Source organism: Elaeis guineensis, chromosome 12 (assembly GCF_000442705.2).
Source record: "Elaeis guineensis isolate ETL-2024a chromosome 12, EG11, whole genome shotgun sequence".
In the NCBI taxonomy this organism is placed as follows: domain Eukaryota; kingdom Viridiplantae; phylum Streptophyta; class Magnoliopsida; order Arecales; family Arecaceae; genus Elaeis; species Elaeis guineensis.
The window spans coordinates 7601383-7745561 of NC_026004.2; the positions used below are offsets into that span (position 1 = coordinate 7601383).

General features: G+C 38.2%; 10 protein-coding genes and 1 pseudogene across 36 annotated transcripts in view; 9 read left to right on the forward strand and 2 right to left on the reverse strand.

Annotated features, from left to right (window-relative positions):
- The first annotated feature begins 8011 nt into the window (after nt 1–8011).
- On the forward strand, nt 8012–22567 carry LOC105055478 (uncharacterized). The gene is made up of 14 exons (XM_010937312.4): nt 8012–8377; nt 8464–8499; nt 8595–8693; nt 10782–10865; nt 10964–11082; nt 11900–12001; nt 13158–13277; nt 13381–13446; nt 14490–14556; nt 15640–15693; nt 17386–17475; nt 21796–21828; nt 21916–22130; nt 22211–22567. Exons 1-13 carry the CDS (start codon nt 8018–8020, stop codon nt 22030–22032), a joined length of 1347 nt encoding a protein of 448 aa, XP_010935614.2. The 5' UTR covers nt 8012–8017; the 3' UTR covers nt 22033–22130; nt 22211–22567.
- A 14208-nt stretch (nt 22568–36775) lies between these two features.
- Nucleotides 36776–42226, forward strand: LOC105055476 (uncharacterized). Its single transcript, XM_019853939.3, has 7 exons — nt 36776–36921; nt 37069–37249; nt 38056–38273; nt 38371–38572; nt 38700–38785; nt 39175–39266; nt 41733–42226. Exons 2-7 carry the CDS (start codon nt 37163–37165, stop codon nt 41981–41983), a joined length of 936 nt encoding a protein of 311 aa, XP_019709498.1. The 5' UTR covers nt 36776–36921; nt 37069–37162; the 3' UTR covers nt 41984–42226.
- A 9367-nt stretch (nt 42227–51593) lies between these two features.
- On the forward strand, nt 51594–62548 carry LOC105055475 (uncharacterized). Its single transcript, XM_010937309.4, has 7 exons — nt 51594–51948; nt 55224–55468; nt 56739–57423; nt 57503–57863; nt 60051–60145; nt 61274–61468; nt 61651–62548. The coding sequence occupies exons 1-7, from the start codon at nt 51763–51765 to the stop codon at nt 62296–62298; spliced, it is 2415 nt and encodes an 804-aa protein (XP_010935611.1). The 5' UTR covers nt 51594–51762; the 3' UTR covers nt 62299–62548.
- Nucleotides 62549–63326: 778 nt separating this feature from the next.
- LOC105055474 (uncharacterized) lies at nt 63327–70184 on the reverse strand. Of its 4 annotated transcripts, none has more exons than XM_010937305.4 (9): nt 70045–70184; nt 67827–69811; nt 67045–67132; nt 66867–66952; nt 66105–66183; nt 65960–66019; nt 64185–64306; nt 64027–64098; nt 63327–63799 (listed from the first exon to the last, which is right to left on the reverse strand). In XM_010937305.4, the coding sequence occupies exons 2-9, from the start codon at nt 68252–68254 to the stop codon at nt 63697–63699; spliced, it is 1038 nt and encodes a 345-aa protein (XP_010935607.1). In that variant the 5' UTR covers nt 68255–69811; nt 70045–70184; the 3' UTR covers nt 63327–63696. The 4 variants fall into 4 exon arrangements, with proteins under 4 accessions (XP_010935607.1, XP_010935608.1, XP_010935609.1 ...); XM_010937306.4 differs by having other exon boundaries at nt 63327–63838; XM_010937307.4 differs by having other exon boundaries at nt 66867–66975.
- On the reverse strand, nt 69917–75319 carry LOC105055473 (uncharacterized). 18 transcript variants are annotated; one of them, XR_833707.3, is made up of 10 exons: nt 75100–75313; nt 74233–74416; nt 74021–74139; nt 73536–73929; nt 73303–73444; nt 72684–72775; nt 72045–72168; nt 70848–70959; nt 70397–70493; nt 69917–70330 (listed from the first exon to the last, which is right to left on the reverse strand). XR_833707.3 is itself a non-coding variant. In XM_073246532.1 (9 exons), the coding sequence occupies exons 3-9, from the start codon at nt 74031–74033 to the stop codon at nt 70288–70290; spliced, it is 930 nt and encodes a 309-aa protein (XP_073102633.1). In that variant the 5' UTR covers nt 74034–74139; nt 74361–74416; nt 75100–75316; the 3' UTR covers nt 69917–70287. The 18 variants fall into 18 exon arrangements, 15 of the variants coding, with proteins under 15 accessions (XP_073102633.1, XP_010935599.1, XP_029123518.1 ...); XR_012135800.1 differs by having other exon boundaries at nt 69917–70340; XR_833708.3 differs by lacking the exon at nt 72045–72168 and having other exon boundaries at nt 75100–75317.
- Nucleotides 75320–77377: 2058 nt separating this feature from the next.
- Nucleotides 77378–92180, forward strand: LOC105055472 (pyruvate kinase, cytosolic isozyme). Of its 4 annotated transcripts, none has more exons than XM_010937294.4 (4): nt 77378–77527; nt 77644–78006; nt 90156–90617; nt 91077–92180. In XM_010937294.4, the coding sequence occupies exons 2-4, from the start codon at nt 77749–77751 to the stop codon at nt 91887–91889; spliced, it is 1533 nt and encodes a 510-aa protein (XP_010935596.1). In that variant the 5' UTR covers nt 77378–77527; nt 77644–77748; the 3' UTR covers nt 91890–92180. The 4 variants fall into 4 exon arrangements, with proteins under 4 accessions (XP_010935596.1, XP_010935597.1, XP_019709725.1 ...); XM_010937295.3 differs by having other exon boundaries at nt 77659–78006; XM_019854166.3 differs by having other exon boundaries at nt 77404–77531.
- Nucleotides 92181–92251: 71 nt separating this feature from the next.
- Nucleotides 92252–96753, forward strand: LOC105055539 (uncharacterized; annotated as a pseudogene).
- A 2024-nt stretch (nt 96754–98777) lies between these two features.
- Nucleotides 98778–100090, forward strand: LOC105055538 (pectate lyase 1-like). The gene is made up of 4 exons (XM_019854024.1): nt 98778–99119; nt 99197–99549; nt 99642–99771; nt 99872–100090. The coding sequence occupies exons 1-4, from the start codon at nt 98778–98780 to the stop codon at nt 100088–100090; spliced, it is 1044 nt and encodes a 347-aa protein (XP_019709583.1).
- A 492-nt stretch (nt 100091–100582) lies between these two features.
- On the forward strand, nt 100583–112597 carry LOC105055471 (uncharacterized). Its single transcript, XM_019854069.3, has 11 exons — nt 100583–100819; nt 102923–103157; nt 103467–103553; nt 103684–103850; nt 105041–105183; nt 105272–105449; nt 105548–106157; nt 107729–107841; nt 109679–109922; nt 111118–111371; nt 112254–112597. The coding sequence occupies exons 1-11, from the start codon at nt 100695–100697 to the stop codon at nt 112300–112302; spliced, it is 2205 nt and encodes a 734-aa protein (XP_019709628.1). The 5' UTR covers nt 100583–100694; the 3' UTR covers nt 112303–112597.
- Nucleotides 112598–115588: 2991 nt separating this feature from the next.
- LOC105055536 (wax ester synthase/diacylglycerol acyltransferase 4-like) lies at nt 115589–121226 on the forward strand. Its single transcript, XM_010937368.1, has 5 exons — nt 115589–115780; nt 117277–117846; nt 118543–118899; nt 119626–119763; nt 121056–121226. The coding sequence occupies exons 1-5, from the start codon at nt 115589–115591 to the stop codon at nt 121224–121226; spliced, it is 1428 nt and encodes a 475-aa protein (XP_010935670.1).
- Nucleotides 121227–138646: 17420 nt separating this feature from the next.
- LOC105055470 (phytochrome-associated serine/threonine-protein phosphatase) overlaps nt 138647–144179 on the forward strand; it is a 9503-nt gene continuing 3970 nt past the window's right edge. For 3 of the 4 annotated variants that reach the window (XR_012135767.1, XM_029267684.2, XM_073246418.1), the window contains exons 1-9: nt 138648–138824; nt 139881–140027; nt 140137–140204; nt 141083–141140; nt 141745–141855; nt 141967–142017; nt 143038–143181; nt 143273–143368; nt 143526–143597. Coding sequence is in view for 2 of the 4 variants with exons in the window: in XM_029267684.2 (XP_029123517.1) it covers nt 138744–138824; nt 139881–140027; nt 140137–140204; nt 141083–141140; nt 141745–141855; nt 141967–142017; nt 143038–143181; nt 143273–143368; nt 143526–143597 (828 nt within the window). In the remaining 2 variants the exon portion in view is untranslated. Of the gene's footprint in view, nt 138825–139880; nt 140028–140136; nt 140205–141082; nt 141141–141744; nt 141856–141966; nt 142018–143037; nt 143182–143272; nt 143448–143525; nt 143598–144179 lie in introns of all 4 variants that reach the window. The other variant, XR_012135768.1, reaches the window with a different exon arrangement.

Genomic DNA, 144179 nt, shown 5'->3' on the forward strand with positions numbered 1-144179 from the left:
AAAATTTTTAGCGACGAAACTATTTTTTCGTCGCAAAAATAGCAACGAAATAAAAAATTTCATCGCAATGAATAATAAAAGTTTTACTTTTTGGGTTCACAAATTTTTTTGCGACAAAATTAATATTTCGTCGCTAAAATAAATTTTGGATAAAAAATAAATTTTTTATTTATTTTCAAAAAAAATCTGCTCAAATATAAATTATCTGATCAAACATATTTTAAATAAACAGTATATTAACACAATAAAAATATTCTAAGTCAAAAGACCAATTCCAAGTATCAAAAAGTTTCATAACCATCTTTGTCATATACAAAAATATAAGTCCATACACCATTTTAAATTTAAAATAACTACAAACTAGGTATGATCTGACTCGTTGGCCTCATTCCCTTCTTCAGGCGTCGATCCCTGACCCGATATGTGTCGCGATGGTGGTGCAGAGGCAGCATCATGTGACTGTAGAGGTGCTAACTCAGAAGCATCAATACCGAGCCGTCCCGCCATCGCAGCTACGATCCTCTCGAGCATCTGACTACGATTCATCCAGTAACTAATCTGATCTTGCATCATGCTCATGGATATCCTAACTGCCTCTGGCACCGATGCATCATCAGACCGGTCGGATGACGAACTGCATGATTTTTTGGACCGCATGCTATGACTAGATCCTAGCTGCCGCCCGAGGACGGTATCCAAAATCGTATCATCTGTCATCAAACAAACCTGCTGCGATCCAGTATCACCGTCAGATCCCACCTCCCTCATCGCCTGCTCTCTCAATTCTAACATTTTTCCTTCATAATAAACCAAATAAAATCATAAATTTTTTTCAAACACTTTAAAAGTATTCAAAATGTAGAGTAATGATACTTACATGACGCTGCCTCGCCTCCTCGGTCACGAACTCGCCACTCTTGTTTTGATAGAATTTAGCATAGGCGTCGACTCCGGATAGTCCCTGTTCAAACAAAAAAAAAGAAAAAAAAGATATCAAAATAATATAAATATTTAATAAGAAGTTACAAAGTATGATTGCAAATGTAGTTACGTACCATCCTCTTCATTTCCTGTGCAAAAGAGGCACTTCCTTGCGTGTGAATAGAATCAATCTTACTCCTATTCACCTTATTCGCCTCCGATCATCGCTACAAAATACATACAATTATAACCAATAAAGGACATAACAAAATTAAAAAAACTTGAAACACTAGACATACCTGAAATACCTCACTTCCAAAATGCTCACATAACCACCGCCAATCGTCACCAGACCCAGCCCAATTTCTGTATGGCTGGGTCACAGGATCAATCCCCTTCACCTGCAACTCATTGCAGTATTTATGAGGCCTACATCGCCGATCTCTGTATCTATTTGCAGCCATTTTGAGAATACATGCCATCACTTCTTCGTCAGTGCAATCCTCGAAGTCAATATTATCCTACACAGTAATCATACCAAAAAGCAAATACATGAAATTATTCATATAATAAAAAATTTATTTATATAACCAAAAATAATATGGATCATGTAATGATATGCAAGACATCCAAATTTAATTCTTACCTTGATGTGAGAGACTAGAGCATCACGGTATCGAGGAGCTACATGCTTGAAACTTTCAGCAGCCCACGGAAAATGATTCCACATATACAAACTGATCTCATTTGCGATGATACTAGCCTCTGTGCCAATCGGATGATCTCGAAATATCTGTACCTTCGATTTTTCATTGTGTGTATGCACATATTTTTCCAAAACAAGACCCCTACTAGGACCATGCACTGCACGTCGATGCTGTGTTCCTACATGTAAAAATTGGTGAAATGAACATATATCATGTATCACTAAATGCATATAACAAAAAAATATATATGGTTTGTAAATTGATAGAGATGTACCTGTAAGGGGATGATGCTGCGGTACCATGACCTCCGGCTGGGCAAGCTCTGGCTGAGCACTAGTCTGCTCTGTGGACTCGGGCAACTGAGTCTCATCTAAATCCTCTGACTCATCATGCAAAATGCTAAAGTGAGGATGTGTATCATCAAGCGGAGCCTGCTGCCTACCCCGTGAATGTCTACGTCCAGGATCAGTCATGATGCTGCAATGATTAAAATAATTTAAATCAGTACGTAATCAAAAAAACTCAAGTATTACATGATATAACAAAAAAAAATAAATTAAATTATTTATTCATATTAATTATTGTTCTCAGATTCTGAACTCGTGTCCATATAGTCATCTTCGACGGGAGTCATAGAAGACTTCGACCCTGAAGTGCTATCATCATCGTCGTTAATGTAATATCATCGTTACAAGTTGGGCATGCTTTATACCTTTTTGTACACCATCCAGAAATATCGCCATATGCAGAAAAATCGTTAACTGTCCAAAGCAGTGCTGCATGCATACGAAAGATGCCTCCTACAATATGATCATATGTTTCGCATCCTTCTTCCCACAAATATTGTAACTCTTCGATCAATGGCTCTAAAAATATGTCTATGTCTCTTCCAGGGGCACGGGGACCCGGGATCAACAAGGCCAATAGATTAAAAGGTGATTTCATGCACTTCCATGGTGGTAAATTATAGGGAAATACCATAACAGGCCACATACTATAAGCAGTACTAAGATTACCATATGGATTAAATCCGTCTGTTGCCAACCCTAGCCTGACATTTCGTGAATCAGCTGCAAACCATGGATGTTCACGATCAAAATGTTTCCACGCATCTCCATCTGATGGATGTCTCATGACATCATCATCCATATTATTTACCTCCTTATGCCATCGCATGTCACAAGCAGTATGCCTCGACATGAACAATCGACGCAATCGTGGTGTAATCGAAAAGTATCGCAAAATCTTGCATGATATTTTCTTTTTCTTCTTATCCTTACCACGACTTTCTTTCCATCTGCTTGAATGACAAATTGGACATGCTTGTAGATATTGTTTATCCTTCCGAAACAGAACACAATCATTCGGACATGCATGTATCTTTTCACAGCGTAGGCCCAAGTCATCGACTCCCAAATCGAGTCGTTTCAATAATTTTTTGGCTTCATAATGACTTGACGGAAGTAACTCTCCCTCTGACAGTAAGTCCTTCAAAAATTTGAGCAACCAATTAAACGAGTTGTTTGACCACTTACCAAGTGTCTTCATGTGTAATAACTTTATTACGGTGGACAACAGAGAGTACTTCTTACAACCAGGATAAACATCACTTTGTGCATCTCTTAATAGACGCTCGAATCTATCATTTATAGATATATTACTGTCCTCTTCAGCTTCTTGTCTCGGAATGGAATGCTGATGTTCTGCTCTCGTTTCTACATTTACTTCAAATAATTCCGGATGAAGATCCTCTAAAATTTCTCTATCTTCTTCACCAAGTGTTTATCTTTCACGACTGCATGATCCACCGACTGACGACGGATTTATGGGACTCCTGGACAACATGTTCGAGCTAGTCGGCAAATCTTCACCATGACAAGTCCATCTCTTGTAAGTCACATCTATACCGTGTTCGTATAAATGATTCTGAATGTCCGATAAGGTACACCAAAATAAATTCCTACATTGACGACATGGACAACGAGCTTTCCCATCTTCTCTAGTATGATTGGATGCCACATTCATAAAAGTCGTCACACCCGTAATATACTCGGGACAGAACTTATCACGCAATGACATCCAACCACGATCCATACCTACATATTTATGATGCAAACTATACAATCAATTTTATGTAATAATAGTTGACTAACACCTTATATCTCCTACCTATAGGGTGATGGTCCTATTCCATTCAGGAATGTAAGAATTTAATATTGCAATACATGTCTTGTATACCAAAAAAATTTCGACAGCATTTCGACGCAGTTCTCCAGATACACAAGCATTAAAATTATGCTATGTATCCAGAGAACATGATCGAAAATACCGACAAAACTCTGCGATATAGAAGCACATGTGTTGCAATATTAAATTCATTCATGTGCCCAAACTGTCCACGAGAATAATTCGAGAATAGTGTGTAAAGCATCAATATTTTTTTCATAAAAAAAATATTGGTTTATGCACGCTATTCTCTAACGAAAATTCTAAGGCTTATAAATTTATTATGCTACAATTAATATATTATTATTAAAAAAAATTATTTTTAAAATATTTTTAAATCATGATTAAAATTAATTATATCAAACAAATAATTATATCTAACATTATATCTAATTACTAAAATAATAAATAATTACTTTTAATGGCTAAAATTTATTAAGAAAAAAAATTAAAAATATATAAATTAAAAAAATGGTTCTCACCTTCAACTCTTCCGTGAGCAGTGATGGTGACAGTGACGGCAACCGGCGATGGCGGCTCTACGAAACCAGACAAGCCAGGTAAGGGATCGACCTTCAACTCTTTCTCAAGTAAGAGACTGAGAAAGAAAATGAGGGAGAGAGACAGGGGATGGATGGGTCGACCAGCGGCGACTGCCTTGCAGATGCTGCGGCGGCGGGGGACGGGAGGCCGAAGCGGTAGGCGGCGGCGGGGGACGGGAGGCCGAAGCGGCAGGCGGCGGCGAGGGACGGGAGAGGGTAGGAGGCGCTCGAGGAGCTTGAGCTTGGGGAGGAGATTGGAGGGGACGTTGGTGGCAAGGACAGTAGGGCGGCGGCGGACGAAGGCGTGGAGCTGGCGGGGGGAGAGGCCGGCGTGGCGGTGGAGGAAGGCGAGGACGGCGTCAGGCTTGTCGGGGGTGGTGATGTGGAGGAGGGATTTGGAGGCGACGAGGGCCTTATCCTTGGAGTAGCCCAGACGATCCATCAGGTACTCCGTCATGAAGGGTAGAGGAGAATAGGAGGAGGTAGTCATTTCGGCGGCGGCCGGCGAGGAAGAATAGGAGGAAAGTATGGAAGGAGGAGGAAAGGGAGGGAGGAGAGGTGGCCGCCACCTTCGTTTTATGGATTGGAGGGTTAGGGTTTCGAGGGATTGGAGGGAACCGGAGGGAAGGAGGCAGAGAAGAGGGAGGATTCAGTGCGCGGAGGAGAGGGTGGCGAGGCGGGAGGGAGATGACCGGCGCGCTGGGAGGTGGGCTCGATCAGCGACGGGGGGCGGGCTCGAGCGGCGACGGTGGCGGGGAGGGAGGGCTAGACGGCGGTGGAGAGGGAGAGAGAGAGAGGATGGTGGCGGGGAGGGAGAGGACTTACCGGGAAGGACGACCGGCGACCGGGGAAGGAGGACTGTCGCCGGAGATCGGGGAGGGAGAAAATTTGGATGACCGCGGCGGAGATCGGGGAGGGAGAAATCAACAGGGTTATTTTCAATTAGGGCAGAATATCAAAGGTTTTTTTTTAATTAAAAAATATTTAGCGACGAAATACATTCGTTGCTAAAAATAAATATTCTGTCGCAAAAAAATATATTTTTTGCAACAAAAATTTTTTCATCGCAAATGATTAATTTTTTGCAACGAAAATTTAATTTCGTCGCAAATGATCGTAAAATCAAGTTTCTCGCAACGAAACAAATATTTCGTCGCATAAAATCAAATATTTTGCGACGTAATTATTTTCGTCGCAAAAAAAAAATTTAGCAACGAAAAATTTTTTCGTCGCCAAAAAAAATAATTTTTTGCGATGAAAAAACTTTCATCGCTAAAGATCAATTCTAGCAATGAAATTTAAATTTTCATCGCAAAATATTCAAATTTTTTCAATAAAATAAAATTTAGCGACGCAATAGTTTCGTCGCTAAATATAAATAAAATTGATCGCAAAAGCCTTTTTTTTTAGCAACGAAATATCAATTTTGTCGTAAAAAATATAATTTTTTTGCGATAAATTTTTTTTTTTATCGCAAAATTTTTTTTTTTAACTACGAAAAAAAATATTTCATCACAAAAAAAATTATTTTTTACAACGAAAAAAAAATTCGTCCCTAAAAATCAACTTCTAGCAACAAAAATAAAAATTTCGTTGCAAAAGATATAACTTTTTGCAACGTAATTTTTTTCGTCGCAAATACCTAATTTTTGGGATGAAATTTAAATTTCGTTACAAAAGCTTAATTATTTGCGATGAAATAAATTTCGTCGCTAAAATTTCGTCGCAAATAATCAAATTTCTTGTAGTGTATGTTGAACAAATTAATTATCATTATCATGTAATATATAATGTAAAACAACCAAACTTTGGTTGAGGAGAATAATAATATTTGAGAATCAACTAATTCCTTATTGTCTAATTACTACTGACCAGCATTTTTATAAAATTATGAAAATAAATATGGATTCCTAAATTAATATTTGTTATTCATATACTTACCTCTATTTAAATAATAGTTTATATTGTTTTTCAATATTGAAAACATTGGTCATTTTCAATAATAAAATAATGAGCTTAAACAATTTTAGTTTTTATATTCAATATTATTTAATTATTTATTTTAAATTTTTTTAATTATTTGGTTACTATAAATATTATTTAGTATTTCTAATCATGAAATATAATATAAAGCTTGAAAGGTATGCTATTTTCTTATCCGAGAGAGAGAGAGAGAGGTATGATGTTTATGAAGAAGTAAAAAGGGTTTCACATATTTTAGATTTTTGGATTGTATCAAATTAATTGCGGTTTGGTCTGACATATTTTTTTTCTAAATGACATTTGTATGACATACATGTCAAATCAAAATGGTCATTTAAGAATTATAAATCTAGACCCAAGCTGGTTCTCAAAAAGGTCAAACTTTCAATCTCAATATGAACTATGAGTTTTTCCAGATACATCATACTGGATCTACTCATTTTGAGACATATGGGGCTATAAGTTGATTCGATCTTTTTGTAGTGTTAGGTAGTCTTATCGTGAAAAATATGTAATTATACTTTACTAATTACCAGTCTCGCAATGTAACCTAAAGTCGCATCCTTAAGCTATAAAGGTCCGAGAAACCATGTTTGATAGGTATGGGACCATGAGTTGGTGAAAAAAAATGTGTGATGGAGATGGAAGCATGAAAAAACAAGAACTAGATAAATTAAGATAATATCATTAGAATTGAGATATCAAAATAATTAATAGATATAGTAAATTAGGAATTGATCATTAAGATATCAATAAAAATTAATAGATATAGTAAATTCAAAATTAATCATTAATTTTTTAAAAATATTGATTTAAATATTAATAACTAAAATCTTAGTCGCTACAATTGGAACTACTCTTCACTTCCACACAAATAATCTAGATTTGAATTATAAATAATTATGATTATTCTTATGTTCAAATTGAACATTGGAACATTCTCGGAAAGAGGGCCCTTTGAGTTTGTTCAGAAGGGTCGCTGCGTCGTTCCACCCCACCCCCCCCCGGCGGTCTTTTGTTACAAAATAAAAAAAAACTAAAATCATATTTAATATTTTATCTGTCTACACGGACCAAACTATATCAATTACCATAGATGGATGCGATGTGAGTTCTTTGATGCGTTTCCAATATTGACGCAGTTCGATTTATCAGCGCATATCTCGGACATTGTGGAATCCTTTCCTAGTTGACGGCCTGGCGATGCATCCTTTCCATGTGAAATTTACTGTGTTCCCGTTTCACTGCTTCCCGTGAAATAGGTTTCGCCGTACGCCACCTGTCATCGGGCGGGGGATCAAGACTTGACCGGCACCGCTTCACAGTTAATTAATGCAGCTGTCGGTAGCACCGCATTTTCGGACGCCCTGCCGACGGAACACAAAATGCACCCAACCGTAAAAGTACGGTGAACTGACCTGACAAATTCCCACGCTTTTATCCACGCGTCGATCATCCGGTCGGAATTTTCCCTACATCTTCCACCCGTCCAGACATCCGATCATCAGCTGCTGCTACTTCTATTGAGATCTGTCCCCGATAAAACACATATTCCTCTGAAAGAACGATATCGATAATGCCAACTGCTCACACCATGTCGATGCAAGTCGGACCCACTATCTGGGGATAGCGACCGCTATGGGACTCCCGCTGCGGGAAGTACGTGTCCATCTTCTATTCGATTTCGTTCGCCCCGTCTTTTATGGGACCATCCAGCGGATCCCACACGCTGCCCCTCCAGCCTCGCATATTGTACGCTTTTCCCTCCACCCGGAATCAAGGCCGGCCTTTCCCGTTCTCGACAGACTCCACTCACTTCTCGATCTCCGCCAACGCCAGAAACGCGATCGGACCCTCGTCGGAACCCTAGCTCCGCCGCCTCCGCCTCGGCCGCCGCCCGTCATGAAGACACGAGCTTCCTTCGGGCTCGTCGCCCTCCTCATGGCCCTCGTCCTCTTCGCAGTCATGACCATGAAAATCCAGAACGAGCACCTCAAGGTACCTCACTTTCCTTCCATTCTCCTCTCTCTATTCTCTTTCAAATCTCCTTTTTCGCGTTCTTCTCACCCTTGGATCCTGATCAGATGGACCTGCGTCATCAGTCGTTCGAATCCGCCAAGGTACCGTGCGGGACTGTCCTTGTTCGGTCATCATCCTATATCGTGTTCTTTTTGTTTTGCGTGAAGGGAATTAGGGCTGTGGTTTTGGATTTCAGAGGCTGTTGAGGAACAGGATCGATGGCCTGCCTCGTGGCGTAGTGCAGTCGACCTCCGACATGGAATTGAAGCCCCTCTGGAAGAGCTCAAGCCAAAAGGTAAATATTCCGTTTCCAAGATTCCTCGTTAATAAGTGCTGCTGAATCTTTTTAGGTATACAATTAATATATCTCGTGCTCATCTTCACCTTTAGCCGTAATAATTTCCCAGAGGTTGCTCCTAAAGGCGATTTCCAGCGCGCCCGCCACCCCTCCTGGTTCTGTATTGGATAGTTGTGGTGTTTGGGAATAGACCTTGTATTTCTTGTAAACTTGAACATACGGAGATTGAGGAGTTCGCATGCTTGGTGCAATTCAAGGGGGCAGATAAGTGATGAGAAGTGGAAAAAGAGCCTGTAAATGTAAATTGTGTAACTGGCGATGATTTTGGGAGAGACGTATGAATTTGTCTGGGAATTGAGGAATATCTTGCTTAGCTTGTTAAGTTGGGAACTGGGAAGATAAACAGAGAAACACGCAGGGAGATGACAATGGTGTGATTTAGCGGAAATGAATACTTATTTGCTGTAATCCTGTGCTTGTGGACGTATCCATTTATTAACATTTGAACTGTTGCTTTGTGTTCCAATTCCATGGCCTACATCTTGAAGTGCTCTTGAATTGAATATTATCATCGCACCATTTTTTTTTTTTTTTGATCTTGAATGTGGGGTGGTTATTCTGATAAGGTAATTATGATGGACCATCAATTTGGTGGACTGTAATGATGGACTGTCTTCACTTTCTTTCTGACTATAAGATTTGATCATCCTCTTCTCATTTTCTCCTCATGACTTAAGATCATTAATCTGGTTTGTTCAAAATAGATTTGGATAGTGCTGCATTTCACTCTTTTCGGGAGCCTTGTGTGGGTTGTAATACTAATTTCATTTTTATAAGGATCATGTGTCCTTTACCCATTTCTTTTTGCAGTGTATTTCAATATTTGAGCACTTAACTCCTTTAAGAAGGACAACAAGTACTATGTTTTATTTTATTGATGGCTTCATGCATTTTGCATAGTTTGGCCACTTCCATCATAAATCTCAAGCATATTAGCTTCAAAAAGATTCATGACACAGAAAAAAATGGATGAATGTCGTCAAAAGAGGTCACAACTTGGTTTGGCACTTTTTCTGCCTGGTTACAGAATCAGAAAAGTGAGATCCAGACAAAATTTTGAATCATGCATGAGCCTCATTGAATACTGTGTCCAGGCATTTCCGTGGAGTTTCAAGTAGTTTTCTTGACCATGTGTCAAACTAGATGCATGAGGACTATGGAATTTGTATTCTGTTGGAGATTAGATATAAGATGTTTAAATCATGAAGATCATCTGCACTGCAGACTTAAGGATGGTGACAGAGATCACAAAGTCAATGAAGCCATATCTCAAACATGAAGTTATCTGATGCATCAGTGACCCATAACATAAGTTTGGTGATGATGTCATAGAGATTTGTCATTTGCATATCTACAGAGCTTTGTCATTTGTATATCTACAATGTCTATAAGATTTTTAAATCTATGAGTAGGTATTAATGGTCTTCTTTAAAAGCGAAATCCTTATATCTGAAAAATATATAGTAAAAATTAAGTATGTTATATAATTTTTCTTTTTGTATATTATCTCTTTGGGTTTTGGCTTATGATTCAATATGTGACTAGTCTGCTTCATATATCATTATCTTCACTCTCAGTTGCAGTTGCCAATAACCTCCTTTGCCTCCTTATGCTAAAAAAATATGTGCTGGAAAACATGCTTCCATCACTTTGGCTATTGCTAGGTAATACCTTTTAGCCAAAGGTAGCAAGGACCTGATATGGCTTCAGAAATCAAGGCTCTATAATTGTGCTTTTCGATCTGTATATGTCTAGAAGTGCTATTATCATGTTTTTCAATGTTATCTTTACTTACATCTACTTTTACTTATGTTGGATCTAAAATTAAATAAGAGAAAAATAAGCCTTATGGTTGTGCCTATTATATCACCCCCTTAATTACAAGAGAGAGAATTGAGGAGTCAGTTCAAATGTTATTTCTTGTAATGGGATGTAGGCCTTAGCGATTGAATGTCATCATGTTAAATGAAAAATTTGTGGGCGAATTGATAATTTCCATCCAATAATATTTTCCACTGTTTGTAGGATATTAGTGGGAAATACACTGCTCTGTTGGCAATGGCTGTTGGCATTTCACAAAAGCAGAATGTGGATATTTTAGTACGTAAGGTATAAATGGATTCTAGCATTCTAATCAAAGCATGCTAAACTTTTGTTTTATATCTCAATGCATGTTTTGCTAATAATACTTACATTTTTTAGTTCAGTTTCTTATAGATAACTGCTCTATTATACTTTTCCATTATGATGGTAATGTGGATGGATGGCATGATCTAGAGTGGAGTGACAAAGCAATACACATACTTGCTCATAACCAAACAAAGTGGTAATGTTTTTCTTTCCTTATAAGTTCTATATCTTATTGAAATATGTTGGATCATGGATTTAACATTCTCTCCTGAAGATGACCAAAAGATTTTGGGACATTTCTCTTCTTTGTTCTGAAGTTGTTAACATGTGATATGACTGGAAGCATGTTTTGGGATTTGCGGGCTACCCATAACCTGCATATCGCTTCTTTGGTTCCCAGGGTTTAAAATATTGGTACCAATGTGTCCTAGTATTATACCGTATCTTGACATATGGTATGTTTTTATGTGCCAGCACAACAAATAAAGAGGGTACCAGATGTGTGTTTCTATGGTGCCGATACAGGGGGATATTTGAATTGTTTCCCTATTGGTACAATCTGATATAGAATGGTACACCAGTACTTAAATGCTTGGTGCTTCCAGTGTAACTCATTCTTCTCTTTATATTAGAGGTAATAGCATAATCAATTGTAAAGTCATCACAAAAGATTCATATCTAATGTGTTGTCCTCATATGTTTACTTTTAATCTTTGTATCAGTCTCAACATGGATTATATATGTAGTTCTTGTTCTAGTTTCTGTACATGTGTCCAATAGTGTGATTTCTTGCTCCATGGTAGAAGTATCTCTTGCTACATGGTAGAAGTTTCTTTTAAGGTTACATGCCTTTGGCTCTGATGAAACTAGTGCATTTTCTCAAACTTGCTTTTCTATGCGAAGACACATATATGTATATACATATTTACATAATATACAAACACAACATTTACATGCACATAATATTGTTCAAAATATATTGATATATATCTGTTTATGGCCAATTGTTGCAGGTGGTTCGCAAAGCGCTTTTTACATCCAGATGTTGTATCTACCTATGATTATATATTTTTGTGGGATGAAGACTTGGGTGTAGAGAATTTTCATCTTGGAAGGTATGTTTGAGGCCATTTGGAATTGATTATTTGGCTGGAGAATTTTTAGATATGATGTTTGTAGTGACTAGAACTTTCAAATCTGGGATTTCTACTTCAATGTGGATCTCTTTTATTAAAATATAGTGGCATAGTGCCTTCAATTCTATATACCTTATGGTGTTTCAAAAAACTTATTTCAGCTATATAACTTAACGCAGTCATAGGATCCCAAAATGCAAGCGAGCTATTATGTGGTCTTGATACTATTACAGTATTACCACCTCTTAGAGTGGACCTTCATGAGTCCAACCTTTTCTCTGTGTTAGTGATTTTTCCAGATCAGCCTTTCACGAGGGATTTATTGGATTGCTAAAATTGCTTGCATTACTCACTCGAGGAATTGCCATCAACACGTAGCAGAAATACCATTATTATAATGCATATAGCTTTGGAGAAGCCTGAAAGTCTGGCATTTAAGATTATCGAGCCTGCTGATTTTAATCACTGTATTATATGTATGTCTATTTATACTATCATATATTTTCTCTCAAGCTATATAGAAGGGCTATAGTCAGTAACTCTTTATATTGGGTTGTTGATGCTTCAAACCAAGGTTTCAACCATTGGACCATACCAGTCAGTACAGGGCATATCATTGCCGCCTTGGCTTGGTAATAGTTCAGGTGCTCAGTATGCTTTCATACTGATACATGGTACATAGGTGTCTACTGCAACAATATACCATGTATTGGCATGGGGGCACACTGTACTGCACCATATGGATCCTTATCGATGAGATACTAGTACAGGGTCTGTATCAGGACTTAAGCCTATCTTCCACCAGTAGATTCATTGCATTCTTCGAACCCATCCTACTTTCTCCCAGCATTTTATAGATGTAGTCGATAGATTCTTCCTGATTAGCTAGCCTAGTCTTTTCATTCAAGCTTTCATAATGTTCAGGGGCCACAATTGTGGAGATGGAGACAAACTAGAAATCAAAATCATTCTGATCTGAAAAGGAGAGACTATATAACCTGGTTTCATAATACTTTCTCAAAACAAACTGCGGCCTGCTCAACTAGCTTTTTTATTAATATTGGCAATCATTGTTGATTGCAGAAAATCCTATACATTATGTTATTAACTAAACTTCTGATAGTTGATTGTCCAGATATTTACAGATAATGGCTTCAGAAGGGCTGGAAATCTCACAGCCTGCTTTGGATCCTGATCAATCTTCTGAAATACACCACCGTATTACAGTCCGAGATAGAAAGGCAAAGGTGCACAGGTAGATAAATCATTTTCTGATAGTTTCTCTTTTGGGCACTTAACTTTTATTTTTTGACATTCCTTTTTTTAATTCATCATCTTTTATTCTTCTGTTACTTAAGGCGGGTATATGATTTTCGTGGAAGTTTGAATTGCTCCGATGAAAGCAGAGGACCTCCTTGCACTGGGTAAAGCTTTCTGCTTTGGTTTCCACTGATTTGTACATCTTGTGTTGAATTAGCCTCTTGAGTTTTTTCATGTCTGCATATATCTTATCTCTTTCTTTTTTCCCCGTATATATATATATGATTGCAAGCGCATCACCTCTCTTTTTTCCTTTGTATACTGGAGACCTTATCAAAACACCTAATAAAGATTATTTAGTCATGCTATTCTGACCTTTGTTTATTTCGAAGTCCAAACATTTCTTTATCCTTTGTTATAACCTCCATCCTTGTAGTCTTATGTTATTCTAAACGGTTCATTCTATAATTTTCTGGGAACATGCTTCATTTCATATTTTCTAATAATCATCTAGTATGCTGACTTGATAGAGGTATTTAACAACTTTTTGTTGTAGCAAATACTAAGAATATTTAAGTGTACTTGTTTACTTATCACTTTTTCATGGACCCATGCACCAGAGGGCTGTCCTTTCAAGTTGTTGCATGTCCTATATATTTGCTGGAAGAGTACAATGTTCTGAACCCATGTAACCATGTCTCTTAAACTTAAATCTTATATGTACTTTTGATTAATTCTTTTCCTATTCCTTTCATATGTTTCTGAATTTTATCCATGACCTTAGATTTCCAAACTCTTATAGCTTAAATAAGTATGATTTTATTTTATTTTATTTTTAATTTTTTGAAACTTGAGGTGGAGTGGACATGGAGCCCCATCTTCTTTTATTACAGTGAAGGTGGGATTCAAACCCAGGAACCTGGTAACATCTCTCAGCGATTTTACCAACTCTGCCCCTGGCATCTTCATATGACTTTCAATTTTATATCTGAAAAATATGGACCTATCACTGAAACACAATTACATAGTTTTGCTTATTCCCTCTCAGATTTTTTTTTGATGTCTGCCATCTTCTGCTCCTCTCAGTTCATTATCATTCCTTAGATGTTATTATATGAACATTAGGAAATGTAGTGGCTGATATTCTACCAACAAGTTCTTGCATCTTTCTATTAGATTGAAATTCCAATTTATTTGCTGGTACCAGATGGGTTGAAGGGATGGCGCCTGTTTTCTCTCGAGCTGCATGGAGATGTGTATGGCATCTCATCCAGGTACAAATTCAAAATATCTACATTCTTTTGTTTGCTTATTTATTACTTGAGAATGTCAAGGTATTCAAAGTTTCAGAATACTTATACTAGTTCCTGATTTCAGAAGTTGCCTGAATATTATATATAAATGCAGTTTTAATTACTCTGGAACATAGCTTCCTTATTTACTTGCTGGAATTCAAACGCTGAAACCAAAGTGCTTGTTTGAACCATTTCTGGTTATTCTAGAGTTGCCTTGGCTTTGTATGTTTGTAGAACCAAGTTGTCAACATGCATCTTTCAATCAAACTTTAGTGTAGCTGTTTATGCTCATTGAATTGGGGTTTATTTTGGAGGGTCTTCACTGTTTCCTTTCCCACTTTCATTTCTTAGTTCACTGCTGTGTTTGCTTTTCTCCAGTATTATCCTTCACCTGTTGGTTAAGATTATTGCTGTTGCCAAGCTAAAAGCTTGCTCTTTTATACTGCGATTCATGGTCGAGTGCTCTTTAAACTCTGCATCCCCACATTGTATTCAGTTATCATCTCAATTAGCAAAGCATTTTTCTTATTGTTGTGAAGGAACCTTGCCAAATCTTGCTTGTTTCATATCGGTGTTTTGGTTGCTGAAAATGTCAGGAAAAAAGATATTGGACATAAATCACTACTCATTTCATAGTCTGATTACTTTTCAAACAAATGATAGTACACTTCAAGTCAACCGGACCTTTTTCACATCTGAGCATGCAAATGAAACTAGAAACAATGAAATATGCACTACAAGATAAAATTGGTCTGTTTATTTTATGCATATTATCTTACAATATGCTTTTCGGAGTTCATACATTAGATATTCATGGATGTTGTGATCCTTCCCTCTGGCATGGCAATAATGATCCTGTTATTATAGAAACTTTGATATAACTCTTAGTTGGTTTCTTGTGTAGTTATCTTTTAATGGGTGTTAACTGCTCAGATCTTTGCTTCATCATGTTGTATACTCTTTCTTCTCAATATTGCAATGTTATTTTCCCCTAATTGTTTGAGGCATCACCGTCTTTCTTGTTAAGTTGTGTAATATTGTATGATACTTAATGTTTTGCAGAATGACCTGATTCATGGGTGGGGGCTGGACATGAAGCTTGGATATTGTGCTCAGGTGATAGAAATAAAGAGATTAAGCTCATCATCATTTGTTAAATTGCATAAATCATCTAAGAATTTGATCTAATAGTCTGTTATTATTGCCATGGATATTATCTCTTTCTGACAATCTGAATCTCTATCTATTATATTCATTCTAGCATCATGTGATTTTCTAATATTTTCAATTGTGCTTCGTTCTGTTAATTAATATTTTGATGAAATAAGTGATTCTGCTGATTGAATATTTGAATGTTTGAATTTGTGTTTTGACTTAACTACTTATAAGATCCCTTCCAGGAATTTAAAATTGTCATTTTTTCTGCCCAATTTGAATGTCCTTCTTGTCAAATAATTGAAAACTCAGAGCCTTCAACCAGTGCTGATCATCGTAGTGCAATGCCTTCCAGTCAACATAGTATTCTCAAAAGGTCAACATGATACAATGTGCTTTTGCATTTATGTTGTCTGTGTGCATTGTGTACCATTTGGAGTAACTGTTCCCTAAAAACCTCACACTTTTTGCTAGAACTATCAAAAAGTGACAAAGAAGACATTATCATCATAGTCAGACAATGTTAAATACCCGTAAGCATCATATAATTTCTTGCATTTTTCCAAATGTGCCAAGCAAGCGACATGGTGAGAAAATTGAATTCTTCATGTCCAAGTAACAAACTTGATACATGTTATGTTTGAAGCCATGGTTGTGGGTATATTCATTAAAAGTGCAATCAAGCTTAAGCACCAGAAATTTTGATTTTCAAGTTTCGTAAAGTTCTCTAGTCTCTATGATGCATAATGACAGAAACAGTTAAAAATATTGAACTCGCTGGTCCTCTAGTTTGGATGCTTGAATTCAAGTTTGATGGTAAATCCTTTTTGGTAATGTGGCCCTGATGAGGAAGCTCCTCCAAGCAATAGAGTGGAAGCACCTTGAATAAAGTGGAAGCTCCTCCAAGCAATAAAACTATCCAGTGAATTCATGAGGATTTCTAAAATGCACGGGTAGCATAAGGAATCTTCACTTGTTTATGTGTCTTTTGGGGGGGTAGCTCTGCCATGCCTGTTAGCCCTCAGGTATACATACTTTTATTTTCTAGAATAAAAATTACATGGTTTCTCCATATTCTTCAAAAGAAAAGTAGAAGACAGAGACTTCTGTTTTCTGTCTCCTATAAATTCAGAAGGAGACTAGCAGCCTATGTTAATCTATACACTTTGTGCTGAGCTTCCTATTTTGCATATATAGTTGTTTGCGTACATCAATATTCTGCAGAAACAAACACCAAGTTCTTCCTCTATCTATAATTCATGTTTGGCATGACCACAAAGACTGGTCAAAAGCCACATCTCCATAGGATTCATAAATTGATCAGATGGCCTTAATTTATGAAAAACTTATCAGACTGATGCTTTTTATGTGATTTTGTTGGGGTTATGCTTATTTTGCTCATTAGTTCATTCACATAATTTCTTTTGCTGAACATCAGATCAAGCAAATACCAAACTGCCTGGTGCTAATATTAGACCTACAAATATTTTTTTGATCTGGAAAATTAATATTTAGTGAAAGAAATCTTCATCTTTTTTTTAAAAAATTAATTCTGGAAAGTTATTTTGTGGCTCTATGTTTACTTTTTATGTTTTATCATGTTTTTTACATATGCAAAGTGCATCATATACAAAGTACTGCATGGTATTTCAGGGTGATCGGACAAAAAAGGTTGGGGTTATTGATACCGAATACATCATTCACCAAGGGATACCTTCCTTGGGTGGAGCATCTGTTAATAAGGTTCAACCTCATCATCGCTAGATACCTTTTTCCCCTCTTTCCTTCTTTGATTATGATTCTATGCTGAAATTTAAAGCAAAGATGCATCTGGAAAGTGTTGGTTTTGTTTTTTCTGAAGAGATTTTTTAAATTCTTGCGATTCAAAAATTATTTAACCAATTATTATTGAGTAGATTTTGCTAAAATGAGATTCAAAAGATGTATGTTCTGTGTGTCTTCTGAACATGATCATGCTGATGAAACTTGTTTTATTTGTGCTGTGAGCTATTTAGTTATGTTGCTATCATTTCTGCAATGATGCTTTATCATTTATTCTGAGTGAAGGAAAACTAGTATTAAGCATTCAAGAGCCATCCACTTGCTTCCTCTTGTTCAAATGGAGAATAGCCATCATATCTTGGTGACATGAAATACAGAGAAAAAATGTATTTTCATATTGAGTAAAGAAATCTTCTCTCCTTTTAGCAGAGTCTCAACTCATAATCACTAGATGCAAGTAGACACAACTTTCTTTCCTAGCAATATAGAAGCTCTAAGATGGGTATGATGTATGATATAAACTGCAATAAAGCTTTTATATCATATTTATACTAGATCAGTTCCAATATCCTCTTTATTGCTCTTTGTGCAGCAAGATCTGAATTCTATCTTCTAACATAATTCTTGGCAGTCCTGTTGCATGCACGAATCTGTGCAAAGGGCGCATCTCGACTTCATCTCTTTAACTTATTCTATTAGAAACATATGTAGTTTTTAATAAGGGAAGCCGCCTTGTCCTGTACGGTAGCTTGACAAGGATTAACAAGTATAATCCTGAGTGTAGTGACAGAAGCCAGCAGTAGTAGCTAAGACAGAAGTGTGGCATAAAGTTGAAACCAAGAATATGGCTGATGAGACAATACATATTTCCAGGTCTATGGTATCTTCTGATACTCTGGCTTGTATAGGTTACCATGCAAAGAACTTGAATGAGAGACATCAGTGCCTAAGTCGACAATAGATATTTAGAGGGTCAGTCGAAGACTCTCATAAATCCAACATATCAAAGTAAAAAGTAACATGACCTGTTAAAGTCAGACTTCCAGGAGTGCACAATATTAGTAGAGTCAAAAGCATGCAGACGTAAAACGATAAGATGCCAAAAAAAAAAAAAAAATGTTATGCTAGATCTGTTAAGGTTGTGCAGCAGTTGAGACAATTAGTACATTGGAGATGGAAGAATTGCTTTGACTAGGCAATTAAAACTAAGATGTATTTGTAGAACATTAATGCAGACACGCCTACTTCTTGAGCTATTTTTGCTATGTGTTGAAAAAAGCCAACATGTCTGGTATAGCTGCTCCTCTGGTGGCCACGTGAGAGAAATAGTGGATGAAATCCCTAATAGGGCAAGTGAGGGCTGTGAGAAATGTTTACAGTGGATCTCCTCAGTCAGTATTCAGAATTTCCAGTTCTGGTTTGTGCTGCTGACCTGCATGTATTGTTTTGTGCCAGTATTGGCACCAGCACAGGTTTGCACAACTCTATTTTATTCTTTCCTAGTTTTAATTAAAAAAATATTGTGATTTTTCTTTTCTCTTTTTTTCCTCAATTTCAGCATGTGGTGGCATGATATGTGTCTGGCCTGCATGCCAACTGGCACTAGTACTTGGATCATTGCAATTATAATTGCTCAAAAGGCTCCATTAAGTTGACATGTTTATCTTGATGCAATAGTTGTCTATTAATGGGCTTAAGCTTGAGTTGGAGCAAAATAGGATTTTGCGTAGTCACTTATGACCAAGAACTCCTTAAGAGCTAGGCATCTGCCTTGAACATTTATTAATTTATTTAAATTAGTAAATTGACTGATAGCTGACCTTACTTCCTGCACCTGCTTCCTAGGTGTTTCCTTACTCTTTTTTTGGAGGCAGCTTACCTGTACCCACAGTCTCATCCACAACAACTTCTTGTAGCCAGATCAGCATCATGAGGTTTGAGAGAGTTCCACATCTCACGAGCCATGTGAAACTATCCTCATTGTTGTTGTTATTTTGAAATAGTGCCCTGATGATAACCTGCAAAATAAGCACCAGAAGAATCATTTGCAGGATTGCAGCAGTAGTCCAAGTGAGGTAACAAAATGCAAAACAGAAGGTGTGCGCTAACAGTAAAAGACGATGAAGTAGTCGATTGCACCAAGGAATCCGATGCTTATAGTGGATCTACCTCCCCCAAAAAATGTGGGGATCTACCATATGGGGCAGAGAAAACGGGGAATAAAATATGCTAAATAACTTGAAAACTCGGCAGAAAGTATTAAATTGTGCTGACAGTACAATGAAAGGCTCCTGTGAGTTTTACTTGTAAGATAACAAGAACTTAAAGGAGGTAGGACACAATAACAAGATTGAAAGATTAAATATTATCAATATGCTGAAATTGAGATTTGACAAATAGTGACAGGATGCGCTTTGTCATGACACTTGGGACAATAGATGTCTCATCCTCTCCCAGTCCCATACTGACACTCAAGATGATGCCCTGTCTCAACACTCGGGATGGTGGTGTGTCCCACTGTTCCACCAGGACTTGAATCCTGGTTTGTAAAACAAGTGAAACAAAAATAGGTGGACATAAAGGCAGTAAAGAAGAAGTTTGATCATTGTTTCTTTGAAGTGTGTAGAAATAAAAGCTAAAATCAATGAACTGACTGGAATTGAACAATTCAGGGTTGGCAGCTTGAGTTCTGATATATCAGCTGGCTTGATGATGAGGTACTGGAGTCTAGGGGATGTTGAATCCCTTGTAGCAATTCACCTTCATAAATATCTCTTATTTTGATTGGATATTTGCAGTGAGGAAAGGCTTGGGCTGCCAAATCTTGAGGATTTTAAGCGTAATAGGGAATAGCCCTTGTAATCCCAAATGAACTCCGATGAATGGTTTCAACAAATATTCCTCTGGAGGTAGGGAAAGAAGGGGCTGCCTGTACTGATCTATTCAACAGCAGGGATTGGAAGATGATGATAGCTAGACAATAAGCTTCAAGGTTCTGTAAATACATGATGAATGACCGAATTGAAGTTCTTATGTTTTCCCATTGTAGAGGTTTTGTGGCAAATAAAGGTCTGTTCTTTTGTCGGTAAATATCATGAGAAAGTTGGTCAACTTTTTCATTGATCAACTTACCTATGTTCTTATGCTTCTTTAGATAGGTAAATTATTTTTTCATGGATAGCATTTACCCATGAAATGAAGGAAAAGCCTTACCCACTTAGGAGGTGGATAAGTTATTTTTCCATCAACCAGGAAAATAACCTTTGTGTTTCATTTCTAATATACCCCTAACTTTATAATAATATATAATATTATCTTATATATAATATAATACAATATAATTATCAGACAATAATATTTTATTATTTTAATATAATATATGGTTATAATAATATGATGCTATAGTATAATATATTATTTTATTATTATAATATAATATTAATATCTTATATTATTATAATAACAAAATATATTATAATATAATAATATATTATTTAATATATATTAATATTACATATTGTATTATAATATATATTTTTTATTTTATTATATGTAATATAATTTATTGTATTATATATTGTAACATATAAAATATAATATAATATTATTTATACTATATTATTATGTATAATAATATTTATATAATAAAGGGTAATATAGGAAATATGGATAGATCTTAGTAATTTATCCAAAAAATTGGTAATGCAAAAGAACATGAATAATAGATTTTCAAGTCATTTTCCAATGCATAAAAGAATATAGATAAATTATTTTTCCATCTAAATATTGTCTGAGAAATACTTATTTAGAAAAATACAGATTTTTGGGTAAATTTCTTACCTTCAAAAGAACAGTTAAGTGAATGCGGTAATCTCTGAAGGGTAATTATGCTTGCAATAGACTACCCATGCAATATTCATAAACATACAAGAATACAATGCACATAATGTACATAATGATAGCTTCATATGAAACTTTTAGAGGGGATTTATTGAGATTTTGTAGATTCCTTTAGTTACAAAATAGATTCTTTCTTATGTGTCTTGTAAAGATCAAATAGGACAATCTTATTTAATTAAAGCTAACGGTAGGCCCACTTCATCACTCAAGTGCTCTTAATTGGTATTATGCCTCTTGAGTGATACATGGTACTCTTGTTTGGTTCCTTTTTTTAAAAATTTATAGAGATTTAGTTCAGTAGGTACAACAATCCCTATTGTTTCATACATGAATGTTGACTTATATTATGAAGTAACTTCAGTTTCCTTTCTCTTATTACAGGCACCAAGCAAATCCCTGGATTTAAGAACTCATGTAAGAACAGTCGATTTAACATTGTTCCTGCACAAAATAATATAAAATCTCATTATGACAATGATCAAATATGTCATCATTCAACAGATCAGAAGACAGTCAACAGCTGAGCTAGAAAAATTTAATAAACGCTGGAATCAAGCTGTCAGGGAGGATAAGGAATGGTTTGAACATTTTGAAGGCTATGCCAGGAAAAAAGGATGAAATGAAGAACCTTTGTCACCTTAAAATTTTCATATCTCCAATGGGAAGGATTTCTATCATTCGTGTCCCATTAACAGCCTACTGACAGTGTTTTAATGGTAAAATTTTTAAGTCCTCTTGATTTATTTATTCCTGATGATATATCTCCAGTTCACTTTCTAACTTTTCCATAAAACAGGCTGAATGTTCACCAAGGATATCCCACTGTATGTTCCTGTGAGCTTAGATGTACATTATACATTGAATTGCGGATGTTATGAAGGGTCAGTATGAATTGCCAAAGCTGAAGAAAGCAAGAATAAGTACGACACAATTCCTTTGCGCTTGTTCTCTCCCACTAAAGCATCCATTTTGTCCCGTTGTATAGCAATACTGCTGATGTCTGATACTGAGATTTTGATTGGCATTTCAAGTAGAAAAGCAAACAACTCATTAGATTTTCTCCATCCTGTCACTGGATAAATTACATTATTTCATATTCTTAAATGTGTTACATCTACTCAGGAAATTATTTAGGCCTTTTGCATTCTTTGAATCTATGCCTTGACTATGAAAAATTCATGTTATTTGACTTACAACGACATGATGAAGTTTGGCAACGTCCAACCTGCATCCTTGAGTTAAATGATGTCATAACAGCTTCTGAAGAGGGGAGATTGTGGACTCGCTGTGAGCCACCAAACTGTCAAATTTTGTTTTCAACCAGACGATGGTGAATGGAGATGGAGATCCGGTTGGAGAAGCAGGCTAATTTCACTGCTTGTTTTTGGAGAACAACACACATATAGCAGGTTTCAGTTCTGTGGTTTGGCCTGGTGCAGTGTTAATCTACTTGCGCCTGTAATTTGGTTACAATTAAAATTTAAAACCAACATTGTTGCTTGAATGATGCATCTCCAGCACAACGGCTTTATGATCCATTGAGATATCATGAATCATCAGAGTGTGGGTCAGAGAAGACTGGGCTTTGTGCTTTCGTTCAAAAGACATGGCTTGTTATGTTCAGGGGTTGTTATGACTTGTTATAACGGATCAGTCCATCAAATGTTTTAAAGATGCAAAAACTTGTTTCACAATTGTTTTTGGGCTTAAATGAGGGTGAAATGACAGAGTTTTGGATCTTTATATCTAAACAACTTAATAATTTATCTACATTTTAATATCAGAGGTATCTTGGAAAGACGTTTCAATTTTTCGCTATAATTGTTTTGGCAGAAGAGGTTGAGAAGGTGATTAGTTATGAACAATGCATAAATCTCAACATTTGAAGATTGAATAAGTAACACATATACAAATATTCAAAATATTTTAAAAATCATTTGGCCCATGAAATGTTCAGGGAATTGTTCAAGAACTTTTCGGTATTTTGGAAAAAAAAAATGTAATTGTGCTTGACTCTTTATAGAAAACCCAAAGAAAGAAGAGTGAAAAAACAAAGCTCATATGCAGAATAATATTACTCTTGCTCAGGATTTGCATGTATCTTGGCAATCTTAGTGGGTGATCGATGGCTGGGATGATCTAAACCGAGATAAGGTTTATCTTGATTTATTAGAGGCTGGAGAAAGTTGCAAAAACTTGCATTCCAAGATCTTGGCTGATGGATAATGATTAATATATCAAAACAATGATAGACATGGTAAAAATGAGATCAACCACCATTAGGCAAGGCACATGGAAAGTGAAAAGTCCAGATCATTAATTGTTAACCCCTCTTCAGCTAACAAATCAACTACTTGGTAAGCTCAGCTGATCTCTTGACATGCCCAGAGATGCACTGTTCTATTTGTTTTGCTAGCATATCTTATGGTTCACAGGAACTTCTAAATACCATGGTGCCCTCCAGTTATTCTTCACCATATGGTTACTGCTAAGGAATCAAATTTCACCAAAAGGCTCGACTCAAATCAGCAGTTGTTCAGTGCTTCACAGAAACAAGCCATATTATTGCCCCCCCCCAAAAAAAAAGAAACAAACCATATTATGGACCGCCCAAAAAAGCCATAATCATTTTTCAGAGAGATGAAACCAACATTCATGTTTATTTCCAAACACAAGATAGAGTTCAACAAAGCAAAACCCTAACACGAATTGTCTTTATTGTTGCAGGGAACTCCAGGACCAGCAAAGGTGGAATAAAGCAAGAGCAAGCACACAAGTACTCGAAAGTGAAAACAAGGTGGAGACTAAGAACTCCAAACTTCAGAAGGGAGGCACCAAATGCTTAGCAGCTTGGAACACATTTGTTGCACTTAGCAATGCATTTCTCGTGGTCTTTTGCATGCAAGTTGGTACATTTCTTGAAGCAGATTGCCGCCTTCTTGCGGCATGCATCTTGGGTGATGCAGGCCTTGAAAATTTGCTTGCTTTCTTGGATTCTCTCTCCAGTCCTCATCTCATCAGCAAGCACATTCTTGCCACCTCCCCCCTGTACGGGTATGCTGCCTGAGGCCTTGTGCACCATCGTTGAGGAACCATTGACGATGGCAATGGCGAGAAGAACTATGATCATCAAGCAAGAGCTCTTCATGGCTGATATTTTGCTTGTTTCTTTCTTCTGGTTTCCTTTCTTTCTGGTATGACCGATGCCATGGAGTATGTTTAATTATATATAGAGATGAAGTTATGCAGTTAGAGCTGGTAATATGGCATGGTTGAACAAATCTCAGGAAATGGAAGTGGCGTGCTGATGAACATGGACCGTGTGAACTATAGGGAGAAAGCCAAATGCATGAGAGGCTTAAATGTGAGTTCAATTGGGAAGAGCAGTTGGTATCATAAAGTTGCTGCAAGACAGGAAGTATGCAGACCAGGTCATTTGTGGTGCCATAAATGCTTGCTTGCTCACAGATTTGTCCCACTTACACTTTGTTGAAGGAAACCTATTAGAATTACATTTTCCAATTTAGAACCATAACAATCTATACGGTATTTCCTAAAGATCATGATTACAATTGTTTTCGTGGACCACTTTGTAGACTACCACACGAGAATAACAAACAGTGACCTCTGCCAACCGCTCAAAGCTGCATTTGTTCGAGTAAGGGTAGAGAATCTTCCGTTCTATTTTTGTGCTGTTTATGACATTGCAACCTAGTGGCGAACCCCCATGGGCACTTGATTCCCGTTCCTTCTCGCTCAATTTTTTTGTTGCCCCAGCTGCGGTTGTGGAAGTTATGTACCTAGTCAAAACTGAAGCATATAACAAATTGTCATTGGTCATTGTGTTTTGTATCATTTAATTTTGATCAAGATGGATCATCAACTTGACGTCAGCTACTTTGGCCATTGCGAGTACTTATGAAGATCAACAGGCTCAATATGGATTATTTTGATTATTACAAGTATTTGAAAAGATCATCAGACTCGATGTGGATCTTTTTGGCTACTATGAATAGAAGCATTATCAAACTCAATATGGACTATTTTGGCCACTATGAGTATTTAGAAAGGTTATCTATGAGTATTTAGAAAGATTACCACCCAAGATACGTACGAATCTCTTTGGCTACTATGAATATTCAGAAGGATTATTAGTAGGGTTGGAATTGGGCTCGGGCTGGCCCGACTTCGGATTGAACTTTGGACTAGGCCCAAAATAGTTCAGGCCTAATTTGGGTCTAATAATAGGATCTGTTTGTTCTTCGGATCGGGTGTGGGTATATATTTGGCTCGACTAGGGCCCGGTCTGGGCCCAAATCCGAATTCAAGCCCGATTATAGTTATATAGCCCAATTGACCCCAATTCCAAATGGATTTAGTTTGATTAGTAGCCTGAGCCCGATCTTAGTCAATTAGGACTTGAACTCGAAGGGCCTTAAAATCCCTCTTTCATATATGTTCGTCTATCCGATTGCTGATTAAAATCTCTCTTCCTTCCATCTTCCGGTCTTCCCCCATCACCACCTTCCCCCTAGCCCTCATCCATCTGCCACCGTCTTCATCTGTCTACCATCTTCTGATCTTCCCCCATCTCGCCTTCGTCCATCCACTGCCGCTCATCGAGGTCGAGGAGCCTTTCACGGTTGCCACCCTTGGCAAAGACGCTGAGCTTCTCCATGAGGGTGGGTTCCTCTCCCAACTTCACTGGAACACTAGCCAGATTAAAATTTTGTGCTTGAGATCGCTTCTCTAGCGGGTTTGGTGGCGGTGCTGAGGGATGGGTTGGGGAGGAGGGCCTTGTGCCCTATGCCAATCGCCGTCAATCTAAAGGAGTCACCTGTGATCCCAAACTTCTTCTGGGATCTAGTGGCATTGGAGTGGACTTTGGTAAGGGTCTCGATGTATGAGACTCGATGGGTGGGGCTTGGATGTGCAGAAGTTTGGATGTGATGGTGTTTACGAGCTCCACGGAGGTGGAGGGGCTAATGAAGGGGTTGGAGGCGGTAGAGTGGGTAATTCAGGCTGATCCAATTAGATTCGGGTTGAGCTCGGGCTTGGACGTGGGTTGGGCTCGAGCTTGAATTTTTTAAAAAAATTTCAAGCCTAAGCCTGGCCCGAAGTCCGAAAAAATATTTTGGCCCAAAGTCCAAAAAAATATTTCAGACCGAGCTCGGGTAGGGATGTGGCTCGATCTGACCCAGCCCATTTTCAGTCCTAATTATCGGACTCGATGTAGATTATTTTGACCATTATAGATATCTAGGAACATTAACATACTCTATGTAGATTATTTTAGTCACTGTGATTAGAGCTGATCAAGGTCCAGAAGCAAGATCTGCTATATCAAAAAATTGAATCATGAGCCAAATTTTAAGATTGGCCTTATGATGCTCAATTGAGATGATTTTTTTTTTTAATTATCTTTTCAAAATCTATAACTTTGGACCAATTCTTAGGAGTTGAATTGAATTGAAATTCCATCATTTGGATTCCAAAATACACTAGTCAAATTGAAACTTTTCATTTTGGAAAATACATTAATTGGATGTTGTCTTGCAATTTGTAAAGAAATAGGTAGAGTGATAAAAAATAAAGTTGATGAAGAAATCGAGATATATCTCCTATAAGATTTTATGATTTTTTATATTAATTATATTTTTTTAGAGATTTAATCCTATTCGAACTATGAAAAGAAATTCAATCCGAATGGTGTAAGGATTGACATCCTTCAAGAAGCTAGAGAAAGGACTCCGATTTGAATTGTGGAAGGATGAATCTCACTATTATAAATAGAAACTATGTATCTTAGTTTGATATATAGAAAATTAATAAAAGAAAATGAGACTTAAGCCTAATTTTAGAAATTCTTTCATCTTTTTCTTTTTTTGTTCAAATATCAATTTTATTCGATAAGAAAGAAGGAAGATTTTTTTCAATTTGCTTAACTTGAATTTCACAAAAAAAAATTATTCTCAATTTGAATCTCGTAAAAAAAATTAGGTTCAGGACAAACACAAACTAAACAGATAAGGTTGAAGTGTAATGTTACGAAACAAAAGCCTTCACCTGTAAGTGGATCGCCAAATCTTGAAAGTGCAATATTTTTAACATTCTCAAGGGTTCATGTGAATTCGAACAAGTCTTGGAATGCATAATGCGGGGACCGGTTCATACCTAGCAGTAGCAAGATTAACTAACCTGTTGAAAAATTTGAGTCTTATAGAAGGCTTCTGGCGCATGCACATACTACTGCTTCAACTTGGAACTAGTCCTGGTACTTGACATGCAGGGACTAGTTCAAATCTAGTAGAAGCCTGAATAGTTGTAACCACCCAAAGAAATGTGAATCACATAGATGATCATGTGATGCATAGATGTTAGTATATGAACCCCTCATCCAGATTGAGCTATTATCCAGTATCCTTAGACTAACTAATTATATAGAACTTCTAATAAAGCTCACTTTGATAATTGCTGCACTCTCCTACTTCCCTAATTACGTCATTAGTGAGTAATATCAGAATACAAAGCTGATATCTTTCATAAGGATTTTATTCAGAAGAAAACACAAGTGTCGCCAAAACATTCAAATTGTAATAATGCATTATTTGACGGGGTTAACCGTGAAAAAAGCTTATAATTTATATTTGAACTAGTCTCGGCACATGAGATGCTGAGACTAGCTCATATTTGCTTGAAATGAATTTACATATATATCCCTATAGAACGTGCCTATCTTGGATGTGTCCCACCTATGTGAGTGATGCCTTAATCCCGGCCCGTGACGTGAGGAGTAAGTTTACTAAGAGTAAACTTGCACCTCACCGGTTTACCCCCAAGAAACGTGAATATTTTAGATAAGCGTCCAATTTATTTACGCAATGATGTTTCTTCTAAACTTGTAGAACTATTCCTGGCAATGAGGCGCGCGCAGACCGGCTCAAATTGATCCCTTGTCAATGTCAGGATTGCTACCAAATCCAGAACGGAGATTTTGTGGATTTATTTCTGGAGCAACCCAATCCATAAGTTCATGGGTTTGGATCGGGTCCTGGTCAGCTCCCTCTATAAACCTAAAATTTCTTGAGAATAGATTATAGCTGTCGACTCTTGGCCTATGGTACATACAAGTTAATTTTTAAATCTAATATGGGCATTATTTTTTTATATTTTAAGAGGTATTTCGTTCGCAACTAGAATCAGAATCGGAATAGATATCAAAATTGGAATAGTTAAATTTTTTGAAATATTTGATTCATGAACAAAATCAAAATCGTAATCAGAATAAAAATTTGAATTCTCGAAAGAGAATCTCCAAAATTAAAATCGGAATGAAACTCTTCTGCACCAAATGGTTGTTATATGAGTCCATTCCTATTTTTATTCCAGATCACAGCTCCCCCAGCCAAATATTCTCTTAATTCTTCACCTAATCAGATGATCTTGTCCTAAATTAAATAAGATTCGGTCTGTCCGCTTTACCATCAGGTAAGTCCTGCTCGCTCTCACTCTCTCTCTTCTGTCACCTCTTCCCTCCCAGATCTTTGAGGATATAATCTGCGTTATTTCCTCCATATGTCGGCTTAAACTATAATTTCATATCAATAATCCGCATCTTGCCGACATTATTGCAGTATTTCTTTGGGAGACCACATCTTACTTCTCTCACCATTTCAAACGTTCTATTTTTTCTTGGGACAAACTGTGATGCTTCTTAGGTGGGAAGGGTTGGCTTGGACGTCCTTGGATCGGTGCCGTTGTCTAGCCTCTTTTCGAAAACAGGCAGTGGTACTAACAAGATTAGTTCGTTGGCTAGACGTATCTTTTCCTAGTGTTCCAGAGTTTGGAAGACTTCTTAATTTAGGATAAGGCAATATGAGACCAAATCCAGGATAAGGTTGTTTCACAAATCAAAGACCGAAAATTTGGCCATTTTCCTTTCACTTCCTGACGTCTGTTGAATCCAAGCGCAAACGTCTATCTTGTCAATGCCTGAGGTGAAGAATTTGGCCAGTCAATCATATGAACCTCTTCTTACCAAAAAAAAAATCTTATGAACCTCTAGGATCAGTCAAAATATTGCAACTCTGATGGACTAAAATAAAGAAGAGAGTAAAAAAGAAAGAATAAACATTCCAATGGATGAAGCCACGACTTGTCGTTTTATTTCGTTCACTTCATCAATCCATCGTAAATTTTTCCACGTGATAGGTTTTCTTTGACGTAGCTGCCTGTGTTTCCTAATTCTTGTTGGAATTTTGGAACATTGTCCTCCATTCCAGTCACAGGACCACCAGCTAAGTTGGGAAATCCAGGAAAGCAACAGTAACAGTACAGGCCTTGATAACTTCAATGCAACAATCGTCACCACACAAATGTCCAGATCCGACCACGTTAACCTTCATGTTTTCTCATGCAACCCTGAAATTCTTTTTTTCCTCATGTAGACCTTTGGAACATAAAATTTGTTCAAATGCTTTTTGTAAGGCCAGAGATGCCAAACTCATTGGTCACGGATGGCAACCAGCCGGATATGGATTGGGCAAACCATTATCTGTATCCATCCCATATTTGTCTTGAGGCAAGAAAGGATAGCATTGGTAGGGTTAAATGGATCAAGTTTGTTAAAACTATGATTTTTTTCTTTTTTTTTTTGTTTGTATTAAAAAATTTATAAAAAAATATATATTTCGGATCAGGTTCAAAATAGATCTTTCTATCGTCAGCGTCCATTTCGAATATCATAAAACCCATTCTATTATGATCGGATCAGATCACATATCAGATGGGGTGGAGTTAATTGCCATCCCTAATTTTGTTTCTGATCTAGCTTGCCCAAGTTTGATCTTGTTTCGTAGTTTCTAAATGTCCGGCGATCAGACAGAAAATATTTTTTATTTATCAAAATAAATAGAAAACACTTTTTGATTTTTTGTTTCAATAGTTTCCGCCTTATCCTGGGAAAAGCTCTGTTGAATTTGATGATAGGGCCGACTGGTACGTTGGCCATACTTTATCTCTTTTCTTTTCCCTGGCAACGGAATTCTGTTAACCTTGGGAATTGATGATATTAATATTTTTTTTGTCTCTTTCCAAGGTGCCACCTTAGTGACTGGATGGATTTGACTTCCATGCACAGGCGTGCTGGAGTATTTGCAGATGCTGGACCCTGTGGCCCTCCAATGTCCTGCCATAGAGGTCTGGTGGGCCAGTGAGGCCTTTGGGAAACTTAGGTGGTCCTGGAACAGATAATTTGATCTGTCCCCATTTGATTAGGATGGCTTGACTGGAAGAGATGATTTGATCTTTGGGCCCCTTCTTCTTGACTATGATGGCTTAATTTCATTTTTATTTATTTTTTCTGTTGTTGGAAGGGCAGCACAAAGCTCCTTATGGTCCCACACTTAATTGTGGAATACCATAGAAAGACCAAGAGGACACAAGCAACTAAGTTTGGCAGAATATGCTTGGTTCAATCTTCCTTTATTATTGCCACGTTTAATTTTGATTCTATCTGCTATTATTAAAAGGAATTTGTTTCAGTCCATCTGATTACATTTCTTTTTCATCATGGCTCATTAGACCATCTATTAATTATTGTGATATTTATGCATGATGGAAGCAGCCCATCTGATTACATTTATTTTTCATCATTGCTCATATACATTAGAGGCAGCCAAAGTGCTCGAAAGACAGATGTGATATTTATAGAGTGCTTTTCTTTTTCCTAATTTAAAACAGCTACAAAGATTTTTAATCCCTGATAACCAGAAAGTACTGAAAAGTTACTTCAGCTAGCTCTCTAATCCTTGGGTAGGAGGGATGTTTTAAGTTTAGGACAAAGAAAAATTCTTAAAAAAAATAATAGTTAGGACAAAGAAGTTTAAAATCAACTTGATACTAATTAGTAGAATATGTTATGTGCTCCATCAAATAAATAAGGATGTCTAACCGTTAGATACAAGAGGACAGATAAGTTAATCCCATGTGATTAACAGCCACATAAAGCATAACTTTAAAGGGTATTTTCTTAATATTTTCTTGGATAATGATGCACAACTTTCCTTAAAGAAAACTATAGCTAGAAAAATTCATGGACAAAATATGTTACGATCCTATACGATTTTTGCAATTATAATTGTGTGATGAGATTTCTTATTCATTTAGGTGAGCAAAATTAATACTATTGGCTAGAATGCCTGGTCGCCAACTAACCTTAGCTCAATTGATCACCATTCCTCCATACATGGTAATGGATACCCCACATACTTCTCTAAAAAAAATATAAAGAAAGACACCATGTTTGGTATAGGGTACATGAAAGACTTTGCATTAGTTGTGGGTAGAATACTGGAGTGTGTTAATTGTAGTTTTATATTGCATGAAAATTTACAATGCAGGAAATTAGCTTTGGACTTCTTAATTTATCTTAATTGAATAAATTTTGGGTGGCTAAGCCTCCCTTCATCTCAAAAAAAAAAAAAAAAAAAAACAGAAAAAAAAAAGAGAAAACTTTAGACTTCTTCTTTCCATTTTCCAAGTATCCCTTTAAATAATCTCCAATTTCAAACCTTTGATACGTCTGTGATTCTTACCAACATGGGCTGGAGAGTTTTTCAATATAAAATTATCCTGCTTGTAGAAATCTCTTGCAACCAGGTGTGTGGAGGGTCCGCTGCCATTTCTTTTTGCTTGGGCTGCGCCGTCACCCCGTGCCCCCTTTTTCTAAACGACCCGGGATTAGTTAGGCGCTGCGGTTTGACGAGAACTTTTCGGGCAATACGCCACCGAGACCACGTGGCAAAGAACTACGATGGCATACCTCTGTCCCCTTGGAACGTGCTGATGAACACGTGTATCTTTATCAAGCATTAAGCTCTTTCCAATGCAATGCATCCACTAGCTAGTGATGGTATTTCCTCTCATTAGTCACTCTTGTGATGGACCATTTCCCCTGGTTTCAGTTAGTAGGCACAAAAATCTGGTGAGGTAACTGGTGCAGTTAAGTATACATTGATGAAATATTTGGTCAAGCTTCCCACTAGAATGGTAGATTGGATCTTCTATGGTGGACAAAGTTTGGTCTATTCTTGTGGCTCCATGGTCATTGGCTGCAAATTAGCTAGATGCATTGCTCTAATTGGCCTTTAAAATGTATGACAAAGGTCAAGCTGCCACAAAGGAGGCCATACACACCCAAAAGGATCGGATGGAGCTAATCAAAATATATATGATAGAAATGCAAAAAAAAAAAAAAAAAAAAAAAGAAAGAAAAGAAAAGAGGAATAGATACACGCTCTTGCAAGCAGCTTTTTTTATGATTTTTTTATTGGAGTTACGGAATAGTAGAAGATCTTGTAGTGCGTATTAATGTTTTCGGTGAGAGAAAAGGTTAGACAGTGGGGAAGAAGCCAATGAGGAGATGGTCAAGGTATGCCCATTGTTCTTAGAAGTGTTTTATGTTACTTAAAAGGTGAGAGGGCCTACAATGAGTGTCCTATGTGCATTTGAGCCAAAATGAGATGATGGGAGAGATCTTTAGGAAATCTTCATGATATATTTTTTTATTAAGATTGCATGTACATAAGAAGTCAACAATATTCTACTTTGGTTGATTGATTTCTTTGATCATGGCATGTAAATGTCATTAAAATAGAGGCCTGTCATTTTCCTATGAGTCAAATTAATTTTGTCCGATGTGGAATTCTAGAAGCCAGACTAGATGAGTCTCAACATTCTTTTCTTTAATAATAAGCACTTGAGCTATTGTGGTAAAGTGATATGCCGGGGATAATTTTTCCTTGTATCAACGGGCAAGTAATGCTTGACCTACGTTCCTTTCATGTTTAGATAAAACCCAAGATATGCTCAATTTTTCCTTAAGTTTCCATCTGGTCTCAATGCAAGGGTTAGGTGGGGGCCAATGATGGGGCATCTTGTGCCATATAGTATCTCCAAGTGCTATGAGTCTATACATAGGTCCAGATATAGCATGCCACTTCCTAAGTCCTATGAGGAGCATTTCCCTAGCTAGCAAAGTAAGCAAAAATCATTTCTTGATTAAATTGATATGTGAAAAATACTTTTTTTTGATAATACAAAAATAATTAAGAGAAAATAGTATTATATGGAAGATATGAAAGAAAATAATTATTCTCATAAGATATTAAAAAAGGCTAACCCAATATAGTATTATGCCGGTACTTGCTACACGATATGAGACACAAAACATATATATAGGATACTAATTCTAAATGTACGTTAGGAGATCTTTAGTCTACACATTCAATAGAAGGCAAATTTAAAATGCTATTGGATAATACACTTTTTCTAAAGAAAAATAAAGTAGTATATATATGTGTGTGTGTGTGTATGTGTGTGTGTATCTGTGTGTGTACGTGTGTGTGTGTGATCATAGTTATACAGACAATCATGGAAAGATATATCCTATTCACCTTATCTAATTATGGATGTAACTGTTTATATTTTATGGCACAAAGAGTAGATATTGAATCAAATACCATCAATGTTAAAGCTAATTTCCATTGAGAATATGATGAAAAGTGACTCAGGCGCGATTTAACACAATAGAAGGAAAGAAAATCTATTGCCATGTATGCGCAGGGATCGATACTTTCTATCTCACACCACCATATATAACACCAATACCTCAAGCCATATAGCCTAAAGTTAAGGGTTCGTTTCTCCCTTTTTTTTTTCTTTTATTTTTTAATGCCACGTTGGGCCCTGAAGCATTATTTGAGTAGGATATGTTTGCAAATTATTTTTAAAATAACATTCAAACAGGATATGCTTTTTATGATGCTTATTCCCACTCATTTAAGCAATCTCAAAGGGGCAACACCAATATCGCACAATTGATTATACACATTCTAATAAGGTGACAAAATCCTCTCTCATGGAAACTAGTTGTAAATAGTATAGGTGCATGGCTATTATAGCATTATAGAAAATAATTAACTTGTTTATTAAAGTAGATGCACAGTCTTTACTGCACCTATAAAAGGCATAACTTTGTTTATAAATTTATTGTAAATTACTAATCTGCTAGAAGTTGTATGCAATTAGTGGAATATTTTTAGTACAAATAACTCTACTTGCTAGAGATAAAATACTTAATTTAAAATGAATCACAATTAAAGTTAATTATTGGTAAGAATCATGAAGGCTTCAATGCACATTATTATACCAAAAATTTGACAATGTGGATAACTCTTCTCCTTGTATTACATTAGTGTTCATATTTTTTTTATAGAGAAGTAACATCATGTTTATTTTTGTAAATATATGACTCGCATCACCTCAACTCAACTAAGCTATGATTTCAAACTCATTAGGATCGAGTATATAAATTCTTTTTCTTCATTCCACTTGGTTTAGAGACATCCTTTATTAGAAATTCTTAGATATCAATTCTTTTCTTACCACTTCATCTAATATGTTGTTTGGTGTACCTTCTTATTTTTATATATAAATCACTCCTTTGTATAGACGTATATATACTTTGATCTGTATTATATATATCTGAACTATCTAAAATCATTATTCTCTAAACTTTATCTTAAGTGGTGTTATCTTTACTTTTTTATGAACAACTTCATTCTAATTCTATTTTTTTCTTATATTACTATATATTTATCTTAATATTCTACATATTTTTTTGTGCATATATTATTTTTTAAAAACTATCTAATATTTATTTTTATAAATATAAAAAATTTACTATAATATTTCTAAACATCCTTCAATAGGAAAGTTCTAATTATAGAAATTTAATTTAGATTCCTATGTTTCCAGATAATCATTTGTAGATAATGTCAGAAAATAATAAGTCCAACGTTATCCGATAAGTCCGATGTGTATTCTAGCTAAATCTTCTCCCAAAATTTTTAATTTTAAAAAAAATAAGGTGATGTAAATTAGGCATGCTTAACATTATCCCTATCAAATTTTTTCTTCTTCAGACTTGTGCTTAAATCACAAAACCTTAGGGTATGGCTAACACAACAAGCCTAGATCAAAATTGGCTCAAAATCAGAACTTGAGGTCATATTTCATGGGACCACCATCCTCTTGTAGGTTGAGTGACGTGTCGATTAGGCATGTAAATCATCACCATGTGTCTGAGATAATGACTAGATTTAATAGCGCCGACCCAATTCCCACATCATAGTTAGTTGTTAGGTGCAGTAACAATACTTTGTTAACTCCATCTAATTCGTGCATGTGACAGTGAAATGTGTGACAAGGATGCCAAATCTACCTGTTTGAACTCTCATCAAGATCTAACCCACCTCCCACCATGTCCATGGACACATCCTTAAATGTGGGGGTTATAAGTCAAACCCAAGCGGCTCCTAATCCAAACCGGCGCAACCAGCACACTCGAAACCGTTTGCCGCTAGCCCGCCCCTATAAATGCAACGAGCACACGAGGCATCTTTTAAAACCAAAAAAAAAAAAAAAATCTTATCCCCCCCAAAAAAAAAATAATATTCGTCCCCCTAAAAGATCCCCAAAGGAAGCTAAACCCGCTTTTTTATGAACCCCTGACCCGCATGTTGGCGCCACGAACCGGCTCGCCGGACACTTGAGGAAAAATTTGGGGACGCATAGCGGCAGGAGTAAAAGGACAACGAAACCCACGCACGGTACACGCGGCGAAGCGAGCGGTCTGCTCCCCCGGATTCCCTCCAACCGGAGTTACGTCCGGCCTCCGCTTAAAGTGGGTCCCGCCAATTTCATGTGTGTTCAGTGTTCCCTGATGGGACCCATGCAAATGGACGGCAGAGGATTGAACTGTAAGATCTTGGCGGACGCAAGACGTAGAGGATCCGGACGCTGTCCACGGCTATGGCCCGGACAACTCCGCTTCCGTCCCCTCCCCTCTCTCTTTTTCGATTCTCCCCGTCAGCAAAAAAAACCGGAATCGAAAAAAAAAAAAAAAAAAGAGAATAGAGAGAGAACAAATGAGGAGCGGCAGCGTCACTTGCGTTCTTAGCCAGAAGAAAACGAAGCAAAAAGGAAACTGATTCCAGAGCGGAAACGGAATTCCTTCCACCCCGAATAAATTCCACAGCCCTCAGTTTTCTCCTCTTTATTTTTATCCCTCTTTAGTTCTCTCTTAATCTTCTTCTGTTATATATCCTATGTGCTTCTGATTTTTGTATCTATCTCTTTATTGAAGTGCTGAGGTGGTGTGTTGTTGGAATAAATTGTATTTATTTGGGGGCATTTAGGAGGTATTTGGTGAGAGGAGCGTAGGGAAACATTGAATAGTGTGGCGGGGCTTGCTAAATTGGGAAGGGGAGGTGGAAGCGGATACAAGCGAATATCTTATCCGATGCTTGAATAAATGGTATAAGAGAGAGTTCCATGGTGTGATTTGTAGATTATTACCGTCTTCGCTTCCTTCTTGTTCCATTCACCATCTCCACAGGGTCAGAAACAGAGAGAGGTTTCGGAAAGATAGCTCCTTTCTTTCTGGTACTCAGAAAGTTTGCTCCTTTCTTCTTATTCTCATCCGTTCCTCTTCTTGTTCTTCCCAACTTCTGCGCTTTTCTTGATCTTTTTATTTTTTATTTTTTTTGTGGTGAAATAGATAGTGATATTTTTGTTTGATTTTATATGGAGAGGTGTTGAATACTGGTATTTGGATAGTAAAATAGAGAAAGAGAGTACAAGAGGGGAAAGGACACCAAAATATTAGTATTATAATAAGAAAAGAATGGCTGCCGATCGGCGAAGGCACTCCAATCTTCAGTGCTTCCTCACCCGCACCACCCCTTCCGTGCCGTCGCATTCTCTCCCAAAGGTGCCTCTTTCGTTCTTCCCGTTTCTTTATTCGTTCGTATTTTCTTTATCGATGTGAATCGGATATTACATGTTTAAATTGGTTTATTAAAATTTTAGCTAATTATCTCAAGTTTCTTGGTCATTTTTTGTTCTTTTTAATCTGTAGTGACGCCACCAGTTTGCTCATCTTTTTTATGTTTCTAATTTGATTTCTTATATCATCTTTTACCTTTTTCACCGTATGGATTTTTCATTTACTATTTTTCTAAAAGAGTTTTTCTTTCTCTTTTATTAATTGATTCTTTGTGCTTCTTATTCATGGATCTAAAATTTCGATCTTTATTTATAGGTGTTTCTGTCTATATATACAAAGGTGATTTGAAAAGATATGCAGATCAATTGGAATGTGAATTTTGGAAATGGCTACCCCTTTTTGTCGTCTTTTTGCTCATTGCAGATCCTTTGGGTCTTCAGTGGTCAAAGCTTCCATTTTTATGTGTCTAGGTTATAAGCTACAATTGAGTTATATATTATATGAGATCCTCTTCCTTGCTTGGAAAATTTTAGCGATTTGTGGATATGGATCCATGTCGGTCTGGAGAAAAAAAAGAAAAAGCTGATCGCCACCTCTCTCTTTCTTCTTTTTTTCCCTTCTCTTTGAGAATTGCATGATCTGAGTTGCTAACCTTCTCTTTGATATTGTATTATTACTTCTTGCTATCCATGTTCCACGTTATTCTTCCCCAATTCCAATGAATGTTTTTTCAATCCTGTGATACTTCCATGAAGTTACAGAAATGATGATGTTAGATTTTATCAATGCAGACATGCATTCGAGATCTAAACAGCCTCTGGCACCCAGTCATCAAGGGCGCGATGGAGTACTTCACTCTCAAAGACCTCTGGGATCAGTATACCGAGTGGAGTGTCTATGGTGCTGGTGTCCCAGTTGTCCTTAATAATGGCGAGACTGTAGTCCAGTACTATGTACCCTACCTGTCTGCTATCCAGATTTACACCAGCAAATCTCCTGTGGCTTCAAGGTCTCCTATTGGATCCGACCTACTGAATTTCACACTTGTTGATGGTACCCATTCTAGGCAACTCTAGACTAAGCTGCGTTTTGATTTTCTTGTAAAGGAACATGCTGGAAGAGAGTGAGAGTGATTCTTGCAGCGATGACAGTGAGAGTGAGAAGCTGTCTAGGTCATGGGATACTGTATCAGATGACTCAGTCTTCGACCAGGATGCTTCATGGCCTACTAGGGAACACCTAGGTCATTTGTGCTTTCATTATATTGAGTATGGTGCTCCTTATGGAAGACTGCCACTCGCAGACAAGGTACAGATTGTTTTGCTAAGATTATCTATTTGATTTAATTTCATGAATTTCTGTTATGACAAGTTTACAACTAAACATGTTGGAATGGCTTTTCTACATCTATTTTCCTAATTGTCTCATTGGTCAGGTGACGGAGCTCGCTCGCACTTATCCGGGTTTGATGACCCTCAAGAGTGTGGAACTCTCACCTGCTAGCTGGATGTCAGTTGCATGGTACGCCAATCTTTTCTTCATTCCTTTTCAACTTTTTTGTTTCTGTTTTAAGTTTGGAGATGCTAGGTAAAATTTTGAAAATGATGGGTTACAGAAGGCATTCTTAAATCCATGGCTGAGGTAGAAATGCCATCAGATCTTTGTAGCAATGTAATATCACTGATAACAACATACCATGCAAGCTGTATCATCAGTAAGCCACTTTGTTGCCTTTAGAAGATATGGGGAGTTACTAAGCATGTACATTTCTGTAGATATTTCAGAAGAGATATGATAGATAAGAAATATAGGCTTTTCTTTTCTTAGCATTTTATCATCCCCTTCATGAAATTCAGATTAGCATTTGAATTTATTGATTTCCAGTAAACTTATTTATTTATTTTTGACAGGTATCCTATTTATCATATTCCAGCTCGTAGAAATGTAAAAGATTTGTCTGCATGCTTTCTGACCTATCATACAATCTCCTCAGCTTTTCAAGGTATGCGTTCATATTGGAGGGTAGAAGCGAGAGGAATGGAAATTTGTGCACTTGTTTTCCTTATTATCTCATGATGTCACTCATTTTTGATTTAGTTTTTTTGTCAATTTACTCTTTTATACTCATGGCTGTTCCATTTATTAGGAAGGAGATGCCTTATGAGCATTTGCATGTGTATATTCTTAGCTATCCTTATATTATTATAATAAAGCAGCTGAATTTATATGTGAATATGATGCTCGATGCAGCGGCTTTAGGCTTAAAATTATAGCATGATCTGAAATGATACATGGAATTAGAACGGCCCTAGTATGATTCAGTTACAGCATGCTAGTTTATGAACACTGCAAGAATTAATATATTTTTTATTCCTTAAATTATCTGTAGCCGATTGTTGTTAGTGATAAACAAGCATCTATTGATGAATGAACAAATGAAAGTGAGGCAGACCATCTTTTCCAGAGGACAATTATGGCAATATATTCACCAACCGCTTTGGGGTTTGGTGGGACATATGAGAAATTTATTTATCCTCCCATATCCTTTCTCCAAATTTGCTGAGATTTGTGTCATTTCTTTTGTTCCACCCTGACCCTCATCATAGTCATCAGGGATTCAGGATTTGATGAGCTCTTAAATTCATCCCAATCATCTGATGCCAATGACAGGGAGCTAATTTCTCCTTCATCATTTCAAAGTTTTATTATTTGTGATCACCTGCATGATCCGTGGATCATGATCTTACACTCTGTGGTCTATGATGATGAACAGTTCTATGATTGTTAAAAAAATCTGTCTAAGAATCACGAAAAACAGTTTTTAGGAAAACTTTAGCTGTGAGTTTTTTAAGCTAATTTAGTGCATTTGTTGTTGGCTATGTGCATGGTCATGTAAATTTTTGTGCCTGTTCTAGTTATGTTTTAAGACAGGTCCAATTTTTTGCGCACCACAATCTATCCAATAGGGTAACAGGAAGCTGATATAACATCCAATAGGGCAATGAGAAGTTGACCATGTAATATTTTTATTCACGTAATCCATGAGTCATTCCCCTCATGGGAAATTTTCATTTGGCATTTTTCAACCATCTTGTTTTTGCAATTCAAATTCTGAATCATGTCTAATCTGTCAACCCCTTGGCTAACTTTATAGTAACACATGCTACTTCCTGGATGAAGTGAGATGGATTTGAAGTTTTAAATCCTTGCAAGGACAAGGCCAAAAGAAATTAACCAATGATGTTATCTTTGGAGATATTTAAAAAGCATCTGACAAGTTGGAGTTGGAAATAACCCACAGCGCCCAAGAGGGGGCATGCAGTGCTTTTTTTAAAGAATAAATTCTCAATGCATTTCGAACAGTACTTTGTTCAAAATATCGATATTTATATCAAATCCATATCATCCAAAATATATCTCATATTGACCTTATGGTAACATTGTATGTCTCTAACTACTTCTGGTCTCTCTTTAATATGTTTTATGTTGGTTGGCTATTGTATTAATTTGGCGGGCTCCAGGTAGCAAAAGAAATTAAGATGTTTAGGTCTTTAAAGATTTTAATTTAGGATCTTGGATTCAGGATCTACATGAAGGAAAGCTGTAGTGATATTGGTATTGTTTGGGAGTCATAATGTGTCGGACAGCAGTTCCTGCACCAATACTATCAAGAAAAGTAGAATGACATGGGCAGCTTTAACTTGTTTAGTAAAGTGACTTATTATCTTCAGAACAGAACACAGTTGACAGGATATGGTGGCCAAGCATCATATTTACAGTTCAAAAGATTTTTTTGTTTGTTTGTGTTTGTTTTTGCTTTTGTTTTTTTTTCCATAATGGATGACGCTTGAACAGCCCTTCAATAATGAAGTATCATTTTTATATGCTACACTACATCTTCATTTTATGTGGATACTTACTCCCCAGTTTAGTCTGCATCCTGAATATTCAAATTATTTTCATACTGTATGTAGCTTGGATTGACATATTTTCATGATCAGGCACTGAGAAGTAGCATTGGTTAACATGAAGTAACTCTTTCTCTTCACTCACTAGTCCTTTCACATTCATATAATATTACAGTTACCAGCCTTTGCAATCTCAGGATTTACAAATCACCTGCATACCTGATGCAATTAAGATCTACCCCTTTCTATATTTATCATTTTTTGCTAACTTTTTAGTCCTAATGGACAGAGAGTAAAAGCTAGATTGGTAACACTCACTGTGATATATGTATTTTTGACCGTAATGTGTGAATTCAAATTGAGGCAAAGTTGAATATATTTGTATACTTTGATAACTGCTTCTAATTTAGTTCACTTTCGTGCACATTATTCTGGATGACTGCCCCTCGATAGTTTCAAAAATTTCCTTGCTAGCTGTTCTCTGCTGGCTCTAGCATGCATTCAAAATTCTAGCACTGCCATTCATCTTTTGACACACTTTTTCACTGTGGCACTTGCAGATAATGTGACTGGGGATATGGAGAAAGATGTACAATTTGCTACCGGAAATGGAAATGAACTAAAGGAACGGAGCAACTGCATCACTCTTTCTCCCTTTGGACTGGCCACTTACAAAGTACAGGGCAGTATCTGGACAAATCCTGAATGTGCAGACCATGAAAGGATCCGGGACCTCAACAGCGCTGCAGCCTCCTGGTTGAGGCAGCTTGGAGTTCATCACCATGACTTCAACTTCTTCACTACTCACTGATGTAAATAGTTATTGTTTCCTTTTTCTTAGTAGGCTGCTACATGTCGCCATCATATTGCCCTACTAAAGTTTGGAGAATTCTGTGGAGGGTGAGAACTCTAGCTTCGGAGTAGGTTGCAGGGTTATGGTGGAACAAAAACGGTGCTTTTTAGTTAAAAAGAGCTAACGGTGCAGAGAACTGAAAGTAGGTTTCGGTTACATACTTTTCCTTTTCGAGAGATTATGAATTTCTACATTTTGGCACATCAATCTTTTATTGACAGTTTTTCTTGTTGAATTTGAGATATAGAAATAAAAAAAAAGGTTTCTTGTATGCCTGGCTTTTTCATATACTCTGTTGGATTCCATCCTTCATATGTTGGTCGCATGAAAGTGAGGGACAGGAAATGAATGGAAAGTGGGATATCCTCATGGATGACCCATATCCTCCCATTTCGGTTTTCCTTTTGCTTCTATAGCAACGGAAGATTTTGATTTCCTGATTGGTGTTTCACTTCTGTGGCAAGCCTTCATGGAGAAAGATGATCATCTTTTGCTTTGGTATTAGGTTCTTGTTAGTTAAATCTGTTTATTGAAAAGCCATTTCTACAGCATCCTTCAGTTGAAGGCTTACTTTGGGTATAAAAATCTTCTTGTGTATTAATTGTTTGGAATCGAAACAAATGGTTATTTGCTGATGCAGAATACTGGTTATCAGTGTGCTCAGAAATTTGGATATTTGGCTATTATACAAGTTCTGTGGTTAATGGGAATCAGCTGAGAGCAATCTTGCTCACAGTTCTGGATAGCTTTTATTCTAGTTCATCAAAAATTTAACTGTCACCTTATCTGAATGCTGTTGCTTATTCTTGTCCAACTATTTGGAAGGAATTTGAAGGTTCCCTCTAGGCATAGCTACAAGGCATGTGGTCAGAATAGTTACTTGGATGGGATGTCATGAGGTTGGAATTATTTGCTTTTGGAAATTCTCTTTACAAGTGATGCTAGCTCCAAACCTCTGTTCACCACAAATTCTTCACCAGTAGAATTCATTCTGGCACCTACCACGGAGTGTGTTATCGGACAAGTTCGGGTAGATGAGAGGGTGAAAGCAACATTCTTGTAGCTAGATGCTGTGACAATGACCTTTGAAGTAACTTTTTTCATTGAAGTGAAAGAGCTTTAGAGGAAAAGCAAAGAAGGAAGGCCATTGTTCTTTACAAGAATATAGAAAGAAGCCTCTAGAACCTGAAGGTATTCTAGGAGTTTGCCTGGATCAGAGTATCCAAACAGAACCCTTGTTGCCATTGTACAACTAAAGTTGAAATTTTTTGGGTAGTTCACCACACACATCCTATTGCATGATTTATGCACGATCCATGGCTTAAAGCTATGCTTTCTGGTGGTTCCTAACCATCTAATCCCATCAGCAATTTGATGGCTCCTGAAAATACAGTAACCAAGTCAATCAAGGAAAAATTGCCATATGCCACCAGAAGAGTTGAAAATTTTTGTTTTTTGTTTTTTTTTTTGGTAAAAAGAAAAACTATATTAACAGCAGAAGAAGATATACAGAGTATGTAATATATAATACAATAGATGCAAAGCATAACAAACAAGACCCATATACATAAACGAAGTATAGTAATTTAAACACACAGAATCCAGCAACTGCCAAAACCTGAAGACAGCAGGTCGATGAAGTGAGGTAACTCAAGCATATGAAGCATCATAAATACCCCTGGGTTATTTCTGCAGTTGAAGTGATGTACAATAACTGATGTGTATGTTGACAATTGATTATATTATGAACTTCGTTCCAAGAGTTATACGAAAAAATGACAGAAACCTGAAATCCATAGTCGCAGACTACATAGAGATGCTGTAAATAATGTGTTGGTGAGTCCTGTTGATCTTCGTATAGTGTATCACAAATGCAGATAAATGCAAGTCCCACAGTCCAGAGGAATATCAAGCCTATAATTCCAAGTGTCAAAGTATCATAGTCCCAGAAAATTATCAATCTCTTCAAAGAGTGACCATCAAGAGAATGAAACACAAACAAGAAAAATATGGTAAATTCCTCATTGATGTAGCCGACAGTACCCTTAAGGTATATTCCAGTACCTATCTCCTTATATGTGGAAGAGAAGCAGTAGAAACAGAGTATACAGGTTGTTGTATCCCCAAATCCATAATTGACATATGATAATATCATCTTGTTGGCAGTTGTGATTGAAATATACTTTAGAAAATATATCTCGAGATTCGATCCATATTGAGCCCACAGCGAGATTCAGGACGATGAACGGAGTTCAATGAGCCCAAGAACAGCTCAAACGGAGAAGATATACGTAAAAAAAGATCGGAGCGGACGGCACGACACACGAGATGGCGGCGGCCGGCGGTATGCTGGCGGAGGCCGGCGGTGGCACCGTCAGGCCCAGCGGAGACGCATGCGCGGGGGCCCAACATGCGTGGACGCCCAGGCCCAATGCCCCTGCACGGTCCACCATGGACCATGGGGCATTGGCGGTCCATGGGACCGGCGTGGACTGAACATGCGGTTCACAAGTGGTTCCGAGTGTTTTTTGCGCGATCCGATGGTCCAGATCATAGTCGATAGCGATCGGATGGCTAAAGATGATTCCGAACTTGATCAGGTGATCAGTGGCCCTGATGTGCACGATCAGACGGTTTTGATGCGAGTCGGTCACGATCGGACGGCCATGGATGATTCTAGGCTTAATTGGGACTCTATTTTCTAGTGTAACAGTATTTTGAAGTTTCTGGAGTCTATAAAACTCTGATTGAAGAACTGCCAGTTACGTTGGGAAGCTGGTGATGTCTTGAAAGTGTAGAAAGGCTTCAAGAGAAGTTTCAAAGAGCTTTTGTGAGGATTTTGAAATTTTTGTTGAGAGATTTTTGTACAAGAGTTGAGTAGTGAGTTCCTCTTGTATTGATTTTATTTTATTCTCTCATAGTGAAGCTTGTACGTCCCGTGGAAGTAGGCTTAAGGCCGATCCATATATTTATATGATATTTTTTATTTTATTTCTTCTTTCTACCTGCTGTATCTTGTGGTACCGGATCCTGGAGCAATCAGAGCAAGGTGATGCCAGAGCATAGGTTGCAGCGGTGGTGAACGAGATAGAAGATGGAGAAGACAAGCACAATCAAGATGAAAATTAACAAGTTTGATGGAAAGAATAATTTCTCATTGTGGCAGGCAAGGGTGAAAGACGTGCTCATCCAGCAAGGATTGATCGATGCTCTCTTGTGCGATGAGAAACCGACTATCATGGAGGTACAGAATTGAAGGCGGCTCCAGATGCAGGCAGTGAGTACGATCCGCTTATACCTAGTGGATGAGATGGTGATCCATGTACTTGGCGAGACTTTTTCAACAATGCTGTGGTCGAAGCTCGAGGAGTTGTACATAGCGAAGTCTCTCACCAACACCCTCTTCCTCTAGAGACAGTTCTACCAGCTGTGGATGACTGAGGGACAGAGCATGTAGGAGTATCTCAGCCACTTTCAGAAGATTCTCATCGACCTCCTCAGCGTTGGCGAGAAAATTAAGGAGAAGATCAAGTCGCTGGTCTTGCTAGCATCACTTCCCCCTTCGTATGAGTCCTTGGTGACTGCTCTTCTAGTAGGAAAGAGTACTATCAAGATAGACGAGGTCACCGTAGCGATTCTCCAGAATGAGATTCTCAGGAGGGAGAACCCAGCTTCGAGCTTAGGTAGCGGTAGCTCAGCTTTGGTGATTTCTGGAGGAGCAGAAGGCGGCAGATAGAGCGACATGAGATCGTGATGAGGGCGGCCCAAGTCCAGGATGAGAGACTTGAGTAAGACCAGATGTTATCGGTGTGACGAGTTGGAGCATCTAGCCAAAAATTACCCTCAACTCAGGGATCGGACGAGGACTATTGCAGTGATGGCCAGTAGCGACTCAGAGGGTGATACCCTAGAGATATCTGACGAGGTATTTACTTATTCTCAATAGTAAATTTTAGATTCTGCATGCACCTATCATGTATATTGTAAAGAGGAGCAGTTTGACTTTCTGGAGAGCAGTGAGGGCACTATTTATCTGCCGGATGGATCGAGCTGTGGAATCAGAGGCATCGGGATGGTCAGCTGGAGGACACATGATGGTGTAGTGAGGAGATTGGAGGAGGTCCGATACATATCCGATTTCACACGAAATCTTATCTCATTGAGCAGACTGGATTCGAGAGGTTACAGGACGATAGCTGGTGGAGAAATCCTGAAGGTGTTGCACGGTGACAGAATTGTTCTGAAAGGAAAGAAGAGGATAAGAAGACATTACTATCTGGCAGGGAGCTCAATGCGAGGTGGAGCTTCAGGAGTCAGGAGGAGCTCAGAATAAGGTGGAGCTCCAAGTGGAGGTAGATCGAGCACGAGATGCGAGACTCGAGAGGATGATAGGCAATATCGCAAGGTGAGATTCCTATTACCGCAAGATGATACCCCGAGTAAGTCTTTGATCAGAGTGGACACAGTCCATGACGGAGGTGGGATCGAGTGGCCTGACTCGACTCCTATATTTGCCTATCCATAAGATAATAGGTATGTCCCAAGGCATGGGGGTGAGACGGATCACAAATTCTCAGAGATAGGTGGAGATTGAATATCGAATCGAGATGGTGATTGTTAGAAAATATATCTCAAGATTCGATCCACATTGAGCCCACAGCGAAGTCTATGACGACGAACGGAGTCCAACAAGCCCAAGAACAGTCCAAACGGAATCCAAATAGAGAAGATATGTGCGAAAGAAGATCGAATTGGGCAGCACGACGCACAAGGCGGTAGCGGCCGACGAAGGTCAGCGGTGGTGCTGCTGGGCCTGGCGAAGATGCGCATGGGCGCCCAGGCCTAGCACCCCTGGGTGGTCCACCGTGGGCCGCGGGGTGCTGGCGGTCCACTATGGGACCGGTGTGGACCAAACACACAGTCCACATACAGTTCAGGGTATTTTTTGATGATTCGACAGTCCAGATCGCAGCCGATCTCAATCAGACGGTTGAGGATGATTTCAAGCTTGATCAAGTGATCAGTGGCTCTGATGTATGCAATCGGACGGCTCTGGTGCGAGCCGGTCACAATCGGACAGCCACGAATGATTTTAGGCTTGATTGGGACTCTGTTTTCTAGTGTAACAGTGTTTTGGAGTTTCTGGAGTCTATAAAACTCTGATTGATGAGTCGTCAGTTGCGTTGGAAAAGTGGTGATGTTTTGGAGGTACAGAAAGACTTCAAGAGAGATTTTAGAGAGCTTTTGTGAGGATTTTAGAGCTTTTTATTGAGAGACTTTTGTACAAGGGTTGAATAGTGAGTTCTTCTTGTATTGATTTTGTTTTATTCTTTCATAGTGAAGTTTGCACGCCCCATGGAAGTAGGTTTAAGGCTGATCCACTTATTTGTATTGTGTTTCTTATTTTGTTTCTTCTTTCTTCCTGCTGCATCTTATGGTACCGGATCTTGGTGCAACAATATGCACCTTCCATTGAAGAAAACATAACATATATGATGTCCAAAATAATGCCAATTGAATGATTCTGTACATCACACAATTTAATCCTACAAAAACGAAGACAAAAAACGTTAGAGTAAAACCTTTCATGATCTTTTTATTTTTTGAACTCTTTTTCATTTTTTTTTCTTCTTTTTTCTTTCCTTCTTTCTTTTTTTTTTTTTATTTTTTTCAACCTCTTCAGTTGACTGATCCTTTTTTTACAAATGTTTGTTTTTTGTTTCACTTCTGAAATACTATTTCTCATACATCCTTGAGGCATATACAGAATATGATTTTGACCTCCCTTCCAATTCCAAACCAGTACAAGAATATAAAGAGCTTGAAGTAAGATTTGATCATTTGACTCTTCAAAGCAGCCGATGACATATGAATAAAACATATAAGGTGAACCAGCTAGTAAATCAATGATACAATTAGCTTCACATAGAGATAACCAGCCTTCCATCATCGTAGGATTATATAATAGTAAAATCAGGCTGTGAAAGGAGCATCTTGAATGAAGTGCTGAGGTCATGAACTGTAAATAAATTCTTCCAAAGCTGTTAGAATCCTTCAAACTGAAAATCGTAGTGGCTTCCAAAAAGAGTGATTGAAGATCTGATGATATGTTAATTTGACTCTTGACAGTTGAGCTCAGTGGGAATTGAAAATTTAATTTACTTGAAAATAGATCCAGCCACTCCCTTTTGCACTAATGCAGATAAACAATTTGAGTCCTGAAATGATTTCTTCAAAACAGTTTGTTTTTTTCTTGATCTTTGATTTAATTGCTTATGTTGAAGAATAGTTTCATACATAATATGTTAGGACTTTGGCTGGTCATTCTAGTGGGTCTCATATATTTATTTATTCATCTACTAGCTTAAGCTTTTGATTTGGAGTTTAGCATTATACTAGAGTAAGTTTCCCCTCTTGCCTATTGTTGACACCACATATTACCTGAATTTAAATCACACCTTGGTTCAAGGACCCTTCTTTACCCACCAAGTGCGTGTAGGAAAAAATTAGTCCATAATAATCTAGCTTAGAATCTCTTTTTCTGGACAAGAATTTTAAGAATTATGTTAATCATGTTTTAGTCCAGCTATCGACGTTATAAATCAAACCTGGAGAGAAATGACGTTAAGAAGAGGGGCACAAATGATTAGTTGCTTTAGCCCAACAAGTATACGTCATCAAAGTGAAAAAAAAAAAAGAAAATAAAATCAACTATAATAAGAAATGTTAGGCAAGGAGAACAATGGCGAACTAGGTTTTCTATTTCAATCTCACCAACTGTTTCAACCCAAGTACCAAATTAAAGATGCTCCTTTGTTATAATAAGATAACATTCAAGTCTAGATTAGATGGATAATGTACAAATTTCTTGTTGAAAGCTCAACTCAACATCCATATCTCTTAGACAGCCATGGGTTCTTATATATAATCCCAAGCGAGGCAACATATGTAACTTCTGCACTAACTATTTGTTCAAGTACTTGATTGAGCTTTTTAGCTATGCTACATATTTGTCTAGCTTTTTTTTTTTTGGGTAAGGCGTATTGTTCATACAATATAAATATAAATATAAATACAGTCTAAGAAGTCAGAAAAAAAGATGTCATAAAAGGACACCGATCAAACATACATATCAGCCCAAGTGTCCACTCCAGAATGTCTAGCTTTTACTTTAACAATTCCCTCATTTATAATTGACATATAATAAATATTAACTAAATGGGCTGGACTTTTTTCCAACTAATTTTGGTAAAAGAAAAGTAAATTATCTTGCTATTCCACTATTAAATTCAAATTTTGAGCATGGCAACAAGATCATGCTTAAGAGGCAATACTGTAAGATGTCAAACTCTAACGAGGCAATACTGTAAAAGTTCTTTCTATACATTACAGTTTGTTTGGTCATCTGGCACTAGGGGATAAGCGTAACGGTAGAAATTAGTTTTAGATAATAGAATTTAGAGCTGCCGACTCACTATGTGGATCCAATGACTTTTCATTTGCATTAACAATTTTTTCTGGTAAATCTTGGCAAATCAAGATGGTCCATGCACCTAAATCCAGTAACAATGTGTTTATACTCTTAGAAGTAGATACAACTATTTGATGTACTTCAATTTGCTACTGCCTATCAATTCCCAATTGTATTGCAATTTATATATTAATGAGGTCAACTAAAAAATTGAATGAAATCTGATTACCAGTGTCCTTTAACTAAAAAATATATGTTTTCAGTTCTGATGTATTCATATAAGGGCATATTAAAAGCCCTGTCTAGTCCTGCTTAATCAGTTCGGACTCATTTGGTTGACGAAAAGTGGAGGAGAAAAAAGATACTTTCTCGAAAGTGAAAAAAAAAAAATTTATTTGTTTGGAGTTTTAAGAAGAGAGAGAGTGAAAAAACACTTCCAATAAAAAGTCACTTCCAATAGAAAGTCACTTCTCATATTTCATGAAAAGTGAAAATCCATAGAGAAAATAGATTTTGGTACTTCCCGTGATACGATGAGTGGTGATACTTTTTTCTTTTCTAAAATATCCTTTTAAGATTCATAGCTAAAATTTAGTAAAATATCAATGGATGGTAATGGATAAAATACTAAATAGTAATATAATATTATATTAATATTATCATAATATTTATATAAATATATATTATATAAATATAATATTAATATTTATTATATTTTAATATTATTTTAATATTTATATTAATATAATATTTATATTTATATTAATATAATATTTATATTTATGTTAATATAATATTTATATTTATATCTATATTAATCAATTTATTGTATTAAAATATTTATATTATATTAATATAATATTAATATACTAGTATTATATTAATACAATAAATTATTATGATTTAATGTTATATTATAATATATTAATATTATATTTATATTAATATAAATATAATATTAATATTTATATAAAGTTTATAAGTAAAAATGTATGGTTTTATATCTATCAAGGGTATAATAGATATTTTACATAATTTTTTTTAAGAAAATAGATACTCATCCAAACATAAGCTACTTTATAATAAGTCACCTTCTCATAGTCAACCAAACATATCAAAATTCTATTCTCAGGTCTGAGAAAAAAAATTCTTCTCGCGAACCAAATGAGTTCTTTGAGTAAGGACACGTATCATCTGGCTAGAAATCAGACACTTTAGGTCTCGTTTAAACATCCTTTTCCTATCCCAATTAGTTCAAATACTAGGCTGAGCCGGGCTCTACAATCGAAATTAGATTTGACGTTTTGAAAAATTCTCCGTACATCGTTCGTGGTGTAGAAAATCCAACGTAGAGTACACCATTTCGTCCTATTAAACTATGTAGTCATTATTTTTCAAGATGCATTTAATGTCCGTAGTTTTATTTTTTTAAGAATAAAAATATCCTTTCCTTTTTATAATATTTTGTAAAAAAATTATGACATCCTGTGCAGAAAGTCATCTTTTCAACGTATAATATCATAATATCGGTACAGGATATCATAATTTTTTCGAAAAAAATATTTTTATTATTTAAAATTTTAAATAAAAAAATAAAATTATAAATATTAAATATGGTTTGAAAGATGATGGCTATTTGGTTCAGATTTTCTGCACCGCATGCGGTGTGCAAAGAATTTCTCCAAATGCTTTTACCTAAACCTGGCCCGTATCGGGCCTCTATTTCTTTTTAATCCAAGCGCGGTCCTTTCCTGAAAGCTCGCCTGGGACCTGATAACGATACGTTCATTTGCATTTAATGTAAGATTTTATTATTACAAAATAAACTTAATACATAAAATATATATATATTAAATCCATGTAATTATTTGGGGCCGATCTAGGCCGGAGTGGGTTACCATTTAATTTTTTCAGCCCCGGCTGGTTGATTTCCAAACCAGACAACTTTCGGGCTAGGCTGGACGAGCCGGGTGGGCCGGGAGGCCCTTGGTCATCTCTAAGCCCAAGTCATACACTGAAGCCCTCTTGCACCGCTCTTCCGCCTAGCTTTCCAAAGACTCCAACTCCAAAGCCTTTTTATCCCGCTACGCCGCCTCCCGTTACTTCTCTCTCTCGGGCGCTCTGGTACCGTCCGTTGCCCAAGAACTCGAATCGCCGAATCCGATTCCCCTCCATTATCTTTGCGAATCCTTATCCCTTTATTCCGCGATCCATTTCTTTTCCGAATCGGTCCATGGCCGCGGTCTCTCTTTGGTAATTCGCCGCCATGCTTGTCTCCTTCTTCCTCGGCTTCTTCTTGGGGGTTGCGGCCCTGGTGGCCGTCGAGGTCTTGGCGGCTCTTTGGATCATCGATCGGCTCCGCCGGAAGGGGCCGGCCGTCGATCCCCGGGAGGTGGAAGTAGGCCGCGATCTCGAAGTCGAGCGTGCGCCAACCTACCCGTGCAACAAGCAGGTCATGTTTCTTTCCGCGCCTCAGTCTCCCCCTTTATTGCATATTCGAGATTCTTAATGTTTATTCCTGGGGTTGTTAGATTCTCGATTGTTCTCGGTGAAATTCTAAATTTCGCTTGTCAAAACATGGTTATAGTTAATTTTGATTTCTTTTTCCTCTCGGGGCATGCATTTTTTTGGTGTGTTTTTGATGGGTGAACACTGGAACATTCACGGTTAACGAGAAAGAAATGGATGAACACAACAAAGAAATGCATTGAACGCAAGAAAATAATGGTAGGAGAAGTGAAAGAATATATATGTGCGTGCGCGCGCGCGCGCGCGCGTATGGCAAAATGAGAAAAGGAGGGGGGAAAACGGACATGTAGCATGACCATTTGCCAATGCAACTTGTATGTTTTAGGGTTTACCCATCCTTCATTTGATTGGTATTGAAGAGTGAAGAATGTGCCTAGAAGTCTGGTTTTAAATCCTGCGGGATGGGGGATGTTCGCCCATCTTGCCCGTTCCTGTGAGAAAACAAGACACGGGACCGGCTGGACCCTGAAATCCACTTATGTAGGGTGAAATATTGCTGACGCTAGGAGGAAGATAGAGAAAGAAAGAAAGCAAGCAATGAATGAAGAAAGGAAGGGAAGAAGAAGAAAAGAAAGAAAAGTAAAGACGAAGAAAAGGAAAGAAAGGGTGGAAACAAACTGGGACGTGGGGCATCCTGTTCCATAGGGAAATTGGGATGCGAAATTGGGATGCCCAATCCCACAGTATTTAAAACTTTACTTAGAAGTAATATTCTAAAACTTGGACAGCTCTAAATATCCCTTCTCTATGTTTATGGAGGATTGTGGCTTAGTTCCTGGAGCTAGAGTTTCCCTATGGAAGATATTTTGAAGGCAGGTTTTGTTCACAAAAAAAAAAAAAAACGTGAAATATATTTGAAAGGGAGGGAAAATAGGAGTTATGATGCAATTATGTGTGTAATTTTTCATGTATAATAGAGCCAAGGCAAAATATAGGCTGATAAGGAAATCAATAGAGAAAATTGTGGAAGAAACAGTAAGGCCTAGTTGTAGTGTAACACCTATTGCTGTAGTCAGATTTGGAAAGATGTTGGGTTCCAAAAAGGAGAGGAGAGATTAAAGAGGAGCAGGAATTTAATGTTTTCAGGATTATACTTATTTTGAATAATATGCTATTGGGTTTAATGTGGATAGTTCAGGGAAGAGATTTAAGGGTTTTTAGTTTGTCTTTTGGGGTTTGAATATGCATAGATCCAGAAACTAGATCTGCTGTTACGGCAAAAGAGAAAGAAAGAGTAGAAGACAGATGTAACTTAAAGAGAGGAAGGGAGAGAAAAGGAAATTGCCAAACCTTAAATAATTTTTCCCAACTCTAAAATTTGCTTTAATGATCGCTTGTCTTATCTTCATATAAACAGATTAGTATGTGACCTATTAGGAAGGATTCTTTTTCAAAAGAAGATAGAATGTAAAACTAATACATGTATGCCACAAGGGAGGGAGGGGGTGGGGGGGGGGGGGGGCCGGGGGAGAGAGAGAGAGAGAGAGAGTTGATTAAATATATTATCTCGCTTCACCCAAATTCAATAAAATCTAGAACCAACAAAAAGAAAAACTAGATTTGATCTGATGGCTAAAAAGCTTGTTCCAACATCCTTAAATTTGCTAAATTTCAATAAATTTTATATGACTCAAACCACAGTTTTAGGGCCTCCTTTTTGCTACTGATCCAAATTGAAATTTTCATGAAGCCGTGATAAACTATCATAAAAAAAAGATTCTTGAAGTTTGCTGCAGAAGATAATGTACCATTCCTATCATCCAATGGATATGTTATTGGAACAACCAACAGTCAACAGGTCTGTGTATACATAAAAAGTGTATTAGTTAACTTAGTTGTGGCATCATCTTCGATGAGTTACGGACCTGAAAAAGATACTTACAACCAACTAGACTCATTCCAACTATTTGGATTGAAGGGTTTTGAGGTCTTTATTTTCTTATGAGAAAGGGAACTTTAAACAGCAAGGCATATTCTCAGTGTATAAATAAGTAGCAAAGAGCAGGGTTGTTTAACATCATACCAAATTAGACAACTAGAGGAAGCGGTGAAGGAAAATATATAGTTATGTGTTGATTACAAGGTATTTTGATTTTTTTTGATTTGTCAGAATCTTTTATGAAAATTGATATATGAAAAAAAGGAAAACCCTATGAGAAAGCTAGTGGGTTCCCTATCTTTTATTTCAACTTTGAAGGGTCATGCACTTTTAACTGCAGGTAACAAATTTTTCTTATTGCTAATATTTAGTTTTGTTGTCTTGCTTGTTGATGAGGCCTACGATCGACTGCACTATGTTTGGCATGTCAGAATTATTAAAACCTTTTAGAATTTGGTATAGGATGTGAGATGCTGAGATATAGGCTTGCTATTCTGCTTAGCCATAATCTGTAAAACCTGTCTGGCTTCTTCATTTGATGTGGCTAGTATTGGTCCATATTATCATTCATCTACTAAATAACCTGATATAAAATCAACTCGTTGTTTATTTAATCCTTTTCACTCAGATTAGTTTGCATATATTCTATAAGTTAATTTTAGAGTTTATTGTTTATTTTTTGTAAAAACTTGATTTAATTATTTTGGCTGAATGTTAAAACATATTATATTTATTATAATTCGGCATACTCATGAAAGACCAATCAAAATTTCATGTCGGGTTACCTTGAATTACTTGGAAGCTGCATCGACATCATCAAATTCTGACCTGGTTTATAGTTTATAATATCTATGCGATGATGATGAAATTGGATTCATGTTTTAAAGATATGTTTTGGTTGTGCTGAGAATATTCCCCATTGACATTGTTACGTGCTTTATTGTGCGCTGTTCTTTAACCCTTTTTTGTATAGTTAAGGAATCTTATTTTTCCATGAATTTTATTTGACATTCTTGGTTTTGGTGGGCGTGTTTCTTTTTGTGTGATTCATGTTGGTTTGTTAAGCTTTTTTGGGAGCTTGTTGTTGACGATAATATCTTGTGAGGTTCGCCATCAAAAATATTTTATGATGCACTTGATTGCATTTTTGTATTTTATGCTAAAAAGAAAATAACATTGACTCTTGGTGCATTCTTTTGTGTGTCAACAGAATATGATCAATGCAATTAGCTAACAGTTCTGTATACATTCATGTAGTTGTGTTTTATGTGCATGTGAACAAACATTCATTTTTTTTTTGTCAATTTGTGAATACACAGGGAGTTGTATGGGTGATAGAACCAGAGAAGGTTCCAAAGGTTAATACTGATGGATCACCTACAAGAGGGTCCAAAGAGCAAAAGCATAAGAAAAACATTGTGGAGGTTTTCCCTGCCAAAAAATTTGCTAAAATCAAAGATCATGTCCTAATCTTGTCAGATCAAGATGGTTCTCAAGCAACCATTGAACTCCTAGATTGTATGGTGGTGGCTGTGTCTGCTTCAAATTTATCTTCACGAAAATGGTGAGTTGTATATGACCAATGCATTTCTTTCAGAGCGGTGATGTTGGCACATGTTCACCCTCTCATTTAAACAAAATTCTGCTATTTGTTTCCTATTGAAGTATATTACAATGTCAACAGATAGGCATAATAGTCCAGATATGATTTTTTAATTTCTTATAAGATATTCCGTCATAATAAATCTTTCTCTTAACCCATACTCATGAAAATGGAGAGCTATGTGTAAAAAAATAAAAAATAAATATAAAAATAAAAATCCCTTGAAGAAAACTGCCATTTTGACACATTTTTTATGATCTTTTTAGACATGCTATTTTCTGCCCTCGAAGAATATATTATAATATCAGCAAATTATAACTATCAAATTTTATTTTAAAATACACAATTTCTCAGATATATATATATATATAATCCATGATAGTATATATTATGGATTATACTCCGCTCGATTGGAGAAGGAATTTGCTCCTCTCACCAGAGGAGAGGGAATATGTTCCTCTCAAATCCAAGATCAATGCCAAATTGAAGATCCACAAAAATCATGCTTTTAACTATGATCCATACCACTAGAAATGCCTAAGAACCAACAATCATGCTTTTTGGTGCTCTATTTAATGCATTAAATAGATATGAAAATGGATGGTTTTCATTGCACTGGTATATCAAAGCACATGATAGAGCATTTAAATATTAAGAATCCACCTTATTGATTGTGATTTGAATATGTTAAAACATGTATAGATTGAAAATCAATGGATTTTAATTCTTAGATCATAGCAAAACATACTCTCAAGTCATTTTAACCATATATTTTTTACCCACTTAATGCATAGGTTAAAGACAACTAAAATACATGATTTTGATTTCTAGGCATTTTCAGTGATATAGATCATGATCAGTGGTGTGGATCTTTTATTTAGTTGTTCTATTGTTGATTTTGGACTTGAGAGATGAGTAGATACTCTTTTCTCCTGAGAGGAGCATTAGTCTCTCTCTCTCTCTCTCTATGTGTACATACCCACACACACACACGCACATATATTTATATTAATGCCCTAGATAGATGTGTTGACCCCTACTTGATAAAGAATGGGCTTTTTTCACATCTGTTTTATTACTAAATATGATCTATCAGTTTGTTGGCTTCACTATAGTTGTGCAGAGGACATCATGCTTCTTGTCTATCCAACATGCATACTTCAATATGTTGCTTCGTGCAGGTAACATATATACACTCCAATACCTAATTTTGTTTCTGAACACATTATAGGGCTAAAAGATACCCCATTAGATTGGAAAGCAAGGACTCAGTCCTTTATGGTGGAAGTAAGATATGTTACCTATATGTTGACACGTCCTGGGAGAAGGAATCATGGTGCAAAGCTCTTCGTCTTGCATCCTGTCCTGACAAGAGAAAGTGGCACTGGTTTTCACAGTTGAGTGAAGAGTTCCACAATTATGTGGCATCCTTAAATGCTGAATACCCTTCATTTCTCAAGCCTTCAGCACTTTCATGTGAGGCTACAGACAAAACAAGTAGGATTGATGGATCTTCAAGAGTTCGTCTTTTTCTGAAAAAGCTTGCAAAGAAGGCATCTACAAAGACTGGTGTAGAAAGTAAAACAAGTTCAGCTTCATCATCCGCCCGTGGTGAAAGAAGGGTTGGTGATAAGTTACGTTCATTGAATGATGCATCATTAACAGATGGACTTATAAAAAGTTCTTTAGAGGACAAGTCTTTGAGCTATTCTTTGCAAGATTCGGTGCAACCTCCTTCGCCAAGGTCTGCTCATTTGGGCAACAAGAGTCTGTTTCCCATATTTTCTGATGCAGTTTGTGATGAGAATTTTATCAGTGATGAGGGTACACTTTGCTGGAATTTGTTGTTTTCAAGGTTGTTTTTTGATGCCAAAAAAAGTGATGATGTACATAATGCCATAAAAACACGTATCCAGGTAATCAATATGATACCCCTCCCTCCTTTTCTTTCAACCATGCATGCGATGCTAATTTTTCTCCTTTTTTTGGGAGCAGAGAACGTTATCAAATATGAGGACCCCTAGTTACATTGGTGAAGTAACATGCACTGACTTAGATCTTGGAAATATTCCACCTTATATTCATAAAATGAGGGTTCTTCCCATGGACTTGAACGAGGTGTGGGCTATGGAAGTTGATATTGAATACTCTGGTGGTGTACTATTGGACATTGAGACAAGACTTGAAGTTTGCGAGCCTGAATTGCAAAAGGATATAATAAATACAACATTGGGACCAAGTTCTTCGGGTGACGTGAATTCAGAACTTCTTGAGGGTATTGAGCATTATAGAGATCAGTTGAAATTTTCAAATAACACTGCTGGAGTGGATAATATAGATGAAGGGGATAAAGTTGGTGAGTACAAATACATGTTATTTTTTGTCATCTCAATTTTGTTTTCATTAGAAGACATTTTGTAAGACCACAATGTGCAGAACTTCTAGAAGGAAAGGAGAAAAAGGTTAATAAATAATCCGTGCTTCTTGTTGTACATTAATTTTGATTTTGTAGTTGCAACTCTGAGGAATGAAAGTCATCTTACGATTAATATCTTATTGTATTATTCCTTCAAGGTATGACAGATATTAGGCAGATCTTTTTTTTTTTTTTTGATGATAATATTTGGCAGATCTATGTTAGTGTATAATTGCAGATAAATTTATAATATTTTTTACAATTTAATTTAAGAGATCCATTTATCTTTTGTTTATGAATATGAATCATGTGATCAATTAAAATTTTTAGACTTTAATGTTAGTGGGTGCATTCTTCTAGTCCTTTTTAATCCCTTTTTGCCTTCTCTTCCACCTGTCCTTTTCCTCCTTATCTTCTTCTTCCTAGCATGTGGACTCTCTGTTTGAGGCTATTGTTGTTTCCTTAGGGTGAGTTCCTACTCAGCCCACTTTCCTGAAAGTTTGAGCCAATGAATGCAATACTTAATTATCCTTCTTTTACATTTGTTTTGTTTCTTCAGATGTCAAATTGTGGAAACCTATATCAGTGCATACCAACTTCCACATGCAGAGGGCAATATGATGTCTTATACTTCTTTCACTTTTATCCCACTTTCAGGTTTAAAAGCAATATATGTTTCATTTAAAGTTCTACATAAACCTTAGTATTCTTTTAATAATTTTAAATAAATTGTATAACCAATGAAGAACACAAAAGCTCTTAGCTGGAATTTCAGTTTCTAAAGATTTTGTTTAAATAATCATTAATGATTGATAATTTATAAATTTTCTCTATAGTGCCATCATAAATAACCAACCATTTTTCCTGAACTATAGATCGTTGGTTTTATAAACTCTTATTTACGATTCTTACCATAGAACTGTTTATCTTTCAACACAAGTTTATTATATCATCTATTATACCTTATATTTAGGTGGTGCTCTTGCACTATTTTCTCAAAAAGAAAATAAAAAGCAACTTACAACTAGGTTATCTTCCTCTTTAATCTTAAAAACAAATTTGAGCTTCTCTCCATATTGAATTTTTTCTGCTCCACAGTTTGTTGAGTGATATTGTTTTACCATTTTAGTTATTCTCTGTAGCCTTATCCTTAATGGGGTAAACATTATAGTCTTGTATTTACTCATTTGTAACCTTCCATTCTTACGAAATGTCATGATCATCAAGTATCATTTCTGCTGCTTTAATAACTGCATTCTGATGCAGAAAAATTGTTGGCCTTGATATCATTCTCAGTGGTATGATGCAATCATGCAGGACCCAAACTGCATTCATTGTTACCACTCTATTCCCATATTTGTATTAGATATATCCTGGTGCCTCTTTGAACTTATTATTATCAGGTCCAGGCTAAATAAAATCATTGCAATAGCGTATCAGTTGGCCATCAGCTTTCACTTTTGTTTCATTTTTCTTCTAATACCCTGACCGAGTCTACAAATTCTTGACTCTCACTGTCCAAAATATTACTATTCTTATTTAGGTTCTTTTCAAACTCATCAACTAAGATAATACATTTGCAGGAAAAGATACATCATGGCACCTCATCCTAAACATTCACAAGCAGTTTATTTATCAGAATTCTGCAAGAGTTTGAGGTTGGAACTCTTGCTATGATTATTCTAAGCATTTTGAGTATGATCTCATGCATATATTTTGTGTTCTTCATATGCCCTTCCATTCACCTTCTATGACACCCCTTCCAAGTTAAATAAAAAAACTTTGTTTTTATTCATTTTCACCTTTACCATGTACTAATATCTGACCCTACACTCTATCCTTTCCTGCTATAATATCATGATTCTTCTATATTACCTTTGAGTACCACGATCAAGAAACCCTTAAAAAATGGGATATCCTTCTCTTTTTTTAGGTAAATATTTTTTTAATAATCTTGTAGCCATATAAATTGCATTCTTGCAGATATGTACATACTCCAATAGGGCATGGAAATGCTTGGTCTTTGAGTTGCCAGAGAAAGACGTCATACTTGTTATGCTTAAATTGATTGTAAAATTATCTGTAAGCTATATATTATGTTTAGGGATTAATGTCTTTTTATTGCAGACGGGTTCAAACAGTCAAGGAGCACCAGTTGGAGGTCAAGTTATGTGTCGAGGTGGAAGGCTATCCTTCATTCTATTGCTGACCAAGTTTCACAGGTTAGTCATTATGTATTTTATATTCTGATGTTTCGTAGTAATTTCTCAGTTTGTTGATTAATTCATGTTTGGAAAACCTCAATCTCAATTGAAGGAAGGATTTGAAAGCTCATCTTAATCAAAGATAATAAACCTTCAATATAGATGAATGAAATCAGTTAATTGAGTTGAACCAGAATAGATGAAATAGGGCGAGTTGCTTAATAATTTGACAATGACTTTCTTCAGCATTTGTATCTCCCTTTTATTTCATCCTTGATTTTTTTTTTGGAAAATTCTTCTTGTAAATGATGCTTTAGTATGTTTTCTCAGAAGTTTGAACTCACAGTGACTCTGTTGCTGGATGTAATTCCTGTCATTCATATTGATTTCATTTTTATGAAATTATTATTACTATTATTGCTTCAATTAAGTACCAGTGAAACAGTTTCCATTCTTATTTATAATTTTTCATTTATTTGCTTCACTTTCTTTCATGTTGGAAGTGATATAGCCTTGCGCTGCTTTATCAGCAAGTCAGCTGAGCAATAACAATGCTATATTATATACATATATATAAAGAGAGAGAGAGAGAGATAGCCGGCTAGAATAAGGTCAATTGGATTTGGACTTTGATCCGGTCATGTCAAAACTCTATAATAGGGTCCTACATCAATGATCCAAGCCATAGAATGTAATCTACTACCGTAAAACTGCTTGCACATAAAATATTATATGATTTAGAGATCCTAGCCTGTGCATCAAGTAGTGAAAAATTAAACAGCCTAAATAAAATAAAATTAGATGTATTTTTTAATCGCTCAATGCATAGGCTAGGGGTCTCCAAATTATATGATTTTTGGTGTGCAAGCAATTTTGAGATGATACATCATATCTAATGGTTTGGATCATCGATGTATGACCTTCATTGTCTAGTTTTGGTCTGATCGGATCTGAGCCCAAATTCGATCAGCCTTATATGTGATCTGCTGTTTGCTAGTGTTACATCATGGAAAATGAGTAGGGATGTGGATTTCTTAAATTCTGGGATTATACTGTTATAATGTGCAAAACTTTGGTTTGACCTTTTGACACAGTATAGTCAATTTTAGAGTGGACTTACAATACTTGCATTTTTTTTCCATGAAGGTGCCGCTCTCCTTGGCAATAAGGGTCGCATCGCTTCGAGGGACTCTACGCTTCCACATTAAGCCACCACCTTCTGATCAGTTGTGGTTTGGATTCACATCCATGCCAGAAATAGATTGGAACTTGGAGTCTTCAGTTGGGGACCGAAAAATCACCAATAGCCACATTGCTTTGCTCATTGGCAATCGGTTTAAGGTAGCAAGTGGTTTCCTGATTCATTGCATTGTTCGTTTACGATCTAGATTCCGGTGATTATATTGCTAGAATCAGTTTGCTTGCATGGGATACATTTGACTTTTCAGCACTTCTCCAGGAGGCATGATGTAGTTTGACGTCCAGAAAACCTAGCATAATTTGACATTGATATCATTCTGCAGGCTTCAGTTCGTGAAACTTTAGTGCTGCCAAACTGTGAAAGCTTATGTATTCCATGGATGTTAGCGGAAAAGGATGACTGGGTTCCACGTGAAGTTGCACCATTCGTATGGATCAGTCAAGAAGCCTCGGATGTTAGAGGTCCTGATTTGTCGAACTCCCAACATGAGGAAGCTAAACCAAGACTTGATGGTAACAACAGAAGTAAGGCTGGTCCTGCTTTTCTTGATGAAAAGATTGAGAAAGAAAAGAATGCGATACAAGTTGAGCAACCACCCCAAGAATCCGTCTCAGAGTTCTCTACTTCTCATGGTGGGTCACTTGCATCAGTTTCCAATGGACAGTCTTCTTTTGATAGCATAAATGAGGAGTTACGTATACCACTATTGAGGACTAATGAAACACAAGAGAGCTGTGATCAGAGTGGAGTGGAGTCTCCCAGGACTTCATCCTCTAGTGCAATAGTAACAACAGTGGAGGAGACAACAATACCTTCTGAAGAGGATGCAAAACCAAAGAAAATAACTAGGCGAGCTAGGATGAAGGAAATTGGGAAGAGGATGGGAGACAAGTTAGAAGAAAAGAGACGCCACCTTGAGGAAAAAAGTAGGCACATTGTTGAAAAAATGCGAGATAATACAAGGACATGAGATTTGGGTTCACCCGATATGAAATGCTGACAAATTATGGCGGGTTGAGATATAGTGTAGAAGTGGGATGCCCATGGCAAGGAAAGGATGATGATTTCCAACAAAGACTATTAACCACTTATTAGATTCTTTGTGAAGTGCTACTGGTGGTGGTATTTCTCCCGGTTAGACCTATTTTTTAAAAATGCTTGTAGTCTTGTGCAGTATCAACTACTATCTATAAACAGGTGCCTTCTTTTCCTTGACCCTATTTAGGACGATATTTGTGATACCATTGTGCATAATATCATTTCATTTTACCGGCTGCAAATAAACACGACAGGAAACAGTTGTACCATTTAACACAGGTATGGTAGAATTGCAAAAGAAGTTTCCTTTCCCAAGGGTTACCAAAGCGACAAATATGATAGTAATATTGTATTTTACTCTAAAGAGGGACAGAAATGATAGTGTTTCTCTTTGGTCTTAAAAAGCGTCTCTCTCTCTCTAAACGTGGGTCGTCGCTTCCAATTCTTGCAGGGAAAGAGCTTGCTTTAAGGTAAGAGAACTGACAATAGCGTTGAAGATCTTTAAAATTCGCTAGGCTTGCCCTATGAGTTTTTAATGGATGTGCTCCTTCAAATTCTGCTTTTATCTATTGCTAAAAGTACACGATGCTTTCTTACTCATCAACCAAGCTCGAACCCCAAAAATTCGGCTGTGTATGCGCAAGTTTTTACCCTGCAATCCCACATGCACATGAGAAACGGGGTTCTGAGTCTTTCAACTAAGTTTTCCATGCATCAAGAGCTAATGCACTTGCAGGAAGTCCTACCAACCTCTTGAGCAATCTTCAACATTGCTTCAAAGCACCTGCAATCTGCTGACAAATCATTCTACCACCAAGATGGAGCAGAATTTACTAGTTTGTGTTGAAGTTCTCCACTGTTGAATGGTTTATTTTCTTTATGAGGATCGCAAAGTAACAAGTCCATTAGATACTACCAGTAGTAATTCCCTTAAATTTGTCTCTAAACAATAAAATACACTAGTACTTAATCACATGCATTTCTTAGATTTACCAAGCAACGTAGTACTCATGTATTACTCCCTAATTTTACAGCATTTGATTTGCCCATCCCAGTTCATCATTTTGGGATATGGTTTTCTTCTTGCAAAGTGAAGCTTCACAATGTCCTGCCAATTTGAGGATTAGCTTCTCTTTGCTAATAACTGAAAATGGATGCGCTAGGAAACAGCTCCTCTTTGCTACTCATTGAAAATGCAGCAGTTGGAAACAGCTCCAACCAATCCTATATAATATTGTTTGACATCGCTCTTCTTTCACTGTTCTGTAGTCCTATCTGTATGTAGCTTTGATGACCTTGCTCACGTTAGAAAGCAGAATTGCATGTTATCTCAGATCTTGAAGTGCTTGTATCCATCCTCCGAGCTTGTCATGCCTTCTTCCCAGTCACCTATGCGTCTTCCACCAAAAACCACCTGTTGAATGCCCAAGTATCTGCCAAAAGAAAGAAGGATCGGCAGAATGAACTCCTAGCTGACAAATCAAGATAAAGCAAAAATATCATGAGTTTCCATGGAGGAGTTCCAGAAATATAAAACAGCTACGTCAATCTCACAACTGAAACTTTCAACTAGGTCCATATAAGCACCAAAAAATGAATAAACAAATAAAAATAAAAACAAGAAGAAAACAAAAGTAATGCCCTCTACAAGAAGTCTTACTCTGAACTCAACACTGTGAGGCAATTTAGCAATACATCGACAGCAAAAAAATCAGATGTTCCAAGGTCCACCCTGCAATGAAAATTCCAATGGAATAAAATCTACAGTAGATGTGAGTCTGTAATATTACAAGGAGGATCTCAAAGCCAAAACCCTACCAAACCCTGCCCCAGTTGTCTTGAAACTCAACATCGCTAATATCATGGAAAGATGAAGGCATAACTCCAGCAGCTTTGTCAGAATCATACAAAGGATTGTAATCCATTGATGAGTTTGCCAACTGCAATGCACAAAAGATACATTAGCAATACAAAGCATTAACGTAAATGAACCAAAAGGCAACTTCCCAAACTTGGTGTTCACACTTTGAATCCTTACCATCCACTTCCCTCTTGGTATAATTTTGTCCCAAGTACCATTCAGATATGGTGTTTTAAAATAGAGATACCACAAAACAGGTGAGGCACCCCTGCATGGGGGTGTGCAGGGGGTTCAAAATGGGCATTTCTTTTTTCACCTTCCTCATGTTTTGGTGAAACCGTATCAATAAACACATACTTTTGGATGATACTGAAAAACATCCAGTTTTGGATGACACAACAAAAACATCACGAAACCAAATTGATGGGGAACTGGGGGCTCGGTAAACGGGCTGAGAGAAGAAAAAAAAAGTCTGATTTGAGCTGTTCAATTAAATAAGCCAGCCTCCCTCCCTCACCTCCCGAATTGTGATTGTCCCTCACCATCCCGAGCTCATGACAAAGCCTCCACCACCCCCCCCCCTCCTCCCGCTTAATCATTATAGGTAAGCATCCCCCCCCCTCTCTCTCTCTATCTCTCTGCTAGAGTTAGGGTTTCCACCAACCCTCCCCCTTCCTCTTCCTCTCTCTCATCACCCCCAACAATGATGATGATGACTTTTGAGCCCTCTCTCTCGGCCTCTCTCTCTCTCTCCCCCCCTCTCCCTCTCCCTCCCTCTCTAACTCTCTCCCCCCTTCTCCCTCTACCCTTCCTTCTCTAGCTCTTGCCGTTTTGGTACATCCTGGAATAGTATAATAAAGATCTATGTTGTGCCGAATCGGTCACCGACTGGTACAACCTCTAGAACTAGTTCGGTGAACCTTGACTTGCTACATGATTAACAACTAGGATTACATTATTCAAGATTGAAAATTTGAAGTTAAAGAGTACACACACAACAAGTGTGCACGAAAGTAATTTTATCATAAGCTTGGCTTAATGGACCCGACTTCCTTATAATCCAACGCCACATATACAATAATAAAAGTACTCCAATCATGTCTCAACAATTTTTCATCCATGTCTTCTTTGAAACACTTCTCTATCCAAGCAATAAACCTGAAATCTCTCCTAGTAATTGCCTTTGACCCTTACATATATCTAAGTCATCTTAATGTATTTCTGTTATTTTATTTTCATTTTCTAAGCTAATATCATGCTCATGGAACATCATCTTCGCCCAATTTTTTTTTAAAAAAAAAAATCAGTATTGCACTTGTAGTTTTTTTTTTCAAGGAAGTCTCCATGGTATTTGATAAAGGCGTAATACTTCAAAGGTGCACCTTCAACTTCATTGGCCTGATCTAATACTATCTAAAAAGTCATGTTTCCATGGCCGTGATTGATTTATTCCAAAAATCTTCCATTCTTCTTGTTTCTGCAGTACTACTGCTATAACACCAGTCTATAACTGAGATGCAAGCTCCTCACTAATGGCTTTAATCTCAAACAAACTGCTTTCTTCCATGTAAATTTTAATACTCATGCCATGAGAGAATTCTTTTCTAATTGCACTACAGCACAAGTACATAAGAAAATTAACAAAATTACTATCTGTCTAACACTCCATAAAGTTGCCACATATTATAGTTTATATGAAACATTTTAACTGTCAAACATTTATTTATCTGACCTGCAGATTTGAAGAGTTAAAAGCACCCAAGCGTCCCATGACATACCATGATTGAATGACCTGCACAAGATTCATAAATGTAGATATGAAATCAACTCTCTGTAAAAAGAAATTAAAAGATGCATCAAATTGATAAACGACTTACACTACCAAGAAGGTCAACATCACGGTCTGATGGAGCACCATAAAGTTCAAACCATATGTAGGAATCAAGTGGATTAAAGCTGCAGAGAACAAAAATCTAGTAAATACAGGAAAACAAAGAAAATTGTTATAGTTCTCAGCCAAATTGGATTTCAAAAGCACAGCTGAAATGGCGTCAAATTTGTTTTTACAAAAATCAGGAGAAAAAGATAGTCACACACATGAGAGTCAACATCTTTGATCATTATAATACAAATGATTGTGCAACAACTGTAATTTCCTATGTACGAAAGGCTCGTTATATTTCTAATAGGGTAGAAAGTGCTTTGGTGCATTTTATTTGAAGATGATATCCTGTAGCTTCTTGAGATTATAAAAGGGAGGATATCTGAATAACATAACCTTTGAAGGAACTTCTAAAGGATCCATGTTTAAATTAGATATACAAAGTTTCATGCATTTTTTAATCCAGATCAGGGTACAGCAAAAATCTGCATGTAAATACTGATGTCTATAAACATAAAAATATATCTATCGCTCCTGTTTAAATAATAAAGCCACGCTGAGAAAAACAGAGGGCACTGCACAAGGCATAACGAAACTAAAGACATTTTTTACTCCCTAAATTTATGCACAAGGAAAACATGGTTTTTAATTTTGACCAACTTTTAGCAAGTGATTGTCTTAGGGATTCACGATTATAACTAATCACACTGCATTCAAGGGAGAATAGAAAGGGGAGATCAGATTTATATTTTCTCACTCTCTAAAGCTGACTTTGAAGGCAAGAACTGATCCTGTTCTGGACTTGCGAAAGTCTCTACCTTTCTTCCGGACCCTCTCCTCAACCTGTCAATAGTGCAGATGAGTTCCTGTCAGAAAAGGCAACCTTGTTATATTTTTGCTTTCATAAACATAATATATCATATGTTTTAGCACACCCTTTTCCTCATCAGCTCTGGGTTCCCAATGCTATCCCCAAGGACAGCACGAAGTTCCTCATCATCTTTGCATGCATTTTCTAATATCCTTCAATCAAAAAAGAATAAAAGAGATGAGAATGTGTTTTGCCACTGAAAGACAATAACAAAAATCTAAAAGAACAATATAAAATAATGATCATGAGCTAATATATCTTGTTGGTCTAAAGTTTATATATTCACTAAAACTAAATCCTTAAAAACTGATACGTTTGTCTTTTAATGCCAAAAGTAGGGGAAGATTGAAAAAAAGGTGGTTCTTTCCTTGTTATTCATTATGTATGCTTGTGACTAATAAGGCTCTGGCAGAAAATATTGGTGATTCATACTAGGAATTCTTTTACTTCTTCAGTCTTTAAATAAAATATAGAGGGAAAAAAAAGCTCAGAGCAAAATTAAGCAATTGCCATGAGATATGAAGGATAGATCATATCAAGCATCATTATGAAACACAAATGCGCGTGTTCATCAGAGTGGCAACAGGAGAAGAAAGACAGGAATTGAAGGACATTTTATCAAACGTTCATTGTGCATGAAGCAAGTTCACGCCCAACTTTGCCCAACGGTAGAGGAAAGACCGAGCACTTCTTCCCATCCCATCCTTCTTTGCCCAATGTCCTTATGGACGGGATCGCAGCTTGGCCAAGGTGCCATCTCTAGCATCTCAGGAGCGATGTCATATCATACTAAGAGCTGAAGCAAAATATAGAAGGACGATGAGAAAGAGATAGAGGAATACGGACTTGGCCCAAGTGGGATAGTTGTGGAGGCGGTCGTACTCTCGCTTCCGCTTCTCCTCCCTCACCTTGAGCAATCTCCTCCCTCTCGCCGTCGTCCCCGACCCCTTCGCTCTCTCCGAATAAACCTCGTTCTCCTCTTCCCCCCCATCCTCCTCTTCGTCCTCCTCTGGTGTTCTCGCTGTTCTCGAGGCGGCCACGCGGCTCATGGCCCATCCCTCGCCATTGTTGTCGCTTGGATGGTGAGAAAAGAGGAGGTTATTCGCACCAGAAAGAGGTCGAGGGAGGAGAAGAATACGATGGCGGCGAGACGGCAGCGCCTCGTGTACGGAGGAGGCGAAGGAGATGGCGGGAGGCGAAGTTGAGAAGCAGCACCACGTTAGCATCGCTTCCCGCTTTTGGCGCCCGTCCTCGCGTTCCAGACGCGCACTCATGGATAAAGAACCGATCACCAAGGTTTATGATAACGGACCGTTACGTCACAATGCCTTCCGTTCGGAGTGGCTGGATGTCTACCGTAAAGGTTTTTCATGCGAATGTAAAACCGTAGAAGTAATCATCATGCATAGAATTTCCGCATAAAACTTCTACGTGACCACAAAAATCTACATTAGATGCATAGAAATTCTATGCGGAAGAATCTCAACACTTTTATGCGGACGAAAAACATATGCGCAAGAAAACTGCATAACAATCATATACGGACAAAATCCGCATAAAACGCATATGCGGAAAGAGAACGCATAGAAATTTTATGCGAGAGGAGAACGCATAGACGTTTTATGCGGGAGGAGAACCGCATAGAAGTTTTATGCGAAAAAAATTATCTGCATAGGACGTATATGCGGTGAGAAGGCCGCATAGAACTTTTATGCGGAAGATTTCACATGGAATTTTTATGCGGAAGAGAACCCGCATAGAACTGTACCGTATAGATGTTTTATGCGGAAGGGGACCGCATAAAAATTTTATACGGAAGGAGACCGCATAGAACGTATTTGAGAACTGACAGCCGTATAGAACTTTCATGCGGAGCAGTGTCCGCATGGAAATTTTATGCGGAAGAATGTCCGCATAAAAAATTTACTTGCCTGACGGAAAGCGCATAACTTTTGTAGGAACGAAGAGGCGCATAGAACTCATGTGCGGTGACCGAGAGCCGCATGGAACTCATGTGCGGAAGGAGAGCCGCATAAAACTATTCTAAGTCCCATAAAGCATAGACTTTTTGTGCGGACGAAAACTGCATGAAACCTCTATGCGTACGACCGCATAAAATTGCATGCGGCCCGTTCTCTGCGTAAAAAGTCTGTACGGCCAAATTCGGCATAAAACTTCTATGCGGAAGCAAAGCCGCATAAAAGTTCTACGCGGAAGAATCCCACATGAAATGCTCTGTGCATGTGCCGATACGCGCATAGAAATATTTATGGCGACATGGGCACGGACAATTGCTATGGATTCTCGACGGAGTTGTTGCCGGCGAGGAAGTCGGTGGCGGGGAGGCTATCTCCGGCGTCGAGGGTGGGAAGGGACGGAAAGTGGAACTAGACGAAACGGGTGTCTTCCCCAAGCGGTTGCGGTCGGCGCCCGGAGCGGGCGAAAAGCTTTAGAGTGGAGGTCGGCGGAGCGAGGGCGTCGGAGAAGCAGCCGGTGACGGCCAGCTGGCGCTTGATGGAGTTGGCCACGGCCGGCTTTTCGAGGGACGGAGGGCGACATGCGAGGGGAGAGAAGGCGGTCGATGTAGCCCCGGCGAGCTCCATCGCCACTGTCCTCGTACGGCGGGCTAGAGAGACGAAGATGGCGGACCGGGACGCGAAACGTAGCAGAATTGCGAATCACGTAATCTGTTCGATGAAATGCCCCAGAGAGACGCCATCTTGGAGTTCGATGCCTCGCGAGCCTCTTTAAAAGGCCATTAAGAGTTATATCTCACAGTGAAACCGACATGATTTCTGACAACAAAGCTGGAGCAAAAGGAATTGCCAGCCCTGGAAAAGAAAAGTACCATAGTAATAAACATTGCCACCAAGCCAACAGGGTCAGCTTTGTGAAGCTCAACAGGCATTTCTGTTTAGGAGAACGAGAGGAAAGAGTAATATGGCGTATGCAAATGCCAAAGACAGATTTAATATACATTCATAAGGGCAATATTCTTTACAGAGAGACCATACAGATGGATCTCCCATATTACTAGAATGTAGGGAGATCACCATATACGAACCCAAGATGGATGCAAGTTTAGTGGCCTGCCAGTGTGTGCGCGCTTGATAGCTAGCTCCATTCCATGCAAAGATTGCAAGGCGCTCGGCAGCAAGTGTGATTAACCTCAAGTACAATGGTCCTCCATCAAAATACCATTCAGTTGGCGCACAAAAGGAACAAACTGAACAAGCTCTGGCCTCAGAAACCCTACTCCATCCTGTATCTTACTGAATGTTCTGGCTTGCATCTATGCCCTCTACGTCTAATGGTTGAAGCCTAGCAATCTCATTCCTGCAGTAAAGAAGCTGGGAATGCCTGGAATGGTTAAATAAGCAATAGCATCATTAGATATGTACAAAAACAAAACTTACAGATGAGACAAAAGAAAAAGATGCTTCATGTCCAAATGGGAGGGGAAAAATTAGGCTCCATCAGCAGAAACTTATCCATGTGGTGATGCCCCAAACTCTGTAATACAAGACTGGAATAAATCAACTTATTGATCATCTTCATTTAGTTTGTAAAGCTCAAGTTGTCATTAAATCTACATAAATTCAACAGTCTGCCCTTCTGTATCCAAGTAAAATAAGTTTAAGTTATAATTCTAGCTGTCACTGAATCTCTGCAAGTTCATCAAAATGACCAAGTGATGGCTCTGTGTTTGGATGATGAACTTCAGATATGAACAATAGATTAAAACCTTCATAGTAATTACTAATATTCAGAAAAATACTCATGTGATTGCTTCTTATTTCATTGCTATAGCAAGTCTCAGGTACATTGCACTAGGGGAGGTTAACTACACTATTCACTGGAGGTTACCTTGTGAAGTTACTACTTCGGACAATTTAGATAATCCAGGTGATCCTGATACAATATAGCCAAAGTAGGCAGTAATTCCTTTAGTGTAGCCTTGTACATGGCTTTCTTCAATCTGCGCACAGAAAGTTGTTACATATCAACATAAGGACATGCATATTTAGTTAGACAACAATTAAAGCAACAGATGTAAAACAACGCAAAAACAAAAGTTAATAATTACAGTCAGGTAGGAAATGCATGTTGTTTTCAGGGTCATTGTAATCATACACCCTATTGCGACAGAGGTAGATTCCAAAGAAAAATATACAAGATGAGAACTAGATAAATAACAGGTAGGTAGTTACAGTGGCAAATAGGCTACTTTATAATACCCTATGGTCCAAACTTCAAAATATGATGACAACATATTAAATGGCCCTTACAGGGAAACGAAAAGCTTCCGTGAAGAATTTTCTGCTTCATGGTTTTTGGTTTCTTCACCCATGTCAGCATCAAACTAGGACCGTACCATGAAAATAAGCTTATATAATCAATGGTGCAGCTAAACTTCCATTCAGGAAAAAAAAGAAAAAAAGAACAATACATTTCAGCGAAAGAGTCAATGTTAATCTTAAAACTTTCTTCATCCAAAATGCAGAAAAAGAAATATAGCAGAAGCTACCTTCGATTACAACAAAAATTTATGGCAAGAAATTGTCATTTAGCAAGAACTGAAACTTATGCAAGAATGTGGTGTACAAAGATGTACTTCTTTTTTCTCAGGGGAAGAAAAAACAAGAAGATGCGCCCTATATAACTAACAGGTTGAAGACCAACAAACCCGAACAGGGAATTGCAAGGTAACATAACTACTTGAGAATTTACGTACTAATCTTCTTTGCAAGCAGCAAAAATGAAGTTCTGCTCCAAGCTTCCATTGGTTTTTTATAATAGTGATTCATGTACAAGCACATGCATATTTGATGTTTCATGTGTGTAGCACGTGCCAAATAGTGTATAACATAATAAATGGTAACACAAAGAAATAGATAGTGACACCAAGTAAAAAATATTACAAAACAATGAGAAATACATCAAAATTTAGGGGAGGGGAAGACAACCAGGAAAGCTCTTCCAAATAGTGTATAACAGAATATATGGTTACACAAAGAAAAAGATAGTGACCCCAAATAAACATATGACAAAATAATGAGATACCTCAAAATTTAGGGGAGGGGAAGACAACCAGGAAAGCTCTTCCACTTGGTTTATGTCCACATTGCGCGGCAAAAACATGATGATATTAGGTGTTATTTTCTGAGCAACTTGAAAGATGGAATATCTACATACAATACGGCCATTAGTTTCAGGTAAAGGTGGAACAAACTTTCAGATCTTTTGATATCATAGTCATTGACATTCACTGACACCAACCATGAAGCGTAGTTCAAGAGTAAGTAGTAGTTCTACAAAAGAGTGAACTTGTGGCTAAAAGACAAGAGGGCTACTCTTTTGAGTGAAATTTGACTGCAATAATCTGTTTCTCAATGACATATTGAGTAAAGAATGACCAACTAAAAACTTCTTTATCTAATTTTTTGATGCATACCAAACATCTACAAGAAACATTAAAGAATTCATTTCATAATCCATTGACAACTCTAAATTGTGCATGATGATGAGATATAAGAAAGCGGGAGATTCATTTCTAACATATTCAGCACATGTTAACCAGAGACCACAGTCCATGCTCTAAAAACTACACATAAAATTACAGTTTAATATGGTTGTGTCATCTTCAAAAAAAGCAATTGTAAAAGGTAAAACATCAGTGTGAGGAAGGAAAAAAAGGCATACCCATCTCTTGGCTTGAACAAATCAAGAGTGAAATTCTGAATTTTCTTATATGATGGGCCTCCCCATGGTGGTGAAAGGAACACGACATCAGCCTGATAAACGGAGACAATCAGCTGAAATTGGTATACGATTATCCTCTCATCAATGGTTGTTGGCATTCTAGGAAAAGTACTGCTTGGTGTACCCCTTAGCATACCTGGAAAGAGCACCAAACCAGGTTTTTATGTGCCATACAGAGGGTAGGTGGTTCGTTAAGGGCTTTATTGCCCATTTCATCCATAGTGTTCACAAAAAAAGGGGACAGGGTACGCTAAGGGGCACACAAAGCATTTTCCTTCTAAGAATTTTAATTATAACGTTTCACATGAAACTAGCCCAACCAAAGTCATCAATTAACAACAGCATAAAACATCTAAAGTAACTATTCTTTTAAAAAAAAATCAAAAGATGTTATCATAACTCATCATTTGATTATATTCTACAATATAATAACACCCTCCACAGTACAATATAATGACACCTTCCACAGAAATAATGCAACTATCAGAAACCATCTGAACTCATGAACAAGGAGGGCGAGAGTGGGGGAGAGGAAGAAAACAATAATGACAGGGCATACCTTCAGAAAGGGTGCAAGTTGGAAGAAGTCCCCAACAATGAAATCAATGTTATCCTCCACTCCATAAATTTTAGCATTGTTGATTGCATATCCTATTTTCTGTGGATCAATATCTATGGCAACCACGTGACATCCCCTAATTCTCCAAAAATTAAGCATGGAAAAATCTCATAATTAAAACAATGTTTCCTACACATCCAAATTCCTTTTCATTTTGAAAAGAATGGTCTTACCTTAAGGCAAACTGGATGGCGTTGCCACCGACACCTGAAAAGCAATCAATTACAATGGTGCCACTGCTGGCCCGGGCAGCATGGGTGGCAGCAATCTCTTCAGGCGTGGCTGAGAACCAGCCCTCTTCGTCCATTTGAATGCCATCATCATATCGAGAGAAGAGAGAGTATCGCTGACGCCAATACTTGGCAATATCAGTGGTGATGAGGCCCTGCTCTGGGATCAGTTTTCTGCAAGGGCCTTGCTTTTTCCGACGCTTCTGTTTCTTTGGGTTCAAAAGTGATGGTGGTGTTTTGGTCTTTTCTGCACTGGTCCTTCTTAGATTTTGAACTGAGCATGGAAATGTTGTCAATTCTGAGGTTTCCAGAACAGCCAGCTCAACATCTGCAATGTCTGTTGTGTCAGACACTCATTTGGTTACATAATGCTGTAAACTTCAAAATAGATACTCTGCTTCATAGTTGTGACAACTGCATAACTCTACCTATTGGTTGCATACTTCAAAGAAAGGTTGATTATGTAGTTTCAGCACCAGATTCACCTCAAGATATAGCAATACAAAAATGTAGCTAAAATGGATTAGGTGCAAGATCATGAATAGACCTGAAGTGTGAGCAAAAGAACTCAATTTTAGTTATGTAAATGAAAAAATAAATAATGAAGTAATTTAGAATCCTTATTTTCCACGACAATTACTTAGAGTATTGACAGTTTAAGCTCTAAACGAGTACAGTACTCCTGTCAATATTTTTGCAATACTGAAAGTCAACTTTATAAGCTCCCCTCTTCAAAATTCTAGGAATTGCTGGATTCAGTGACCTTACTGGATCTTCCTATTTCTTTTCTTTCCCCTTTGTCCACTTCTCACCGCTTCCAAACTCTGTTAGATATGTCAAACAGCCAATTCAAACATAGCATCAATATTCATATTTAAGCATTTATATAATAATTTTAATGATAACTTTGAGAAACATGATACTGCAAACACCAAAAGACAGACTGCCTGTGCACTGCAGAAACATTGAATCATGGATTCAACCAAAAAGTGGCATGATTTGTACTCCCAAAGAATCAAATTTCTAAATGCAATTTATTCATAAAACAGAAAATCCACCTTGAGGCCAAATCCAATTACGTCTTACACATATATATTTCCACTTTCCAATGTTTAAATAGTGACAGTGTCTGAAGTAGCACACATGAAATTCTTCTCTAGTGTTTTCAGATGCTTTCATATAAAAGGTAGAATTTTTTTTCACATAAAATTATCCCAACCTATGTTCCTCAATTACCAACAGAACAAAAAGCACTTAGTAGCAACAATTTCTTAGAGTAAACATTTCTAAATATGTGATCAAAGCTGATGACCGCATAATCTCAGAAACTATTAAAAAAAAAAGAAAAAAAAAGGAGCATATCTTCAGAAATGCCGGGAATCAAAAGAAGCCGACTACGAAATGTCGACCTCAAACCCCACTTTCCTGGATCGATGCCTCTCTAAAAGATTAAGAGGAAGGAAGGGAAAAAAATCAAAAAATGAAGCATAATATTCTAAAAATTTACCTTCTTTGTTATTTTAAACCGAAAGGCTTTGCCTTTAAGGCGAACTGGATGGTTTCTACTGCCGACAACGGATAAGCAGTCAACGACAATGGCTTCACCGCCGGCTAACTCCCGCTCGGAACGCTGGGAATTCGAGAAGGAAACCGCTCTATCGAGTGGGGAATGACTAGGGTTTAAGAACTCCACGAAAGGGAAAGTCGAGAAGGAGGGGTGATTTATTAAAACCTTGCAAACATGTTTAGTAACTAAATTAAGAAAGCTTTTTCTTTGTCTTTTTTTTTTTTTTTAATAACACGCAGAACTAATACGATATTAACATGAGTATAACCAAACTTTGCAAATATGTTTGGTAACTAAATTAAGAAGCCGTTTCTTTTTCTAATAACACGGAGAACTAATACAATATTAATATAAAATATATCCAAAACTTATAAATATGTTTGATAACTAAATTAATATATATATATATATATAATATGAAAAATTAATATAATATTAATATAAATATAACCAAAAATGTCAAAAGTAAAATGTTCCAAAACAACAGTGATCCATGGGCTCCTCCCGAATATTCGGCAACAAAACTAACGATCCAATCTACAGCATTGTCAAGATTGTGATAAATGTGCTCTATGTCGACAGAGACATGCTCTCCAATAACCTTCAGATATCACGTAGGAGCAGATATATAGCATCTATACTTGCTACCCTCACATCCAGCCCACCATCATGATAGAATCCCCCTTAACAATCAATTAGTTAGCCCCTAGATCAGCCTTGCATGCATGATAACACCCGTAACCTCGCTCAAAGAATAATGCTCTTAAAAAGCGGATCCCATCAGTAGCAATAAACCTAAAGTTAGGATCACGTATGACAAATCCGACTTCGCCACTGTTGCCAACTATATTGCCATCAAAGATGACCTTGAGATTCTACCAAAAAAAAAAGATGACTTCTAGGTAAGAAAGACTCAACAAGATGCTATATGAGTGCGGGGGAGTATCAGATGTTCCAAGTCATCCTGATCAAATTAGTGGACAACAAATCAGTGACCTCTATAGCCTGCATTATAGTCATCTGGAAAATGAACCTCACCAATTGCCACCTCACCTTAAAGATGCAGTTGTTCTAGAGTAGCCAAGTATGATAAATAATATAGACGGGCTTGATGCCTCTATAACCTAGAGGTATCTTAGCCCTCATGCTTTGCCGCAACACTTTCAAAAAAAAACTTGAACAAACTTCTCTTATTGGACAACCGGGAAAAAAAAAAAAAGATGGTCAATTGCCAGATATATATTGCTCTCAAACAAAAAATTGAAGGATATTGTGCTCCATCATCTCATCATTCAACCCACAGTAGGGATGGAAGGATGGAATATCCATCTCATAAGCTCTCAGTACTCCTTTGATGAGAAGACAGCTCTATATAACTTTCCAAAAAAATAAACTGGCTTTCAAATGAACCTCAAGCCTCTAGATCCAAGCACCATTCATTATCCTACTTGGCTCTCGCTCGTAGAGTTCATACAAATCTCTAGCCGCCGCCCTCAAAACATACAATGGCTGCTAGATCTTGATATTTGGGACACACAGATAAGAATTGCTCAGGATAGAAACCTCTAGGTTAGTTGGTCTCTAAAAAAAATGAGCTACCAGCTCCACATTGTAACTTCTCTCCTTTGATTTGAACAAATATCAAACCTATGACAAACTCTTCAACCTCTATACTGACAAAGATTGATCATTGACATAGCAGAAGATTAGCCACCCATAGATCACAGATGATATTGATCGGCAATCTACCTCTCACTAGCCATCTAATTAAGATTGTACTTTCGATATGATAAAATAAAAAAAACTATAATATAATATAAATTATATATTAAATTATTATTATATTTTATAATATTATTATAATATAGTGTAATAATATAATATAATATATACTATAATGTGATATTATTGTAATCATAATATAAAATAATCCTGTGATGGAGGTTTGAACTAGTTCCTGCACCCGAATTGCCGGAATAAGTCAAATTAAAAGTCTAAGAATAATCAGTTTTATGTCGCGCACCAAACTGACCTGCGTCCATTTTACGAGCGCAGCAGTCAATTAACCAAATCAGCGGGTGCGCACCCGGTTTTCGACTGTTCGGGCGCTTTGGATACGGCAAAAGCATATCCCCCGAATAATCCGCCTCCGAATCCAATCTCGACATTTACTCCCACGGTGCAACGAAAGGGAAACAGCCTTTGGAAACGAAATTTCCGGGGCTATTTAGGTCGTGGTTGCGACCCGCTCAAATCGAACGGAAATCCGCCGTCCGCGTGGCAAGACCTTTCTCATGTTTCAAGCCTGCCGCCTTCCTTTCGGTCCACCGAGCTTCCGCTGAGAGTTCGGTGGGCGGAAGACAGGAACGTAGGTGGATTCCACTCCGCTACCCTTCTTTCCCTCTCTAGAGCAGAAGAAAAGCAGAAAGTTCTTTTAAAAACACCCATCTTTTCGATTTCTGTCAGATTAAAATCCATTCCCAGATCTATTGCTTTCAGGATCGCTCAATACCCGCCTTCTCCGATCTTTCTGTGAGGGTTTCCAATCTCAAGTCTGTGTGAGGGGATTCGGGTTTTTTGGCAGGAAGGATGGCGAGCATCGACATAGAGGGGATCTTGAAGGAGTTGCCGAACGATGGTCGGGTGCCAAAGACAAAGATCGTGTGCACGCTGGGCCCTGCGTCGAGGTCGGTGCCGATGCTGGAGAAGCTGCTGAGGGCGGGGATGAACGTGGCCAGGTTCAATTTCAGCCATGGGAGCCACGAGTACCATCAGGAGACGCTCGATAATCTCAGGATCGCCATGCAGAACACCCAGATTCTCTGCGCCGTCATGCTTGACACGAAGGTTTGATTTTGGTCCCCGAGATGCTGTCATTTCCTTTGACCGATCGATTTGTATGCTTTTCTGTTGGAAATTGGGTAACTTTGGAACTGTAGATTGGTTATAGAAAAGATGTAACATGTCCGACTCTGTAGAAATAGCTCGAGGATCCTTCAGTTTTCGTAAATTCATTGAGAAAAAGGAGGTCATCAGTTTATTTATAGTAAAGTTTTTTTTTAATTTTTTTTTTATTTTTAAGTTGTTATTGCTTTTTAAACACTGAATAATATTAAAGTAGTTAAAATATACTTCAATTCAGTTATTAGTGATTTGCAGCATCCTGCTACGGGAGGGTTCTTCCCCCTCTTCTGGGGTTCTAGTGAGATTAGACTGGTAGCCAGTTAGATAGAAGTATCATGCTAGTGGAGTGATATCGTGATATCTATTGATTGAATAAATCTAAACTCTGTAACCATAATTTGGGCCATCACCATAGTCCTTGGAATTGATCCCGGGAAATATTTAATTGGCAAAGCTGAAATATATTTTGAATACGCTTTATTGGGCTTCAGTTATAGTTGGTATTCATAGTATCTGGACTTGCTAGTATTTGCGTGATGTGCCTCTTCTTGGACTTCTGATTTCAAGACCATTATGTCTGGGATTGCATTAATGGTACCGGGATTGCACAGATTTTGTGTCTTCTGGACTATCTCATCATTTTCAAAAATGTAAAAGTCATAAATAACTCAATATGGTAAACATTGTTTGAAGACTGTAAATTTGATAAATATGTACTTTTGTCCTGCAAATAATGCTAAATTGTAAATTCAAACTGGTTATTGTCAGTTTGGCAAGGTTGAAGAGGTCTAGTTTATTTAGATACTAACTTGGGTTCTGGCATTCGTATGGAGCTTACTGAGGTAAAGCAGTTATTCCAATTTTACCTGTGAAGAAGTCAGCTCGTTGAATGAGATGGAAGATGATATGTAGGCCAAGGAATAGATTTCATATGGTAAGGTTGTTGACTAATGTGACCCTTATTCTTCCGGGAATATAAATTTTGAGATATGTTGATGAGTAAGGCGATGAGATTCGTTTCACTTCATCTTCCGTTCAGGACCCAGCCTTGGAAAAAAGATCTTAACTATGATAATATGAGCATACTTATAGATTAGTGCGGTGTGTAACCTTTGTTTGGTATGATATTGATTGGCCTCATTACTTTAGTGTGAATTCATACAGTTAGTGTGATGTAGAGAATGCTATCTAGGATTTTGGATTGATGTACTGAATGCTGGTGATATGCTGTCCTTGCATGAGTGGGTACATTCTTTGCTGTGCCGGTGCTCAGAGGAATAAGCAGAGATCTTGTATCGCCGTAGTAGCAGGGTTAAGAACATCAAGGAGTATATGCTAAAATAAAAATAAAAACAACAACAACTACCCATGGTATTGGCAACAACAACTACTCATGGTATTGGCTTGAGAACAACAACAACAACTACTCATGGTATTGGCTTGAGAACAACTTAAACATAGTATTCGTTGCTATTCTATGGAGCTATTGTATATTATGTCTGATTGGATGTCTTTGTGATCTTCTTTCTTTTTGCATATTTTATTTTATTTTATCATATTTGGTTCTATTTTATAGAGGCATTTAGTTCCTTGCTTTTAGTTTTGGTTTTGACTAAGTATTTCGAGGAATATATTCTCCCATTTTTTAAAAAGAAGTAGCTAAGCTTCCCTAGTCCTATTTCTTTTAAGTTAGAATTAAAGGACAATTATATTCTCTGATTTTTTGCTTTAGCAGCAAATGAAAATTTAAAACAATTCTCTGTTGGACTCATTATTATTGCAGTTTAGTGTGATACTCACCAATATTCTTCCCTTTTTTACAAACTTTTGCATACATTCTCTCATTTGTGACTATCCATGATCTGTGCTCCTCATATTACCTCAATTCCTTTAATTAAAGAAATTTAGCACCCTGACTAGCATGGTTCTTAGTTTCTTTCCTGTATAGATTCTTAGGGCTCATCACATTCCCTAGAAAAGGAAAGTCATAGGCTTCAACAAGTTGAATTGCTTGTAAGCACATCATTTAAGCCTGAGTCACAAGAAACACTCTCACATTTTCCATCCATGAGAAGTTTGCAGAATCAGGTATGACATGTGTTGTGGACTCCTTTGTGATACCTGGTCTCTTTGAGGACCATTTTGCATGACATGAATCAAGTAATGGATGAGGCTTCACTTTGTGTGATGCTGTTTATTAACAAGTTCTACCATGGAATATTCTTTATTTCTCTCGACTGTAATGAGTAGTGATCCACTGGTCAAAGGAGCTCTCCTGTATGGGCAGATGTTTTGAAACATGTCATTGCACTGTTGAAATAAGAGGTGGGTGCATTATCTTTTCTTAAGAAGTCAAGTTAGGAGCAACAATGGGCTTCAGAACTACCATATCTCTATTGAAAGTGTGCATACAACTAGAGAGCAAACTTGCAATTTATTTATTTATTTATTTGTTTCCATTTGGTGGACTACTCAATATATTTATTGCATCTCCGAATCTCACATTTGGCATGAAATCCTATATGACGTGCCTTAGTATGCATGGCGCCTCACTTTACAAAATCCTATTCCACATAACATCGTATGATGAAGCCAAAAAGTGCATCTTTGATAGCCATTCTTAGTGCAACTCATGAAGCTAGAGGAATAATAGAATGAGTGTAATCTGCTTAAAGTGAACTATGATGTAATAACCTGTACATGCATTTACCTTCTTTTAATCTTTCCGTGCTGACCATATTCTGATTTCTAGCTGTCGATATGGGCAGCACATATTGGTTTCATTTGCGATGAACTGGCCTCGACAGTATCGTATAACACAAAAAAACAAGCTGTCATAGTTGGAGAATCAATTAAATATTCGGAAACTATCCTCACATCCAATCGCATCAACTGACTTTTCAGCCTGAAACTGATAATTATTAATTTAAGACCATGTGTTTCCACCCTTGACAAAAACTATTTCTGGGGATCCTTGTGCTTCCAACAATGACTCATGATCAGTGCTATATATAAATGTAGTGGAACCATTTTCATAGATGTCAACAAGGTTTAAAATGCCAAATATATCACTCCTTACTTCCAAACCTTACTGCCCCATATTGTATTCCATATTGACTTGTGGCATTGTAGAGGTGTATTATCTGCACTTGCAAACTATGAATAGATATGGGGGGCATACTATTCTACTTACTATTTTGCTATCTGACTGGTATGCCCCTATACTGTTAGATGCCAAATGTTCAATGTCAATACTAGCAGTTTGCTTTTTGGAAATTTCAATCAAATACTTACTCTTTAAAGCTTGTTGTGAGCTGACATTTTGATTAATTCTACATCTGATGTCTGTTGACAATCAAACCAGTTGGTGGCTACTGATCTTTTTCAGAGGCCAATTTTCTTCATCAACCTAGATTAGGGCACGTCCACCTTCTGTCTACAAGTTTGAGCTATTGCTCTTTCAAGGTATCACCATTTGCACTATCCTCTTAAGTTAGCCATCTAGATGATTAAAACAGTCACCATACATTAGGCATATCTGGTTAGTTGCATCAATTCCTGCATCCATGCTGTAGTTTCTGGTATGCTTAGTTGCATTATAAGTGTTGTAAATGATAGTTATCATTGGACCCTTGAATATCAGTGTGATGCAACTTGGTCAATGGTTGGTACCTTAACCTTTTCTGGAGGTTGTGTGATGCGGGACAATCCTAAAAAGAAAATCAATCCTAATAATCAAGCTCTCTTCTGTTCATCAACAACAAATCACGTCCGGCCAGGGGCTCATTATTCCCAGGACAGACAGTATAGTTGCCTATACTCTGCTCAGGAGGCGTGATTGATTGATACGAGACTAAAGCGAGATCAATCTAAATGATACAGACGAATGCCATTCGAGAGATCAGTAAACAATTAGTAATAGAAAATTTCATAAACAGATAGCAGAAATTAAACATGCTCACGAGTAAATGCAAAAAAAGAAATAAGAATGGAACGAGAGAAAATAAAATATTAAACCCGTGAGAAAATCCAAAAAGATGATAAGAATCCGGATCGTGGTAGTTAAGAAACTACTCTGATTAGGGCTCTTAATCTTTTAACCAAACAGATCCATCGATAAAGAACTAGGTCTTTACCAACATCGGATTAAAAAAAAAATCAAAGATCAACTGTTAAGGAACGAAGGTCCTTGACAGCATATGATCTGTAGAATAAGAAATCACTCCTTCTCTCAGCACGACAGATGAATATTCTGGAGGAGACAGATCTTCTCTTGACGGAATAGGCTTGCGTGGGTAGATGGTGGAGTCGATCAGAGTCGCAGGAACACTGAATCTTAAGTAGAAGGAATAGGATAGAAAGTGGGCCTCACACCCTCCCCTTGTGGGGCGATTTTGGGTCTCACACCCTCTCCCTCTCGGAGCGATTGACACAAGTATTTGTGGAGTTTGTAAAATCATTCATTGTTTTCTTTCATGAAAGATACAAGGATTTATATAGGACTCTAAGGATCCTATTTGTTTAGGAATCTCTTATTTTTACAAGGAAGAAATCAACCCTTCACAAAAAAGTAAAGCATTATAATCTACCATAGGAAAGAAATCAGCCTTCAACAAAATAAGTAAGTAGCCAAGAACTCTTAAGGAATTCTAAGGAAGAAATGGAATTTCATGTGGGTGCTTGATGCTTGACACAACTTGGCATGAGCACGGCATATGCTGGCATGCATATTCTTCTCTTGGCATGTGGAGAGTGGTGGCTCCAAAGGTGACGTGGACAAATCCAAGTATGGCCCTATGGACCCAAAGCCAAATGCATTAAAATTTATTGACTGAAAATAAATAACTGAAGTAGAATCAATTTAATGAGGCTTCTTCGATCCAAATCGAACTTAAATTATGTTGCCGATTTTTGATGGCTCTGGTGTCCGCACCAATTCTCCCGAGGTGGGAAAAACTCGACCCTGTCGAGTGTGGATCGATTTCGCTCTGGTGACGCTCAAGTAGATCGGGATCAATGCGTTGCAGCTCTTCTCGAGTGATCCAGGTATCTTCAGACTCCGGTCGACCTCGCCATCTGACCAGATACCGCTGATAGCCTCGACTCCGGGTGGAAAGGATCTGCTCATCCAAAATTCTCTCAATCTGATCGTGTTTTGCTGACATTTTGGTTGGTGGACACTCAGGGATAGGTTCGCTCTCAAAGGTTGGTTCAGGCTCAAATGGCTCACTAGGTATCCGAGTTGGTTTTTTATAGGCGACAAGATCTGTAATGTTAAAAGTAGAGCTAATTCCAAAATCAGAAGGTAGGTCCACAACATACGCATTTGATCCGATTTTCTTTATGATCTTAAATGGACCTGCTCCTCGGGCATGTAACTTCTTCACGGTTCCGGGAGGAAACCGTTCAGGCCTCAATCGAACCATCACATAGTCTCCCTCTGCAAACTCTTGAACACGTCGATGAGAATCTGCATTCTGTTTATAAACTTTATTACTCATACTAATTTTTTTACTGATCTCTTTATGCAGACTCTTGACATGCTGTGCAAATGACTCTGCAGATTCGGAAATCCTAGCATGCATGGGTAGTGGGATGAGGTCTATTGGTTTTCTAGGTTGATATCCATGAACTACTTCAAAAGGACTCATGCCAATGGACCTATTAACAGAGCTATTATATGCAAATTCGGCTCGGGGCAGCAAAAGATCCCAGTTACCCATATGTTCCCCAATCAAGCAACGCAAAAGATTTCCAAGACTCCTATTAACCACTTCGGTCTGACCGTCTGTTTGCGGATGATAGGCAGAAGAAAACTTTAGTTTTGTGCCTAAAAGATGCCATAGGGTTTTCCAAAAGTAGCTCATAAATCTAACATCCCTATCAGAAACAATGGTTTTAGGCAATCCATGTAGTCTAACAATCTCATCAAAGTATATCCTTGCAACTTTCGACGCGTCGGACGTTTGGCAACAGGGCAAGAAATGGGCCATTTTTGAAAATCTATCTACAACCACTAGAATGGAATCATGCTTCCTGGCTGTCCTAGGTAATTCCAAAACAAAATCCATACTAACATCTTGCCAAGGACAGTCTGGTATAGGTAAGGGTGTATATAAGCCGGTGTTTTGTTTTCTCTGCTTGGCCACGGCACATGTTCTACATTGGGCAACAATTCGGGCGACATCTCTTTTCAAGCTTGGCCAAAAGAATTGGGCTTCTACCAACTCTATAGTTTTATTCCTACCAAAGTGTCCAGCTAATCCTCCAGCATGTAATTCCCAAACTAAAAAATCTCTCAAAGATGTACGGGGGATACACAGCCTAGTTTCTCTAAATAGGTAACCATCCTGAAGGGTATATTCACTACGTTCTCTAGATGGCCCCTTACGTAAAGCGGTAAGTATGTCACCAAAATCTGGACACTCATAATTTTCTTTAATCTTATCAAAACCAACAACTTCTATACTAACGGTGGACAGCAAAGTATGACGGCGACTCAGGGCATCAGCAGCACGATTCTCTACACCTGCACGGTGTTTCAAAACAAAAGTATAGGCTTGCAAAAACTCGACCCACCTACCGTGTCTATAATTCAATTTCTTTTGAGAATTCAGGAATCTAAGGGCCTCATGGTCAGAGTACAAAATAAATTCTTGCGGTAGCAGGTAATGCCTCCAATATCTTAAAGCTTGAATTACCGCATAAAACTCCTTATCATAGGTAGAATACTTGAGTTTAGAATCGTTAAGTTTCTCGCTAAAGTATGCTACCGGATGACCTTCTTGACTAAGGACACCACCAATCCCAACTCCTGACGCATCGCACGCTGCTTCAAAAATCTTAGAAAAATCAGGGAGACGTAAGATTGGGGCATGAGTCATCTTGTCCTTAATGTCTAGAAAGGCTCTATTGGCTGCCCTAGTCCATTCAAAATTTTCCTTTCTAATGCAGTCAGTGATGGGAGCGACTATGGTGCTAAACCCTTTTATGAACCTACGATAAAAAGTTGCTAATCCATGAAAACTCCGCACGTCATGCACACTCTTGGGCACCGGCCACTCAACTATTGCTCTAATCTTTTCAGGATCAGCAGATACACCATTGGGGGTAACAACAAAACCTAAAAAGATGATATGGTCTGTCATAAAAGCGCACTTCTTAGGATTAGCATACAAGCTTTCTGTTTTAAGAACTTGACACACTCTTTGGAGGTGATCTAAATGGTCTTCCCTAGTTCGACTATAGATCAAAATGTCATCAAAATATACGACTACAAATACTCCTATAAATGGTCGTAGTACTTGGGTCATCAACCTCATGAAGGTACTAGGAGCATTAGATAATCCAAATGGCATCACCATCCACTCATATAAACCATTTTTTGTCTTGAAAGCAGTTTTCCACTCATCTCCCGGTCTAATCCTTACTTGATGGTAACCACTCTTAAGATCGATCTTAGAAAAGATAGTGGATCCGGCCATCATATCTAACATGTCATCTAACCTAGGGATGGGAAAGCGGTACTTAATGGTGATCTTATTAATGGCACGGCTATCTATGCACATCCTCCATGTACCATCCTTCTTTGGAGTCAGTAGTGCAGGAACCGCGCAAGGACTCAAACTCTCCCTCACAAATCCTTTTTTTATCAGCTCTCCAACTTGTCTTTGTAGCTCAGCATGCTCATTAGGGTTCAACCTATAGTGGGGCAAGTTGGGTAGGGTAGATCCAGGAACTAAATCAATGGCATGTTGAATGTTTCTCATAGGCGGTAAGTAATCTGGAAGATCCTCAGGAAAGACATCATGAAACTCAGCAAGAAGGCTAGCTACTTCCTTAGGATAATCCACCTTAGAATCCTCACGAACTTCTCTAGCAACAAGCATCCAAACTGGTGATCCTTCACTCATGACCGTCTCTAATTCTTTAGCACCTATCAGATTGAGGCTTTTCTTCTTAAGATTTTCTTTTGGTCCATCGCCTATCTTTCTATTAGTAGCCTTAGGTGGGGAAGGATTAATCGTGATCTTCTTACCCTGATGAGTAAAGCTGCAGGAGTTGGTACGGCCATAAATCGTAACATCATTGTCGAATAGCCAAGGCCGACCTAATATGATACTTCCGACTTCCATGGGTAAGACATCGCACCACACATGATCCTGATAGGAATGAAGCTGGATGGGCACACGACATCTAAATTTGATGGGAATAGAGGAGGAATCAATCCAAGACACACGGTATGGACTAGGATGATCTACAGGAGTTAATCCTAATCGCTTAACCGTGTCGGTGGAGATGGCATTGATACAGCTACCGCTATCAATGATCACCTTACAAATTTTATCGCCAAATTTTATGAAGGTATGGAAAATAGAGGTCCTACGCCGGTCTTCACTTTCCTTAGTTTGGGCTAGGACATACCTAACGACTCCAAGCCTAAGGTCTGACTCAGGTGTGGCATAACCTAGGATGTCCTCAGTACTCTCAAATTGCTCGGCTAAATCTGGATCAGCTTCATAAACTTCCTCTTCAATATTTTCTAGAGTTTCTCCTTCTAATTCTTCTACGAATAATGATCGGTTGGGGCATTGTGCAGCAAAGTGACCGTAACCATGGCACTTGAAGCAATGAGATCGAGAACTACTTCCTTTTGATAACTCTCCTATAGCTCCTTTTCCTTTATCTTCTTTTCTCCCAATAGGATTTGTAAGTGGAGGTCTGTTACTAGGAGTTTGATTAATATTAGGTCTCGATCCAGAAGGGGTTACTCGGTTGGGTTCAGGACGACGGAGAGTCGAATATCTAGAAAATCTTTCAAAATCTAAGACAAGTTGATAAGCTTGTTCCAACGTGGTTACCTCTCGCAGAAAGAGCTCACGCTGAATATCCTCTCGTAATCCAGCTCTAAATCGAGATAAGGTAACAACTCTATCTTCGGCTACTCCACATCTCATGAGGTATTCATCAAATCTCCTGATATACTCGGTGACTGATCTATTCCCTTGAGTAAGCCTCTGCCATTGATCTAAAAGTCTTTGTTGGTAAGAGGTGGGGAGGTACTTCTCTCTGAGTTTTTCTTTCATCTCATCCCAGGTTTCTATCAGATCTTGTCTTCTCTGATTGAGAAGACGCTCTACACTTTCTCAATAAAGTCGGGCTTGCCTCATCAATTTCATCCTAGCAAATCTAACTCTCCTTGCTTCAGACATTTCATACCATCCAAAATAGTGGTCCATACCTGATTCCCAATCTAGGTACTCTCTCGGATCTAGACAACCATCAAAACTTGGGGCTTCGACTTTCACATTCCTAAGAATATGCTCATCTTGATCGAACTGGTTATGGTGCGGACGTGCCCCTATAGGTCGATCAAGTTCTAGATTCCTACCTCTTTGTCCTATAGGTAGTCGGAGAGACTCAGGTTCAGGTTGTTTTTGCCTAGCTTCTTCTAATACCACTATTCTCTCATCCATGGCTTTCATAAAATTTTTCATGTCATCAAACTTTTCAGTCAGAGCATTAATGATGGCTGCTATATTGGGATCCATATTGGTGTTGGGTGGGGAAGTAGGATGTTGGTACCAGGTACCTGATCTAGTGGTCATGCAACTCTAAGATGCAGAAATAAGGTGCAATAAAATTAAAATGCTTGAAAGTAAAGTACGAAATTTAGAGTGCGAAAATTTAACTTGCGAAAATTTAAATTGCTGAATTTAAACTAAAGCCCTAATCAACCTGCTCTGATACCAAATTGATGCGGGACAATCCTAAAAAGAAAATCAATCCTAATAATCAAGCTCTCTTCTGTTCATCAACAACAAATCACGTCCGGTCAGGGGCTCATTATTCCCAGGACAGACAGTATAGTTGCCTATACTCTGCTCAGGAGGCGTGATTGATTGATACGAGACTAAAGCGAGATCAATCTAAATGATACAGACGAATGCCATTCGAGAGATCAGTAAACAATTAGTAATAGAAAATTTCATAAACAGATAGCAGAAATTAAACATACTCACGAGTAAATGCAAAAAAAGAAATAAGAATGGAACGAGAGAAAATAAAATATTAAACCCGTGAGAAAATCCAAAAAGATGATAAGAATCCGGATCGTGGTAGTTAAGAAACTACTCTGATTAGGGCTCTTAATCTTTTAACCAAACAGATCCATCGATAAAGAACTAGGTCTTTACCAACATCGGATTAAAAAAAAAATCAAAGATCAACTGTTAAGGAACGAAGGTCCTTGACAGCATATGATCTGTAGAATAAGAAATCACTCCTTCTCTCAGCACGACAGATGAATATTCTGGAGGAGACAGATCTTCTCTTGACGGAATAGGCTTGCGTGTGTAGATGGTGGAGTCGATCAGAGTCGCAGGAACACTGAATCTTAAGTAGAAGGAATAGGATAGAAAGTGGGCCTCACACCCTCCCCTTGTGGGGCGATTTTGGGTCTCACACCCTCTCCCTCTCGGAGCGATTGACACAAGTATTTGTGGAGTTTGTAAAATCATTCATTGTTTTCTTTCATGAAAGATACAAGGATTTATATAGGACTCTAAGGATCCTATTTGTTTAAGAATCTCTTATTTTTACAAGGAAGAAATCAACCCTTCACAAAAAAGTAAAGCATTATAATCTACCATAGGAAAGAAATCAGCCTTCAACAAAATAAGTAAGTAGCCAAGAACTCTTAAGGAATTCTAAGGAAGAAATGGAATTTCATGTGGGTGCTTGATGCTTGACACAACTTGGCATGAGCACGGCATATGCTGGCATGCATATTCTCCTCTTGGCATGTGGAGAGTGGTGGCTCCAAAGGTGACGTGGACAAATCCAAGTATGGCCCTATGGACCCAAAGCCAAATGCATTAAAATTTATTGACTGAAAATAAATAACTGAAGTAGAATCAATTTAATGAGGCTTCTTCGATCCAAATCGAACTTAAATTATGTTGCCGATTTTTGATGGCTCTGGTGTCCGCACCATTGTGCCTTTGCAATGAGAACCTATTTGCATCCTGTGTAAAATCTGAATTAAATCTCATTTGATTTAAATTTTCATTAAAAGATGGATTAGGGTCTTTAGAAAGGTAAAGAAAGGGGGAAGCTGTGATTGTTCTTTGCTTTATTTTATAAGAGATATTCTGTTAGATTTGAAGGGTGGAAGCAGTGAAAGGAATGCTTTTTTATTTGCAGGGGATCCATCCTAGATTAATTATATTCTGAAGTTTTCTTCAACTTACTAGCCTATTTTTTCTCTTGATGATCTAGTCATGTCCTAATTGCAAAGAGTATATTTCAACACAATGGATCAGGACTATGAGTTTCTAGTTGTGGTGGGTGATCAGTCTTAGAGGGCCAGAACTAGGATTCGGCTCATAGCATATATTTCAATTCTTAATATACTTGGCATAGATGTACTAAGATGACCAATATCAAGATGAGACCTCATGGTATAGATTGTTTACAGATGCAGTGTTACTTGGTAATTCGAGAACATGCGGAAAAAACTTCAAATATGAAATAAACCTGGCTAAAAAAAGACTTAATACCCCTGCAAAAGAACATGTTTCATCTATTTGTGGATGGTTGATGAGGCTCCAGCCAGATAGCTGCTATCAAAATTTGAATAGGTGTCACAGGAGGAGATGGTAGGAGAGGATTGAAGAGGATGCAGTGAAAAGAAAGGGAAGTTTCACTGGAGTACATGAATTATTCTGTAATCCTTTCCCTTTCCCACTTTCACAAGTTTTTGAGTGCATTCCTTCATTTATTTCACTGGAGCATTTTCTTGCTTGTTTTCCTATGTGGTGGCGCTCATGCGAACTATCGGAAATATGTTTGAAGAAATAATATTCTTAGGTTGTGCAAAATTGAAGTGGATTCTTTTGTCTAACCTTTTGTATTCTACTTTACTTTAGCTTGTTATCTTTGTTGGATTGCTTTGGATTGTTTGTCTTTGTTGGATCTTTCTTTCTGTCTCTAACTAAGATTGCTAGACAAGGCAAGCTTGGTGATTTTTATCACCAGAGCCCTTCCTAGCATTTGCATTTGTTCTTACTTTCCTGCTTATATTGTTACAGGGTCCAGAGATCCGTACTGGCTTCCTGAAGGATGGCAAACCTATCAAGCTGAAGGAGGGTCAGGAAATTACAATAAGCACTGATTACAGCATTAAGGGCGATGAGAACATGATTTCCATGAGCTACAAGAAACTTCCTGTAGATTTGAAGCCTGGAAATACCATATTGTGCTCAGATGGTACTATAACCCTTACTGTCCTGTCATGTGATCCAGATGCCGGAACTGTGAGATGCCGTTGTCAGAACACTGCTATGTTAGGTGAGAGGAAGAATGTCAATCTGCCAGGTATTGTGGTGGATCTCCCAACATTGACAGAGAAAGATAAAGAAGACATCTTGGGATGGGGTGTTCCCAACAATATTGATATGATTGCACTATCCTTTGTGCGCAAGGGGTCTGATCTAGTTCATGTTCGAGAAGTTCTTGGGTCTCATGCCAAGCGCATTAAATTAATGTCAAAGGTATGTATTCATCTCTCTTTCTCTCTTCCCCTTCTTAAATCCCCACTCCCTCCTTTCTCTCTTAATCTATCATGTATCTATCTGTCATCCATTTATCTGTCATTTATCTATCGTTGATCTATGTATGCATGTACGCCTTTGAGCATAGGCTATGTATGCATGTACGCCTTTGAGCATAGGCTATTGTTTATGTAGTTACGAAAATTGCTATTGCACCTTGCTCCTTGAGCAGTTTGTATAGTTGATTTTCCGGACATCATGTATCTATTTATGCATGTCTGTGTGTAGGCTAATGTGTATGCACTTACAAAAATTGCTTTTGCACCTTTCTCCTTGAGCATTTCGTATGGTTGATTTTGTTAGGACATAGTATTACTGATGGTTAATGGTTTTCCACATCTCTGTATTCACCTATAGAATTTCATATAATGAACAAGTTCTTAATGTTGGTTTATGTAGGTTGAAAACCAGGAGGGGGTGGTTAACTTTGATGATATCTTGAGGGAGACAGATTTTTTCATGGTTGCTCGTGGTGATCTTGGAATGGAGATACCAGTTGAGAAGATTTTCCTTGCTCAGAAGATGATGATTTACAAGTGCAACCTTGTGGGTAAGCCAGTAGTGACTGCCACTCAGATGCTAGAATCAATGATCAAGTCCCCTCGCCCAACACGTGCTGAAGCCACTGACGTTGCCAATGCTGTTCTCGATGGCACGGACTGTGTCATGCTCAGTGGTGAAAGTGCTGCTGGAGCCTACCCTGAGCTGGCAGTGAAGATCATGGCTCGGATTTGTATTGAGGCAGAGTCCTCTCTTGACTATGATGCCATCTTCAAGGAGATGATAAGGTCTGCTCCTCTTCCTATGAGTCCATTGGAGAGCCTTGCATCCTCGGCTGTCCGCACAGCTAACAAGGCCAAGGCTGCACTGATTGTTGTCTTGACACGCGGTGGGACCACCGCCAAGCTAGTGGCCAAATATCGACCTCGAGTTCCAGTTTTTTCAGTGGTGGTCCCAGTGTTGACAACAGATTCATTTGATTGGACCGTCAGCGATGAAAGCCCAGCTAGGTTAAGCCTTGTTCACAGGGGTCTTATCCCACTGCTGGCGGAGGGTTCTGCCAAAGCTACTGATTCGGAGTCAACAGAGGTGATACTGGGGGCTGCACTGAAGTCTGCCATGCAGAAGCGGTTGTGCAAACCGGGTGATTCTATTGTTGCTCTGCACCGCATCGGTGTTGCATCTGTTATAAAGATCTGCATCGTTAAATGAATGATAAATGGACGAAGCCAAATATTTCTATTTATAATGCTGTTTTTGTTGTAATTTGTAGTAACAAGTGCTCCCCATGCTTTACCTGCAGTTTGCAGGGAAGATCCAATGGGTTGGGTGTTCGAGGAACTCCCATGTCATTCGGGAGCATTGTTTTGGTTACTGTATTTCGTGATGCAAGCTTTCGGTTGACTATCACCGGTTCCCGAGTGTTCTGGAGTAAATGAATAATGAGCTTTGTAATTGAGCTTTCAGTTTGCATGGAAGATATTATGCATATGAGCTTTGTAATTCTGAATTTTCTTGCGAAAAGTGTTAGGATTTGTAATTGAGCAATTTTTGAATGTTTATGCAAAAGGATAATGAGGATGCTTGTGATTGAGCAGGTACTGGGTGCTTGATTCTAATTCCAGTGTGATTATGGGGGGAGGGATCAGATGCCTAATGGTATCAGACCATTTCTGCAAACTCAACCCATCTGATGCTTGGCTGGCTATTTCGAAACTTTTCATCGGGTCTCCATGCTGTGTTAGGTATTTGGAAAGAAGGATGGGATAACAATATACGTTGTTCTGATACCTCCTCAATATAATACATGACACTACAGAATATATTGAGGTATCACAACCAGGAATTCGTAACACATTTATTTTGGCTGGAATTTCTGAAATTTGCTTGTGGAATGGGCACCAATAAAGCTTCACAGGGTTCACACCTGGTCCTCGATCTCTAAATTATGGATGCGTGGCTTGTTACATGTTCTGAGAGTAGGGGAATATACTCGCTGAATCGGAGAATGAGATTGGTTACACTTCTAGTGCCATTGTTGCGCTAAACAATCAAATGGATTGTCAATTGTGTGTCACTCCGTTCCGGATCCCATGCTTGTCTGCTCGAGATAGCGAACCTATATTCAGCCAATCCATTTATCAAGCCAGTCAACCTTGGTGAGAGTTTGGTTTCTGAGTTTCCAACTATCCAATTAAATCAGTTATACCGTCTATTCAGGTGTGCAACGCCTAGTTGGGTATGATCGAATGGACCGACTCTGATACTGTTTTGTCTTTCCCATCTTTGTTTTGTGGAATCCATCTAAATAGACAGCCGATTAAATTGTAGCATCTTTTCTGAAAACGCAGTTATATTTCACAGTTCGATGCATCAGTCGTAACTGTCTTGATGCAAGAGTCTGCATTTGATCCGCAATCTCTCCTTCGTGGGAGATTATTAGCTAGAATGATTCTACCACAAAGGATATAAACAAAGCTACTAAAAGCTAAACACATCAACCATAAAATCTAGTTCCTATTTAATGCATAACCATGATTAATCATGGTTTAGTAGTATTCTTCCCCTCAGTCCGTGTGCTCCTCCAAGAAGAATTCTCTCCTCCCCGCTTTCAGCTTCGTTCTCCCCTTTTTAGTTTGGGTCGTCCGTTTACTTCTGCAATTTTCCCACCAAGCCATCTTTTCCCAATAAATCATGGTTACACATTTAATGTGAATCAGATTTTATGGTTGACGTGCTTAGCTTTTAGTGGCTTTGCCTGCATGGTAGAATTTCTACCTAATAATTTCTCGTAGGATACAAGTTCTCACAGATGATGGCGTTCTGGCCTTCTGGGTGATCCCATCCCATGCATGGATATGCATGAGTTGGAAGCGCGTTCTAGTTCCTGGAAAGACGTGCCGTGCAAACAAAACCACGTTTAACGAGCCCCTCGCCGCATAAAGCACTTCCAGTTAAGTTAGGAAGTGTAAAAAAAATCTTGTGAGGGCTGTCAAATAGTTTAAGATGTAACATAGGCTGATTACAGTCAGCTTAAGTGAAGGCTTAAAATATGGGTCAGTGTTTTGGGCTCTAATCTCCATGCTTACCCTGAATTTGATTAGAATTTTGGGATCTGCTATAGAATGTGGACTGGGTACTCAAAGATACATGGGAGGAGATCAGGAGGTTGAACTCTGGCACGTCCGAATAGAGTGATAACTTTTCTTTCAATTAATGCCTGGTCCACAACTTGAAGAATATGATCATATTTACTAAAAATAAGAAAAAGAATATGTCAATGTGTATATTTTCATATATTTTCTGAAGTAAAAGATTTGAGATTTTGCAAAAAAATATGGAAAATGCATCAAAGTTGAGAATAATTAGAATAACTAAAAAATTAAAGAAATAAAATATTAATATAGTTTAGTACATTTGTTGATAAAATCAAGTATGTGAACCCAATAAATTGCACCAAATACATAACCACTTTCTGAAACCAACAGCATTCCACTCATAGCAATCATGCAAATGTTTCAAGCGCAAATGTTTCTTGAAATAACCATCAACAATAAGCAAACTAATCATAAGACTTATGAATGGTTGGATTATCTATTATTAATTCAGTTATATATCAAGTAAAATAAGTCAAACCTCTATTTAAATTTTGGAAAACGTTTTGAAGATTTACATTGAAAATGGTAAAATACAAAGAAAATATTAGTTCTTTAATTAATAATAAGTGATTTACTGTTGCTCTACATCCAGCAAGTACAGAGGCCATGTTAGTTCTATGTTCGTCAGGTATTGCACCCCACTTCTCCTAATCAATGCAATTTCGAACGAGTGGATGGTAATGGAACTGATGAAATAAAATAGCTGCCATTCCCACATGGTTCCATAAATCTTCTCACATAACGATGATTTAAGTAAACCCAAAACTAATTACCAAGCACCGACTGCAATTAACTCCTTTTGACTTCTTAGATCTAGTCCATAGAATTTAAGATGCCAATTCATAGGACTAGAGCTATAAATAGGTGCATTCCCTCCAAAGACTGTCCTCATCCCTCATCAGTGAGCACACGGCCAGTGAGTGTGTGCATTTGCTCCTTTAGTGCGTGCAACTTCGCACAAAAACAATGAGCTCCCAAAGGTCTCCTTTTCTCCTGGCTCTGAGCAATGCAGACCTTTATGGCAACCCGTCACCTCCACCGCCGGCGCCACTGTCGCCGACTGGGCCAGCCCCGCCGCCGCCATTTGCAGTGAAGGGTAAGGTTTTCCCTCCAGATCGACTCGACCTTCTGCAACGACCCGAACACCACCTGCTTTGGCAGGACCCTGTCGTGCCCGCGGCAGTGCCCCGAGTTCAAAGCGGCCGATCAGAAGGTGAGGGGCTGCTTCATTGACTGCAACAATCCAAGATGCGAGGCAGTCTGCAAGAGTGAGTAGCACTGGACCTGCACTGATCACAAACCATGCATTTTTGTTTGGCTAATTTTACGTACGTATGCTCCTGATGTATATAGGATTCGCAAAATAAGGATTTAAAGAAAGCCTTGAGTTGCATTTTGGCATTACCATTAAACTGTGCATGTAGACCCATGCATTTGTACCGTTTTTTTTTTTGTGCACAAAACCTAAAAAGTGCTAGATAAAATTTAACTAGAAAGTAGGTGGTCCATTTACTCGCCAAACTATACCTTGGCCAAATGAACAAGAGAGTGCATACTTCCGTCAAGAACATGTTGAAAACTGTGTGCGCGTGCGTGTGTGTATGTGATGAGCATAAAACTTTTTTTTCACCATGGCTTTCAACACCAGGAGTAGGTTCACGCCCACCCAGATAGCTGGAGGAGTTGATATAGAAATGCTAGTAAGTGGCTTTTATATAAATAAGATAAGTTTTGGAGGTGTGTTTGCAAAAGAAAAAGTTCTGAACCTCTTTGATAAAAATATAAAAGAACCAAAAAAAAAAAAAAAAAACGTTTTTTATACCACAAGTTCTTATAGTGGGGCAGTGCCTTCATGACACGTTGTAGCTGCGAAGCTATTGATACGTAAACAGGTGATGACATCTAATAATTGGACTAACCCACTAATCCTTTGGTGCTGCAGCCCGGAAGCCCAACTGCGAGGGAAACGGCGCCGCCTGCTTCGACTCCCGTTTCGTCGGCGGCGACGGCATCATGTTCTACTTCCACGGCAAGGCCAACGAGCACTTCACCCTCGTCTCCGACCCCAACCTCCAAATCAATGCTCGCTTCATCGGCATCCGCCCGGCCGGCCGCACCCGTGACTTCACCTGGACCCAAGCCCTCGGCATCCGCTTCGGCCCCCACTCTTTCACCCTCGCCGCCACCCCAGCCTCCTTCTGGGACCCCCGCGCCGATCACCTCTCCTTCTCCGTCGACGGCAAGCCCATCGACCTCGACGTCGGCCACCTCTCCTCCTGGTCCTCCCCCTCCACCAACCTCCACGTCGAGCGCACCGCCACTGTCAACAGTGTCACGGTGACGCTCCCCAGGTTGTTCGAGTTCATGGCGACGGTTGTCCCGGTGACGTAGGAGGACAGCAGGATCCACAAATACGGCATACCGGACGACGACTGCTTCGCCCACCTGGAGGTGCAGTTCAGGTTCTTCATGCTGTCCGAGAAGGTGGAGGGAGTTCTGGGGCAGACCTACCGGCCTGACTTCCAGAACCCGGTGAAGCGCGGGCTGCTAATGCCGATCATGGGCGGTAAGGACCGCTACTTCACCTCATCGCTGCTGTCGACCGAGTGCAAGAGCTGCGTTTTCTCGCCGAAGGAAAATGGGGCCGCCCTGGGGGATGTCGTCGCTGCCGCTACCTTGGATTGCACCAGAAAGATGAGCAGTGGGTATGGCGTGGTTTGCCGGAGATAAGTATGAGATGTTGTTGGCCAGTAAGGAAGGTAAGTGAGAGAGAGAGGGAGATGAGGGAGCAAATTAAGAAGGTGATTTGGCTGAATAAATGGCATATGGTGTTGCTGCTGATAGTGGTAGCAACTCATGTGGCTAAAGAGGTTTATGAGTGGTAACTAGACAACAGTTACAAGGTATATTTGTAATGCCTATCGGGAAAGAAAGCTAGACGGTAAGTATATGGATGGCAAAGTAATTGTAATTTGGAATCATTTTGCTCTGTATTTGGAAAGGCTTTACCAGCATCGATGAATAAAGAAAGCTAATTTGGGATGCATTTTGATCAAATCTAAATTTTGTATGGACTTATTTTATTTGCTTTCTTGATTATTTCTCTTTTGACCGATTGAGGAATAACGAGAGAAACATGGAGCTTCCCCCGGTTATAAAAGAAAATAAGTTTATCATGAAAATTTACAAGATTCACAATGTTTGAAGATAAGAGGAGGAGGAATTAAGAGGTTACTTTTAAGTGGAAGTGGATGAAGTATACCGGTCACCAGAGAGTGGGAGAGGGAATGGTAATGTGCATACGTTCTTAATTATGGCTATTTGAATCTTTGGACGGACAGAGATCGCTCTAGAATCTTATGTAAAACCATTCCGACTGAAGACGTCTTCCTTCAACAGATTCTTGAATTTCTCTCTTGTCAGATTTGCCAGCAAAGAACCATGATCAGTTGATCCCAGGTTCTTTTGAAAGATGCATGTTTCCTTTTATCCCCCAAGAAGTCCATAAATCATTGAAGTTAGGAGGCTATCCTTGAATTGTAAGGTAAAGCTTCAAAGCAAACCAAATACTCTTGTGAATGGGCACTTATTAGCGAAAAGATGGATATAATCTCTATATTAAGGAGGTTTTCGGTTCATGATTGAAGTTGGAATTGCTTGGAATGAGAATTGTAATGATCATATTCCCCAATCTATTTGAGCCGTGATTGGAATCGGAATGAAATTAGAATTTAAAAAAAATATGTAAATTGGATTGCGAAGGATTAAAGCATTTTCCATTCTCTCTTGGATTGGAATGAAAACGTGAGCAGAACTCCTCCCAACCAAATGATTGAAATTTAAGAGTCACTCAAAGCCAAGTTTAAATAAACCACATTAAGCCTGATGTTTGTTGGGTTATTCTTTTATATTTTTGCTTGAATATTTTTCTGTTGTATTAAATGCCAATGGGAATTACGTTTATAGGAATGTATCATTTAATGATTATATATATTATACCATAATATGACTAACATAATTATAGTTACATTATTGTTAAATATACAGGCACCCTTCTTTTTCTCATATCACACATCAACATATATGGTAAGTTTTTTTGGTAATCTCAAAAATCCAACAGGATAAGAAAGATGAGATGGCTCGATTCCATCAATGTTACCTATGGAACACATTGTCCCATGATGAAGGCCCTTAATCGGATGGAGGACATACCAATTCTGGCCCCCTTTTTTGGTGTGTTCGACGGGTATTTCAAAGATAACTACTGGCTTTGCATTCATATATCTTGGGTACCAGGTGCTTGATTGATGGTCTCGATTTTGGCTTCATGACTTCTAATACTAAATGTGAAGGAGATCTGGTAGTGGATTTCTTTGCGGGCTTTGCATGCATGCTCCATGCAGACTAGGAGTTCGTCATATAAATCTAGATTATCCGACACAGGCTTGAGAGGGAATGTCTCTTCAAACGTTTGTACATGAGGCAGATTTTCTTGTTAGCCAAAAAATAAGAACTGATCTTATCAGCATTTGCCTCCTTCCAAATTAGGCTTTGATATCAACTTCCAAGACGTAGGATAGAAATTAAAGTTTATATATTAGTGCAACGGACACTTGAAGTCGGGACTAAAATCTTCCTTAAACCCCACATTTCATGGCCCCTAAACTTCCCCAACCAAACTCTTTCTATTCCAAGCAAGAAATCACCACAGCCCTCCGAGCCTCAACATCTCATGCAACAAACACTGTCCCTTCCGGAAACAAAGCATTAGATCTGAACACAAGCCCAATCCACCACCTTATAAATGTCCAAGACTTTCTACCCCGTCTTCCATCCCCCATCTCTCTCCATAGTCCACAGTACTTCAACCATGGCATCCACTCCTATAACCTTATTCCTCCTCTTGCTGACCCTCCTCTCTAGCACCGAAGCCATAAGGAACATGAACATAATCGATCGATGCTGGCGTCGTCATCCAAACTGGTCCGCCAACAGGCAACGGCTTGCCATGTGCTCGGTGGGGTTCGCCGGCAAGATGCTGCAGAACAGGGGCCGCGAGGTGGTATCCTACACCGTCACCGACCCTAGCGATGACCCTGTGAACCCTCGTCCCGGCACATTACGGTTTGGGACCACGATACTCAAAGGTAAAGTATGGATCACCTTCCAAAAGGACATGAACATCAAGCTCCTACAGCCGCTCATCGTGAAGAGCTTCACCACCATCGATGGTCGTGGCGTCGACGTCCAAATAGCACACGGTGCTGGATTCTTAATCAACAAGGTAATGAATCCATTCATGCTATATATATAATGTATACATTGATCTATGAATGAAGTCTGATGTTAATACGCGATCAGGCAAGTAATGTCATCATCCACGGGCTTCAATTCCACCACATACGTGCCCAGCCAGCTGGTTCAGTAAGGGATCCGGAGGGTAACTTGGTGGACTTGGGAGGGGACGGGGATGCAATCCGACTGCTAGCAGCCCAGAAGGTGTGGATGGATCACAACTCACTCTACCGGTGCCAGGATGGGCTCTTGGACGTGACGAGGGGCTCAACGGAGATCACCATCTCCAACAATTGGTTCCGGGACCATGACAAGGTGATGCTTCTGGGCCACGACGACAGCTTCGCCGAGGACAAGAACATGAAGGTGACAGTTGTGTACAATCGGTTCGGTCCAAACTGCAACCAGCGCATGCCAAGGTGATCGCTGGCCTGCACTCTTATTGATCAAGATACTTGGTCTGTTTTCTTTATTTGCATGCTAAAACTAAGAGTAATGCTAATTTGTGTAGGGTAAGGCATGGATATGCTCATATAGCAAACAATGTGTACGAAGGATGGCGAGAGTATGCCATTGGTGGAAGCATGAATCCTAGCGTCCTTAGTCAAGGGAATCTCTTCATAGCTTCAGGCAAGAGGAAGGTGAGCACAGTAACCTTAAAAACTCTCCAAGTTGGATGGTACTTTATAAGAAACTCCTAAGCTAGCCCTGATGATGGGGATGAACATGGCAATATTTCAGGCAACAAGGAGAATTCCTGGCGAAGGGGTGAATTCATGGAACTGGAAGTCAGTGAACGATGCCTTTCTCAATGGAGCTTTCTTCAAGGCAGTCGGGGTTGTTAATGGTTTGGCGCCGTACCAAAAGGTGCAGAGCTTTCCGGTTGCAAATGTGAGGGATGTGACGACGTTGACGAGGAATGCAGGCGCCATCCGTTGCTCCATAAGATCTAGGTGCTGAGTTTGAAGCACCGAAAGGAAGATGATGAGTAGTGGACACCAACTGCTATGTGAGGAAGAGCATGTTTAATGATATGTTTACTACCTCTTATGTCTATGAGTGCATTAAAGAGTCAAAGTAATTTGTGAGCTACGTGTGATTGTTTCAGTGATCCAAATGCTATTCTACATCGTATTTGTATCTGTTTCTCCATTGCTGGTTTGTATTGATTACTTGTATATGTTGGATGCCAAATTATTTGCGAGAGCAAGACTGATCTAATCCAACCCACAAGGCCCATGGGATTTCGTTAAAATATTTAATAGCTAAGGTTAAGAACCTAAAATGCGCTAACGACACCGATAGAAATGAGAACATTTTTAGTAACGTCGTAGGCGTTCGTTTATCTCCTTTCCCGTGCGCGCTCAAACACCCCATACGATCCGCGAAATTGGCGCGCTCGAGAGGTCAGTGGGGCGCGCGTATTTCTCCGGTGCTCGCTCGCTCGAAGAAAATGGTGGCTGGGAATCCAGAAGAAGAGAAGAGAGAGGAAAGAAGAATGGAAGAGGGAGAGAAGTATCGTTCTTGATCACTGGATCAACCCTAGAGTTGAAAAGAAGGCGATATGGGGTTTCTTCAGGACCTCTTCTTTGGTGGGGAGAAGGACGCGGAGATGGAGGACGAGACCGTTCCCAATCCCATCCCTCTCCTCTCTTCCATTGCCAACTCCGTCGTCTATCGCTGCTCCCGGTTCCTCTCCCCATCCCTTCCTTTTCTTTCCTTCCTTTTTCTTTCAATATGTTTGCCTTTTTTTTTTGGTCTCTGGGTTTCCTTTAGTACTTGTGTTGTTGGATGCCAATAGTACGAAGGTTTGATCAAAATCTGATCATGATACTGTTTCGACGGGAAAACACGCAAAATCCGAGTCCCTTGTGATTGGGATTTAGGGTAATGCAGATTATTTTACGAGTATGCTTTTCTTTTCTGGATTTTTTAGTTAAGAATTCTGTCGTGGGGATTTCTGAGCATACTACCAGAACGAATTTTATCAAAATCTGTTTTTCTTTCTTTTTTTTTTTTTTAAAGATGTTTTTGCTCCTTTCGATTGGATTTGTGATAGCTTGAAATATGTTATGAAGAGCTTGCTTTTTTTTTTTTTTTTTGGTAAGACGGAGTATTCGTACAACTCTAGTATGAATACGGCCAAAATGATTAGAAAAAGAGCATCATGGAATGCCAAAGAAATGTCCGCCATATCAGTCCACATGATCCTCCGGTGTGCTCTACCATATAAGAGGCCAACCCGTCTGCAGCACTGTTGGCTTCATGCATGGTAAACACAAAACATGACAGATGTTAATGGAAGAGCTTGCCTTTTCTGTCTTGGGTTTTTCTGAAGCATTATGTCATAGGGATATCCGAGCGTTTGGAGCAATTTGGTTCGATCAATTTAGGATCTTGATGCTGTTTCAATAGGAAAGCATCTGGAATCCAAGGTTGTTGTAGTGAAATTGGCTGTTGAAGTATTTTAGTGCACAATCGCCTTCAAAATTCAACTCACACCTGGTGCAGCGTGTATCTCCTTTTCCTCTTTTATAAGGCTACTGGTCGTTACCAGTTCCATAATTACCATGGCAATAGCACTAACATGTCAAGGGAGTGCTTCACCTTAAAGTGAGAATGGAGGTTGTAATTTAATTTCCTCATTCTTTTGAAATATGTCGAACTATAAGTCCTATGAAGCAACTGCCTTGCAGTTATCTGGCAGAACCTGAGATGATATTCAAAGTTTCTCTTTTGATCAAAAAGAAGACATTCAAATTTCTTTTAGTGTGTGGCATCAATCAATTGATAAATCAATCAGCCAAGACTTTCCCATCAAAATGGTTTGGCCACATAAAACTACTAAATCTGAAAGGCTCTATGGAAGGATCATGAACATTCAAGAATGTCTTCACAATTGGTAATGAATTTGAGGTTAGCCCAAGATCATTTTAGGTAAAATGGATCTAGTTGCATGAGGTGCAAAGTTATGTTTTTTTCCTCTTTGAAATCATAGAGAATCCTATGAAAAGTGATGGAATTACATTTGAAAAGAGACATGTTGATAGTCAAGGTTGAATTTGGCAGTTGTTCTTGCTAGGTTCTTTTCAGCCCAACATCCCTCAGAAGAAGAAGAAGAAGAAGGAGATGAAGAAGGAGGAGAAGAAAGTGGTGGCCATCATAACGGTTGTGGAGGCTTCCATTTACATTATATGTTGGTTAGAGGATTTTAGATAATGGCTGTTATCTGGTCATTATTCCCTTATAATGGCTGTTATATAATGGAAACAACAGCCATTATTTCACATATTTGTCGCCTATCTAAATAAAATGATCTTCTGAAATTCAAATCTCTGCACCAGCAGGTTAAGATGATGCTTTTAGCCATTGAATATGATTAAGCAAATCATGCCAGCACGTTTCGATATTGCCCAGTATTCCTTTCTAATTACAAATAACAGCCTCTATAACAGAAGTCATGTTATTCTTATGCATTTCATGTCCAAGGAAATCTGGGTATGTAAGTGACATTACTTCTGTTATATGGTAAGTAATGGTCATGAAAAGCGGTCCCTCATTTGGCATATTGAAGCATCAATTTATAAGATCCAGACACTGGCTGATGCAGCAATTCTGATGTACTAACAAATCTGCCTAGGTCAAGGTCAACTATGCTTGTAAATTCTGTTTGCTTGTCTTTGTTCTATGATTTGTCTTCTCGAACACCATTGTGTTCTCACCATGTGAGTTTACTCAATTTCATCTCACATGTGAAAATAAAGCATAATAGATTGGTTTGTGCAATTTCAGGATTCTTCTTCTTCCAATGGAACAGTTGCAGCAGCATTTTGAGGCTGACTTACCCGACCATGTTAAGCAACCTTCATTATATGCTAGAAATCTTGTAGAATACTGTTCTTTCAAAGCTCTCCATGTGGACACTAAGCGTCCAGATCATCTGGCTGATAAGGACTTTTGCCGTTTAACTTACGACATGATGCTTGCATGGGAAGTCCCTGATAAAGAGAGTGAATCCTTACCCAAAGTAAGACATCTATGCACTGTCACAACTGGGCATTTGTAAGAAGCTTGCAATTATCAGATGCCTTTTTGCAGTAAGACTATCTTTTGATTTTGTGTATCAATCCTTTGGTCATTGTTTACCAGTCACGCTCCATGCTTTTATATTAGCTATTGTTTGATCATCATTTCCTTTCTTCTTCTTCTTCTTCCTTTTTTCTTCTCTCATGGTTCTTGCCTATGCCTTTATTTTTGTGTTCTATAGCAGATATTTATGGTGATGAAACCTTTTTACATTGTTGAACTTTAATGAGGCAACCATTGACTGTAACAGGAAACTGCTTTTGGTAACGATCCAAAAGTAGAGGATGATGATAGGGTATCATTATTTTATGAAAGCGTTACAAGAATGGCCAGTCAGGTTGCTTGTCCCTTTACCATTCCCCTTTTTTTATTCTTCTCTTCATATTTAATTGTACCGACTTTTTAGCACATATTTTGTTTATCCTCCTTAAATTACAGCATGTACATGAAGTAATCTCTCTCATCAGGTTGATGGCAAGAAGACTGTCGGACTGGAAGCTTTTGCCCGTATTGCTCCTGCCTGCCCTGCTTTGGCTGATCCAATCACTGTTCACAACCTGTTTGATGCACTTACAATGTCAAGTGGCCGACTTCATTTTCTTATATATGACAAGTACCTCAAAAGCCTCGACAAGTATGCTATCTGATTTCTTGATTCATGCACATTTTTATTAAATAGGGTTGTTTTCTTTTATATATATATATATATATATATATATATAATTTCTTGCTACATGTTCATTGAGAGGGGGATCTTGATTAGATCACTTGGAAATTTTTGTTTAGCCTGTTAGGTTTAAGACACTTCTGTTACTTCTAAATATATAATTTAGCAGCCTCAGCTTTTATATCATTTCATCATTAATGTTGAATAAGATATCTGATGGACATGTTCATTTCATCTCACTGCATCCCATGTAACCTTTTCTCTTAAATAAAGAATCTACATAACACAATGATGGTGCAAGTGCAACATTGTTAACAATATAGGATGCTGCATCTGGAAGCATTTCAGTTGCTTGGATATATTTCTGCTGTTTTTACTGATATTTGGTCTCCCCGGAAAATAAATCATATATTGACACCTCATGGACCAAATGGGCTGAATTAGTAAAACAATCATGAAAATAAATTGGTAGTCAGTAAATATCAGCTTGTTGGAAGAAACACAATTTGGAAATGCGTTTCTAAAGTGGGAAATAACTTTTTATACCATGAATCATGGGTTGTCCACCTTTTAATCAACATAGTTCATTGTAAAAAATCATACTAAAGGGAAAATTACTTAATGACCCCCTCAACATTGGCCTCTTTACAGTTAGCCCCCCCCCTCCCCAAAAAAAAGAAAACTTCTTTAAAAATTCTCAGTTGCACCCATGCATTACATTTTGTTGCATTGTGACCCTTCTGTCTATCTCCTTTAAGATTCAGTTAACAGCATCTCGTCAGGGTGATTGTGTCATGTACCTGATCTTCCACAGGAATAACCTTTTCAGTAGTTTCTTGTTTATGCTGTTTAATATCCTTGCACCGAATAATCCTATATATCAAGTGAGTTTCCATTACATAGAAACCATATTGATAATATTTTGTTTATTGACCATTGGCATTTTGATTTGATGATATTATCTTGTTCTCTCCATGAACTACAAAGAGCAACCAAAAAATCAAGGAGTACATTGCTGGGTTATGATTTTTAAAACTTTTGCAACTTTGTCAACCATTGGCAAAGGCTATACAAGCACATGCATCATTTATATAAGATATTAAGCAAAGTTTCATGGTCAGGCATATGACTGCTATTTCTTCCTTCCGTTATTATAGGGTGTTGAAGTCTGCAAAATGTATGTCAGGACCCCCACATGCTTCTAGCCTTCAACTTGCCGATGGGGAAATTATCTTAGATGTTGATGGTGTCATGCCCACTAAACCTGTTCTGCAACACATTGGAATGTCCACATGGCCTGGTTAAGCATCTCTCTTATGGTAATTTGGCTGCATTCTAGTGATTTATATTTGCTTCTAAAAGCCTCACCAGGGTATTCTTTATGGCAGGACGGTTGACACTTACCACCCATGCTCTTTACTTTGAGTCTTTAGGGGTTGGGTCATATAGCAAAGCTGTTAGATATGACCTGGCCAAGGATTTGAAGCAGATGATAAAGCGTGAATTGACTGGGCCATGGGGTGCTCGTCTCTTTGATAATGCTGTGATGTATAAGTCAAACTCACTGTAAGTGTGTGGCTGAGAAAGTATTGTGCATATTTGTTCATGTCTGATATTACAAAGAGTTTGACACTTCAAGCCTATCTTACATTTCTCCTTTACAGTGCAGAGCCCATTTTTTTAGAGTTCCCTCAAATTAAAGGTCATGCACGCAGAGATTACTGGTTTGCGATCATTCGGGAAGTCTTGCATGTCCACAAATTCATTAGGAAGTTCAATCTCAAAAAGTTTCAGCATGCAGAAGCTCTTTCGAAGGCTACTTTAGGCATCTTCCGCTATCGCGCTGTGAAAGAGGCATTCCATATCATACCCTCGCACTTTAAGACTATACTTGCTTTCAACTTGTCTGAAAAACTTCCGAAAGGGGACAAAATCTTGAAAGCTTTATATAAACACTTGGAGCTTCTGCATGGCAGATTTCTGCACCATGATGCTGGTCATGATGTTGTTGAGACTTCATCTGATGAAAAGCCACAGACTGGTTCTTTTCCAGTTTCTTTATGTACACTTACTAGAATGGGCATACTACTGCACAAAGAAGATCATCCTGAAGAAAGATACTTTTTAGATGGAGATGTGCATGTTGGTGAGACAAGTTCACTGCAAAAGGCCATAAAAGAATCAGTTTGTTACTCTGGCAGAGTTGAGGCAGCACGTGCAACATTGGATCAAGTTACAATCGAAGATATTGATACAAACGTAGCTGTAGTGAAGGTACATTTCTGTCGTTTCTGATTTCTGTTTTATAGTTGGACTGTGGAGCATATATGATAAAACCATTTGGAACCTTATAGATTAAAAAAAGGAACTTGTAGAAAGGAATCTACGCATAAGCAATATCCTTAATCTCACTTTATTCTTAAAAAAATAATGTCGCAAATGGGAAAGGGGAACAGATACAATTTTCTTGTCTATAATTGTTAACCGTTTATACAGATTGCAAGAACATGTTGATCATGTTGAAGATCAAGTTATGAGAAATATTTCCATGATTGTTTTACAATGTTAGAACTTAGAATGCTTTCCATATTGCTTAGATTGTAAATTAACATTTTAATCATCCAAAGTAGCTCAAGCATTTATTGTTTTGTAAGAAAACGGGATGCTCCATAACTAACAAGATATATGCAGAATTTGTTCTGAACTTCTTTTTGAAAATAAATTAATTATGCAGCTTATAATTTGTATAACATGTTCGGCTCAAAAGAAAGCCATATGCATTGTGCAAGATTTGATAATTTGAGGAACAAGAGAACTGGAGATATACATCTAGAAAATGAAATAGGTTGAGCCTTTTATTTTGGGTTAAACCAATAATTTTGTGGTGGTGAGTTAAGTTCTTTGCCCTTATTGTACTGAACATTCTTTGTCTTGCTTTGATTGTACATACGATATAGTTGGTCATCCAAAGTAGCTTTAGAAAAGAGAGGCAAATTATTGTTTCAAAAAGGAATGCTATGTAAAAAGATGTATGAAAAACAATATGTTATCTTCTTGATAAAAAAAATACAATTAAACTGAAGCCTTAATGATGAATGACACGTTTAAGCTTAAAATAAGGTGATACAAATACTATCTTGTAGCTTTCACAAACATCCTAGAGGCATATTTCTGCTTTAGCCATCGTGTTGTTACAATAAGTCTGTTTCTACAACCTTTGGTCTTCCATATAATATATCAAAGATAGCAAACGGCACAATAAGGCCCTTTTGGCTATCACAGTGGAGAAACTCTGTTTTTAGTCTGTCATTAGAGAATATAATTTATCAATATGGTTTCAGGTAATTGCTTAATTGTGTTAACAGGGATAAAGTTGCTAAAAAGTTAGTACAATTACTAAGGCATATGTATTTTTTGACACTGGCTTTAGCGCCAAATGAAGTTATCATGCTTATGAGCCAAACCTTGCCACATATTTGAGTGACTTTTCCTCTTTTCTAGCTTTTTTCTTTATTTTTTTCTGCAGTAAAGTGGTAGATTTTCATTCGTGGCTAGGCAAATTAAGTTGTCAACTTTCAGATCCACCATAGGATTCTCCATGCTTTTTCATGTGTATTGATAGAAAGAGACAACTTGCTATAAGCAATCAAATAATATGAATTGATTGCATAAGATCATGAAAAATACTGAATATATGAAGGAAATGCATTTGGTATGCTGTTGCTGTAAGCTGGTTCCATTTGATGGTTTACATTGTTGAATATGTTGAGATGATTCTGAAATATGTATAAAGGTTTTTCCAAGTTTGTAACTTTGTATTAATGCATGGTCTTCTTCTGTTGCAGGAACTAACCTTGCCTTTGGTTGAATTAGGGAAACGGCTCCTGTTTTTAGCAGAATGGGAAGATCCTCTTAAATCAACGGTGTTTTTGATGTTGATCCTCTATGTTGTCTACAGGTGTTCATTAGTTTTTGTTTTTCTCTTTGTTTTGGATCCTGGAGAAGTAATTCCTTTTTTTTTTTTTTTCGGGATATATAAATACAAGTCATCGCATCCTTAGTGTTGTTGTGTTTTGATGCATCTGGAAGATTGACTTGCACTAATAAAGTAGTTGTGGAAAAAGACGCTGCGGGCCATTTTTTAAGCAAATTATAGAAATTTTTGTCTCACTCTGTGGTTTTATTAGCTTTAGTTATTTAATCTGAATAATACTTTCTATATTCAGCTCTTGTGCACTTAGTGATGTATAAATGTTTATACGCATGCAAAATTTTACTTATGGCATGCTTTCCATTTTGGCTTATTGAATAATGTGTAAGGTCAATATCCTTTTCTTCCCTCCAGGGTAAACTGCATCCACAAAGACTGAATTCATACAAATTTATTTTAGACAAATTAAATTCTCCCTTTTTTCTTTTAACCATTACCACAAATTTACATGTTGTGTTTTGTTCGGGAATAAGTTAGGGGGAAGGAAGAAATATGCAAATTGAAATAGTTATGCCACAAGTTATTACTTTATTTGCTTGGCTACAGTTTCTGGAATACTTTTGGTTGGGGGTGTTTTTTTTCATAAAAATAGGAAGCAAGCATAGATGATGGTTATATGCCAGGAATGGCTTATGATTGCTTTTCCTTGGAATAGTTGTGCATGGCGTAAGCAAGTATCATTTGCATAACTGTTATGTGCTTATGCCTGCTTTTAAAATACTTGCTTGGCAGGCATGAGGCTTATCTAAACCTTATGCCTGCTTTATTGACTAACCAAATGCTTCCAAAGAATATTGCTAGAGACAATGCATGATTAAAATTTGTATGCAGCTTATAAGGTAACAAGTCAGTTTTTCTTCTTTTTCGTGTCTATATTTTCGAACTGTTTAGATTTTAAGAGCTAAGAACTTGGTTGATTTTCTGAAATTACAGTTCAAGGGATTGTTATTTAGTATCTTATATAATCAGAAAAAAAGTAACTTTCAAGAAGTTGAGATTGTTTGGTGGTAAATGGGTCCCCACGAACCAGGGTACGAGTCCTAGATTATTTACAGTAAACAAAAACTGATTTCTTTTCTAGCGATACCTTATATTTTTCATTGTAATAGGGCTAACTTCATGGATTGATCTCTGCCTGCGCGTCTACATGTGTGTGCATGTGCATTCATGATTTTGTATGTACATGACATGCATGCACTCAGTCATGCCCATGATGCTCTGCTTCATGATCTCTCTTTTACTGTCTCTGACATATCCCACCTAGGCTGATGGATTTTTTTAATTTTGAATGTAAGAGAAAAATTAAAACATGATCATAAGGGAATGTGTGGAAATTGGAACCACTCAATAAGACATAGCGCATGCATTTTCCCTCCAATATTTAAGTCTAAGCTTGGCTTTAGTTAAACAAATTGGTGGGATAGGATAAATACACCCACCATACAAAATTACGTTTTTATTATTGATCATGAACGAACACCAAGTCCACCACAATGGACCATCTGATGACTATAAGTATATATTTGTTATTTAGACAGCAGTTCTCCTGGTAACAAATTGATGATCCCATTCATATTTGCACGTTTATGGAGGGCTTCTGCTCTATCAGTTACAGATTAAGCATCGCAGTAACTCCTTTCTAAACCTCAAAATAAATACATTCATTGTCCTCATTTGGTTATCATAGTTTTAGTGATGTTGTGCATTACTGTGTGTGTTTGGTTCATTGGCATCAATAAGTAAATTTAGTTTTCTTTGGTTTTTCTTTTGTTCTATATTGACAAGGTAATGCCATGAGTTGCAGGGGTTGGGTCAGGTACATCTTGCCTTGCACTTTCTTATCTCTGGCTACTTTCATGCTCTGCCACAAGCATCAAAACAAAGCGAAACCACTGGAAGCCTTTCAAATCACTCCTCCTCCTAATAGGAATCCTGTTGAGCAGCTTGTGACATTACAAGAAGTCGTTTCTCAGCTAGAAACAAATGTTCAAGCAGCAGTTATTACTCTTCTTAAAATAAGAGGCATCCTGTATTCAGCTTTTCCACAGGTTTGACACCTTAATCTCCATCCAGCCTCTTAATAGCATCTTGTAGAGTACCAGGATTTGATTCATGGAAGGATTGAATTTCCCGATATTGAGATCTAGTGAAATTTTGTAGAATATATGCATCTATATAAAGAAATCATGTGCAACATTCTCGAGTTTTGCATTTTTTTTTCAAGAATGTCAACTTTGTATTTATCAAGTTTGTGAAAAAAAGGATTAATTGTATCTTTGATCAGAAATATGTTGTTGAGACGTGAATCTGTTTTCATGATAATGCCCCAATTTTCATGTTTAATCTTCCTATACATGATCTCTACTTTGTGCAATGGTATGCAATAGATGGAGAAACCTTACCCACGAAGTAATATTTTAAACATTGATGAGCACTATTGTGGAGATTATCTTTGAACATACTTTGTTCAATACCATGACATACCCATCCTTAACCATAAAGCATGTGTTCAATCATATCAGATGAGTAGACAAGCTTCAGACATTTTTGTACAGTACCACATCATTCAACTATACAGTAACTTGGTTCTTTATGAGTAGCGCCAATGATTTTGGGTTTTGTTCCATACATGATGACAAGGATAGCAAGATAAGCAGAATTATGAGATAGCACTACATGAAATTATGCATACACAAATATGAATATATGGAAAGGCCAAACAGAAAAATCTTGGTTATAATTTCATTATGTTAATTATTTGAGAGCACCACTTAAGGTCTATTTGGGTATTCCTACAGGATTAGGTTGAAAATACTGTAGGATTTATGGATTGGGCCATCAATTTAAGAATAGTCCTTTATCAACTAAATACCACTCAGCTTAAATTCTGTAGGATTTTGGGTCCAACCATCAAAAAAAGACCTGTTGAGATTTTTTTTCTCTTCCTATGGAAGCCAGGCCAGCCCACTCAAAAGATGGTTCCGGTTAGTTGCAAAATAGATCTAATCCAACCTATAATCCTATATTATGGTGGTTGGGCCATAAATCCCCTAGAATTTGGTCCCACCCATCCCAACGCCTAATATTAAGATTATCATGCCTTTTCTTCTACTTTGTCAATGCCACATAACTTCATGTTCACTTTGAGTTTTCGAATGCTTGTTAAAATTTTTAGGCTTCTTTTTCTTTAAGTCCATCTTTTGTGGTGCGTACTTTTTGACATTGGAAACTTCCTGCTTTCAGACTACAAACAAAGTTGCAATCACTTTGATCACCGCTGCAGTACTGTTTGCCTTCGTGCCTTTTAAACATATTGTCTTGTTGGTGCTTCTTGAGGCATACACAAGGGAGATGCCATTGAGGAAAAATAGCAGTGAGAAGTTGAAAAGGAGAATAAGGGAGTGGTGGGTCCGCATTCCAGCAGCCCCGGTTCAGGTTGTCAGAACCAAAGAGCACAAAAAATTGAAAACTGCATCTAGCTTGAAGCATCCGCTTCAGTAAGTTGTAAATGATTTCTTCCTAATGTAGGCTAGCTGACTTGTTCTCTATATGGGCTGCTTTCCTGCTCTTTTTGGTCTTGTATATGTAATTAGTGGGTCATACTTGCTCAAAATCAATTAGAGTGATGTAGTTGTAAGAATGCCAGTTAAAGACAGTGTGCCAAGGTTGGCATCTTTTGTCTTGTAAAAGTCACATTTCACAAGAACATCAGCAAATGGTCTTGTTAAGTTGTGATATTCGATGAAATGATATTAAGAAGCAAGGTTTGGGTGAATCAAATGAAGATTATAGACAGAGCAACAATGGTCAAGCTTGGCTGTTATCATCTTCTCTAATTAGTCTCCCTTGGTCGTTCTCGAGTGGCAATCCAACCGCACTGGCATAATAAAAAATTAGGGTTGTTCACAGCTTACTATGTAAATCAAACCATTTTGAGGTTTAGAATTCAAAGTATGGAATAGAAATGAAGCATTAACAACTCACAATGACTATATTGTTCATTTAAATCTTGCATTTAACTCTTTATCAATTTATTTAACCCCATAGGAATAATAATTGTCGTAAATATTGCAATGTTGTAAAATTGCTATAACAATTGCTATTAACTGAAGTGCATTCAAGGTTTTAGTATTCATTAATTTAAATTGATGTATTTATTCTAATTTTTTTTTATTTTTTTTTTACTTTTTATGGTATTACTGCACTTACATTATTAATACAAGATAATCATAATACCATACTTATGCTGCAAACGATATGTCTTTCATTCGGACCAAATGATGTGCTTATAAGGCCATATTGTAATATGAAAATAAAGCTCTTTTCTGAAACTATGGGCTTCAGAATAATCTTCTGACCTTTTTTTTTTTTGTTAAAAGAAAAGATGGTGATCCAAATAGGACCTGTCGGCCTTCATTGAGAGGATGAAGCGGAACAAATACAACCCAGGTTACCTCGTTACAGGAGATATTAAGAGAGAGAAGGGGAGGACTTTCTCTCCAGCCATGTCTTACACATCATGCACACTATTCATGAAGTGAAGGTGAACCAGGAGCGGTTCAGGGGGGTGTTAATGTGCTTGAATTTGGTAGCTTTGCCTCTGTTCATCTCTGGATCTTCTGTGATTTTTTTAACTACTTAAATGTTTGTGGGGCACATCTTAGTCTCTAAACGTCTAGATGTTGATAATAATGCTTGACGTCTGAAGGTACCAAGTACAAGTATGGAGGAACAAGAAATTCTCTAACGTGTCAAGGGGTAGATGTGCAATTAAATAATTTTATTTTCTGGGTTTCAGAAAACAGTCAGGCTTGACCTACCTTTGCCATTAAGCATTAGGAACAGCTACAACCTAACAGCATTCTGTCGATGGGTAGATCGCCATACTTTTCTTACGAGCGAGCAAGAAATTCTCTTCAGCTTAAGCCAAAGGAATTTCCCACATCTTTGATGCAATGGCTTACTATAATAGAATAATTGTCAGTAAAACTGAGGGGAAATCCTCCACCACTCATGATGAAAGAGGAAGGAACAAAAAGAATGACAGTGGCAAGAAATGCTCAGATCGGAGCAAGAGATAAGATTGCATCAAAAATTTCGTTGTAATTCCAAGGATGTGAAAGTTCCTTATCAAATGCATGAGGTTATCGTCATTGTGGCTTAATCCCAAACAGGTACAAATCCTTCGGGATATGCTTTCTTTTCGGTTCAACAACTTGTAGTTATCTGCTCTCTCTCTAAATATATCTCAAAAAAAAAAAAAGAAAAGAAAAAGAAAAAGAAGCCCCCTAGTGGTTAGTTTTTTTAAATGGAAGATGGAAGAAGTGAAGAAACTTCCACTGAGATTTATTAACTTGGTGGTTATCTGTCAACCTAAAAATATTTGCAACTATTAGTTATGGCCCCAAATTCTCTGTCAAGGAGGTTACATGGAAGGCGAAGACTCATTGACAAACACTTCCAGCTACTATCATCATGGAAAATGTGACATTTTTCAATACACTTGGCAGACCAAGCCACCACAATCCCAAAAAATTATATCCTACATGGTGTGCAACATATGATACTATTCATTTCATAGCGGTGTACCAAGATAAAGGCTTGATGAATGGGATCTATAGGAATGAGTAATTATGATTGATGATTGCAGAACTATGTGATACGTGCTGTGTGGAATATAATTTCTATAAAATTAATTGGTGATATAGAACTGTTGTAAATTTTTCTTGGAAGGAAAAAAAATGATTGCGTCAAGCTAGCTAAATTCCTATCTAGTACGCATATTTATGTACTATAATTATAAAAATTTCATACAGCTCAAGTTGCAAGATGATCAAATGTTCTGACTACTTAGATTGACAATCTATTAGGGTTATTAGGATTTCAACGCTTGACTTAATATGCAATTATTAAATCTTAAATTATTAAGTTTTGAGCTCAATCTTTTATATCAATCCTTCCATCTTATAATATTTATTTGATGCTTTTCATCCAATGTGGAACTAAATCCTTTAACTATAAAGGTTGCAACTAGTGTAGTTACACTGAGGTCATTGAGTAAATATTATGGAGTGGGGTTGTTTTGTAAGAAGTAGATTTCTAGGTATGATGTGCATAATAAATTTTTGAAATGGTGTAGATCTGTAAATTTATGTGAGCTTATAAAAATTAAAAATATCTCAATCTTTCTATTATTCATGTGCTTCTCATTCGAACTTAAAAGCTTTATTTTCATTTTATATTTATCCTTTTGTACATAGTTAATTGCTACATATACACAATTAGTATGCTACTGTACATACTTAATCGACCAAAATATACAGTTAATATCCTATAGCATACAGTTAGTACATACATGCACACAATTAATATCCATCGGCATACTTAAATATTGCCCCATATGGCCGAGCAAATTTTTGTTGCAATGCTGTTGTAACAAATCAATCAACAGTTGAAAATTGATGAAATACAGAAAGATAATGTAGAATATTATTTATAAAAATATAAAAATTTTTATTAATTTATTATAGATTTAATGTAGTATCACTGTTGTAATGAATACTTTTTTCATATTGTCAGATATGAAGATGTTTCTCCAATTCCATTTATTTGTGTTGCGTTCATCCTCCATTGTAGAGTTTCAACTTAGATTGGATCGATTTCTACAGTGGATTGCTCTACCTAAGATTGACTCTCTCGCACGTCACTCTATCGGCATGCTCGAATGTCTCTCTGTATAGTCCGATAAAGAAATGTTTCTCCCACTCTACAGTTCACTTATTCCCCTTGTCATCCTCTCTTGCAATAGAGAGACCTTATTTAATATTATTTATTAATTTACATTAACCAATATATTGATACTAGAATCATGCTTTTCGCCATTAGCTAAAAGTCGTGATTCTTTTTTTTTTTTTTTTTTTTTGAAAAGTCATCGTATTTTTTTTTTTTAAAAATCATCGCTTCAAGGCATACATAATCCAAATCTAACTCAACCTTGGTTGATGGTTTAGCCATTCAACACTTCCTAATTACTCGCCTTTGAAACAAGGAGCGAATAAATTAACCAAATTCTTTACAAATTCTTAAAAATAGTTTTGTGATGATAAAATAAAAGTAATCATTTAATATCCTTCTTCAAGTTAATTAATCAAAATTATCTTTGCATTATATATTCTTCGTCTCGTTTTTAAAATCAACCAAAATTCTGTATTGATCCCGGCTTTTACCTTCTCTTTGTGGAGCATCGACAACCACTACAGAGAGACGGCATTTGCAGGCCGTTGGCCAGGGACGCACGTCACAGGGACGGCACTTGCAGGCTGGACAAGTGGAGGGAGGTGGCGGAGTAAGGGGAGGACGCACCAACACGGACGAAGACCGGACGGGCGGAGTGAAAGGGACGCGCGCGGTGGGGTATAGGGGAAGACACAGTTCGACGAACTGGGAGTGGAGAAGTCGGAAAGAAGAGGGTTCGGGTATTTTTGTCCTTGAGAGACTCGAGAGTTAAATACGTATGTGGCTGCAGACTGGATGTTATAAAGTTTGGCATGGTGCGAGACTGGACCGGCTGATGAGATCCCCTGTTTTTTCTTATCACCCTCCTCTATATATTGAGACCTACCGGTGAAGCTCAGGCCCCGCGTTGATATATGTACGTTCTCTGTTCTTGGTCGAGGTCTTGAGGAGAGAGCACAACGCAACAATATCGATCAAAATGGCTGTGGAAGGAGGGCAGGTGGCGGAGAACCAACCTGTGAGTCCCATGGGCCAATATTTCTCTAGTTCGGCGCTCTCTGTGAACATTTTAGCTATATTCGAGTCCGAGATCCCCATAGACGACTCCCAGGCCATGTGGACATTGGAGAACCTCTTCTTGCCTATCAACCCACGCTTCTCCTCCATCATGGTTAGCATTATTTAATTGGAATATTATATGTTGCTTGTTATTTATCTCTGCTTTACTAATATATAAATCATCAGTCCATTACTTGGACCTACTAAGTTTTATGATATTATTAAGAGAGCATCTTTTCTACTCAGTAATCCAATTAAGTTGGCTCTGTGAGAATAGGCACATGGAGGCATAGATGTCATGAGGCAAGGGTTGTAGCTTTTGCATCTTTTAGACCTTTGCAAGCTCGTCCGCCGAGGTGGCTACGTACATATTTTTGAGCAAAGATTACATCTATCTATCTATCTATATATATATATATGACCACTCCACACCTAAACTGTTCCTCCTCGTTGCAAGCACTCTCTTCCTTTTCTTTTTTATTTTTCCTCCAGTTTAGGTGTTCGTGGGTACGTGTACTGCATCATGTCTGTAGTTGGACACTCTTAGCCTTTGTTTTCCTTCCCCGATGATCACTACTAAAAAATCAACCTGACCTCAGGTTTAGCCAACGAGTCTAAGCGGGGGCCGGTGGTAGCTAGGCCTTTGCTCCTCTCTAGCCACCCACAGGCAACCGGTTACTGCTCCATCATGGTCATGTTTGCATTGCCTCTTCTAACTGCACCAGTCACCTTATCTCCAGCTCCATCGTACGGACGTTTCCAGGAAGTCGTTTGCCCTCACCATTTGTATGGTTTGAAAGGGATTGGAGCTGGCCATGCGGCTTGCGGGTGGCTATCACCTTCCATGTCCCTGCAAACGAGGGACTTCAAACATGATACATAGAAATGTTTTACTTGTGATTCAACAAATCACTTAAAAGAAAAACTACCAGCAACTTAGTTATTTTCCGGTTAGTATACGGAAGAAAAAGAAGAAAAACGGTTTCTGTTGGTAACTCTTTTTTTTTTTTCTTCTTCTTCTTCTATAAATTCGAAAATCTTTTTGAGGTTAGAGATAAATTACACTTATATCTAATAATTTGGATACTTATATTTATCTGAAGTTTATTTTTATTTAATACTTTAATCCATAATTTAATAAAATATTTATCAAGTCATTAATTTTAAATAAAATTTATTGTGAAAGATTTTTGATTTGATCGTCGGAGAATCTTCGTCGGAGCCAATTTCAATCGAAACTTATTTTGCAACAACGTCATTTCGATGATCTTCAATTTACTCCAACCATATCTGTGTACACGTCAAGTCAGAAATTTGATGCAATAGAATCCAAATATCAAAATAAAAAAATTTTAGAATGACCAAAATAATCTCAAGCAACAAAATAGCCACCAAAACTAAGGCATAAGAAAATGTATACATTTTCCTCCCCACTTAAAGATAATTTCGGCTTTTTATATGAAACGGTTTCACTAACGCGTACGTTAGAGTGGAAGAGTAAGGGAGGGGGGAGGGAGCACAAATTCTTATCAACTTTCTTGCCTAATATGGATCATTTGGCTTCAATATTACTTCCACGTTACTAACAGTACGGTAACTTTTTTCCAGGTGAAGAATGAGCATGGGATTCTAACTTGGCGAAAGGTGAAGATTAACTTGGAGGAGCATGTAAACATCCCCGTATTCCCACCCGGTTTAGAATTTTATGATGACTACGTGCAAGAGTACTTGTCAAAGATAGGGACAGAGCTCTTGCCACATGATCGTCCCCTATGGGGCATTCACATCATCAATTACCCAACAAGAGATGCGCCTGGGACCATGGTGTTCAAGCTTCACCATGCCTTAGGAGATGGCTTCTCTCTCATGGGAGCCCTCTTCTCTTGCCTGCAGAGAGCTGATGACCCTTCTCTTCCTCTCAACTTCCCTTCATCTGGTGAAAGTTCGAGACAGTTTGCTAAATGGATCAGAATTGATAAGAGTATATATCGTTTTCTCCATATGTGCTTCAACACCTTTTGGGACTTTGGCCGGAGCTTCTTGATGAGCAACTGCATGGAAGATGATAGAACTCCGATAAGGTCCGGCGATTCCGGTATAGAGATCCGGCCTATCACCTTATCTACTGCCACTTTTTCCCTCCATGATATCAAGCAGATCAAAGCCAAGCTCAAAGCGGTAAGCCTGAGAAAAATATTTTGTGAGTGCAAGATTGGAAAGCCATGTAAGTTGACTTTTTCGACAGAACTGAAATTTCTCAGGACGTGGGCCGGAGTGCTCGTCTTAAGAAAGCATCTCTAGCAAGATATTTAGATTAAGATAGCTCTAGAAAGCAAATTCTCTGGTGTTTTAGTGTCCACGAGTAAGTTACAGTGGGATAATTAAATGAATTGTAGTTGGTTTCTCTGAGACATGATGTTTCTCAGCAAAAAAAGATTTTTTTTGTCTTTTCAAATTAAATCAAAGATAATTCTGATCCAAATGTTCCGAAGTTCCTGGGTGAAGTACGGGAGAGCTCCAGTTCCCCGTTACTAACCGTTAACATATAACAGGAAGGCTGGCTGTTGAGTGGGAGCAAGGCATATTTGTCTAACGATCTCCAATACTTGGACAGTTGGTGATAGGAAATTGGGCCCCTCTAATCCATGTAAGAACTTCAGAGGATTTCAGCTCTTGAATTACTAGAACAAAAGACAAGCCTTAGCAACTTTTCTTTAAAGAAAAAGGGCAAAAAGAATAGATTCCTTTAGATTTTCTTGCTCTATTTTTCTCCTCTCATGATGCTCTTTTTTTAGTTATTCGCCTATCCCCCCTCTTTTTTGTTTTTATTTCTATTTTATTATTATTATTTTTTTATGGTTCTTTTTCTTGCAGACTGTAAATGATGTGGTGACTGGTATTATTTTCTATGGCATCCAACTCTACATGCAAGCTGCTAGCCAAGGCAACATCAAAACTTCAAGAGTAACAGCTTTGGTTACCCTTAACACCCGGGCCATCAAGAGCTACCAAAGCATCCAAGAGATGACTAAACCGAACTCCAAGTCTCGATGGGGCAACCACTTTGCCTTCTTACATGTGTCCATCCCCAAATGTAAGGATGCAGAGAATGCGGATCCACTTGAATTTGTTCACAAAGCCAAGCGAATCATAAGGTCCAAGAGAAACTCACTTGCCATCTACCTCACGAGCGGACTACTGGAACTCCTGCGAAAACTCAAAGGTCCTGAGGTATGGCGCCCTCACTCAATTTTTAAGAAAAATTTTTTAATTAAATCAGATCCACCGCTAAGCTGGTAGACCAGTCCAATCATGAACTAAAGCGCAACATGCATAACATGTCTCTATTGCTCCCTTTTATCTTCTGTTTCTTTTTTTTGGTCCATCTTCATACGTGTTAGTTCATGGTTGGACTGATTCATCGTTGAGGTAGTGAGCTTGGTTCAACTAATAATTTCTCATTTCTTAGTATTTTTCTAGCTTCTAATTAACGATGAGTGCGCTATCTTTGATTTTTTATTTTTATTTTTATTTTATTTTTTTTGCATCTTTGAATAATATGATGGGTGCACTACCAATTATTTATTTATGCAAAAGATGAAAGAGTTGGCTGCATCAAAAACTTAAAAAGATATGCACCTACGGCTTCAAGAGAAGATGGGTGCAACTACAAAGTTATTGCCCATTTTACTGATGTATAACACTTGTTGAGTATGGTTAGAAGTGCTGCAAATGGATCATGTTCAACAAAAACCCATAAATCGAAACTCTTAACACACAAGAATTAGATAGAATAGAATTAACATGACCTAATTCTGACTCAGGTATAATGATTTACTTGACAATTCAGTCAGTTTTGACCATGCTAAAACCATGGCTGATTTCTGGGCTATGTGATTGGATTGCAGTATGCCTCACGCTGAACAATATTGCTTATCTTTCATTTTGATTTTGTAGGCTGCTGCCCGGTATATACATGCTACATCAAAAAACACAACCCTGGTGATTTCAAACATGATTGGACCCATGGAGCAAGTGCAGATTGCAGGACATCCAATCAAGAGCCTATACTTCATGATGGTACATGTGCCTCAGGTTGAAAAAAAAAATCTACACTCACTAGTATAGATTAGAGAGTTTGATTTTTTATTTTTTCAATTCCAGTCCAATTTAATCACCAGCCATAAATTATGGGAGTCCTTATTTTCAAGTCAACTATTTTGTTGCGAGTGGGACACATCAATGTATACGTATAATCTTAATTTTTGAGGGAAACTCATCCGTTGCTCTCCGCATCGGATATTCACTCCACGGGGTGGGGGTTTCTATAGTCACGCCCAGAGAAGATAGCTATATTGGTCGGCAGGGGGGGAGGGGGGCGAAGGGAACCCATCCGTACTGTAGTTATCTAGATTTCATGGATTATCCAAGACTTGAACCTAGAATTTTTGGTTGCAAAGCAGAGTATGACCATTTGGATAGACCTCAATTCACAAAATATCTTTATAGAAAAGTTAAAAAGAAAATGCAAGGGTCCAAAACCACAGTACCAAGGAGTTTCCTTGTGTGCCATGTAACATGTGGGTCTTGTTACCTTGTACAACAACCTCACCATCAATCTTAACAACCTTTTTGTATTGATTGAGCTCCAGAGCACTAGTTGGAGAAGGGCAGAAAATTTGTAGAACGAGAGTTACACCCTCACCTCTTTGAGTCGCATAAAACAAAAGAATCTTTTTGCTAGTATTTAATATAGTATTATATGATTTCTCAAACCATTTTGGGGAAAATAATTATGCCATTGTTAATATATGCGAATTCCTAAATGTACTGCATCTCACAGAGAGAGAGGACTTTTTTGGGGGTATAAAGAGAGAGTAGGACTTTAGTTATATATAACACTTAATTGATTATTCATTCTTTGTTTTGGTAAAGAATTGATTATTCATCCATTTAATAATAATATAAAAAATGCCTAAAACTTAATCATCAAACATCCTAAAAGTGTCTTACTGGTGCACTTCAATCCAACAAAATCTACAATTTTCAATAAAATAAATGGATTAATTTGATTTATGGATTTGTAAGTGTTGGAACCCACTAAATTTTAGTTGCCGGCTTATGGGGTGGATTCTATTTTTGGAGAACAGGCTGATGAACTCTTGAATCAAAGAAACTGTATTGCATGAATATATATATTTGTTTAAGCAATGTGGGGAGTGTTGTCTTCTGTTATCAAAACCTGAAATAATTTTTAGCTTAAATACTGAGTAGAGAGGTCCCACTGATAGACCAACCTATTAGCAAATACAATATACTTAAGAGCAACCCCTTCAGATAGTTATTTTATATTCTTTAATAAATATTAATTAACTATTGCACTGCAGAGTCTTACAGTGACAATAATTAGCTATATGGGAAAAGTAAAGATGGCGGTTGGAATGGAGAAGGGCTTCATAAATTCTGAAGTTTTTGTCTCCTGCATGGAGAAGTCATTTCAAAGGATTTACAAAGCAGCGGTTGGCAAGAAAACTAGCACTTGGGAGTTCAATGCATAGCAGCTGCATGCCTAATGTGGGCTCTCACAAGTTCTTTCAGCATCCGTGACAAACGTTTTTCTGGATAATGTGATCTAAATAACTCCTTCAATAAGGATACTGATATGTAAATATGAATTAGTTATGGTATTCCAATGAAAGTTGTCATGTCTATCATTTGATGGTCCATTGTAGAAGAGAACTTTGCGTTTTTTCTTTTTCTTTTTTTAATATAATGGTGGTAAGGCACCTAATATTTTATTGAGAAATGAAATGAGGCAAAAGTAGTACAAAGGAGAAAAATAAAAGAAAAAGGAAGGGAAAAGATAAGCAAAAGGCAGAAAAAAAAAAAAAAAAAAGGGAAAGGGGAACATCTAATCCAATCCTGGCATCTTTATGGCCTAAGAAAACAAGCCTTGGCTGGTTCCGAAGACTCCATCCAATCCCCAAGTCAAAATAACAAGACTTTTCCAACACCCTACTAGTCCATCATTGCAGGAGAAATTATTAAGTGGATCAAGTCTACCATAAATCTAGAGTAAAATGAATCCATTTAATAATTTCATGATCTTAGGATAAAATCATGAATATCTGTCTAAAAAAGTTTCACCTTGGATCCACAGTGAACCTAATCCATCTAATAATTTCTTCTATTTGTAGGGAGATTGAAGGCCGACATCTCCAATAATACACCATACAATAAGAAGATCTAAACTCCAGTGGCCTTTATATATATTGCCAACACGAACCTCCATTGTAGACCCTGTCCTTGCTAGCAATTGTTGAATATATATATAAATATATATTATCATTATTTAAAATTAAAAGTTGTGATTGGATGTGTTGAATTGAAAAAATTCTGTCCGAAGCGCCAACGCCGCGGCACTACATGAACAGTTGCGATAGTTGGATGAGTTGTGATCTTTCAACCAAGAGATACAACTTTATATGAAAAATTATCTCGTATGGGACATGACTCTCGGTTTATGACCGATGGAAAACTATAAATAGAGATCCCCAAGGCTTCACCAATCACTTTTACACGTTCATATTCACTCTCAAAGTTCTTTGATTCTCAAATATCATTTGATAGCCTTTTTGAAAGTAAGGTTCCTATAATTGCTGAATAGGAATCTTTGGTGTTTGGATCTGTTGGGATATACCGACGGACGACCCCGACGGACGATCCCGACCCTGACGGACGACCGACCGACGACCCCGATGGACGACTCCGACCGACGACCCCGACGGACGACTCCGACCGACTCCGACGGACGACCCCGACGGACGACCCCGACCGACGACTCCGACGGATGAGTCCGACGGACGACTCCGACCGACGACCCCGACGGATGACTCCGACCGACGACCCTGACGGACGACTCCGACGGACGACCCCGACCGACCCCGCTCGTGCCGACTTATAATCGGACCGACCGACCGATCGACCGAACGCCATCACCGACCGATTAACAGCCCTTTACCGACGGAGGATATGTCGGTCGGACAGACCTTTTCCACTCTCCCGACCGACTGAACCAGGAAGTCTGATGGCCGACTCTCGCAACATGCCCGGCTGACCATCGGAGGGGCTCGAATCTCCACCCGGCGCCACACAGCTGGCCACCGACCTAGGGTCGGTCGACTCCTCCGATCGCCGTACAGCCGCCAGAGCCTGTTAGTCCTGATAGCGACATGCGGCACTGCCACCTAAGGGCATTATCCCGCCGAGGGCATTGTCAACCCTAGCGATTTGACAGCCCCACGGCGATGTGATACTTTCACGGTGACTCTGACAGTCTACAGTGAGTTGACAATTCCTCAATTGTCCGCGCCATTAATGACGGCGCCATACCACGCTCCACTATAAATATCGGGGAAGGCAACAGTGCAGGGACACCCCTTGAAAACTACAGGCTCGCTCCCCCCCCTCTCTCTCTCTCGATTGAGCTCTCTGTCTTCATTTCACTGTTGCCCAGTCTCCTCTCTGACTTGACCGTCGGAGGGTCCCCGTCGGAGCCGCCTCCGGTCAGTGTGGACTTCTTTTTTTGCAGGCGCTCGTTTCCCGATGATCAGGCGACGAGGGGATTGGCCGTAACAGATTGGCACGCCAGGAAGAGGGGACACGGCACCAAGCCTTCCCAAGCGGAAGATACTGATGACAAAGACAAAAGCCCAACGATCGAGGGTCACCGGGTCGGCGAGGCGCTCTTCCCGCCGGGAAGAGGCCTCCCCGCCACCCTCAGCGGCGGAGCCCAGCTCTCCACCCCCGCGGTGACCACGGAGGCGCAGATCGCGGCCATCGTACGGCAGATGACCGTGCTGACGGATGCGGTCAAGAGCCTCCAGCAACAACTGACGGCCCGTCCGATGCCCTCAAGGAGTAGCCGCCGACGCCCGCGCCAATCCCCGTCGCCTCCGCGCGAGCGCCCGCAACAGCGCTCCCGCAGAGAGGAGGAGGGGCGGCCACGGCGCGATGCCCGACAGTCCCAGCAGCTCTCTCCTTCCCTGCTGGAGCGGACGAGGAAGGAGAAGCGACTGCGAACGCCGTCCGCCTCTCTCTCGGACTCTTCTGGAGACTCCACTCCTGGGGTCTCCCAGCACCGACGGACAGACGACTACGAACGCAGGTTTGAGAAAATCGACCGTCGGCTCGCGCAGCTGCAGGTGGACGGGCAGAAGTCTTCAAATGACGTCGACTTCCAGACCGCCCAACCTCTCTTCCGACTCATCCTCGACGAACCGATCCCCAGTCGGTTCAAGATGCCGCACGTGGAGTCTTACGACGGCTCCACCGACCCAATCGACCATCTGGAAAGCTACAAAGCTCTCATGACGATTCAAAGGGCAACCGACGCTCTCCTTTGCATCGGCTTCCCCGCCACGCTCCACAAAGCTGCCAGGGCCTGGTACTCCGGTCTTCGATCGAAAAGTATCCACTCCTTCGGACAGCTCGAGCATTCCTTCGTGGTCCATTTCAGCACCAGTCGGAAGCCGCCACGAACCTCGGACAGTCTTTTCTCCCTCAAGCAGAGAGAAAATGAGACTCTACGACACTTCGTGACGCGATTCAACGCGGCCACGCTTGAGGTCCGGGATCTCAATGGAGACATGGCCATCTCGGCCATGAAACGGGGGCTAAGGACATCCCGGTTCACCTACTCCTTGGACAAAACCCTCCCCCGAACATACGCCGAACGGCTGGAGCGCGCGTACAAGTACATGCGCGCGGATGAAGGAGCTTCCGACCGGCGCCTGACTTAAGGCACGGGCCAAAAAGAAAAATGGAAGAAAGGTCGGGCCTATGCTGAACCCAGCAGGCCCTCCACCGATAGATGGGTCTTGCCTCGACAATGGAGTCCGAGACCGACGCATCGCAGATATGACTCCTACACCCCTCTCTCCGCTCCTCGTGCGCAGATCCTGATAGAGATCGAAGGAGCGGAGAATATACGACGACCTTGACCTCTGAAGGCAAAAGGCCCCGACCAACACGGTCGATCGTCGATCGCCGAATCAACGGCTCGATCACCGATCGCCGAACCGACGGCCTCGGCCTCTGAAGGCAAAAGGCCCCGACCAACTTGACTCGATCATCGATTGTCGAACCGACGGCCTCGGCCTCTGAAGGCAAAAGGCCCCGACCAACATGGTCGATCGTCGATCGCCGAATCAACGGCTCGATCATCGATCGCCGAAATCGACGGCCTCAGCCTTTGAAGGCAAAAGGCCCCGACCAACATGGCTCGATCACCGATCGCCGAATCAATGACTTGACACCGATCGTCGAATCAACGGCTCGATCATCGATCGTCGAACCGACGGCCTCGGCCTCCGAAGGCAAAAGGCCCCGACCAACACGGCCGATCGTCGATCGCCGAATCAACGGCTCGATCACCGATCGCCGAACCGACGGTCTCGGCCTCTGAAGGCAAAAGGCCCCGACCAACATGACTCGATCATCGATCGTCGAACCGACGGCCTCGACCTCTGAAGGCAAAAGGCCCCGACCAACATGGCCGATCGTCGATCGCCGAATCAACGGCTCGATCATCGATCGCCGAAATCGACGGCCTCAGCCTTTGAAGGCAAAAGGCCCCGACCAACATGGCTCAATTATCGATCGTCGAATCAACGGCTCGATCACCGATCGTCGAATCAACGACTCGATCACCGATCGTCGAAATCGACGGCCTCAGCCTTTGAAGGCAAAAGGCTCCGACCAACATGGTTCGATTGCCGATCGCCGAATCAACGGCTCGATCATCGATCGCCGAATCAACGGCTCGATCACCGATCGTCGAAATCGACGGCTTCAGCCTTTGAAGGCAAAAGGCCCCGACCAACATGGCTCGATTGCCGATCGCCGAATCTATGACTCCGTCGTCGGCCTGATCGATGAATCACCGAACCAATTGCTCAATCTACGTCTCGATCATCGAGGACATATTGGATTCTACGACGGAGATCGAAGGAGCGGAATATCTACGACGGCCCCCACCTCTGAAGGCAAAGGGCTTCGACTAATGCGGCTGGCTAACTTGCCGACTTAGCTTCGATTAAGAAAGGCAAAACGCCAAGACGACCGCAGTCGTATTCGCGACATACCGATCTGGTCACGATCGATCGAAGGATATTCGGCTTGCCACCGTTTATCATACATCCCGACGCATACGTCCGACCAAGGGCCGGACAATGGATATTCGACTTGCCATCGTTATCCTATCCGAATACGTCGGATGCTACTCGACTATCAGATTCTGCGGAATGATCGTGTCGACGAGCAACGTTCGGAGGTTGGCCGACCTCCGACCCGACGTGCATGCTCGATCTACAGTCGGGACGATCGATATTGGATCGTTCGTTGATGTGATCACCAGAGTCTGGGCAAGAAAAGACGGAAAACCACTCCTTTCGTCCGAAGCCGTCGCCCACGTGTTCACGCGAGCCAACACGACATCGGGCTTAGGAGTGGGGGGGGGCAACTGTTGGGATATACCGACCGACGACCCCGACGGACGACCCCGATCCCAACGGACGACCGACCGACGACCCCGATGGACGACTCCGACCGACGACCCCGACGGACGACCCCGACCGACTCCGACGGATGACCCCGACCGACTCCGACGGACGACTCCGACGGACGACCCCGACGGACGACTCCGACCGACGACTCTGATGGATGAGTCCGACTGACGACTCCGACGGACGACCCCGACGGACGACCCCGACGGACGACTCCGACCGACGACTCTGACGGATGAGTCCGACGGACGACTCCGACCGACGACCCCGACGGATGACTCCGACGGACGACCCCGACGGACGACCCCGACCGACCCCGCTCGTGCCGACTTATAATCGGACCGACCAACTGGCCGACCGACCGAACGCCATCACCGACCGATTAACGGCCCTTTACCGATGGAGGATATGTCGGTCGGACAGACCTTTTCCACTCTCCCGACCGACTGAACCAGGAAGTCTGATGGCCGACTCTCGCAACATGCCCGGCTGACCATCGGAGGGGCCCGAATCTCCACCCGACGTCACACAGCTGGCCACCGACCTAGGGTCGGTCGACTCCTCCGATCGTCGTACAACCGCCAGAGCCTGTCAGCCTTGACAGCGACATGCGGCACTGCCACCTAAGGGCATTATCCCGCCGAGGACATTGTCAACCCTAGCGATTTGACAGCCCCACGGCGATGTGATACTTTCACGGCGACTCTGACAGTCTACAGTGAGTTGACAATTCTTCAATTGTCCGCGCCATTAATGACGGCGCCATACCACGCTCCACTATAAATATCGGGGAAGGCAACAGTGCAGGGACACCCCTTGAAAACCACAGGCTCGCTCCCCCCCTCTCTCTCTCGATTGAGCTCTCTGTCTTCATTTCACTGTTGCCCAGTCTCCTCTCTGACTTGATCGTCGGAGGGTCCCCGCCGGAGCCGCCTCCGGTCAGTGTGGACTTCTTTTTTTGCAGGCGCTCGTTTCCCGACGATCAGGCGATGAAAGGATTGGCCGCAACAGAATCATTCCTAGAGACGACTTGCCAGTACTCTGCAGTAACTAGTGGGGGCAAATACCATCTTAAGGACAGTGGATCATCTCACGTTTCAAGCACATTCTTGTATACAAGTGTTCAACATTCTGCTGAAAGTTTACATCTAGTTTCTTCCTTCAAGTTTGCATTTCCTAACAATCTTAAGACGGTATTTATAAAGAAGAAGGAAGATGGAGTCCACTCAAGAGTTTGCTTTCAAAGTTATGAATCAAGACTTCGTCAAACTCAATAGGTTCGATGGGATGAATTATAATCGATGGAAAGACAAAATGTTATTCTTGCTCATTGCCATGAAGATTTCTTATGTTCTTGATGCCAATCTGCTAGCCATTCCAGAGCCAAATGAGAAAAGCACAAGTGAGGAGGTTCAAAGGCTTGAAGAACAACGTAAGAAGAGGGCCGAAGATGAACTCTTATGCCGAGGATATATTATGAACACTCTTTCAGATCGCTTGACTGACTTATATCATTCAATTTCATCACCAAGGGAGATATGGAAAGCCTTGGAGTTCAAGTACAATTCGAAAAAGTAAGGCATAGATAAGTTTCTAATCATGCAATATTTTGAATTTCATATGAATGATAATGCTTCTATTATGGATCAAGTGCATGATTTACAAGTTCTAGTATCTAAGTTGAAAGATTTAGAGATAAGTCTTTCTGAATCATTCCAAGTGGGGGCAATCATCACAAAGTTACCTCCAAGTTGGAATGATTATAGAAAGAAGCTGTTGCACACATCTGAAAGTTTCACAGTTGTCCAAATATTAAAGCATTTGAGGATTGAAGAAGAAACTCGAAATCTTCAAAGAAAAAGGTCAGAATTTACTTCAAAAGTAAACTTTGTGAATGCAAGTGCAAGCAACAAGTCCCAAGGCACCGATGGTGGTAACAAGAGAAAGAGACCAGAATTGGATCAAAGTTCGAATAATCAAAAGAAAAAATCTTGTTGGGTATGTGGAAAGTCAGGGCACATGAAGCGTGATTGTAGAATTTGGAAGAAGCAAAAGGTTGGCAAATCTAATTCTACAAACATGGTTGAAACTGATGTTGATAGCATTATTGCTATGGTGTCAAGTATGCAAATTAGCATGACTTCCGAAGTGAATATGGCATTGGCAACTAAATCCTCCGACTGGTGGTATGACTCTGGCGCTACAATCCATGTCTGTCATGATAAAAGTCAATTCAAGAATTATGAAGTTACTAGTGAAGGCCAAGAGATTTTCATGAAAAATAGTAACAGCACAAAGGTTCTTGGTAAAGGCAACGTGGAGTTACAATTTACTTCTGGAAAGAAATTAATCTTGACAAATGTATTCTATGTCCCTGAAATCAAGAAAAATTTAATTTCTGCAAATTTACTTTGTAAGAAAGGTTTGAAAACTATTATAGAGTCTGACAAGATTGTAATCTCCAAGAATGGAGTATTTGTTGGAAAAGGATACTCTTGTGATGTGATGTACAAACTAAGCATTAATAAAAGTAATAATGTTTCTATTTATATGGTTGAGCACTCTATTTCTTTATGGCATAAAAGATTAGCACATAATAATTATAAAGCTATTGAATATATGTCAAAGTATGGCTTGATTTCTTGCAAGAATGATGTTAATGATAAATGTGATGTTTACATTCAAGCTAAGATGACTAGGAAACCATTTCCTTCTATAGAAAGAACTTCTAAAATCTTAGAACTTATGCATTCTGATATATGTGAATTAAATGGAGTTCTAACTAGAGGAGGAAATAGGTATTTTATCACATTTATTGATGATCATTCTAGATTTACGTATGTCTATCTAATGAAAACTAAAGATCAAGCCTTTGACATGTTTAAGTGCTATAGATCGGAAGTAGAAAATCAAAAAGAAAATAAGATTAAAATTCTTAGGAGTGATAGAGGAGGAGAATACTTTTCCTTTGAGTTCTCAACCTATTGCGAGGAGCATGGTATAGTTCATGAAACTAGTGCTCCTTATACCCCACAACGAAATGGATTGGTTGAAAGAAAAAAAAGAACTTTGGTAGACATGGTAAATACCATAATTGTAAGTTCTGGATTGCCAATGAACTTTGGGGAGAGGCTTTGCTTACTGCATGTCATATTCACAGTAGGATCTCCTCTAAGAAACTAAAGATCTCTCTATATGAATTATGGAAAAGAAGAAATTAAACTTAAGTTATTTTATAGTATGGGGATGTCAAGCCTTTTATAGAGTTCCAGATCCTAAAAGAACTAAATTGGGACTAAGAGCTATAAAAGGGATATTCGTGGGATATACAAAAAATTCTAAAGCCTATAGAATATTATATTTTGAATCTAATGTAATTGTGGAATTAAGAAATGTTAAATTTATTGAAAATAAATTTATCAATAATTTCACAAGAACAGAATATGAAAATGATCCTGTAAATGAAGGTCAAGGTGATTCTAGCGCAATCAGTCATAAAAAGATTGTAGATACCCCAAGTGAACCTAGGAGATCTCAAAGAGCAAGGAAAGAGAAATTATTAGGTTCTGATTTTATCTCCTCGAAAGTCTTAGTATTTCTAGTTGAGGGTAGTAAAAATTTCATCTTACGTCAAATACCTATTGTGTTAAACATAGAAGAAGGAGATCCTAAGACCTATAGTGAGGCAATGGCATCTAAGGATGTTGCCTTTTGGAGGGAAGCCATAAATGATGAAATGGATTATATTATGTCCAACAACACTTGGGTGTTGGTAGATTTACCTTCAGGTTCTAAACCCATAGGTTGCAAATGGGTATTTAGAAAGAAATACAATTTCAATGGTACTTTGCAAACTTTTAAGGCAAGACTTGTTGCTAAAGGGTTTAGACAAAAGGAGGGTATTGATTATTTTGACACGTATGCTCCAATAGCAGGAATATCCTCTATTAGAGTACTGCTTGCATTAGTATCTATATATGGTTTATTTGTGCATCAAATGGATGTTAAGACTGCATTTTTAAATGGCGAACTCGATGAGGAGATTTATATAGAATAACCTGAAGGATTCGTTCTACCTGAAAATGAAAACAAAGTTTGTAAACTTGTAAAGTCCTTGTATGGGTTGAAACAAGCACCAAAGCAATGGCATGAGAAATTTGATTCTGTGATAGTCTCATGGTTTTAGGCATAATGATGCAAATAAATGTATTTATATTAAATCTACTAAGGATTACTATATTATTATCTGCTTGTATATCGATGACATGCTAATTATTGGGACAAATATGCTTGTTGTAAATGAAACTAAAAAATATCTATGATCTAAATTTCAGATGAAAGATCTTGGAGAGGAGGATACTATTTTAGGTATAAAGGTAACCAAACATAGTGGTGGTTTTGCTTTGAATCAAACATATTATGTTGAAAAGATTTTAAATAAATTTCAACATTTGAAAATTAAAGAAGCAAATACCCCCTATGATGCTTCATACATACTTAAAGAAAATACAGATAGAGCAATTGCTCAAATTGAGTATGCAAACGCCATTGGTAGTCTTATGTATGCTATGCATTGTACTTAACCTGATATATCTTTTGCAATTTGTAAACTCTCAAGATATATCAATAACCCAGGAGTTGGTCATTGAAATGGAATCAGAAGAGTTCTAGGATATCTAAAGAAAACAAAGCATTTAGGGCTCTTTTATGAGAGTTTTCCAGCAGTTTTAGAAGGTTATACGGATGCTAGTTGGATAACTGGTGCAAGCGACAATAAGTCGACTTCAGGATGGATATTTACCTTTGGTGGAGGAGCTGTATCCTGGGCATCTAAGAAACAAATATGTATAACTCATTCCACAATGAAATCAGAGTTTGTTGCATTAGCAGGCGCATGTAAAGAGGCAGAATGGTTGAGAAATTTACTAGCAGAAATAGTGTTGTGGCCACAACCGATGCCAGCCATTTCTTTACATTGCGATAGCGAAGCTACTATGTCTCGGACCTTTAATAAGGTGTATAATGGAAAGTCTAGACATATTAGTTTGAGACATGAGTTTGTCAGGCAATTGATTTGTGATGGTGTAGTCACAATTCACTATGTAAGGTCAAGTAATAACTTGGCTGATCCTTTAGCAAAAGGGCTGACAAAGGAATTGATGAAGAAATCATCAATAGAAATGGGATTAAAACCCTTAATATAAGTCACCAATAATAGGAACCCAACTTTCATCTAGGAAGAACTCCAGTGCAAAGATTCAATGGGTAAAAACAAAACAAGTTATTGATAAGTAACTTGAAGCACTAGAGAAACACCATTCCAAGTCTAGTGTGTACTGTAAATATTTTAAGCATATAATGCTAATATTATAGGTATAAGAAAGTTGAGTATTAAACTCTTGGTAAAGTCAATTGAAGGCTTAGATCTTAAATGAAACTTCACCTATGTGAACATAAGGAGCGGTGTCGCTTCTAACAAAAATATTTATAGGGTTAGTTTTTGGAAATGTTCGTGAAACTAGGATGGAGCACATGGCCGTAAAACGTGCTGAGCTAAATTTTCTGTGAATTCCATCTAAATATTATAGATTTATGTGGGTGGTAATTCCGGTTCTAACATATAGTGATTATGGTTCAAAGCAATGAGCTACCAATAATTACGTTAGAGCTTTGAAGTACTTATCCTACAGGAAGGTTCAAGTCGAAAGATACTTTCCTTTATGCATAGTCTATATAGATATGAGAAGTTGAGTACTTTGCGAAGATTTGTACTCTATATATACATTTATATATATATATAGTGGGGGATTGTTGAATATATATATAAATATATATTATCATTATTTAAAATTAAAAGTTGTGACTGGATGTGTTGAATTGAAAGAATTCTGTCCGAAGCGTCAACGTCGTGGCACTACATGAACAGTTGCGATAGTTGGATGAGTTGTGATCTTTCAACCAAGAGATACAACTTTATATGAAGAATTATCTCGTATGGGATATGACTCTTAGTTTATGACCGATAGAAAACTATAAATAGAGATCTCCAAGGCTTCACAAATCACTTTTACACGTTCATATTCACTCTCAAAGTTCTTTGCTTCTCAAATATCATTTGATAGCCTTTTTGAAAGTAAGGTTCCTATAATTGCTGAATAGGAATCTTTGGTGTTTGGATCATTCCTAGAGATGACTTGCCAGTACTCTGCAGCAACTAGTGGGGGCAAATACCGTCTTAAGTACAGTGGATCATCTCATGTTTCAAGCACATTCTTGTATACAAGTGTTCAACATTCTGCTGAAAGTTTACATCTAGTTTCTTCCTTCAAGTTTGCATTTCCTAACAGCAACCTTCACCTCCTCCGCTGGTCCATCACCTTCACTGACCGTGACGTAGTGTGGATCTTTTTTCTCAATGGGAGCAAGGATACAGAAAGGTTGGAAATGAATCAACCCACAACCCTGATAGTTTTATCACCTACATATCTTTTTTTCCCTTTTTGGTAAGACACCTACATATCTTTAATATTGACCAACCTAACATCCAACTAACATCTAACAGACGTGACTGTTGTTGAAACGTTTCCCCTCTTGCTTTCTTTAGAGTAAAACACAGAACTCATTATTTGAAGATTTAGAATTTTAAACTTTTGATTAGTTCTATTTGTAGCTTAATTTGAGCAGCCGTATTAAACCGCTGTCTTTTTGGGATTAAGTTTTCATCACAATGATTTGGATACATCCTTGCAACTCTGTACCGTACAAAACTCATGATCATATATTCATATGAGAGTGGTGTTTCATTATAGTTGTAACAGTGGTAATTGCCAATGTTTATTCAATACTCTAGTGTTAATATGGCTATATTGTGTATTTAAAATACTATATTATTTTTATGTATATGTCAATATACTCATAATGCTCTACATGCATCAAACAAAATCTCTTCTACTACTAGTGAGGACAGCCATTATAATATTTTAAATCCGTTTGGATATCCGGTTTAAATGGCATCGTTACATCGGCTAAAACAGTCATTACAACAATTACAACCCACATCTTAATGCTGTTAACCCATTTAGTAGATCTAATTAAGTGATGATTGTCGTATGCACTGCAATATTGGAAATAATACACTAGTTGCAACAACTGCTCACCTTTTTTGTGTGTATGTGTGATATGTATGGCTTACTTTAGGCCCTTCGTCAATTTTCTTTTCATACATTCATATCCAACTCCAAGATAGAACAGGGAACAATTATTTGGATTGGGGAAGTAGGAAGGAATCTGAGATTTATAAACCCCTTATCTCTGGCCAGCAGCACAAACACATATCTCCAATTTACATTGCCTTAACCAATTCATATCCAAAATTTTCTGCAACATTAATCTTATACTGTTATAATATGTGCACTGTAGTACATTATACTAACAAAGGTGGTAAATGCAAAATATACACAAGATTACATCATCTTGAGTTGATAACTAATGTTGTAGTAGAGTTGTATTGTCATATACGCAAGATTATATGATCCTGAGTTAATAAGTAATAATGTAATAGGACTGTATGTCATTTTAATAAGCAGTAATGCTGTTATGTGCCATTATGCTCTCAAAATGCATGAGATGTATGATCAAATTGGCTCTAAATTCTCTGGGTGCTGTAGAGAAAATAGGAAAATAGATTAATATTCTCTCTTCTAAAATATATATATATATATTCCTAATGATATCCTACTTTCATAGTTCATTTCACTCTTAAAAAACAAGCACACACACAAAAAAAAAAGATATGCTGCTTTTAAGGTTTCCTTTTGTTATCATTTCCACTAACATTTGGCTTGTCTAATAAAATAGCAGTCAATGCATGGATGCCGTCATATGTAAATATTACAAGACAGGAAGTCCAAGAAGTATTATGTTCTCCCCCCTCTCCTACCAATACTATTTAACATAAACAAAAATTATTAAGCCATACATCATACTGGGTTCGGGCATATACCAATACTATTTAACATAAACAAAAATTATTAAGGCATAGCATCATACTAGGTTCAGGCATATGCGATACATGTACTCTTTATTGAATAACCAACTGATCATAAAAGCTTAAGCTAATAAAGAGAGGATTAATAATATATATTTTAAAATCCCACCTAAGCCATGTATATAAAGGTGTAATTGAGTCAAACCAAATGATAATTAAATAAATAACTGAACTGAAAGAATTCAAACTTGTGACCTGCAACAAATGAGCTATGATACCATTGAATAACCAATTGATCATAAAAGCTTAAATTAATAGAGAAAGAGTCAACAATGTTGATCAAGATTAATACTTCTAATGAAAAGATAAGGTGGGGGGGGGGGGGGGGGCGGGGTGGACGGAGGGCGGGGAGATTTCTCAGTCTATACAGTCATTCTAAACCTAATTAATCTTAGAGGATTTGGCATGACTAGCCACCCGGTCTATAGCATTGTTGCCTCAAACTATGTTGCATTTGCAAATCTTGAAAACCATTCAAAGAAATTGAATAATTAATGAACATATTATGCTCATGCCAAAGTTCAAATAAACCTGAAATTAAAAAAAAAAAATAGATATTACATGAATTAGCTTAAAAAAAAAGATATCAGGCGAATTAAACAAAGCTAACTTCTCTTTCTATTGAGAAGAAAAATGATGAGAGACATGATGTGGTAGGTCCTGATTGACACAAATACAAAATATTACTCATCTCATGCACCCAAATATCGACCATCAATCAGTCTTATATTAAATTAGCCATTACATCAAAGATGAAGATCCTAGATATCGACCAAACTACACCATAAATGAAGATCAACATCAAAAAATTTGATGTGATGCATAAGTTGTTGGCTGAAACATTAATTATACCTCAAATATTGACACCTGATCCCATCATTCTACCTCACTTAAAAAACGCCAAACACCACGGTTAGTTGGTAGCTGGTCCAAATGGATTTGTGTTTTTGAGAATTTGCATGTAGCATGCTGGATAATTTCTACCAGCCCACTGTTTATTGAGTTTTTTCACATGATCATTGACACGCTTGTATATCTCTAAAAATTTAAGAATGTCAGCCAAAAGAATGTAAAAAATTTAAGGATTTTTTTTAAAGAATGACCTAAGGATTTAAAAGTCAGTATCCTACAATAATAGACTAAAAGAGTGCAACCATTTAGTTTCATAAAATATGACCTTATATTGATTCAGATTCGAATCAAAATAATCATCACTTGATCCAATCATTCATATACACTATAATGTTGGACACGTAAAGCCCATACTGGTTTATTTTTAAATAGTAGTATATATTGAAAAATTTAAACATAAAATAGTAATATAAGAGGAAACTAGCAACATTGAGAAGAGTGTGATGGGAAAATACAAATCGTAGGATACATCTCATGTCTCATATATAAATACATAATAGTATAGATAATAGATCGTAGCGGATTCATTATGAGAATTTCAATTTTGAATTTCAGATTTCATGTACCTCTATCTTACACAAGTTAAAATAAAATTTAAATTAAGGTTGTGATTGGATCAGACACCAATCAATATTTGTTATTGTTTTGTTTGACATGGACATTGGCTAGAAAAGTTTATATCCATATTTGATTTAAATAAATAAAAATATAAATTAGATATGAAAAATATGAATATAAATATTGATATAAATTAAATAATTATATTTTATGATTTTATAATCAAAAATATTATTAAATAAATAATAAATTAAATTAACAAAATATTAATATGATTATATATTTAAATTAAAAATATATAAATTTTTTATAAAATTAAATAAGCTCAGAAATATAATCAAATATTTAGATACGAATTGAGTGGTATTTATATCTCTATTAATTTTTTAATAGATATAAATATGAGTATAAATATTAGCCAGATTTTCAAATTTTGACCGTATCGTGATTCAAATACGAAAACGGATCCGGGCTGAACTTTCACCCCTAATTTAAAAACAATCTCTCCGTCGTCCTCTAGGGCGAAGAAAGAACCGTTGCTGGGGGAAGAGACTCTTCTCCTGCGACGAAGCCATGGAGTTGGATCTCTGGATTTCGAAGGTGAAGGAAGGCCAGCATCTTAAGGAGGACGAACTCCAGCTCCTCTGCGAATACGTACGAGCCCTCCCCCCCCCCGCCCCCTCTCTCTCTCCTTCTTCTTGCCCTAAGTCTAGGGTATGCCGCTTCTGTCCGAGTCTTAGGGCTTTGATTCGAAGTTAGGGTTTCGTAGTGCGGTCTGTTTATCTTTCGTTGTTTGTGTCAACTCGTGCCCGAGTTTTCTCTTCTCTTGTGTTATAATTGTTGATCATATTGTGTTTCTGACCTGTTAATTTGGTTGAGATGTAGAGGAGATTTAAATTTGACAAATTAAAGGGGAATAAACCATGCGGATTAGAGGATTGGGATTACATGTGATGTGGTATACGTGATTTTATTGCACTCTATTGATTATAAATTCTCTCTGGATGGATGAAGTGCATACATGTTGATTCCAATTGTTGCCAAGATTTATTGCATATATTTATTGCACTTCTTATGGATTCGTTGAGAATGATTCTGATCTAGTTCATGGCCTATTAGAAGTAGAAAGCGCTCTGGTGGGATCCTTACGGACAGAAAAAGATTGCAGTCAGTTTGATAATAATCGAGTGACATTACTTCTTCGGTCCGAACCAAGGAATCAGTTAGATATGATGCAAAATGGATCTTGTTCTATCGTTGATCAGAGATTTCTATATGAAAAATACGAATGGGGGGGGGGCGGGGGGGACGGAGGGCTGGGAGATTTCTCAGTCTATACAGTCATTCTAAACCTAATTAATCTTAGAGGATTTGGCATGACCAGCCACCCGGTCTATAGCATTGTTGCCTCAAACTATGTTGCATTTGCAAATCTTGAAAACCATTCAAAGAAATTGAATAATTAATGAACATATTATGCTCATGCCAAAGTTCAAATAAACCTGAAATTAAAAAAAAAAATAGATATTACATGAATTAGCTTAAAAAAAAAGATATCAGGCGAATTAAACAAAGCTAACTTCTCTTTCTATTGAGAAGAAAAATGATGAGAGACATGATGTGGTAGGTCCTGATTGACACAAATACAAAATATTACTCATCTCATGCACCCAAATATCGACCATCAATCAGTCTTATATTAAATTAGCCATTACATCAAAGATGAAGATCCTAGATATCGACCAAACTACACCATAAATGAAGATCAACATCAAAAAATTTGATGTGATGCATAAGTTGTTGGCTGAAACATTAATTATACCTCAAATATTGACACCTGATCCCATCATTCTACCTCACTTAAAAAACGCCAAACACCACGGTTAGTTGGTAGCTGGTCCAAATGGATTTGTGTTTTTGAGAATTTGCATGTAGCATGCTGGATAATTTCTACCAGCCCACTGTTTATTGAGTTTTTTCACATGATCATTGACACGCTTGTATATCTCTAAAAATTTAAGAATGTCAGCCAAAAGAATGTAAAAAATTTAAGGATTTTTTTTAAAGAATGACCTAAGGATTTAAAAGTCAGTATCCTACAATAATAGACTAAAAGAGTGCAACCATTTAGTTTCATAAAATATGACCTTATATTGATTCAGATTCGAATCAAAATAATCATCACTTGATCCAATCATTCATATACACTATAATGTTGGACACGTAAAGCCCATACTAGTTTATTTTTAAATAGTAGTATATATTGAAAAATTTAAACATAAAATAGTAATATAAGAGGAAACTAGCAACATTGAGAAGAGTGTGATGGGAAAATACAAATCGTAGGATACATCTCATGTCTCATATATAAATACATAATAGTATAGATAATAGATCGTAGCGGATTCATTATGAGAATTTCAATTTTGAATTTCAGATTTCATGTACCTCTATCTTACACAAGTTAAAATAAAATTTAAATTAAGGTTGTGATTGGATCAGACACCAATCAATATTTGTTATTGTTTTGTTTGACATGGACATTGGCTAGAAAAGTTTATATCCATATTTGATTTAAATAAATAAAAATATAAATTAGATATGAAAAATATGAATATAAATATAGATATAAATTAAATAATTATATTTTATGATTTTATAATCAAAAATATTATTAAATAAATAATAAATTAAATTAACAAAATATTAATATGATTATATATTTAAATTAAAAATATATAAATTTTTTATAAAATTAAATAAGCTCAGAAATATAATCAAATATTTAGATATCTCTATCAATTTTTTAATAGATATAAATATGAGTATAAATATTAGCCAGATTTTCAAATTTTGACCGTATCGTGATTCAAATACGAAAACGGATCCGGGCTGAACTTTCACCCCTAATTTAAAAACAATCTCTCCGTCGTCCTCTAGGGCGAAGAAAGAACCGTTGCTGGGGGAAGAGACTCTTCTCCTGCGACGAAGCCATGGAGTTGGATCTCTGGATTTCGAAGGTGAAGGAAGGCCAGCATCTTAAGGAGGACGAACTCCAGCTCCTCTGCGAATACGTACGAGCCCTCCCCCCCCCGCCCCCTCTCTCTCTCCTTCTTCTTGCCCTAAGTCTAGGGTATGCCGCTTCTGTCCGAGTCTTAGGGCTTTGATTCGAAGTTAGGGTTTCGTAGTGCGGTCTGTTTATCTTTCGTTGTTTGTGTCAACTCGTGCCCGAGTTTTCTCTTCTCTTGTGTTATAATTGTTGATCATATTGTGTTTCTGACCTGTTAATTTGGTTGAGATGTAGAGGAGATTTAAATTTGACAAATTAAAGGGGAATAAACCATGCGGATTAGAGGATTGGGATTACATGTGATGTGGTATACGTGATTTTATTGCACTCTATTGATTATAAATTCTCTCTGGATGGATGAAGTGCATACATGTTGATTCCAATTGTTGCCAAGATTTCATTTTCTTTTTTACCTTGTCAGCTCATCTGTACGCATTTTCTTGAAGTTCACTCTTTCTTCTGGATTTGATTTTGGTTTTTTCATGAGAAGATGTATATATCATTCTTCTTAAGAAGCTTTTTAACCCGCTAAGAGTTCATGTACTTTTATTCGGTAGGTGGTATTCAGGGACAAGATGTTCTTCCTAGATACTGATAGTAGCAATTTCATTCACCAGGTGATTTTTATGTGATGCGAGTCCTAATCCTGCTGGAAGAAGTAAAACGATCATGTTTTTGGTTTGCCAATCATTATAAATTCCAGATTATGAAATGCTTTCTGGTTATGGTTATGGTTTACTAATATGAAGTGTTCTTGTCACCTGTGCGATACCATTTATGTCCTTTTAAATCTAATACCTACATCTACCAGTGTTTATCTTTTATCCTTTTTTTTTTTTTTTTGGAGTGAAAGGGAAGCAGAGAAGCTGCCACGCTGTATCTACAAGTGTTTGTCAGTTTCAAGATCTTTGTACTGACAGCTTTTGTATGAGAAACTAATATTGCATATTCTTACATCACTTGTCAGCTTGATTAACATCTTTTGTTTTTGTGGTCTCGTCTTGTCTGGAAGAAGAGTTACCGATTGTGTCTGTTCAACTCTCATATTTATTGCCTTCAGGTGAAGGAAATTCTTATGGAGGAGTCAAATGTCCAGCCTGTGAATAGCCCCGTGACGGTATGTGGAGATATCCATGGTCAGTTTCATGATTTAATGAAACTCTTCCAGACTGGCGGTCATGTTCCTGAGACAAATTACATTTTTATGGTATGCTTCTTATTTTCCATGAAACATTTGTGGCATTTGTGGCAATCTAAGTTTTCTTCCTTGGTTGCATTTGATCATCATATGGTTAAAACCTGTGTATGTTCTACAGGGTGATTTCGTTGACCGTGGCTATAACAGTCTGGAAGTTTTCACTATTCTTTTGCTTCTTAAAGCCAGGTATTTCTTGAACAAGGGCATATTAATGCTCCTTGGTTTGTCTATCCACCTTTTTCCTTTCCTGGTGAACTTGTGCATGTGTAGTATGAGCATGCAAATGATTGCTTGTGTTGTTGACTTGATGTAAGGAAAGCTTTGTCTAGCATTATTTGAATAAAAATTATCAGAATCAGAGTTAGAAATCAGCAGTAGGAAAATTTATGTTTTGTCTATAATTTTAGACAATCTTCCTAGGGACTAGAGTAGCTTCAAGCCTTCAAGCATCATGGTCATAATCACCTTGTGCTTCACATTCCACTTGTGGTCCTGTCTGTCCTTCTGAGGGGAAAACTAGAACCCAGCCGATGAAGGGAAGTGGGGCTTCTTACTATTCATCAAACACTTTATTCAAGTACTTCAACAGACCATAATACCCCTGAAGTAAAGCTAACACAGAAAAATGCTGTTGATCAGAGAGGTGCTTACCCAAAAGCCTCTTGTATCAGTTCTGTTGCTTACCAAGGCACCGTCTCAACAAAGCCACCCTCTCCTTGGTGTTGTTGAGGTGCTCCAGGTTACATCACCTTGCTTGATTGCTGAGGCAAGCACCTAGAGCTCCTTTGGCTCTGTCATTGCCATCTTAAATTTTGTTGCAATTTTTTGTTTTTTGAACTCCGTTTCTTCTTTTTTCCACTTAATTCATCAATTAGTTGCAAAGACTTCTTGTAGAAGTTCATATATTTTCTCAATGTCCTTCTACAAAGCAAGACACTTTTGTGTGTGTTTGTGCGCGCGCACATGTGTGCACACTTGCTCTATATTGCTTATGAGAATTTTTCAGCAATTTCAATGAAATTATGACATCACTTAATTTGTTTGTCATTCTGCATCTTCTTTAGATATCCTGCAAATATAACTCTTTTGCGTGGAAATCATGAAAGCAGGCAGCTAACACAGGTATGCTGTTGTTTAAAATATTTTGTAGAATGAATGTAAGGTTTTGAGTTCATGATTTATTTTATTTCTTTGCTCATGGTACCTTCTTGCTCATGTAATTGGATGATGCAATCTAACCCTTGTTAGTGTGACTATATTGTCACACAAGATGTATACTCTAAGGATGGCAGACATTAATGTTTCAACCGGTACTTTGGGAAATTCCATCAGTTGTTCTTGTAGAGGTTTTTATATTTTTTTATACATTTTTGCAGGCTAAAGTTTCATAAACTCTGTTTATATATGGGGTTGCATAATAGAAGGATGTAGCTGTAGGAAAATACTTTTGCTTTTCATACTATGCTTTGTGTCTACACTTGGTTACATTATCTAACAAATGTTAATTTTCATTAAGCTTGGGTTATATCATGGAAGATCCATTTTGGTATTCCAGAAATAGAGTGATAAATTTAAAATCTTGACTTCTTTTGCTAATTATAATGACTAATTTGATTTTCTTAATGTTTGTTTCATTTCTTAAGTCCACCAAATGAACATGCATGACATAAGCACGTATTTTGTTTCCATATGAGATTTTGTAATGATGAATATAATTTATTTTTAGGTATATGGTTTTTATGACGAGTGTCAGAGAAAGTATGGAAATGCAAATGCATGGCGGTATTGCACTGATGTCTTTGATTACCTAACATTGTCAGCAATCATAGATGGAACAGTAAGCCCCTCACATTTTTGCACTCAGATACAGAAGGCATGTTAGATGCTACTTTTGCCTTCTTTTTACCTTATGTCTGTTATCCCATGTGGTGTCTTTTGGGTATTACAGGTTCTCTGTGTCCATGGTGGTCTTTCTCCTGATATACGGACAGTTGATCAGGTTTTCCCTTCTCTACTTTTCTGTAGAGGTTCATCATCAGAATCGATTTCTTGAACCCCCTTTATTTCCTAGCATTTTCCTCCATCATCATTTCAAAATGGTAAAATTTGACTGGTGATTCATTTTTCACATTAGTGGCGTTATCCATGCATTGTAGATAAGGGAACATTATGTTAGTTACTAACATTTATAATTTTTTTGTTGTTGGTATTCATAAAGAACTGCATAATCACTATTATAACTGGTGACTAAAGTCATTAGTTTGTAATTGATCTACATGGCGCAGCCTTTCTATCTAGATGTAGGGTCATGTGTTTTGCTTGTGACTTTGCATTTCCTAGGAAACACATTCAAGAAATGGATGTGATTCAGTTTTCAAAATATGGGAATAAAGATGTGGACAACTTGTTTGAGTTATTAAGAATATCTATAGAGATAACAATGAGAAACCAATAAAACATCAGTTTCTCTGCAGTGTATCTATGGTTTCTCAAAGTTTTTGCTACAGATATTCATCTGGATTAAATAATTGTTTCTTATCTTCTGCTTTAAGTTCTTTTACTAACCCTTGTCTGTTTACAGTATTTCTCACATATTTTTCTCTTACTATGTCCTACCATACCCATTAGATAATGATTTGATCAAAGAGTGACTCTGCATTATTTTCCCATCCTTCAGTGAACGCTTCTCCCTTGTGTTTCGTGTGTGTGAGAGAGAGGATTGCCCTAACATTTTCCATTTAATCTGGCATGCAACATTATCTTATGCTGTCTTATTTACATGTATGTACCCTCTTTCTTGCACACATGCACTCATGCACATGCATGCACACACCCCTCTAATATTATAATTCAAAGCCTTTGCTTGGCAATGCATAGCAATTGCTATGAGCTAATGTTAACTTGCAATTTTCACTAAATGAATTTGAAAATTTATCCTTGATTGCTTGACCTTGGCTTCCTGTTTTACTGTTGTAATTTATCTTATTGTTTCCTTCCTGCAATTCCTGTTTGTTAACAGATAAGGGTTATAGATCGCAATTGTGAAATTCCCCATGAGGGCCCCTTTTGTGACCTAATGTGGAGTGACCCAGAAGATATTGAAACATGGGCTGTCAGTCCTCGTGGTGCAGGTTGGCTTTTTGGATCCAGGGTGACGGCAGAGGTACATAAATAGATTCTTTGCATATTATAAGCTGATTTCTTTCCAAGTTGACTGCTGCATTCAAAAAATCATGCATCCCTTTTTCTTGTAGTTCAACCACATAAACAATCTTGATCTTGTTTGCCGAGCACACCAACTTGTCCAGGAAGGTCTGAAGTACATGTTTCAAGACAAAGGCCTTGTAACTGTGAGTTAACATATATGAGCTGCTACTTGCTTAATGGAGTTGATGTGATTTTTCTGCTGTTGTTCCATGGGATTCTCTGGTTAGTTAATTTTACAAAAGATGTGCATCCAGAATTCTAAGCCCTAATATCCAACTTTTGATATTCTGATCTGCTCAGGTGTGGTCGGCACCTAATTATTGTTACAGATGTGGGAATGTAGCTTCCATACTCAGCTTCAATGATAATATGGTATGGTTATTAACCTTAGCATATGCCATTTCTTGGGATCTGCCTTTATTTACATGCCTTTGTCCATCATCAATTTTGCACTAAGGGGCTGTTTGAAGCCCTGTAGGTGGTTCTGTAGTGCAGCTTGTGGGTGAGATGAAGGGCGGCGTTGTGCAGTTGGAATAGAGGGCGGATGGAGAGGTCATGGGTGAAAGAAGAATTTATTTATTTATTTATTTATTTATTGTTGGGTGGGGGTGTTGGTGGGGGGGTGGGGGGAGTGGAAGGAAGAAGGGGTCTTGAGTTTCTGTTTTGAAGTTGGAAATCACATGACAAGGGTCTCATGGGCATTCTGGGGAAGAGTCAAGTGCAGCTCGTCCTACACCCATTTTGGGCGCAGGTCGAGCTGCAGCATTTCAGTCCTGAGCTGCAGCCTGCAATTGAGATGCAGGTGACCAAACAGGTTCGCTGGACCGTGCTTCCTGGTTGACCTGGAGGCAGGTAGAACTGCAGGGTTCCAAACAACCCCTAAATATTCTGAACGTGCATTGAAATTTTAGAGTATGAAACATTTTTGGCCATGCAATTAAAACAAATAATGCC

Bases quoted from the DNA above. Each gene is read 5' to 3' on its own strand.
- LOC105055478 (XM_010937312.4), top strand. From the start codon at position 8,018: ATGGGACTCCCGCTGCGGGAAGTACGTGTCCATCTTCTATTCGATTTC. The intron at 8,500-8,594 runs GTACCGTGCGGG...TTTGGATTTCAG, and splicing joins AGTCGTTCGAATCCGCCAAG to AGGCTGTTGAGGAACAGGAT. The intron at 13,278-13,380 runs GTAGATAAATCA...CTGTTACTTAAG, and splicing joins AGAAAGGCAAAGGTGCACAG to GCGGGTATATGATTTTCGTG.
- LOC105055476 (XM_019853939.3), top strand. From the start codon at position 37,163: ATGGCTGCCGATCGGCGAAGGCACTCCAATCTTCAGTGCTTCCTCACC. The intron at 38,274-38,370 runs GTCTCCTATTGG...TTTCTTGTAAAG, and splicing joins AAATCTCCTGTGGCTTCAAG to GAACATGCTGGAAGAGAGTG. The intron at 38,786-39,174 runs GTACGCCAATCT...TATTTTTGACAG, and splicing joins AGCTGGATGTCAGTTGCATG to GTATCCTATTTATCATATTC.
- LOC105055475 (XM_010937309.4), top strand. From the start codon at position 51,763: ATGCTTGTCTCCTTCTTCCTCGGCTTCTTCTTGGGGGTTGCGGCCCTG. The intron at 57,424-57,502 runs GTAATCAATATG...TTTTGGGAGCAG, and splicing joins CCATAAAAACACGTATCCAG to AGAACGTTATCAAATATGAG. The intron at 57,864-60,050 runs GTGAGTACAAAT...TTTTTATTGCAG, and splicing joins AGATGAAGGGGATAAAGTTG to ACGGGTTCAAACAGTCAAGG.
- LOC105055474 (XM_010937305.4), bottom strand. From the start codon at position 68,254: ATGAGTGCGCGTCTGGAACGCGAGGACGGGCGCCAAAAGCGGGAAGCG. The intron at 64,307-65,959 runs GTCAGATAAATA...TGTGCATTGCAG, and splicing joins TTAACTCTTCAAATCTGCAG to TTGGCAAACTCATCAATGGA. The intron at 63,800-64,026 runs GTAAGACTTCTT...TTCTTTTGGCAG, and splicing joins CTCACAGTGTTGAGTTCAGA to ATACTTGGGCATTCAACAGG.
- LOC105055473 (XM_073246532.1), bottom strand. The intron at 73,445-73,535 runs GTAAGACCATTC...TAATTTTTGGAG, and splicing joins GCCATCCAGTTTGCCTTAAG to AATTAGGGGATGTCACGTGG. The intron at 72,776-73,302 runs GTATGCCCTGTC...TCCGTTTATCAG, and splicing joins AACTTGCACCCTTTCTGAAG to GCTGATGTCGTGTTCCTTTC.
- LOC105055472 (XM_010937294.4), top strand. From the start codon at position 77,749: ATGGCGAGCATCGACATAGAGGGGATCTTGAAGGAGTTGCCGAACGAT. The intron at 78,007-90,155 runs GTTTGATTTTGG...ATATTGTTACAG, and splicing joins CCGTCATGCTTGACACGAAG to GGTCCAGAGATCCGTACTGG. The intron at 90,618-91,076 runs GTATGTATTCAT...TGGTTTATGTAG, and splicing joins GCATTAAATTAATGTCAAAG to GTTGAAAACCAGGAGGGGGT.
- LOC105055538 (XM_019854024.1), top strand. From the start codon at position 98,778: ATGAACATAATCGATCGATGCTGGCGTCGTCATCCAAACTGGTCCGCC. The intron at 99,550-99,641 runs GTGATCGCTGGC...TAATTTGTGTAG, and splicing joins TGCAACCAGCGCATGCCAAG to GGTAAGGCATGGATATGCTC. The intron at 99,772-99,871 runs GTGAGCACAGTA...GCAATATTTCAG, and splicing joins TAGCTTCAGGCAAGAGGAAG to GCAACAAGGAGAATTCCTGG.
- LOC105055471 (XM_019854069.3), top strand. From the start codon at position 100,695: ATGGGGTTTCTTCAGGACCTCTTCTTTGGTGGGGAGAAGGACGCGGAG. The intron at 100,820-102,922 runs GTTCCTCTCCCC...GTGCAATTTCAG, and splicing joins GTCGTCTATCGCTGCTCCCG to GATTCTTCTTCTTCCAATGG. The intron at 109,923-111,117 runs GTTTGACACCTT...TCCTGCTTTCAG, and splicing joins TGTATTCAGCTTTTCCACAG to ACTACAAACAAAGTTGCAAT.
- LOC105055536 (XM_010937368.1), top strand. From the start codon at position 115,589: ATGGCTGTGGAAGGAGGGCAGGTGGCGGAGAACCAACCTGTGAGTCCC. The intron at 117,847-118,542 runs GTAAGCCTGAGA...TTTTTCTTGCAG, and splicing joins TCAAAGCCAAGCTCAAAGCG to ACTGTAAATGATGTGGTGAC. The intron at 119,764-121,055 runs GTTGAAAAAAAA...ATTGCACTGCAG, and splicing joins TGATGGTACATGTGCCTCAG to AGTCTTACAGTGACAATAAT.